The 144,179-nt window shown below is 44.6% G+C and overlaps 1 protein-coding gene across 3 annotated transcripts; it reads left to right on the top strand.

Annotated features, from left to right (window-relative positions):
• The first annotated feature begins 26,737 nt into the window (after positions 1–26,737).
• Positions 26,738–128,330, top strand: FNDC1 (fibronectin type III domain containing 1). 3 transcript variants are annotated; one of them, XM_036110070.2, is made up of 23 exons: positions 26,738–27,032; positions 51,098–51,292; positions 53,609–53,695; positions 54,121–54,189; positions 69,779–69,985; positions 75,266–75,364; positions 76,916–77,033; positions 78,907–79,094; positions 79,832–79,939; positions 82,927–83,115; positions 84,508–87,225; positions 88,955–89,055; positions 91,460–91,571; positions 92,494–92,901; positions 106,735–106,803; positions 108,581–108,724; positions 110,765–110,995; positions 113,227–113,335; positions 117,851–117,930; positions 121,630–121,659; positions 122,423–122,584; positions 124,378–124,500; positions 127,373–128,330. In XM_036110070.2, exons 1-23 carry the CDS (start codon positions 26,924–26,926, stop codon positions 127,486–127,488), a joined length of 5,772 nt encoding a protein of 1,923 aa, XP_035965963.2. In that variant the 5' UTR covers positions 26,738–26,923; the 3' UTR covers positions 127,489–128,330. The 3 variants fall into 3 exon arrangements, with proteins under 3 accessions (XP_035965963.2, XP_077910634.1, XP_077910633.1); XM_078054507.1 differs by lacking the exon at positions 26,738–27,032 and having other exon boundaries at positions 51,109–51,292; XM_078054508.1 differs by lacking the exons at positions 51,098–51,292; positions 53,609–53,695; positions 54,121–54,189.
• Positions 128,331–144,179: the final 15,849 nt, after the last annotated feature.

Below are 144,179 nucleotides of genomic sequence, written 5' to 3'. Positions count from 1 at the left end.
TTTGATTCTTCACCGGAGTCTCCTTTCACAGGGCCCAAACTACGGTAAAGATCAGATTCATATCCAGTATCCAGGATCAAACCCTGGGGTCACACAGAAGAACAAGATAGTTTGTGACTCCTTTCATGCTGAATGGGGATGAGGTTTATTCTGTGGCTGGAGGAGAGGAGAGGAAGTTTGGGACCAGGAGCCTGAGTGGAGGTGGTACGGGCAGCAGGAGGAAGGCTCTGGAGTGTTCTAGACAGATGTTACAGGCTGAAGCTGGGGGTCACGAGGAGCTGCTTCTCAAGACGTGGGACCCTGGTGATGTTGTTTTGGGGGCACAGATGACACAATCCCCCAAAGACTTAGGGGGAGTCCACTCCCTTCCCTTCCAGGGGGCAAAAGGCACATGATGTGGGAGCACGAGGTGGCCGGTGGCCACGGTGAAGATGCTGTCCTGCATTTACTGGACGGGCCGAACAGGAGGGAGTTCATCCACAGTCCACGTGGGTCCAGCCACCGCAGCGCGAGGCTGCGAGGCTGGGCAGAGGCATGATCAGGTCCTGATGCCCCCAGCCCTGGTTCTCACTTTTTTTTTTTTTTCAATTCCAGAAACATCTACCACATTGTGAGTACACAGCTGGTATTCAGGAACTGTTTGTTAGCTGAGTGAATGGCTTAGAAAACAGGATGAGTTTCCACGGAGAGAGCCCGGAGGGGAAGTATGCAGTACATTTCCTTCCAGCCCCGCACAGCTGCCCATGGGACGGATACCTCTCTGCTATTTGCAGACGATGCGACCTTATGTCCTTCTACGTAGAGTCCACATGCTTGGTGAAGATCCTAACTGGTTGATTTCGGAGACAGGATCTCTAAGAACTGTCAACTCAGCTTAGGTTAGAAGTCCATTTAGAATTCTGTGCCCGACCTCACGTGATGTGATGAGCACTGGGTATTATACGCAACTGATAAATTGTTGAACACTACATCTGAAACTAGTGATGAACTATATGTTGGCTAATTGAATGAAAAACAAAAAAGAATTCTGTGCCCAACCTGAACCTGGGAACATGTCTTTTTCTTACACATAGGGGGCACTCTAAGTTTGTTTAATAAATCTAAGTAAATGAAGAGAAAATAATAAAAAGAAAAACCCTCTGATTTGAGTAAAAGAATGGGTGTGTATTATTTGCACACCTGTCACGTGCATAGCTGGGTTGAACTATTTTATGTGTAGGACCCACGGGAAGGGAACAACGGCGCCCTATTGCCACCAAGCCCTTGGCTCCGGCAGGTGGAGGAGGTGCTCCATGGTCCCATCTTCCTGGATGGATCTCTATTTCCCTCTGGTGGCCGACCTGTGCACTGCACTCGGTATCTCTCAGGCTCAGGTGAGGTTAGATTTGAACAGAATGGGCTGTAAGACCTTGAAGGGCCCGCAGGGGTTTTTGATTCCGGCATTTCTCCAGCGGAAGTGTCGCGAAAGATTCTGAAAAGCCTCGGAATTCTCTACAAGACCAGAACTTTGTTTGAATTTCGGGGATAATCTAAAATATAAGCATATTCTGGGTTCTGTGGATGACTACTTTCTAATCACCCACTGTCCCGCAGTCCTGTTTCCTCGTTTGCATTTGTGTTTGTGGTCAGGCTGGTGCAGAGTGTTACCACTTCACCTGCCAGGGGAGGCGCGGGGAGGCTTGGGCTCCCTATCCTCACACAGAAGCTGCAGGTGCAGGACTGCCCGCAGGACTCCACAGTGTAAGCCAGCCCCGTGCTGAGTCTGCGCACCGGAGGTGAGGGGCAGGGGACCCTCAGAAACGTGACTTTCTCTGTCACACTGGTTTTGCCAACCAAGTTCTACGACTTGTTATTGCTTACTAAAAGAAATGTTTTTGGAATGTGCTTTGGTGATACTTAAGAGCCAGCTACAAGCCTAAATGGTATTGACACCTTATTTTATACCTGTGTATATTTGTGTTATTACAGCAAAAAGGAAGTAATCCCATGATGGAGGTCAAATTGGCCCTTACCAAGTGGTCCAAATGCTGTGCATTTTGAGATGATGCAACTGAGGCCCAGGTGAGTGAGGGTGCTTCCGCAGCATGGGGAGGGGGGGCGGGGGTGGTTGGTGGCGGAACCAGAAATGCTCACGAGAGATCAGGCTTTCAGATGCTCGCCCCATGTTCTCCCCACTGTGCCACCAGAGTCGTCTGGATTTAAACACATCTATTTTGATAGGGATATACTCTGTGGTCTGTTCCTCTTTGTCAGGGGAGATCTGATCTATAATCATTTAAAAATAATACACATTGGGCTACGTTACTCCTTTCCATGGCGATTCAAGTCCGAATGTATTTTGCACTATTCATAGCATTTTGCCTAGCACCATAAAACACGTAACATGCGATTCTTGTCCAAGCACAGTTTATAATTAAATCTGGAGGAAAGACATAGATGCATTCTTTAAATAATTGATGATAGTGCAGCAGAGTGAGCGGGAAGTGAGCAGTACGCAGTCACCTTCTGTCCCACCTGCAGTGTGTCTCTTAACATTGCTTGGCATCTTTGCACCCAGCAGTAACCTTTCTGTAAAGTCTCCCAGGAAGTGGAGAATGAAGCCCAGTCCCCTCGGTGCCTCGGGTGCATCTGTCCACGCCCTGGGGCCTCCACTCCTGTCTTCCAGAAGTGGCCTGGGAGCATTCCTCAGGTCTGCCCACGGGCCGGCCTCCAGGAGGAGCTCGGCCTCTGATGAACACACTGCTTGTGCGGTCATGGCGTGTGTGGAGCTCCTTGGGAAGAGTCGGGGTCCCTGCAGTTGGAGGGCCCCTGCCATGAGCAGGGCTCTGCCACCACACTGTGCCCAGCTAGGAAGGCAGCGAACTCCTCCTGGGGCTGGCCAGTGACCCTTGTCACCAGCGGGGCTGCACATGCCCAAAGCACCTGCTGCCACAACAGTGTGTGTGTGTGTGTGCGTGCGAGCACACACCTGCAGGTGTGCCCGCACACGTGGGGTTGTTCGTTCACGGGAGCTGTGGCCGGCTTCCAGGCAGAGCTTGAGTTTCTCAGGCCTTGAGTGATGCTTCCTCTGGGGACCCGCAGCATCATGACGGGGCTGTTCCTGACTCAGTGGGGACCCTCCAAGATGATGCGACTCCAATCAGAATCCCCAAACACTGGCAGGTGGTGTTTCCTAATTCTGGGCTAATCAGCTACAAATCCAGTGAGTGTCTTTTGAAAGCGTGGCCTTATATCTCTGGGGCCTACAGACACAGGTCCCGTATCTATAACATAAGGAAGTGTGTCCGCAAGAGGACGAGTTAGTGAAGACTAGGACAATCCCCATCCCTTTCACGTGCAAATTATCCGTTTATTCTAAACAAGCGCATTTTATTATTTCTCACCACTCTCTAGAGGCGTTAGGTCAGCTGGGCCTGGGTTGACAGTTGGATGATGTCATCCCTTGTCCTCCAGATGGCCTGGACTCCTTCAAGAAGCACCTTTGCTGGTCTCCCATTGGCCAAAGCATGTCACATGACCAAGCTGCTCTGGGAGGACTTTGAGTCTGGGGTGCGCGGCAGGCAGAAGGGTTATATGGTCCCCATGACCCAGTGTCAGAGTTGGATAAGCCCAACTGAGGCGGGCAGTGGGCCCTGCGTGGTGTGGGTGGGAAGGTGAATCTGCAAGCCCGATGATCAGAGAGGCGAGGGAGGGTCTGCAGTCCTGAGCAAGTGGCCCAGAGCTCGAGGTGTCTGGGATGGGACAGTGGGCTGAAGTGGAGCTCGGGGGGCCACAAGGAGGTGAGGTGGCAGATGAGGCCACCAACCACAGTAATTTGCCATTATTGCGGAAAGGGTGTTTCCACAGTATTATTACTTTTAGTCAGGCTCACATTCTTGCTCAGGCGACTAGACATTTTACTTATAAAATTTCAGGTTTACCGGAAAGTTGTACAATTCTGTTCTTGGCATTTATTGGTGCAAATGACACAGCAGAATGGAAAATATGTGGATGAATTTTTGTGTGTGTGTGTGTGGATGAATTTATATCATAGTCTAGGATGATTTGTTTCATCTTCTTTCAATTTTAGATGCCTGTTGACATTTCTGTGGGAGTTATCTTTCTTCTCCCAATTATATGGTCAAAGGAAAAACACATTTAAAAATTTGTAGCTCGGGCGGTTGTAACTTCAACTTTTCAGATGAAATTTGGCACGAGGATTCTGGCACCGCTGTGAGCTGAAGTTGCTGGAGATCTATTTATTATGGCCTGTAGCCACCGCAGCAGAAGGGGAATTTTGTTTGAGGTCGTAAAGAAAAATGGCTTGAGGATTTATGGAAGTACAAATTGCTCGGGTATTAAGTGTAATCAGTGCTCCAGGTGATGAGGGGCGCGAGGGGGTAGCTTTATTATGCTCCCTGCTCCAAAACGACACAAACCTCCTTGAAACGGTCCCGCCCTCTCCCCTCCCCTCATTCCCTGCTCCTTCCACCCTCTTGATTCCTCTTCCTTCCTTCTGCCAGGCTTTACCCTCCAAGAGGAAGCAGCCATTCCTGAGCCCTTGCAAGTCCTGTCCCTAAACTGAATGACATAGTGACAAGACAGGCCTTGCGGTTCAGTTGGGATGGGAAATGATGTGGCCAGTTTTCCAGAGGGGCTGGCAGGGTTTCCTTGGGAGACAAAGAGAAAACACAAGGAATTTTTAACTAGAGTTTCTAATACAATCTTTTTCTTCTGTGTCTTCCCCTGCTGCCCGAGTCTCTGGCATGTATTTTAGGGTTGGTACAGAGGAAGGCAGAGTCCAGGTCGTTTCCTCCTGCGTAAAAAGCTCCTGCTTGGGAGAGGCTGAGAGAGGAGGGGAGGGGAGAGAGAACTCAAGGGGGAGCTCAGAGGGAGAGACGGGGAGAAGATGCAACAGAGGGGTAAGGAAGTGATAACATTTTGTGGCCCAGCATGGTGGTTTACACGTGGAGGTAGGATTATATAATTTGGGGGAGAGATCTGCAAGGCATCGACTCAACCCAGCCCACAAAGGTGTTAGTACAGGGATGTTCATTACAGCATTGTTTATAATAGTCAAATGTGGAAAATAACTTGCATATTCAGTAATAAGGCAGTTGTTAAAAATTGTGGTTTTCCTTCCAGTGGAATACTATGCAGACATTAACGCAATGTAGTAGCCCTCTACCTATTGACATTAAAGAGATCCATGATATATTTTTATTTAATTAATTAATTAATTAATTAATTTAGAGAGAGCATGCGAGTGTGAGTGGGAACAGGAGGGGCAGAGAGAGAAAGAATCTTAAGCAGGCTCCACACCCAGCATGGAGCTGGATGCGGGACTTGATCTCACGACCCTGAGATCATGACCTGAGTGGAAATCAAGAGTCGGACACCTAACTGACTGAGCCACCCAGGCGCCCCTCTACAATATATCTTTAAATTTAAAAAGTACCTTGCAAAAATTTACAAAACAATATGTCTAGTATGATCCTTTATTTTGGTAAAAAAAATATATAGTTATATATATATGTATCTATGCATGGAAAAAATCAGAAGACATTTGCCAAAATGTTAACTGTTTTTTTTTTCCCCTAAGTGGTAGGATTTAAGGGAACGCTCACTCTTCCCGTAAGAAATACGTACTTCCTTTCTGTAGTGGCTCACACTTTAAAATAATGAACATGAAAGATTTTGGGATCAGAAAATCATTAAAGGTGTTGTCATTTTTAAAATAAAATCTATCTTGTGTAGCTTCAATAGGGTTAAGTTTTCTGAGAAACTTAATTCTAAGTTGATAATTAGAACTCTTTCCAGTGTACTTTTCCCCCTTTCTGTATCGTAAACTTAAATAGGTGGTTTTCTTTCTTTTTTAAGATTTATTTATTTATTAGAGAGAGAGAGAGAGAGTGGGGGGAGGGGCAGGGGGAGAGGCAGAATCCCAAGCAGACTCTGTGCAGAGCACGGAGCACAGAGCCTGATGCAGGGCTCGATCCTAGGACCCCGAGATCTTGACTGGAGGTGAAACCAAGAGTCGGACGCTCAACCCACTGCACCGCCCAGGTGCTCCTCGTAGGTGGTTTTCTAAAGCAATGGTTCCCAAACCTCAGCATGCACCAGAATCACCTGGGGCTGTGAGCTTGCTGCGGTCTGGGCCACCCACAGAGCTGCAGGCTCAGCCTGAGAACTTGCATTTCCAACAAACCCCCCGGGACCGCTGCTGGTGGTCCAGAACCACACCTCCCACACTTTGAGAATGATTCCTCTAAATAAGGGGAAAACGTCTCCAAAGTTAGAAGTCATGATCTCTTTTCCAACTTTTCCAGAATAAGTGCTCCTTTAAAATACTGTATACAAAATAGAGTAAAAGAATTCCTGAATTTTTATGAGACCATTTTTCCCCATAAATTATGTAACGTATCTGTGTGAATAAATATCATGGACATTACTACCTCCAAGCACCTGTCAGTTGAATCTGAATTCTTCCCTGTGTCCCAGTGGAAGCCCGCTAACGTTCTGAAATGACAATCACCGTCACTGTGCTATTTTTGCAGATCTATTTAATAAAGTCTTGGCCTGAAGCCATTGCTCAAAGAGTCACACTCCTGCTGACATTACACGTTAAAGAATCTCGGTGAACGGGAGGTGTGCACACCTTTGTTTGAAGTTTTTAAAAAACATTTTCCTGTCCTGGTTCTGTTTGTCTTACAGCTACAGCCACTGTGTGGCACGCACCAGCATCCCTTCCCAGCCGTGCTTGTCCTCGCTGGTCCAGTCAGTGGGGGGCGCTCTACTGGTCAGTGCCCAGGCTCTGCTCAGACCCCCTGGGCCCATTCTCACCATGTCTGTGTGCTCCCCAACCTTTTTAAAGGACTGCCCTTGGGAGTCCTGGGGAACAGGACTTAGCCCCAGCACCCAGGGCTCGCTTGGGGACAACCCTGAGGTGTCGTTTACCGGGATCAGGCTGCAGCTACCCTCAGTGGGGCTTTGGCCTGAGAGTGAGCCTTTGCTGTCCCCCCCCGCCCCCCCATCTTGCCTTCCTTGCTTCCCAGTTGACCCTGGGAGCACTGCTTTCATAATCAACACATCACTTGCACATGAATCATCATAGGGTCCACTTTTGGGGAATTCTGACTTAAGACATGGGTCCCATGTATGGTGAAAGCCCCCAGACATGCCTAAGTGTATGTGACCCACACAGGATTATTGTCAACAATACAAGTGTGTCGTTGGACCCTCTGCTGGCCGGTGAGCATGTGCAGAGATGCAAGGCACAGCTGATGTCCTGGAGGGATCAACTTCTTGCTTGAGAGATGGAAACAACTAGAACAAAATTTAATAATACGCCAGAGATGGATATTATTTGAGACATATTAGTGGACGTTTTCATCTTTAGGGCGTTCTTTGCCACCCTCTCCCTCCCTCCACGGAGTGCTGGAGCAGCCAGATGGTCCTTTTGTCCTAAGTGTGACACAGAAGCCCAGGAAAACCCACCAGGAAGAAGGATAGTGTGGTCAGGGACATGAGCTGTCTCAGTGGGGACTCGTGTGGAACAGATGAAAAGAGGGTCTCGTGGCACCTTCCCAAAGGCTCTGCACCCTCTAAACGTCCTGCCTTTACACGCAGCTCCAGGGAAAAGAGAGGGAGACCCTGACCGAGGTTGCGTGAGATTGCGTGGGTTTCTCCTCACCACGGCAGGACGAGGCGTCAAAAGAGAAATCCGGTTGTGGTACAGAAAGCAGGAGCTGAGATCCATACCCCCCACAAACACGGGGCGCGGGCCAGATCGGTGCTGCGGGAGGCGGCCCCGTGACAGGGAGCTATGCAACTCTCCTGGGTTCAGGGAGGCTCTGCAATGCAGGTGTTTTCTTGCATAAAGTCTCTAGTATCTTAGACCATCAGGGAAGTTAAAGAGTCGGAGAAACCAATACATAAGAAAAACCCTACGCAAAATCACACCCTCATTTTATGCTTTGCTTTGACTTGCTCTACTTTTAAGCTTGCCCAAGGCCAAGTAATCCCCAATTCAACGCTGGTTAGAACTAATCAGAAGAGTTTTGTTTAACCAAGCAGAGGGAGGTCAGCCCTTTTAAAGCAAAACATTCAAAGGATTGAATTTTTATGCGCATAGATGTAGATGCATCCAATTTACTGAATCCCTCATATAGCCCTGAGCTGAGCTGAGGCGGCCCCTTGACCTCTTCCAGGTAAACAGGGGTGGGAGACCGGTTTGCCGGGCTAGTCACACCTCCTCTTTCCTTCATGGTAACTTTTGGAATGAGAAATGGGTATGTCAGACCCTTTTCCTTAAGGGACTTCTGTTATCAATTTATTTAACTATTTGTAATATGGGGAGAATGATATTTGCCTTTCAAATTATTAAGGCAATAGAAAAGAAATGAATCCTTTGGATTGCATAGAATATTACCTGAGAAAACCAATGCTTTTATGATTAATAACGTTGAGGATGACAGTCACAATGATAATGTTGATAAGTGGCTGTTAGTAGTCAGGGTTTAGTGAGAGAAGCAGGACCTCTGAGGGAGAGAGTAGAGTTCGCTGTCTATCTATCCACCAATTATTCATAGCAACACTCCAACACTCCTGGGCAACTTGTATTTGATGAATAAAGTATCTCTACATTCAGTCAAGCCTTCTTTTAAAGTTCTAAATAAAGATTTATAGTTTTCCACCTCTAGGCCTCATTAAAGTTATTCTAAGATAATTTATGACTTGATTTATAAATGGAATCTTTTAGATTTTGATTGGTAATCAATTATTGCTGGTATATATGGAAAACCATAAATTTGTATTTATCATATATTCTTATATTCATCACTTTACTTACCTTTTTAAATTGTTGAGTTGCTGTTCATTTACTTTCTTCCTTTGGTTTTTCTTTTTCATCATGATAGCATAGAAGGCTTTGGCTTGATTGCTCAGTACAGATTTGAGCTTTGTAAATTTTGAGATTTTGGTTATACCAAAAAATTCTATAAAGCACCCACAAATTGTGGGAAAACTCTGTTACAGGCTATGGATTCAAAGGTGAAGAAAATGCACTTCTCGTCCTCAGGAATTCATACCAGTCGTCTGAAAGACTGGATTATTTGCACTTTACTGAAATGATGTGTGTCCTGTGTGTATTTGGATCAACACGCCTTCAGGAACCTTCGCCGGACTCAGCAGCCCTGGCTGCTTCAATGGTGGCATTGGAAGGAGGTAAAAACAACCTTTAGAGCACTTGAGCATTCTGCTCATTACTTCCACTTGACATTTGGAATATTTTCCTTAAATTCCAGTTCTCTCTCTTTCAAGGACCGGTGACTGAGTGCACCGTGATTCATGGTAATTGGCATTCCTGGCTATCTGATGTCTTCTACAGCTCTAGTGAAGTTCTTGACTATACATTTTAGCCAAATGAAATCTGACTACAATGCTATTTCCTCTACTTCGGCTCCAGGTACTTCAGTTCTTTTGGAAAGCAAAGCGGATTTTAAAAACTCCCTGTCTTTGTGTCACCTGACTCTGAAAGTACTGGTATATTTATTACCTGCTACGTGAAGGAGCCAAAAACTCACACCAAGTGTGAGTGTCTGGGCTCTGGGTAAATGACAGAACCTCTGTCCTTGACCTCTCATGCACATTAGGGATTATAATTTCAGAAGCATCAGATTAATATCTCCAATAGCAACTCTTATTAGCCAGATGGTGAAAACATTCTTTCTTTTGGATTTATTTTAGAAATAAAAGCATACCTTTATTCTGCAAGACCTGAGAAAATGATTTGGGGACAACATGAGCATTTGTGATTAAAAACTGGTCCTGAGGTTTCCATGATGGCTTCTGATCATTAAAATCCCCACAAGAGTCCATGTAGAAGTATGTGCTCCTTACCATCTAAGAAACAGAACTCCCCGTGTTAGTCAAAGTAAGCTCCTTGCTTTAGCAAACAGCCCCAATGATTTATGGTAATAAGATGTCTTTCTTGTTCATATCAGAGTGTAATGCAGGTTGGGGTGGGGGTTGTTCTGGGGTCCTATCAGCTCAGCCATCTCCAAGGGCCTCAGAATCCCCTGCTGGATTCACTCCATCTTCCAGCTGACCACCAGAGAGAGTGTGAGGCATCCTGTGCAATGTTTTAGGGGCCAAGACTTGAGGTCACGCCTGTCACTTTGATCTATTCTCTGCTGGCCAGAACACAGTCACTTTGCCCCACTTAAATAACTGCAAGGGGTCTGAGAAATACAGGGCATGACACAAAACTAGGTGTGTGAGTTTCCGATCACTTCTGTAACCGTGATCCCAGTCTTGTGGCTTGAAACAACACAAACTTATTATCTTTCCATTCTGGAGGTCAGAAGTCCAAAATGGGTCTCACAGGGCCAACTTCAAGGTGTTGGTAAGGGCGCATTCCTTCTGGCGGCTCAAGGGGAGAATCGGTTCCTTGCCTTTTTCAGCTTCTAGAGGCTCCCGGTCCCCGGTTTGTGGTCACCTCACTCTGACCTCGGCTTCCACGGTCGCATCTTCTTCCCCGACTCCCCTGCTGCTGCCCTCTTCCACCCTTTAGAGACCTTGTGATTACACTGAGCCCAACCAGCTGATGCAGAGTAATGTCCCCCTCCCAGGATCTTCAATGACATCTGCGAGGCCTCTTGCCTGCTAAGGTAACACATTCATGGGTCACGGAGATTAGGAAGTGGACAGACATCTCTGGGGGACAGTTGTTCTGCTCTTGCGAAGGGTGAGTTCTAGCTGTTTCTGTCACACTGCCTGGAAGAACTCCGCAGTGGTCTGTGCTTGGCTCTGGCTGTCGCTGGAGCTTACTCAGCTCTAAGCGCTAGTATGCCCTGACAGAGTGACACAAGCTATAGGGCTCGAGTCACGAGCTAGATCACTGGAAACTAATAAACTCACGGAGTAGAATCACTAATGCCACACACAGTGCCATCTACGGTCTAAGATCATGCAGTTGTAACTATAACTACTCAATGGATTTTTTACTTTTTAAAAACATTACAAAAAGAATACATCGAGATATGGTTGTTATAAAAAAATCAAAATGCAGAATACGGAACTAGAAAGAATAAAGGGCAAAAAGTCATCTTTCACTTCTCTCTCCATAGATAAGTGCTGTTAGCATTCTGGAAGGTGTTTCTGAGCAACTTCCATTTGCCCTTCTGATCTCTTCCCCACCCTTCTCCCCCTTGCCTCTGGGTGGCTGATCCATACCAGACTGCACGAATGAGCTCTGCTCTCTGGCCTCTCGCTGGACTTGGCCAAAGGGAGGCACTAGTAGGAGATGGGAAGGCAGGAGGCGAGTGACGTCAGGGTATTTATTCCCTTTTGTTCCCTCCCTGTTGGGTTACCATGGGTTGGTTGCATCTCCACCAAAAGTCAAAGTGACCTTTTCCATAAAGCCACCTTCTCCAGGTTATGTCAGGCTTGGGGGTTATAATGGTTCCATGTTCTTATCAGTCCTGGGCACTGCACTAAACCTTATTCTTTCTCAAAATTCCACCTGTACTTTTATCCAATTCTTTTCAAATTATCCAGTTTTAATGCCAGGACCCTGATGGATACAGCGTGTGTCCTTCCACATTTTCCTATGACTTTACACACACACACACACACACACGCTCACATGCGTGATAAATAAGATGGTAAACTTGATTAAGGTGTGTGTGTGTGTGAGAGAGAGAGACAGAGAGATAGAGAGACAGGGAGACAGAGAGAGAGAGACAGAGACAGAGAAACACAAGGCAACGGGGTGGTGTTTGAAATATACAACTGTGCAGACATTTTAAAAGATTTTATTTATTTATTTGACAGAGAGAGACACAGCGAGTGAGGGAACACAAGCAGGGGGAGTGGGAGAGGGAGAAGCAGGCTTCCCGCAGAGCAGGGAGCCCAACGCGGGGCTCGATCCCAGGACCCTGGGACCATGACCCGAGCTGAAGGCAGACGCTCAACGACTGAGCCACCCAGGCGCCCCATGTGCAGACATTTTAAAATCGAATGTCAAGAACTGATTGAACGGCTCACATGAAGGGTATGGTAGAGCTGGGTCACTGCAGATTAGCGAGTACTTGTAGGAGAATTACTTTGAAAAGATTTAACTCCAGTTGCTCTGAATATCTATCCTATCTCCTAAGGGTGGGAGCACAGAGGTGATTCCCCTTTATCCCAAGCCAATGGGAGCTTTAATGGGGCCCTTCCAAATGCGGGGCCAGCCTCTGACACACAGCTAAGAATGAAGAGGTTCTGTCACCGAGAGGCAGCAGAGTAGGGTGGACCTGGGTGCACTGTATGCATCCAGAGATGGCTGGTGGGGAGGGCAGGAGGTGGGTTTATGAGTGCTTCTCATGGACCAGATGCGGACCACGTAGGGGAGAGAACTGGCCATTTTCAATCGTGTCCAAGAGGGCTGCCTAGAGGGGCAACGGGTGTCAACCACGTGAATCCATGTGGTTCCAGCTCCCAAAGAAACAAACACGAGGGGATAGCCATCTGGAGAAAAAGATGCAGCCAGCATCATGTGAAGTGCTGTTGCGTGTTCTTTACAAGAGGCCTGTGAGGTACTCCCAAAAGCACCCAGAAGAGAGAGTGATGCGAGCCTACAGGATCCCCAGTTGGGCAAGAATTCTCTGCTTCTGAACCTGGAGGGGTCAGAATCCTTCAGCAAGCTGAGGGTTGGAAGATGGTACCGAAGGAAAACAGAAGAAGGAGGCTTCACGGTCTGCAGGCTTCCAAGTTCAGTAGGCTCCAGGTTGGGCAGGTCGGGAGAAAATCTAATTTAAGTCAGGTTTGGGATTTTTATTATTATACAGGATTAGGCATCTTCAGTTGCTGAGTTGATGCTGTGTTTATGACTTAAAGCAAACCATAACATTTGTTTATTACCTGTGAGTTCACAGAGACCAGGATACCACTTAAATTTCTCCCCTAGGTAGAGAATGAACTTTTCCCACTGGATATATTTTATTTTATTTTTTTAACTTTTTTTTATTATTAACATATAATGCATTATTTGTTTCAGGGGTACAGGTCTGTGATTCATCAGTCTTATACAATATGCAGCACTCACCACAACGCGTAACCTTCCCAGTGTCCATCACCCAGCCACCCCATCCCTCCCACCCCCATCCACTCCAGCAACACTGGATATATTTTAAAGGACTGGTGGAAGACAAAAATAGGGAAGTTTTCTCATTAGATCTTATGAGTCTTTCCTGTTCCATATACATCTTTTAAAATTGTATGCGATCATTATTATACTTTACATCCCCTTCTGGAACTTCCTTGATTCACTTAGGGATGTATGGTAGAGATCTTTCTGTGTCCTGTAACTTCACTGACCAGTGACAAACTAGAATTCCCATCTGGATGTACAATACCTTGTTTAACTACTCCCTTATTGATGGGGCATTCCCATTATTTTTATTTTTTTTTCCATTAAGAAACATTTTTCAGGGGCACCTGGGTGGCTCAGTCATTAGGTGTCTGCCTTCAGCTCAGGTCATGATCCCAGGGTCCTGGGATCGAGCCCTGCATCGGGCTCCCTGCTCAGCCAGGAGCCTGCTTCTCCCTCTTCCACTTCTCCTGCTTGTGTTCACTCCCTCGCTGTCAAATAAATAAATAAAATCTTAAAAAAAAAAAAAAAAAAAAAGGGAAACATTTTTCACCACCTCTGTGATGTAGAAGAATAGATTCTCTGATGTGCAGGTGCTGTTGCAAAGAGATTGACCCCGTGTTGCTCTTGTCTGCCTATCTGCTATTCTCCTTTCTGACAACAGCACCTCGATTTCCTTTGGGGAAAGGGAGATGTAATAAGAATGCATCTCAAATTGTTGTCTTCCACTGTACTTTTTTATTTTATTTTATTTTATTTTATTTTATTTTTTTTTAAAGATTTTATTTATTTATTTGACAGAGAGATAGACAGAAAAGCACAAGCAGAGGGAGTGGGAGAAGCAGGCTCTGCACTGAGCAGGGAACCCGATGCGGGACTCGATCCCAGGACCCTGAGATCATGACCTGAGCTGAAGGCAGACGCTTAACCATCTGAGCCACCCAGGCGCCCCCACTGTACTTTTTTAAAGCAAATACAAAGTGGGGCCAGCCCTTGCCCTTCCTGGAGAGGAAACTCTGCGCCTTGCCCTCTTGCCATGTGATTTGACTAAGCCAATCAGATACACCCTTCTGGGAACTTGATTCTTGAACAGAGTGACACAAAATTGGAAAAGGGTTGGGGATGATTTGTCCTGAAAGGGATCTTATAATGCTGGCCAAATGTAGGGGCACCTGGGTGGCTCAGTCGGTTAAGCATCCAGCTCTTGGTTTCGGCTCAGGTCATGATCCTGGAGTCCTGGGATTGAGTCCCATGGGCTCCCTGCTCAGCGGAGAGCTTGCTTCTCCCTCTGCCCCTCACCCTGCTCGTGCTGTCTCTCTCTCAAATAAATAAATAGAATCTTAAAAACAAAACAAAACAAAATAAAAAAACAAAAAAACGGTGGGGCGCCTGGGTGGCTCAGTCAGTTAAGCATCCAGCTCTTGGTTTCAGCTCAGGTCATGATCTCCAGGTCCTGGGATCAAGCCCTGCATTGGGCTCCTGCTTGATGGGGAGTCTGCTTCTCCCTCTCCCTCCCCCTGCTCTTGCTCTTTCTCTCTCTTTCAAATAAATAAATAAAATCTTAAAAAAAATTATTACCTAATTTAACCTGAGCATGTCTCTATTGTTTGTGGATGGTATAAAGAATATGCACATTTAATATTTTGGCAAATATCTTGAGTTGCCCTTCAATCTGAGGTAGCAATTTAAACTTCCACCAACAGTTGGAAGCTTCTGGACCTCATTTTTTTTTTTTTATTTGCTTTAAGCAGTTCTGTGGTGGTATACACAGAGATTCTTCTTTTATTCAATTTTCCTGATAAAATACCACTTTGATTTCCTGGTGGATGGTTCTATCTATTTCTAAATGAGCCAAATGATATTTGCTGCAAAGGGTTGGCCAAGAAATAACTCATTTATTATTGCTAGAATACAACTGGCTTGTATTTAACTTGCCAGAGGTAAAGTTGATGAAATGGCCCAGTGTCAAATTAATTTTATTTATAAGTGGAGTGATTCACAAGGATATGAGCCACAAACTTGGACTCCCAAGTGTTCTAAAACTGAGTATTCTCACATGATCACCTTAGCAACTGTAAACAATGACATAATCGTCAAATACCAGCAAAAAGAACAGTCAAGCATGCTACAAAATGTTCCTCTAATTAACATCATGTTTGCCAATTACTTTATTCTTACTGAAATATTTATTAGAAAAACCAGCTGTGGAAGTAGAATAATTTGTGATTTGACTTGAAGGCGTATGAAAAAGAAATCAGATTCTCCAACTGGGCGAATGCCATCATTAAAAGCAATACATGTAGGGTTCATTGCCCTTTGCAAAGAGAAATGTCTGGGTTATTGATGGACGATGGGAACCATACATAAAATGAGTGATAGTGAAGAGTCAATCACCAAGAACTGTATGTACCAGGAAGAATATGGAGAAACGGAATCATGCCTACCACCAACTTCTTGAAATATTTCCTGCATCATGAATAAGGGGAAAAAATGTACACATTTGACTTTTATCCCCTTTCCTCATTCCAACTACTTTTGCTGAAATTTAAAGAATATAAAATGTCCAGAGGAGAGAGAATTAGAATGTGGGAGCAGGGGCTTTGCTGGATTTTGTATAGAAGCTGGAGATAATTAAATCAATTACCACCATGTGTCTTATAGGATCTTAGAAAGGAAGATTGTGTAAGTAAATAAAGTTGTGTTGTTTTGTTACTAAGATATGTGCAAAAGACTGCCTTTCGTGTGCCAAGCACGGCAACCAACAGGCAGAGAAATTGCCAAGTGCCTGAAATAAAGGCTAGTTGCCAAGGCCTCCAGTGTAGTGGGCTGATGAGACGGACATTCCATGCTTCTCGTATTTCACAATTAAGAAAGGTGTTGCTGTATGCAATAGTTTAAGGAGTCTCCCTTGTGTTTTGAATTTCTTAAGATTTTTTTTTTTAACCTAAAGGCATGTATCTAATACTTTTTCCCAGTTAAATGAGAAGACCATATGGTTTTTCTCCTCTAATGTATTAATGTGGTTAATTATATTTATTCTAATGTTAAACCTCCCCTGAATTCCTGGGGTAGAGCAAATCTGGAGAAGATATATTTTCATTCCTATACTTGGCTGGATTGGATTTGTTCTGCTGATTAGGATTTTTGTATCGATGTTTACAAGTTAGAACGTCTGCAAGTTTCTTTCATCATATCATTGTTGCCTAGTTTTGGCATCGAGGCTCTGTTCACCTCATAGAATGTTACTAGGGCAGTACTACCTCATTTCCATCTTCTAGAAGACTGGAATGATCTTTCTTAGAATTTGCTCATAAAATTGGCTGAACCTGCTATTTTGTTTTTGGGAAGATATTTAACTACAGATGAAATTTCTTTAAAAACTGTAGGACCATTTAGGCCTTCTCTTTCTTCTAGAGTCAAGTTTAATAAGTTATAATTTTCCAGGAATTTATTTCATAGGAGTTTTCAAATGTATTAATATTACATTTATGAGCAGATCAAATAATGATGATGAGCAAACAATTATGATAATCCATAATATTCTCTTTTCTTCCGGGACTTTGATTGGACAGATGCCAGATCTTTCCATTCTTTTTTTTTTAATGTCTTTTTCTTTCTTTATCTTTCCATCTTCTTTTACCTCTGTTTTACAGTCTTGGCAATTTCTTCTGACCTGTCGTCCAGTTGCCTAATTTTCTCTTCTGCCATGTCTAATCTACTATTTAGCCATCCATTGAACTTTTATTATTCATGGTAATATTTTCATTTGTAAGTTGTTTTGGCTATTGTTCAAACTATTATTTATTTATTTTATTATTTTTTAAAAGATTTTATTTATTTGTCAGAGAGAGCGAGCACAAGCAGGGGGAGCGGCAAGCAGAGGGAGAAGCAGGCTCCACACTGAGCAAGGAGTCTAATGTGGGACTCGATCCCAGGACCCTGGGATCATGACTTGAGCCAAAGACAGACACTTAACAGACTGAGTCACCCAGGTGCCCCCAAACTATTATTTATTTTTTATTCTATTTTTATTTCTTTAAACATGTATAATCATTTCATATTTTGTATCTAATAATTCTAATATCTAAAGCACTTGAGAGCCTGAATCTTGTTTCTGCTGATTATTCTCATGGTGTTTGTTTCCTTGAGGGTTTGTGATCTCCTATCTGATTAACCTTAAACTGTGGAAATCATGAGGGCCTAAAATGGGGATGCTTTCATCTGAAGAGGTTTTGTGTTTGCTTCAGCCAGGGACAGAAAATGTCTGTGACATAGGACACTCAGGAGTCCAGGCTGCTCTTGGTCTTGTGGGTGTTCAGATTCAGTCTCTGCCTTGTGGTAAGCCCAAAGATTAATCATGGGGCCCCTTAAAAGCCTCTTCCCATCACACATATACCATGTTCTGTTAATTCTACCTCCCAGTATCCTGTATATGAGTGCATTTCATGCATCCTCCAGTCCAGCCAACCTGAACTTCTCAAAGCTCTCCTTTTCCTTCCTCACATCAGTCGTTCTGGTGAGAAGGTCCTGTTATCATCATTTCCACGGTGATATCTCTCCTTCAAGGTCTGGCTCAAATGCTCACTCTTCTAAGACACGTTTCATTGTTTCCTCAGCTTAGCAAGCTCATGTCCCCTGTGCATTAAGCATCACACACACACACACAGATGCACAGATGTGCACACACACAGACGCACACATACACAGGCAGAGACACACACAGTCATATCCTTTCCTCAGGAATTAATTGCTTTGTGCTTTGTCTCAGAGTTTCTTTCCTTCTCTTTCCTACTACTCTGACTTTTTAGGTCAGGTTCTGTTTCATCTTTTTTTTTTTTTCTTTAAGTAGGCTCCACATCTACTTCTCATGACCCTGACATCAAGATCTGAGTTGAGATCAAGACTCAAACACTTAACCCAGTCACCCCTATATTTCATCTTTGTAGCCAATCCCCTGGTTTTTTCACTCCAATCCCATCTTTAATAATTCTTCCACATAAAGGTGAAATGTGTTTATAGGATCCCACGTGTTTTAAAGGGAGCCCAGTGGAGACATCCCTGAGAAGACTGGTGGTTGTAACATAATTACACCCAGTGGCTCCCTGAAGGCTTTCTAGGTGGAGGGTTGGACTGGAAGTGGGGTGTATTCAGTGGATGCTTTCAGGGGACTTAATTCTGAAGGGCTAAAAGGCTAAGGGCTCTCCACTGATGTGTATTTTATATGGAAAATAGAGAAAAAAGCCCCCAGAGATACAATCTTGAACGAATGATTCAATCTCCGAATGTGTGCATGGAGCCCAGTGGCCACATTCAGAAGGACATCAGAGCAAAGGCAGGGGAGTGAGGGGAGTGGGCAGAGGATCGTGCTTGCCAGAGAGATTCTCCATCCTCATCTGAGGAACCCTGGCAGTCTCTCTTTACAGAGAAGCTGTAATTTGGTGGCTCAGCAGTTTCAAGTTTTCCCTGTGATATTTGAAACTTTGCATGTTTTCTTTCTTGCCAGCAGTTATAACAAGACATCCTGCTTTTAAAAATGCATTCCAATGACATTTTCATGTTAGGCTCTGCAAACCGAGCAAACAAGTGCCTGAAGAGAACATCCAGCTTGATTAATTAGCCTTATGTAAGAGTTTGCTAACTACTGCAATATGCAAAGTGGCCACATTTTGATAGCTACATTTGAACTTCTATTTGATATAAAGTTTACTAAACATGCAGATAAGCCACACATTAAAGTGAATGATACATGACTGGACCTTGTGCGATTTGCCACCAAAATATCATTCTTCTGAAAGATCATTCCAGACACTCACTGTGTCTTACTCACACTTGTGCCTTTGGTATTTATCTTAGTGCTTGACACATAGTAGGTATTCCATGCATGTTTGTTGAAAAATCAAGTAAGGTATTTCAAAATGATTTCTAAAGCCTAGAATGTTCTCTATATTCTTCATGGTTCCATGGGATACCAAAGAGGAATAGGAGTTTGCCATCGAGCCAGGAATAATAACACATGATTACGAATGATGTGATGCAGACATAAGTGCTAAAGGAATTTTCAGGAGAAAATTCTTTGAGGGTCTAGTCAGGGAAGTCTTCCAGGAGGAGGTGGCATGAGATTTGAATACATGCTGCAAAAAACATTTGTTGAAGTGAACTGATTAGGTGAAGGAAAAATGGGTGGGGGCGTTCTAGGTTAAGGGAGGTGCATGAGGGAGTATGGAGGAGGGGTGGTCAACAGGAGAAATGAGGAAAGAAGCTGCATCATTTCCATTCACAGGATGCTATAAGGGGGCCCTGCTAAATGCAATGAGGCTGCAAATGGAATCTTTCCTGGATGGGCCTCTGCATAGAATTTATGAGCTACAATATATGTCATATTTTATGAGCTCACAACAAGGATCCTTGCCATAAAAGCAAACCAGGAAGTCATAACCTCGCAAAAAAACATGCTCAGGGACACCAGCTACTGGGACACACCGACAAAGGACACCACAGGCAATGGAGGGTAGGATGTCATGTTTGGTGACCCTGTGCAGGAGGCCTGGGCAGGTGGTGTGCCTTTCCCGCAGCACGTCCTCAGCTGGAACAAAGGCGAGTGAGTTTGGAGTAAACATTCAAAGAGAAACAAATCACTGGTCAGTGAACCTAGGAATTGGCAGGAAGAAGAGGACATGGCTATAGGATCAACCTGTGGTAGCTAGCCTCCAGGTCGGCCCTCCATGGTCTGCGTCTCCTGGTTTTCACACCTTTGTGAAAGCCCCCTCTCATGCTGAATCAAGGTTGGTCTGAGTCACCGATCGAATATGATGTAAGTGGCGATAGGTGACTTCCAAGGTGCGTCATAAAAGGCTGTGCCGCTTCTTCCTTGGACTCCTGCTCTGCTTGCTGCGGGGAATGCCAGCCTCACGTTCTGAGGACGCTCAGCTCTGTTGGAGGCCCAGGTGGAGAGGAACGGAGGCCATCAGCCAACAGCCAGCGCCAACTTGCCAGCCATGGGAGAGAATCCTCTCGAAAGTGGGTGCTCCTGCCCCAGCAAACCATCAGATGATGGCACCCTGAGCTGACGTTCGGACTGCATCTCATGAGAGACCTCCAGCTAGAACTGCCTAACCAAACTGCTTCCTGCCCCACAGAAGCTGTGCGGGACAATACGTGAGCACTGCTTTAAGTCACTATTTGGAATAACTGGAACACAAGGCTTCCGAAAAAAAAAATCTAAACCTGTCATACTCTTGGGTAGTTATTCAGTCATGGACCAGAAGAGAAGGAGATTATGTGGAGAGGGTCCCTCTCTCTGTGCCTTTCTGATATGACGGTGTTGGTCAAGGTGATCACTGACATTATGTAAGTACGTGGACTCCTCCTCCCTGGCAGCACCAAGTAGTATTGAATATACCAACCAGCTGCACGAGCTGATTGGAGAAATTATGGTGTCTGCAAATCCCAAGGCACTCAACACCCATCTGTTGAATGAATTAAAGAAACAGCAAACAGGATGTGTGTCACCAATTAATAATAATAATTAAAAAAACCCTGAACTTGTTACACAATTACTTGCCACTCATTCCTTCCCCACCTTGGAAACAATAAATGAGTATCTTCTTGTGATTACTAGACTCATGGCACCGATCGTCCAGAATGGGACCTAGTCTTTTTCTTTTTTGAGAGAGAGAGAGAGAAAGAGAGAAAGAGAGAGAAGGGGGAGGGGCAAAGGGAGAGAGAGAATCTTAAGTAGGCTCAGCCCAGAGCCCAATGCGGAGGATCCATCTCATGACCCTGAGATCATGACCTGAGCTGAAATCAGTTCAGACACTCAACCAACTGAGCCACCCAGGTGCCCCAGGAAATCTAGTCCTTCTAAATTGTGCTTGCAGGAGGGTCTCTCAGCCTGAGGATGTCTGCCCACTGGTTCAATGAATCGCTGGTTATGCATGGAGGGCATTCAATACAGCCAGGATCTGGGTGGGAGTGGAGTGGCGGCAGGGCAGAAGTCCAAGCTTGCACTTCCTTCTTGCAGAGGCTCATTCCAACAAGCTTGTACCACTGAGTACAGAATGTCCTTCAGCCTACATGCACTCAACCAATGTTTGCTGTGCACCTGTGTGAGTCAGTCGCATGCCAGTTCCTGGGCCATGGGGGGAGCAAACCCAGACATGGTCTCTGCCCTAGTGGAGCTCACAGTCACGCTGTGGCGATGCACAATGGAGAAGCACATGGAGAAGTGCAAACACGCAGCACTGAGAAGGGCTTGCAAAGGAAAGTTATCTGGTGCTTCAAGTGGGCATGCAGTGGGGGGGTGCATTTTACCAGCTTGCAGGGGTTGGGAGGACTTTGATATGAGCTGAGTTGTGAAGGATAGGAAGGAAGGCAAAAAATAGGGGAAGCGATCAGCTGGTACAAAAGCCTCGTGGAAGGAGGCTGCACAGTGACTCGGGGACTGAAAGAGGGCTGGTGGCGGTGCGCACAGTTATTGTAGCAGGAGCGGGGTGGGGTGGGGAGGTCTTCCACTGAGAGAAGAGACGGAGAGCCGAAAAAGGCCCTGACCGTGAAGAAGACCAAGGCATTGTGTAGGAGAATCAGAGAAGCCAGGACAGTAGTGAGTGTCGGGGACCAAGGAAGGGTGCATCCAGAAGGAGGAAGAAGACGGGATGATGCAGCTAGGCAGTCATGGGACTATAGCTTAAGTAGGAGCAGAGGACTAAGGTCCCTTCCAGGAATGGAGGTAACCCACGAAATAGCTCAACTACACCTTTTCTTTTCAAGAGCATCATATAAGTAATTACCAAGTATAGTTCATGAATTATGTTAGAAAAGCACACGGATTTGAATGTTACAAAATCATAGAAAGTTTCTTCTTGGGTGACACTTTGGTGCAGATTCTGAAGGATTTAAGAAAAATGGGCTTAGTTTGCTTCTCCAATGTGGCCTGAAAGAATTGGTTTGAAGCTGATGCAAAAAAATGGTGCCTTTTCTAAAATGTAAATAAAAGAGGCTCTAGTATTAAATGCCCCTCCCCCTGCTGATATTTTGTTGCTGGTAATTCACAGAAGTGTTAGGGGATTGGCCTATAATGCAAAGAGGGCTGAGTTTGCAAAGGGAATGTCACGATTTGCCTCCTGGTCTGACACTTAATAACTGTATTCACATGGACTGGACACATAACCTGTTTGTACCTCTGTAAAATGGGCATAATAGTGTGTTTTCCTCCTTCATGGTTCATGAAGGTGAACAAGATCCTGCTTTGTGAGTTGGAAAGCACCACATACTTACAGTTAAGACTACCTGAAAAGCCGTATCAGTCACTCACATTTTAGCTAGAAGGAGGTATAAGAACATCCTTGAAGGCAGATTTGGTGGTGGGAGGGATTGATAGAGTGCCCATGGGTGCTGTGGGCTGGGGTAAGCGGTATGAGAGGGGGGGCCACCCAGGAGGAAAGGGGGTGTGGGTCACTGCTGACGATCTCTCTTCTTTATCACCTTCTCCAGGACTGGTCATGCCGGGTAGCACGATACTACCAGGTATGTATTCCTGGGTAGAGAGGGGTCTTGCTGGGCACCAGGATTATGCTGGGCCTTTCTGTGGCAGCCCACTTTGCTGATGGCAAAGCCCCTGTCAGCTGTCAGCTGGCCCATGCCATTTCAGAGGTGACCACAGGTCTGTGCCCCTGAGTATAGGCCAGGTATGCAGTAGGAGGTCATTAAAGGCTTACTGAAGAAATAATTAGTTTCCCCATTTTGAGCACGAGTACCTGCCTAACCGCATGGGGTCTGAGGTGTGTGTGGCTGGTGTGACATGCTCCGTGCTTGGCAGCTTTGTAGTCCCCACGGTTCTGCTCTCGACAGGAGGCGGGGCTGGGCCAGGGCAGGCTGGATGGCGGCCAGACGTGTGTTTTGCTAGCATAATGCCTCAGCCAACTTCTCAAACTGCCTACTGCGACTCGAAGACTGGACATTTTGAGTTTATATTCCACCCTGGTTTACTAATGCCTTCTCCCCAAACTAGACTTCTTAATTCCGCAGGATTAGAGTGAGTGCACCCTGAGTGAGGTCTGCCTATGGAAATTACATGCAGGGTTAAAGCCCTCCTTGGGGAAAAAAGAGAATAAAGTAAGAGAAGGGATAGGCAGCATTTAGAACGAAGTCCGTAAGCTTCATGGCCGAAATAGCACAGTGCTCTGTATTGTACGTTTTTGTGTGTTTCTGTCTTTGATTGAAAGCTCTTTGAGGCAAGGGGCTGCCTGAGTCTCAGTCACATTTTATCCCCAGATTCTAACACATTACTTGACGCAAAAACAGCTGTTCAACAAAGGTTATATAAAGGAATAGATTAATGAATGATTTCTCTTGATCTAGCCCAAGTCCTGTGCCCATTAACAAGTGGCAGGTGATAAAGTGGGATATCTAGCTGCTTCCATTTGCATTGTGTTTGTCTAACAGCCTGGGGCCACCAGACAGAAACTCAGAGTAAGGTCTGTGGGCTTTCCTATCATGGCAATCAAAACATTCACAATTAGAATCTTCAATGATTCTTAGGCTAGGTTGAGTATCTGACATCTTAATCCTTTACGTTCCACTAATTTGCAGTATATTTGCACAGAAGAGAACTCGCCTTGGCACCGCTCTGCTGTGGAAACTAGTCAGAACTTCTTCACAGAGGAAGCATGTTTCGGGCAACGATGGATTTACGCATATGTAACCAGCACTTCTCTCCTGCATCTTCCAAACCCTGAGATGGTGGATGGTGTAACACTGAGGTCTTGTGTAATCGTCTGCTAACAAGGATTGCTCACCATTCGGATGATAAAGAGGTGTCTCCAATCCATCTGTACTGGACACGGGGCATGCAAAATATACTTTTATTTGTACTCTCTGCTTGGATCCTGATGCTTTTGCTGAAAATCGAATATGAGACACCCGGATGTGTTGTGGTATTGTGGAAAAGATGCGCACCTGGAGTCAGATGGGGGGGACTGTCACCCTCACCTGTCACTAGTGTGGGTACACAAGTCACGTAAACACTCGGAGCCTTGGTTTCCTCGCTTAGAGCAGTGCCTCTAAGATTGTTGTGCGAATCAGAACAAAAGAGATACCGCTCAAGACACGTTTGGTAAAGCATTATTTTATTTTACCAGAAACATCTATCAGGACAATAGTAAAATAGAGGGGAAGAAAACTTTGGAGAGCTTGTATTTTTGAAATGGTCACATCGAGGATAGAAGACTATGATTCTTAGGTCACATTTCTTTGAGGTCTTTTTCCCCCCATTTTTTGATTTTGTTTGTTTCTTGTTTTTTTGTTTTTCTGAGGTCTTCTAAACCTCAAGTTTGAAGTTTCCTTTTGGGACTTTAAAAATGAAACACACTCTCAAATTTGTAATCAAATCAGAATCTGGACTCAGAAATGTTAGCCATTTCATTTATATCTCATAGTCCCTGGCTGATTGTTCTGATCCAGTTGGAGGCAATTTTGCATTGTTCTTCACTCTGAAATGGCCCCAGAAGAAAGCTGCTCTAATAAGCAACATGCTGGGGAGGCAGGTGCTATGCACATGCATTTCACAAGGAAGGAAGGAATACGCTGGTCAGGACTCAGTGGTTACATGGGATGGAAATCCCATTCCAATTTGGCAAAGGGAATTTTTGTCTCCTGGAGCTTAGGAAGTGCAGGGCCGGAGCTCGAGCCCAGGACTTGCGCACCTGCAGACTCTATGTCTCTGTTCCATTGTTCGTGTGTTGGCTTCATTCTCTCTGGATGGTGCCCCTCAAGGCTGAAGCCAGAGACACAGGCACCTCCTGGCTACTGTGTCAGTTTCCCGCGGCTGCTGTAGCAACTACTGGTCTGTGGGCTTAAAACCACTGCAATGTATCCTCGCACAGCTCTGGAGGCCAGAAGCCTGACATAAGTTCCACTGGGGTCAAGGTGCCCAGGGCTGTTCTTTGCCTCTTCCAGCTTCTGGTGGCTGCCTCCTACCTTGGCTCATGGCTGCATCGCTCCTATCTCTGCCTCTGTGGGCACATTGTCTTCTTCTCGGTTATGTCAAATCCCCTTCTCCTTCTTGTAAGGATGCATGTGATGGCATTTAGAGCCCACCAGATAATCCAGGACAATCCCTCCATCTCAAAATGCTTAATTTAATCGTATATGCAACCATAAGGTAACATTCATGGATTCCAGGGATTAGGGCATGGATATCTTTCGAAGGCCATATTTCAGCCTACCATAGATGCCATCCTTCAACATCTGTGAATGACTGGAGAAAGAAGACTTTTCCACCAGCTAGGACTCTGACGCTGCTTGGGTCACTAGGGATCCTTGGACCAACTGGAGTGGAGAACAGGGTGGCGTGGAAGGGACAGTTCCCACTGGGGCCACTTGGTTGGAGTGGGGGAAAGGGCTACTATTCCCAGAAGAAGAGCCGGAGGTGGGGGGCTGCTGGGCTGACAAAAACCACAGCCGCATTACATGGCTTATGGAGGAAACATCACAATACTAGGGAGCAATGTAAGAAAGTGCATATTTCAACATCAAAATGCTGGCAAACTACAAGAGCTCGGGAGTACAAAGGACTCTCCGGATGAATGAAGAACAAACCGTCATCGGGAACCAGGAGAAAGCTTTCCCGAAAGGTGGGCTGAAGAAATTACGGGTTCATAGCCGATCACTGGGCAAGAGGCACCAGCCAGGGTTCAAGCGCGAGGATGTGTCGGTGCTTCGTTTCAGAAAAGACATACTGTGTTTCTCTTTTTCATCGGTCTACAATTCATTCAATAATCGTTTCCTCTCTGCGGAATGACACAAATCTGGTCAAGTTTTGGGGTGTCCCGACGGAGAACTGACTCAGTGTTAGGTTGCGAGCTTGAGCGGGAGCAGCGTTGCGCGGAAACCCGCCGGCAGCCGGCAGCACTGGCGCCCCAGCGCGGGCCTGCCTGGCGCAGCTGTCCTTGTCGCCTCCAGGGGCGCTCCCCTCCCGCTTGGAGGGGCGCGAGGCTTCGGAGGGCGAGGGCTGGCCACACACAGGTGGGAGCCCGGTACAGGGAGCCCCTAAGCAGGGTTCACACCATCGGTCCTGGAGGAAGCAAGGCCAATCAAGTCCTCGGGCTGGGACTTCCCGTACTTCAAGACGGATTCCTTTGCGACGAGTTGATGCGCTCCACAGAGATGACAGCGAGGAGCAGCAGTGTCTAAGGACATCAAACCCCCTCTCCTGGGCGCGCGGGGTGTGGGAAGGCCGGGGTGGGCCGCAGGGAAGACCGCAACGTACAGAAAGAGATGAAGGGACCTGGGTCCAGTCCCCAGCGTTAAAACCAGGGGTATTTACTTAGGGGACCATAGGGCACTCTTGGGCTTGGCAGCGACTGGAAGCGATGAGCCATTTCCCGAGCCAGAAAACGAGAGAGGTTAGACAATGGGAGGAACTTCCCAGGCCCCTTCGACCCGCATCGCAATCACCGAATTTTCAGAACCACCAAGCGGGGTTCCGGGGCGCTCGAGCTCCCGGAGTCCTGACGCGGCACCCGGTGCCCCTCCCGCCCGGGCCCGCCGCCCCACCGCCCCACCGCCGGCAGGGGGCGCCCGCTCGCGGCTAAAAGGGGCGGCGGGCGGCGGGAGGCCTCAGTACACAGCGCGGCGGCCGGTGCGCGGGCGGAGCGATCAGCGCGGGACCAGGGCGCCGCGGGCACGGCGCAGAGCGCGCACACCCACACGGACGGCGGGGACCCGACGGCGGCGCCTCCGCGCTCCCCGATTCCCTCCCAGCGCCCACCCGCCAGCCGGCCCGCCCAGCCCGCCGCGCACCCCGGGCTCCCGATGGCGCCCGAGACCGGGGCGGCCCCGCGCGCGCGGTGCCCGCTGCCCTGGGCGGCGTTGCTGCTCCTGGCCGCGCTGCTGCCCGTCGTGTCCCCGGCGGGGGCTCCAGGTACGCGCAGTCCGGGGCTCGGCTGCCCGGCTCTCCGCGCCTCCTCGCCGCTTCTCTGTCCACCTTCCATGCACCATCCACCCTGCCTGTCGCTCCGGGGACCGCCGTCCCGCTCTGTGCTGTGCGTGTCGTGTCACTAACCTGTGCGTCCTCATCGCTCGCGGGTCGGGGCGCGGAGGGGCGGCTGGGGACGCGGGGTCTGGGCCCTCGGCGCCTCGCGCACGGGGGGCGGGCGCGGGACACCACTGGTGCCGGGGACCTCAGCGCCCTCGGTTTCAACTTTGCCGTCGAACGCCGCGGAGTCCGGAGACTCGAGCAGTCAGTCTAACTTCCCGGAGAGATTCAGGCAAAGGAAAAACAAAACAAAACAAAACAACAAAAAAGAAAAAAGAAAAGCGACCCTTTGGCGTTGCGGTGGAGGTGGGGATGATGTTTTCCTTTGCCCAGAATATCCCCGTGGGCATCCCTCTTTCCTTCAGTTCACCTGCCCGGAGGTAGGGATGCCTGTTGGAGGGTGGCACTCGGGAGACCAGCAGGGAGGCAGGGAGGGAAGACTCTTCTAGAAGCGCCCGGGGGAAAGCTGCGAGCTGCCCGGGGGCGGCCGGGTACCTCGGCGCCCAAGCAGCAGCGGCGCTCGGACGGAGGCCAGAACCTCCCGGTGGGAACTTAGGAGCTGGGAGAAGACCTTGGTCTTGAGAGGAGGGAGCGGGAAAGTGGGAGAAGCTCGCCCTTCCTGGAAGAGACTGAGGGCTGGCGATGGGATGGATGCTTTCTCTCGGGGCTGAAATGTGAGCAGCGCTTTTCGGCAAATGCCAGGGTGCCGGTGTCAGACTTTTTTGGTTTCCCGCAGAGAGTTAAAGTTTGTGGTGGGTTTTCATCCGTAAGCCTTTGGTGGCCCTCGGTCCCAGCTCCTGTGCAGGCATTTTCACACTTGAAACGGTGTGGCTTTTACTTATGCCATCAGTTTGTAGGAATCCAAGAGTCCACATTTTTGTGGATACTATTCACTCCCAGCTGGGTTACAAAAATTCAGATGTGATTCCAAGGAAGGCTACTTGCGTTATGATGCTATTTAGTGTCCCTATTGCCCTCTTAGAAAGGGGAAACGAGGGACAGTTGGGGAGTCACGTTGCCTTGCAGTTTTTTTTTGGTGGGTACATCTGCATCGGGTTGATGCCACGTGGTGGGAAGCCAGAAGTCACTTCTTCGTAAAAAAGGCAGTACCAGTGGGAGATTTTGTTTTCCTCTGTTAGCAATCTGTAGGAAATCATTCACTGAATATTTGGTGTAGTAGTTAACAAGAATAAAACATATTTTAAAGCCTTTCAACTTCCCCACGTACAACCCATGGCTTCCCCCGCACCCCCAAAATTAAATTTTCTGAATGTTGAAAGGGTTTTTGTTTCAGAAAATGGGCTGGAACCGGAGGTAATGCTAAACTGGCTTCGTGATGATTCCAGCTTCATTCCTGGTGGATTCTGCTGCCACCTGCCCAGTGGGTTACATCTGCGTGTGCTTGGAGTCAGGGCTCTTTGTGGCAGTTCCCGAAATGCTGCCATGGTCCTTGCTATTCCTTCTCTTGCCTTCTGCTCTGTAAATCCACTGAGCTGTGGAATGTGGGAGCTGGAATGCTTGCTGGCACTTCTCTCGACTGTGTTGACGTGGGATTTGCAGGAAAATGATGATCAGACTAGAAATGGACCAGCACGTTTCGAAATGAACATCTACTGCATTTAAATGAAATTAATAGAAGGAAAGCAACAGCTATATTCTGCAGAGAGCTCCCTGGTGCTGTGAAAGAGATCATGGGGCACATAACTTATTTCATCTGCTCCTCTGGAAGGCTTCCCGTCTGTCCTGCCCTACGTAGCTACAGTCACTGATCCGGACTTGGATTCTGGGTCTGGCAGCAAGGCCATGGGCATACGGCTCCTTCTCTGGTGGAATCAATGCATGGGCCCAGCTAGCTGCTTGAGTCAAACCTTCCCCTGCTCCCAAACTTTGGGGGCCAGAATCCCTCTAATGAAAGCACCCAGAGCCACTCTAAATGACAGGCCACCACAGCGCACAGGGACTTTCCTTAAAACAGAGGAGATTAGCAGGGCATACTAAAGATCTAAATAAACCCTTTACCTTGGTGGTCCATTAAGACATAAATCAAAATAAGCAAGTGATACCTCCGTCATCCATCCCTACAGTAAATTGCTAGGCAACCGTTAAGATTATGGTGGCACTTGCCAGTCTGATAGGATACGTATCTCTAAACATGTGAGGACACACAAACTCGCAGACATTTCTAGCAGTTATCTTAGGGTGGTTATGGGTGACTTCCGTTTTTTTCTTTGGAACTTAATATCATTTCAGGGATTCTGCAAGGTCAAAACTATTTTCAAAGAAATGCCCAGATACTGTTTGCCTTTTTTCTTCTTTTTTTTACTGTGTTGCTGTTTGCAGCAAGGGTGGAAAGCTTGGTGGGTGAAACTGCTGGTGCTTTTGGGTGAATCAAAGCATTGGCGCCATAATGAACTAGTAGTCAATGAAGTGAAGAAAAGATATGCCAGTTTCAATTAAGAATGTCCTGGTGCAAAAATTATTAATTTTACCAAGTCTCTACCCTTGAAGGCATGTCTTTTTAATATTCTGTGTGAAGGAATAGGAAAGGGACATACAGTACTTCTGCGAGCTGCCCAAGTTCAGTGGTAATCCTGAGGAAAAATCCTAAGGAAAATCCTGGTAATCCTGAGGAAACCTCTTGTGTGATAGTTTGAGTTGTGAACTGAACTAGCTTCTTTCTTCATGGCACACCATATTTACCAGAAAGAATGACCACAGACAAACTTGGATATTTGGCAGACATCTTCTCCAAGATGAACAAGGAGGCCTGTCACTTCTAGTAAAATAACTGATAGTCTGTCTTGCCAGTGATAAAATTTGAGCTTTCAAATGAAAATTAGAATTTTGCCAAGTTATCTCCAACATCATTTGAAAGCTTCCCAATGTTTAAAAACTTTTCTAACAATATCAGTGGTGAGATAAATGAATGCGATGGCTTAAATATTGTCTTATAAAAACATGTCAGCATTTAGATGACCTGCATAACCAAGTGAACCAGTGAATTCCAAGTGATCAGCGCATAATGTTACCAAATCTTGCCTGGCTAAATGATCTAGCCAAAGTGCAAGAAAGCCCAGTGGATTTTTCATGTAACAAAATGTGAAAAATTCCTCATATGGTTTCAGATTCTACATCACGACTAATCTTGAAGAAACCGCCACTTGATGAGTTTTGGTGTAGTATCAAAGATTTTCCAAAATGATTCATAAGGCTGTTAAGATACTTTTCCAACCACAGAGCTGTGTGAGGCTGGATTTTCTTCAGGCACTTCAACCACAACATATTGTAATAGACTGAAGGCGTAAGCAGAGAAGAGATCCTGCTGTCTCCTATTGAAGAGATGTGCTGAAGTGTAAAACAATGCCACTCTTCTATTTCTTTTTGTTTTGGAAAACAGTTATTTTTCATAAAATACAGGTTTTTAAATGCCAATATGAAATGGTTTACTGCTGCTATTTTAAAATGATTTAATGCACGCAGCGGAATGTGTGCTTAGTTTATACTTCTGGTCAGTAGATCACAACAGATTAAACCCATATAAATATAACCTCTGAGAGATCCTCATTAATTTAAGAGTAGACAGGAATCCAGAGAACAGGAGGTTTGATAACCACTGGGATAGAGAGGGGAAGTAAGTCCCCCATCAAGATGCCTGGCTCTGAGTCTCAGTGCTGTGTCATTCACACGCTGTGTGGCCCAGCCTTGGGCCAGCTAGTCAGTCTCCACTAGTCCAAGTGAATGGAAAGTTTCCTTCCATCTCCAGAAGTCCTCAGGGGCTTTCCTGTGGCCCAACCTACACCCAGCTCTGTAGGGTTTCCCTCCTACTTCTGTCCTCTTTGAGAAGAGAGGGTGGATATACCCTTTCCTTTTATCTTGTGCATCGGAGCCCACCCAGATGAAAGAACTGTTTAATTCATCAACTGAGCATGCAGTTTGTTACTTTGAAATCAAAGGTTGTAATAGAATTGCAGAGTGATAATTCATGTCTTTGGAGAGTTGTCACTGGACGGTTCCAGAGCATTATCAATATGTCTTGACAGGGCCATTCATATCTCTAGTTAAGTCACAAAGGCCCATTCCCTGAAAACAGGCAGGGGAGGAGGTGAGGAGTGTGTGTGTGGGGGGATGTATTAGTTTCCTATTTACTGTTGTAACGGATTACCACAAATTTAGTGGCTTAAAACAACACACACTTATTATTTTGTAGTTCTGGAAGTCTGAAGTCCAAAATGGGTCTCATTGGGCTAAAACGAAGGGCTGTGCTCCTTCTGCAGGGTCTTGGGGGAGAATCTGATCCTTACCTTTTCCAGCTTCTAGAGGTGCCCACGATCTTCCCTCCCCTCCCAGCGGTCCTGTCACTCTGCTCCCTCCCACACATTGCCTTCTCTGACTCTGGCCTTCCTGTCTCTCTCTTTCACTTATGGGGACCCTTGTGATTATATTGGACCCACTGGGATAATGCAGGATAATCTCCCCATCTCCAGGTCCTTTACTCAATCACATCTGCGAAGAAGTCCATTTTGCCATGTGAGGTCACATACTCACAGGGTCTGGGGATTGCGGGATGCACGTCATCGGGGGCTGTTGTCCTGCTACTGCAGGTGAGGGTGGTGGGGTGAGGCTAGACGCAAACATTTCAGAAAGGACCCCATCACCCTTCGCTGAATGAGGAGCAAACCTCTCTTCATTGTTCCTATGGAACTGGGGATTTCTTAAGTTATCATTAAACCTCTTACCAGGACATGTTATTTCAGTTTGAAAATATACAGGCGAGTGTTTAAAGGTATAAAAATAAAGGAGAGGAAAAAAATACGTATATTTACTTGTTAATCCATTGACTATTTCCGTTAGAATATATCCGAACTTGAAATTTTAGATGCCTTTGACGCAAGCTGGGTAGCTGGGGGTAGGGACAGATATTGCTTATTTCTTTTATCAGTTTTAGTAAGCACATATCAGGGCATTTGGATCGGGGTATTTGTTATACATACGAGCTAACATCTTCTTTTCCTTCCTTCTAGAATTTATCCTTGTTACAAAGAATACGAATTTAATTCAGTTTTTGGGAATTGTGTTATTGATTTTACATTAAGGAAATTTCTCCAGTATGGGCCAGATGGTTAAAATTTAGAAATTTCTAATAAGGTAGCTCTGTGCCGCTGAGCGTTGGGTGACGTCATGAGGAAGCCACATTTCTCGCCCCCTTTCCTTCCTTTTTCCTCCCGGCCCCGACGGTGGCCGCGCTTGCGCTCAGCGGCCCTTAGAGGGCGCTGCTGGCCTTCCCGCGGCGTTTCCACCGCCCTCTGGCCCCTTGCACTGGGGCCCCAGCAGCTGTGGCTTTAAAGAGATAAAAAAAATTAGGATAAACGTGCAGTTATTTGCTTTGGGTTTCCCTTAATGTTTGCCTTTTGTCAGCTTTACTCCTCGTTGAAGCTTCCTTTAGACAGTAAGTCAGGAAGGACAGATCATGCATTAAGAGTGGCATTGAGTGCTTGTTAGCAATTTTCAGCTGATCATTGGTGAGGAGGAGCTTGAAAGCCTGAAGCTAAAGCAGGGGTCGGCAGCTCTTGAGCGCTGGGGGACTCCTGGCATCTCTGCCGGTCCCCAGAGCTGCAGCAGCTGGAAGACGGGGAGGGACAAGGGACCCGGGCGGAGGACGCGGGCCTCCTGAGCACTGTTTTGAGTGAGTTGATTAATCAGTCTCAGTTTCTCCCTGTTAACCTCCCTGGATGCTTTTTGTTTCTGGGGAGAGTAATGTGCGTTCTAAGGCAGATTTGTAAGTCTAGCAAAATAGCTGGGGAGCTGCTCATGTTATTACTCACTTCTGCTGTGGTCCCTTGTATGGGGAGGAAGTGATTAAATTATAATAGCATCATAATCTATATGGTATAACCTACACAATATTATTTTCATTTTTATGTGGAGTTCTTCGGTGTGCATTTTAATTTCCTTTTAATACTAACTGGCAGTTAAAAGTGCCACAGAGTTTACCATTTCTCTCTCTGTTATGTCATCTGATTTTCGTGGCAACCTTGTGAAGTTGGTAGCATCCTCCCCTCACCGTGAGGGAACTGGGTTCACGGGAGTTGGCTGGTTTCCCCAAAGTTCACAGGAGTTGGCTGGTTTTCCCAAAGTCATGTAGTGTGTAGTATCCCAGGATCTGGACCCCAGTCTTCTGGATCCACATCTTCTGGGCTTCCTGCAGACTAACGAGTTCCTGTTTGGGTGTTTGATGAATTCCCCGTGTTTTCTTCTTTGGGCTGGAGGTGGGAGCTGGCCCCACCACTTTTGATTTGCTCAGAATGCCCTTCTAACTCTACGTTCCAGTAACACTGCCGTTGGCTGTTGAGAAATGATCCTGTCACACACCGAAGCGTGTTGAACTCTAGTAGGGCTTAACTTCAGATGAAGTTGCAGTGAACCTATTCCCTGTTACAAAATATATTTGGCATTGGGTATAAGCACGATCCTCATGGCAGGCGGTGTCCCTTCCTTAATGGATCCTGTTAAAACTTGCCCTTGAGATCAGTGCTCTGTGTCTAGCTGGTTACAGAAACCCTTCAGCGTTGAGCACAGTGGTTCTCTGTGGATGCCTGATCCTCATGATGGAGCCTGTCAGCCTTGTGCTGCAACCACAAGGTTCCCAGAATTGAAGTTTGTTTACAGCAGACCATTTAAATCAAGGAACAGTGCTGACAGACATTAGTTGTTAATCTATGGGGTTGGCAGATCCTTACCTCTCATAGGGGTGGCATTATCATTAAGGTGTTTGGAACTTCTCAGAAAACAGTGTTCTCTAAATGCTGGGATTTGTTTTTTAGGGATTATTTTATCGTGTCACATCTCTTCACCCACATTTGCTTCACCTGACCCGGCTGCTAATTTGCACTGTGTGAACTTGGGCAGGTCATAATTCTGCAGGCTTGTTTCTCATCTACAAAGTGAGGAGATCGGACTATGGACCATGGCTAAGGGCCCCTTCTGGCTCTAACTTTGTTTGAGTCTCCATTTAAAGGCCATCCATCCATCCGTTCAGTCAGTCAGTCAGCATTAATGCATGTCAGATGCAGGGATACCAAGTCCAATAAACACAGTCTCTGTCCAGAAGGCATAGGCAGAGGGGGGTGGGGGAGGGGATGCACACAATGTGGTGCATATTAGGACAGTCCCTGGGGGGACTCGGACTGGACATCCAGGACAGCCATATTCGAGCTGGGTTTTGAGGAGGGGAGTGGGATTAGTTAGGGAAGGAGGGCAAGGAAGGACATTTCAGGTGGAAGAACATCGTGCCGTGTGTGTGTGAAGGCACAGAGAGGCAAGGAGCATCATGACACATTTGAAGAAACTTGTGTTTTCTGGTGGCTCCTGCAAAGTGGCCCCCCTGGGGGAATGGTGGCATTCAGGGCTAGAAGGGCAGCCCTGCTAGGCAGCTCAGGAAGGTCCTGGAGTTTGACCATAGTCCAAAGTAGTCATGACCACTGAAGGAGTAGCCATGGTGGGGGGTGCACGACCACTGAGTGGAGGACAGTGCAGGAGTCAGACCACAGGGGAGGGTGTTCTTTTATATCTGTTTATTTATTTGAGGCTTTGGGGGTTTCTTCATTACATTGTAGACCAAGCTGAGAGCTCCTAACTACTGTCTTGACCTTCAGTCCTATCTGAAGTGTTCTAGCACGATCCCATTTTGGAATGGGTTCCAAGTTACCATGAGTCTCATGTGTCCACATGTGGGCAGATTGGTAGACTTTATAGTTAAGATGGGAGCGCTCAAGAGTTGAATACAATGGCTTTGGGGTCGAGGGTGGTTCTGGGGATGGAATTCAGTGGGGTTTCCAAGGGAAAAAACTGTATGAGTAGTTTTAGGAGTTCGTGGGAGTGGCGATGGTGGGGAACTTGGAAAGGAGGAAATCAATGGATATCATTTATGCAGGCCCTTAGAGTCTAAATAGTGACACTCCGCTAGGAAGGCCACTAAGCATCCACTCGTTCCGGGGTCTGAAGGCTGTTTTGTGGTGGACAGGTGGCCACGGCAGCCAGAACCCACAGCGCTGGGCAGGGGAAGAGGCCAGGGACCCCAAGAGTCAGGTGTGTCTCCTAGGAGCTCGGGAGCAGTCACCTCAGCCAGGCCAGGCCAGGGCCGTCTTCTCAAGACCCCGGCCAGGGGCTGCTGTTGGTGGGCCGATGGCTGGGCAGGCAGCCTTCTTAGTGGCACCATCTTACAGGGGCAGCGTTTTAAAACATAAAATCCCCTGTGGAGAAGGCTCAGTCTCTCCAGACCGTGATGGTGCCACCGGGCTGCTTCCACTTAGAAAACAGAAAGCTCTGGGTTGCCTGTCCCACAGTGGTCTGCAGTGTGGTGGCTTGGTTTCCGAGGGCGCTTTCCGCGGTCATTTATCAGGAGTCTACCCTGGCGTGCTCTTTTCCCCAAGCATCCAGGTCAGGGTTTTGGACTCCACTGTAGGCATAAAGGACTATTTCTGAAAAACAGCTTTTTAAAGTGTCATTTTTGAGGTAGTTGTAGTCACATGCAATTGTAAGAAAGAATGCAGAGGTCTCCTGTGCCCTTCCCCCGGTGTCTCCCAAAGGTGACATCTTGCTTAACTCTAGTGTGGGGTCCGTCAGGCAGCTGACATTGCTACGATCCGCGGACTGTTCCCACCTCACCAGTGTGATGTGTTGTGTGGGTTTCTGTGTAATTTTGTCATGTGTGTATATACGTTCCCCTTCCTCACCTCCACCTCAGCCCTTGGCAACCACCAATCCATTCTCCACCTCTATAATTCTGGCATTTCAAGAATGTCATAGGAATGGAACTGTGTAATGTGTCACCTTTTGAGGTTGGTAAAAGCCTATTTTTAAGAAGTATTTTCGCCCATTCTGCTTGAGATCACTACAGTTACCTTGCCAGTATTTTTGTATGTTCTGAGATACCATGGTAGGTAATTTGGGTGGTACTGCTTGCCACCCTGGTCCGGGCCACCTTACCTGGATTACTGCAAGAACCTCCTTATTGGTCTCCCTGCTTCTGCCCCCTCTCCCTACACCCTCTTCAAGACAGCAGCCACAGTGATTCTTATGATGCAAGAAGTCACAGAAGTCACAGTAGCTCTCCATCTCTCTTAGATAAAAACCCAAATCCTAACAAGTTATCAGGGCTACACAGGATCATCTTCTATACCACGCCCTCCCTCACTGGCAGCTCCAGCTCCTTGGCTTCCTTGCTGGTTCTCTAATGTGCTAGGGACCTTCCAGCCCCAGTACCTTTGCACTTACTGTTCCCTCTGCCTAAACAACTTTCCATAAACATCTATGGGTACATTCCTCGAAGTCTTCAGATTCTTTATGCAACATCTCACGAGGCCTTACATGACCACTTACTCCCCAATTTAACAGTGTAATCCTATCCCTACTCCCCAGCACTTCTTATCCTGGCTTTATTTTTCTCCACAACCTTTAGCCCCACCTAATAGTTCATGTATTTTGCTTTCGTAGTTGATAGTTGCCTGTTGTCCTCCACTGGACTATAAGCTCCGTAAGAGCAGGACGTTTTGTTGGTTTTATTCACTGAAGCTTCTTCATTGCCTAGAATACTGTGCTGCCTGCCGAGAGAAGATACTTAGGAAATATTTGCTGAATGATTGGATGTGTGCTTTCTTTGATATTGATTACATGTGGTATACACCAAATATATTTATGTACATGACCTGACAAGAGCAGGATATGTGGGGGCGGCGAGTGCGGGACAGTGTCCTGCCTCCCTCTTCCCATAACCCTGTGAGGTCAGCCCGTGAGTTTTCAAGAGTGTTGGCTTGTGTTGGAAGTCCATCAGCAGCTGGAGCAAAGAATTATGTTTACTTGGTATACCAGTTTCCTAGTGCTGCCGTAAAAAAGGACTGCAAACTGGGTGGCTTTAAACAAAAGAAATTTATTCTCTCATAGTTCTGGAGGCTGGAAGTCTGAAGTCTGTAGGGCAGGGTCATACTCCTGTCTGAAGGCTCTAGAGAAGACTCTTCTTGTGGTTAATAACTCTCAGAATCCACATATATACCTGCAGATATCTGAGCAAACCAGAGCCAAGGGGAAGAGAAAAGAGGGACAGAGAACACTATGCTCCCCAACTTCCCTGAGACCCAGGCTGATCTTATTTTATAGTTGTGTCATCACCACATTTTGACTCTAATACCTAGGAAGGAAGAAGTCTTGGAGATGTGACATGAGCTATTGTCTGAGCAGATTACATGTCTCTCTTGGAGAACATGAGGATTTTGACTTAGAAGTCTCTGGGATGAGTTCTGTGGGGTCCACTGATGCTCTGAAATTGTAATGAGTTTTCATTTTAGGGAGCAATTCAGAGCATTCTCAAGGGTAAAGAGCAGGCTGGGTTAGAGTCACAGAAAGGACTTGATTAAATGTCCTCTTAGAATTCAAGCTGTGAAACTCTTAAGCATAGGAAACAAACTGAGGGTTGCTGGAGGGGACAGGGATGGGGGGGATGGGGTAACTGGGTGATGGAGGGCACGTGGATGCAATGAGCACTGGGTATTATATAAGACTGATGAATCACTTACCTCTACCTCTGAAACCATAATACATTATATGTTAATTGAATTTAAATAAAAATAAATAAATTAAAAAAAAGAATCCAAGCTGTGGAAAGCACTGGCCAAGTCTCCCACACCTGGGGAAAATCTCTGGCAAAGGCCCTCCTTGACTCCTACCAATGTCGTACTTTGTTCTCTGATCATCCTGACTTGAGAAAGACTTCCTTTCCTCACCCTCTGAGCCCTGATAATGTTCATCGTTAGTAACACTCAGTTGATATTAAATGTCTGATACCCTTACTCTTCTTTTCATGTGTCAGTACAGTGCTTCCCTCAGAACCCTAAACACCACTGCCTTCCTTACACAGCCGTGAATTTATTCACTTGTATTCCCAGGGCAGCATCTTGCATACTAACTCTATGTCACCTGGCTGAGGAACACCTTCACTGAGATTTACCTTTGAAGAGGGGGGGAACGTGGGGTAATTTGCCTAGGTAGACCTGTCTAATCATGGAAACTATTGAAGACCGTTTTAGGCACAGAATCCATAGGCAGATTGAAAAGGGGAAGGTGATCAGTTTACCTAAATTTCCTTTCAACTCTTAAGATTTTAAAATTTAATTCAAAGATTATTTCCTAAGGTTGAGGAAAATGAAGACCCCAAGCCCACTTCTGCTACATGAGGAGGGAGAATTGACCGAGAGCCCAGGTACTGGGAATCATGCCCCGTCATTTTTATTGGGTTTTAATTGGTTACATCAGCCCGTCTGTGGCTCTTCCTCCTCCCACATTAGCTGAGTGCCTTATGATTTTCTTTCACATTTTATTCTTGCATCAATCCTTTGAGGGTAGCTGTAGAAAAGGAAGTAATTCAGTTTTATATTTTCCAGGAGAAACTTTGATGAACTATTTGCTTTGTTTTTAGGCCTTGAGTGGGAGTGGACCTGTCCTAATTTTAAGTGGAGGAAAGTGGGCTCTTCTCAGACTTTATTTGACTTAGCATTCCCTTCTTCCTGAAAATCTCTCCACTTCGGTCCTCCATGATGCAACTTTTTTTCCTGGTTCTCCTCTTTATAACTAATGGTTCAAATTAAAATGCCTTCTTTTCCCGTCATCCTTCAGACATCTATGTTCTTTGGGTTCCACTGGAGATGTCACGTACACTGTTGGACACAATGGAGCTCAAAGGAAATGTCACGTACACTGTTGGACACAATGGAGCTCAAAGGAAAAGTCACGTACACTGTTGGACACAATGGAGCTCAGAGGAAAAGCCAGCGGTGCCTGGGTGGCTCAGTTGGATAAGCATCTGCCTTCGGCTCAGGTCATGATCCTGGAGTCCCGGGATCGAGTCCCACATTGGGCTCCCTGCTCAGCAGGGAGTCTGCTTCTCCCTCTGACCCTCCCCCCTCTCATGCTCTCTCTCTATCTCATTCTCTCTCAAATAAAAAAAAAAAATCTTTAAAGTAGGCTCCATGCCCAGTGCAGAGCCCAGTGCAGGGCTCAGACTCACAACTGTGAGATCAAGACCTGAGCCAAGATCAAGAGTTGGACACTCAACCAACAGAGCTACCCAGGTGCTCCAATAACTTACAGTTTTATACCTTTGGTTCTGATTTCTCTCCAGGCCTGCATTTATCCCTTTCAGTTATAACTGCAGCTGAGAGGCAACAAAGAGTAGTAGAAAGAGCATGGTCTTTGGTTTTGGATTGGTCTGGGTTTAACCAATGTAACTTACTAGCTGTGTGCCCTTGGAGAGTCACTGAACTCTATGAGACTGAGTTTCCTCATTTATAAAAATGGGGATACCAAAGCACAGTTGATATAGTCTTTATGGAGGTTCAAGAGCTGATAGTTATGGTAATCTAGAACTCTTTTTAATCACCTCTGGGTCCCCCGCACCTAGCTCAGAATCTGACACACAGTAGGTGTTCAACATATATCTGTTGCAGAAATAAATGAGATGTATGGCTCTTACTAAATGGGTAAATAACAAATATTCATTTCCTTTTTTCTTTATTTCCATCTCTATTTTTTCTTGATCACGTGGCCCCACTACAAAACTTAAACTCCTTGCTCATGAGGTGTGTTGAGCATTTCTTTCCCCTTCATTGATAGATTGTTTGCCTATGCCTTTATTCATAACCATTGAGTGATTATCTGAAATGTTAATTTTTAAAATATGAAAACATATTTTAAAAGATGATTATTATTAGCAGTCTGGGTTGTCATTGGGTCCATGTGGTCATTGGCTTCCGGTCACGTCTGTCTCATTTACTCTGTTTCATACCTGCCTCTCCACAACATTTGCTTGGCTTGTCTTCTAAGGGTATTTTTCAGGGAGCTTTTTGAGTAAGATGAGTGGTGATTTCAGTGACAGTAATACCCAAGTGTTTAACATAGTTAGACAATGACTTTCACATTTTGGGAAAAGGAATGAATTTTCAGGGAGTTTTTTTTTGGCTGGCATATCAAGCAGTTTATAGTAGGCTGAGTTTAAGCTGGACCGGCAAACAATGGTAATTCTTTCAGAAACTATTTCTCAGTTGCAAATTGAATTTGAAGAATGTGCAAAAGATCCCACAAAAACCTGGAAAGTACTGGTGTCTAGTGGGATCTCTGATGCCAGTCAGTAGCAGACATGAGTCCTGTATTCCTTCCCAATCCATGTGCATTTTCTCTTCTGGGTCTCTTGTTTTCTTATTGTTTTTTAAAATAAATATATCTGTCCAGTCCCTCCAATTCCATTTCCCTAAATCATTCTGGAAAGCTGGTGGTTTAGATGGGGAAACATTCTTGTCTTTTCTCTGGAACAGTAGCTTTTGCTTACATTAGTTCCTGAATAAAATGGCCAACAGCTTTACAACTTTAAATCCTAATGATCAAGTTCTGCCAGCTCTGTGGGTTAAATTCACTCTAATTTTTGGCTGCATCATTTTCTGGACAGATGTACTGACTCAAGTCTGTGGAATACTGACAAATAAAGCACTGACATTGTCAGAATTAAATTCCCAGAGCAGGTCCCTTAGCAACAACAACAGAAATAAATTAAAGTTGAAACAAAGCAGCTCTCATTTAGAGATCAAGAGAAAATGTGACTTGATTGTATGGATCCAGAAATGATGTCACCAGGTAGCAATGGATTGGGTGGCTAATAGCACAATATCTGAAGAACAGTGGCTAAACAGGTAAGAGAATTGTTTATCTCACTCATCAATAAACTCAGGAGCAGAGAGGCTAACCAGGATTGTTCCATTTTTCCAATCTGCCGTCCCAGGCCAGGTCATCATACTCAGGCTTGCCACTTCATGTTCCAAGATGGCTGCAGCATGGCTAGGTGTCATGTTGACATCCCGTAGTGGGGAAAAGCAGGAAGATAACAAGAGGTCATAAGCACACGACAGTGGATCCTGACCCCTTTATAATGCTTTCCTGGAAGTGATAGCAGTAATTTCCTCATACGTGTCATTAGCTAGAATTGATCACATGACCACCCATAGCTACTGGGAAGGCTGAAGGGCCATGAATATTTAGCATCCCAGTTTCTACTGTGGAAGAAGACAAGGGGGGAAGAAGCCGGAAATGGATCTGCCATGATACTTTCTGAATTCAATGCAAGTTTTAAACTTTCATAAATTAGTTGGGAAACGGGACATTCTTGAGTGAAACTAATAAAAATTCAACTTAAAACATCTCAAGACATCTTGAAGGAGAAAGCAGATTCACTTTAAGAGTATTCTTTGGGCTTGAGAATTTGATTTTAGTTTTGCCACTTGCTGCTTGTTTTGAAACAATTCCTTGCTGCTTCATTTTGTTGTCCATTTTGTGTGTTTTTCTGCTTTATAGATCTTCCCCAATGTGGCTGACAGGGAGGAAGGAAGATAATGAAAGGGAGTAATGTGAGGTAAATTATATTAGCAGATATTCTGCCTTTGTCTCTTCACCCCACTTTCTTCCCCAGTACAAATAAACAACCTAGAATCTAGAACATTCTAGGCAGAAATTTCCCATAGGAAGCCATTAACCCTTGAGGGTAATGAGATGGCATTTGAATGACAGCTTTTGCTGGGTGCAGGTGGCCTTGGGTGGGAGCTTGGGGGCCAACTCCTAAGGAGAAAGGGACACAGTAAAGAAAGTACAGCCCATGCAGCATTGGGGCTCTTTCCTTGGGAAGTTCCCATGCCCTGGCAGGAGTACTGGGCAGCCTAGGGCATGACCAGCTTATGTGCAGCACCCCTCCCCCACCCCACGACCCAGGGGAACAGTTTACTGAAGCCACGTATGAGGATGCCTCTTTCTGTGACATGTGGCCACCTGAAACTCGCCCCAGGTAGAGAATGTTTGCACAGAGGCGGAGGAAGGTGATGGAGGTGCTAACTGTCTGGAGAGGATAGAAATGGACTCAGACAAACTCTACTTAAGCTTAGCCAGTGGCTTGAGTTTTGAGATTTGGATGGCTTCACCATTTGGCTTCTTTGAGCTGATGGAGAAAAAAATGTGATTCACAATTGTATTCAGTGACCATCTAGTGCCCTTATAAGCTCATTGGCATGTACGCCTGTGAATTTGGCCATTTAGTCTGAATAAAATGATGCTTTGTTGTGATCAGAATACTGGAATATGCCTGAGGGTCTGGGGACAAGGGCAGGGAACTCAGGTTTAGCTGAGGCTGGGGGAGGTGAGCAGAGCACACACTGAGCCTAGTGGCCTCGCTCGTCCCTCTGTTCATTAGGAAACTCTGCAGGCAGCAAGGGCCAGGGTGCTCCAGCCACACACCAGAGCTGCTCAGGGCATTCTGAGTCTTCTGGTTTCTCACTCTACTTGTGTATGCCCTCAGCAGGTGAACGTGACAGGACACGTTGGGCATGGGGGTGGAAGCCAGTGACATGCGGAGCACGTCGTGACAAGGGAAGATGGATTGGGTTTTGAGGAATGCGAGCCAAGGATAAAGTCTGGAGGGCCCTGGCTGCCCTCGATCTCCCGGGGGACCCGGGACATCTGCTTGCCTTGGTGTTTCTCTGACTCGAGAACAGCACTGCGTGGCTTCCCCGTGGTGGGGTCAGAGGTTTTGTTTGCAAAGTTCGTTCAGCTCTGTGGAGTGTTTTTTAAGTTTAAAGACTCCAAAGACCTAGACTTCCAGACCTAGGTTTTATTTTTTAAAGCAGTTATCCATAGAGAACCATGCCAATTGTGGAAAACACTTTTATTGAACCCCGTTCATATTGTGAAATGTCAGAAGAGAAGCCAGACCATTATTTTAATATTCAGACTGTGTCTACCCAGCCCCAGTCTTCCAGGTGGAAAATGCAGTCAACCATATGTAGATTTTACTCATAAGAGTGTTACTTCACACCGTTGCAAAACAACCTGTATTTGCCCTGTTTTGTTGTTGTTTGTTTGTTTTTGAGGGGAGCGTCATAGTTATTTGGCAAATATAATTCCATCCATTTGACAAGTTATTAAAACTTGGCTGGGCGTTCCAGTGTTTTGCCCATGTGTTGCCAACCATCTGGATGTTTCTACATTTGTGACTGTTCCTTTGCTGTCTGGTATCTTATGGACAAGAGCCGAATTTTTCCACCTTTCCTTGGAATTAGTCTCAAAGTTGTAGATCATGTTGATTCCACAGCCTCCCCTCCCCCCCCACCGGTTTACATCCTAACCTTTTCTGGCTTATTGATTGAATTTTTGGTCAAACACTCATGGTTGCAGTGAGATCTGTGTTTTTTTCATTTCAGAGTCTGGGAAGTATTTGGCGGTTTCCAGTGGAAAGTAAAACCTGTATTTCATACAAAGATGAAGTAGGGAGACTTACATAAACATGAAGGTTTTGTTGCATTAAAGAGCAATCCTTAGTATACTTAAGAAATAATTTTAGAATTTTTGGGGTTTTAAGGGACTAGTTTATTTCAAAAGCTCTTAACATTCCTTTGGGGGTTTCCTTCTCAACAAGGTTGTCCACTCCTGTCCCTCAGCAGCGACTACCAGACTGGGTGGGCTGCACGCAGCGCTCCGCTAGGAATGGCAGCCATCCCTGGCTGGTATTTGCCTTAATTTTTGGGGGGTGTGTCTGCACACTGGCAGCCTTTTGTGACTAAACGTACTGGCTACTGGGGTAGCTTTAGAAAGTTATTTTTGACTTTCATAGAAGATCTTGATTAATCCATCAGGGTCTGACTGCAAGTGGCCAATAACCCAACTTGAACTCATTTAAGTACCAGAATTCATTGCGTTGTGGAGCTGTATGTTCAGAAGTGTGGGGCTTGAGCTGACCTTAGGGACTGAGTCCTAGATCCAGGGCTCTAACAGCCCCTGGACTCTCTCTCCACATGACACGAGAGCTGTCACTAACAACTCTAAGATGCTTCCGCCACAGCCTCGTGACTGGAAAGCCGAGGGGGTGCCCAGGGTCTAGCTCCAGTTAGAGCGATTCCAGTGAAGTCTCCTGAGCCCTCTGAGCTCACATGAACAGAAATCTGTTACCAGAACTGGGGGAGGCTTCATCTGGTAGACAAAAATAATATGTGTCCTTTACACTGCACATTTTGGATTTGCTGCCTTATAGAGATTGTAGGGTCTTGGGGCTCTTTAAGAATCTAGGCAGGTGGAAGACTTCAGATTTAATTATCTTCACGTCAGGGAATCCTGAAGAATTCACACCAGTTCCAGTGAAAAATGGCAGGGGCTGCAGTGGCCGAGGGGCTACCCCATATGGGCACTAGATGAATCTCCTCTGGCTGAGGCTAGACAGAACAGGAAGTAAGAGTGGAAAGAAACTTAGACTTTAATTTCTTTAGATTTTAAGTTATAAGACCCAGAAGGCTTCACTCTTGGACTCTAAATTTTCCTTGGGAATTTTGTAATGGGAAGGACTTATATTGCAATTGGGACATTTTCATATTGGTGGTATTGTATTATCAGAATATGTGTATGGTATTTCATCTCATTGCTTAAATGCTGGTGGGCTATTTTGGATAGCATGGACTGGGCAAAATACGGGATTGGGGAAGGAAAGGCAGGAGTGGATTTTCAGCCTAGAGGTCAGTGTGGCCTTGGAGTTGGCTAAAGAATGAGCCTTCCTCATTTCAGAGCCTTTTGGGGGCCAGAAGGATCCCCATCTGTCACCCCAGGAGGATAATAGTGGGACAGTGATTAGTCCTGGGGAGGCCCCTGAAGGTGGGGCAAGTGGTCTTGATCCTCTCTCTGAAGAGGCAGCTACAACTTGACCTCAGGTTAATGGTCATGCCCAGTGGGGCCAGGGAATAGCCTGCTGGAGACATTAAGGGGACTTTCATTTTCCTCTCCTCGTGTTTCGCTTCTGGCCTCTGTCCTCCCTGAGGCTTGCTGTATCTGAGGGGTGAGTGGTTAGAGCCCAGTCTCCATTTGTCTGCTTTCTCTACTCCATGGCATTAATGCGTCAGAAGACACAGGCATTTGAGTCTCTTCTTCGGGCCTGCTTCCATAGGGGAGGGCACTGGGTTGTGGCTCAGGCCTATTGCTCTCTCCCGGCCTGTGTGGCCGTGGCCCTGACGCTGTCTGCTCTGTAGGCTCTGCTCTCCCCTCTGTGTTCACCTGAGGGTCCGCAAGTGGAGAGGGGAGGGAGATAGGAAGCATGGTCATGGTCCCACATTAGATCCACCCTCTCTAATGTAACTTTATCAATAATAAACCTGATAGTTTGATTTTTTGCCTATATGGAGAATATAATGAAGTCACTGTGTTGGTTTTTAAAAGTAAAATGAAACGAAACAAGCAAAAACAATACTTTGGATCCAGAAATATTCAGTTACTGTTTTGAATCACAGTCCTCAAAGCATGATTTCTCCATGAATTGTGTCCATTTTGGATTACTTTTACCGTTGATTCATTTTATCAACTGATGCTGAACTTGCCTTCCCTTTGTTCTGAGAAATGGCCCTTCTCGGAATTCCCTTTCTAGGAATATATGTATTTTCGTTCGTTGTGGCTATGACTATACTCTTACAGATGGGCGGTGATGTCTGAAGCAAGACAATGAGAAGTGAAGATCCTGAGATTCACTTTGAACCATTTGGAACTCACATGGGATTATCCCATCAGCAGTAGGGACTGCTGGTCTGGGATGGTTAGGCCAGCGCTGGACATGTAGCGGTCATCGGTTTTGCTAGTAGCCAAAGCCTGTGTAGCATCCCACAGTCCCCTCCCCAAAGCCATCCTGGGATGGGACTTCCTTTCTTCTCCGGAACCCAGGCCAGTTTTTTTCAGAGCCTTTACTCCTCTCAAGGGACAGAGGGAGGTCTGGCAGTGAGATATGAGTCCTTGAACACATCTGTACCTAAAGTGAGACGCAATTGTGCCTTGAGACACAGTAGACAACACTCCTTAATATGTCTTCACTATTTGCTTGATCTTCCTGGTCCTTAGAGGTGTTTGGGTTGGAAATCCTTGGTTGACCTCGTGAGTCTAAAACCTCCTAACATCTTTTTCTTCAATCCATCAGCCATTTAAGTGAGCACCAGCTGTGTGGTCAATATCTGGTGTCAAGAAAGATGCCAGAGTGGGAAGGTGAGCAAGGGCCAGGTGAGGTGTGATGCCCCTTGTCCACTGTGAGAAATGGGCCCTGCAGATGTTGGTCAGGCCAGCCTGGCCCTGGGAACCTAGCTCTGGCATCCCGAGGGCATCCTCAGCCCTGGGGAACCCCTTGAAGTCACTCTGCAGAAGCTGAAGACCTTCCAAAGACAGACATTCCAGAGCCATTGGAATTTTGGTCTCCATCCTTGAGCAGAAATGGATCCATACTTTGGCCCTGGAGCCAAAGTGGCCTCCTAGAGCCCTCTTGGATAAGACCTGAAATTTGGAGCTAGACCAAAGTAACAACTCTAGGTGCGGACTGTGCCCTTATTGTCTGTTCCCGAACAAACCAGTAGAGGTCTCATAGGAGCTATGGCTCAGAAATGTCTAGCCTAGCAGTTGCTGGGTATCCGAAAGATCACCAAAATACCATTGCCACTTGGTCCCTGGCAAAATATCCTTGAATCTGGATAATGTTTACTGGCATGAACTATGGAAATGACTTTCTCGTGGTATGAAATTGCTGGAGTCGTAGTAGACTCTACTAGCTTCCTTCTTCTATCTGGAGCACCTTACCATCTGCTCCATTCAAAGTCACCTTGAATGGAGAGAAATGGGAAAAGACATGGACAGGAAATTCTTTATACTTAACCTAACATCCCTTAGGCTGCCACTTAAGCTCATTTCCTCATTTTGTATCCTGGGGTAAAGGAAAAAACAGCTTGTCATGGCCTTAACCTGTCATTCAGGCTCTGGGAGGTTACTTCCTCATGTTCCCTCTGCTGGGCCGTAGAATTCCTGTTGTCTTGACTTTGGGTTTGTCCTTTTTCCTTTTTAGAGAGGCAGTTCATGGGATTTATAGCTTTAAAGGATGTACCCAGTATCATCTTTATTAGACAAAAATATAGAAAACTATTACAAAAGGTTATGTGCTGCATTTATCTAGCAGAGACGGTGGTCTGGTCTAAATTTCTAAGAACAGTTAGAATAAATCAGGAATCACTTTGTCATATTTCATCCTTATGCTCCCAGAATACTGATCCCACAACACAGAACCAGAATGCAGTCTGCAGACCTGGAAACCAATTTCACAGCCTTTATGCCTTGACTGCACATTTAAGGAATGAAATCAGGAGACCTACAAAACAATCATCGGGAAGAGAACATACAGTCATATTTCTAGTCCCAAGAAGCAGCTTTCTGTCAAGTAATTCAAGCGCACGTGCATTGATTTGTGCCTTCCCAGACTGGTTCTTCCTCAGATAGATGCTGGTTTGATGAGTTCACTGAGAGCTCAGGCATGAGGGGCTCTGGGTGGGGCTGGAGTGACAGATAAGATTGCTTTCTATCCAGGCCTCTTCTTCTCTTCTTCTTCTTCCTCTTCCTCCAACTCTTTCTAAGCGGGCACAGATGATGTTCACTAGGAAGCATCAAAAATGACGTCAGTTTGAAATATCAAAGTAGATAACAATCCAGGGAATGAAAATATCTGCTAATCAAGCCACCATATGGTTTGTTTAACGGACCCATGTTGCGTGTGTTGGGGGGAGGGTGGGAGGAAGGGTCATGGTAGATTGGCCTAAGGCCTTTGGAAAACCGTAAATTCAGGATGGATCTTAAGGAGATTGACGGTAAGGCTGCCTTGAAAGTATGGTTTCCAGGTCTCCCAGAGGCCTTTGTGTTCACAAATGACCTTCATTAGGCAACTCTCTGAGGCCTAAGACGTCACTATTAGAAAAGTCATTTGGTCTTAGGTTTTGTCATAAGAATGCAAATGTCCCTGAGAGAGCACATCATCCACTTCTTCCATTCCTTCCAGAGAGGGGGGAGGATGAGGACACCCAGCACAAGGTGCCATAACAGTGTATTGGGGGCAGGAGTGCCCCCCCAGGGAGGAAAGTGGCATGGTGGAAGAGATGGTAAACCCAACTCTGGAGGCCTCGTGATTTGTTTTAGAATGGTGGTGGCTTCCTAAATTAATTTTCGATGGCAATGGTCACAGGTCATATCTGAGCAGGGGCAAATTCTGAGGGTCTGTGAGCTGGGAGGGGGAGAGCTGGGCTTTGGAATTGGGTGAAGCAGGGTTTGCGTCTGGCTCCAGCTCTGGGGCAGCTGTGTGGCTCTGGGTGAACCCTAACCTTGCTCCTGGCCTTCTTTCCTCATCTGGAATACGGAGGGAGTAAATGGCACTTCCCAGGTGGTGTGTGTTCTGAGCACCTCATGTAACGTAGGGTTAGGTGCTCAGAGCCATGGGCGGTGGGTGGTAGACACTCCATAAACCCTCTCCTCCTGTCCATTGCCCTCTCCCATTTGTATTTACTGTAGTTGAGCACCATATGGCCTTTCTCTCAGCATCCAAATGTTGGCTCAGGCAGTTATCAAGTTGAGACACACTGATGGTACTTGATCATTGGCTAGAGGAGGGCAAACAAACTCATGCACAGACACAGTTGGAAGCTCTGATTGTGTAAGCACAGTGAGGTGATGGTCATTAGGTTTTGGCAACCCAGAGGTATTTCCCCCTTGCCCTTCTTTACTTTGTGCATCTCTTACTGGAGCTCCTTGAAGGTTTGAAGTATCTCCCCATATGCTGGGCTGATGCGACCATTTGAATGTGGATTCTCACTTGTGTTGGAAACTCTTTTATGCTGTGTCCAAGAATAGACGCAAGGCAGGGCCAGGAAGAACAATGAGTATATTTATAAATTGTTCTTCTTTTCAGATTATCAGTAATGAAAGTCAATCATTTTCAAGCCTAGGCAGTATTGTACTGATTGAATCATGAGCGCCTAAGAGAAAATGTGACAGTGCTTGGGGGTCACTGGCCTCTTGTTTTTGGCTGTCTGTCCAGGAGCTAACTTTCCTTAAGGGAGATTTGGACTCGAACTGTAAAGAAAAACGTTATTCACATATTCATTCATTTGTTTTCTTCCTTGGGAGACTCGCCCAACCATGAGCATCCCTTTGCAGTTTTGGGGCGGGGGGGAGCCTCGCTTTGCTCTTGCACACCTTTCGGTCAGTGTGAAATATTGGATTCCTGGGACTGATTGCTGCTGTTGGGGGAAATAGGGATCACGACTAGAAAAAGCTGGTTAGTCAGATGGCAGAGAAGGAGGAGAGGTTTTTGTAGTGAAGCCTTGGGGGAAAGAAAGGGAACTGAAAGAAGGGAACCCCAGTCTTCTGGCTAAGTAAGTCCTGGAAGGTTTCTCGTGGGCAAGGAGGGAGGGGTACATGAGAATTATTGAAGAGTAGCCATGATTGCTAGTAAATGCCCAGAAAGTCACCGACGCACTGTGTGTACAATCTCCTCAACTCAAAATTTTGCAGAGAGCGCCAGGTTTCTTGTCTATGATTTCTCCCATTATGGGCTTATGGGACCCTCATCCCTGGAACTGGGGAGGGGAGGCTTTGTGGGTTTTGCTTCCTGCCGGGAGTCTGACAACATGCTTTTGTCTCCAAAACAGGCACTCTTTCTTTACTGCTTTGAAATCATCAGATTCATTCTCTTCTTCTTCATTCCTTGGATTTCTTTGAGTGAGGCCATATGAGTTCTCCTTTTTCATCATTTTACTCCTGAGGCAGTGGGGCAATTTGGGGAGGGATGAGTGATGTATGCTAGCGTCATCTGTGCTTATGGTGTTCAGAATTTTCACCTGGTATTAAAATCACATACTAACCAACCCACGTGTCGTCACAAAACACTCCTTCCCCTTTCTTCTTCCATGAGGTTCCAAACTCATTTTTCTTCATGTTACTCAGTTTAAAGGTTTCTGGGTTTCTTAGATTACTTTTCTCTTTCCTGGGAGTGCCTTGTATCATTGAATAAACAGTTTCAGATCCAGGTTTGCCTAAAATTTGTTTGACTGTTGTGTGAATGTTTAGCGTCTATTTATATGATGTAATGTTGCAGGATCTGTTACAATGTGAGCTGAGAGATTTTGTTTGACAAAATGTTATGTGTCATTTGGGTTATTTTTCAAAATCAAGAATACGTTTATGGAACCTCATAACTGAAGATAAAAATGTAATTGTGCTTCTTAATAACTTGCTTTTCTTCTTCTGGGACAAAATATGGAAACATTTAAATTAGCTCTATGCAGATGAACCAGAGGCTTACCTCCCTTCTGAGGTGTTGATGATCTTGATTTGTTTTCTTTGTGGAAATGAATGCTTCTGTTACCTCACTTTGGATGCAATGGTTAGTCGTCCCCATCATGACAATTTTATGTTGTTCTTCTCGGAGGTATTTTATTTTATTTTATTTTATTTTTTTTAAAGATTTTATTTATTTATTTGAGAGAGAGAAAGCATGAGAGGGGGGAGGGTCAGAGGGAGAAGCAGACTCCCTGCCGAGCAGGGAGCCCGATGTGGGACTCGATCCCGGGACTCCAGGATCATGACCTGAGCTGAAGGCAGTCGCTTAACCAACTGAGCCACCCAGGCACCCTCTCGGAGGTATTTTAAAGATTGTCCAACTGTACCATACAGAATACTAAGAGCTTATTTGATATATGAATGCCTCTGGAGAACATGTCAAATTATGAATTCGTTGTTCCTGCACTAGCAAGGCAACATAATCAAGCCAGAGAATGCCTAGAGTTTGTTTTGATTTGTTTCACTTTTGTTTTAAATTTACCACCCACAGTTATCCAAAATACATAAAAGCTTGTGGGTTTGATATGTGTGTTTTGCTCTCTCATACTGTAACGATGTTCAAACATGACTATACTTAACGTCTTTAGGACCAGACAAATTAAAAGTCATTTGCTCTTTTGATAACAATATCAGAGAACATTGGAAAAAAATTCCTTTTCACAATCTGCCATTCCCATAAGTTGATAGTTGCGCTGTTTGCATAGCTGACCACCCACTGAAGCCAAGGCACGTGAAACTGCTGTCCACTAAAATGGGCCTGAAAGTCACGTGGGACCCACCCAAAGATGCTACCAGTAGACCCGTGGAGCATTACAACATTGCCTATGGGAAGTCACTGAAAAGTCTTAAATACATCAAGGTGAATGCCGAGACGCACTCCTTCCTTATTGAGGATGTGGGTAAGTGACACTATGGTCTTGTTCCCGGTCAGAACTAACTGTACACCAACATTCTCAGTTCCCTTCTTAGGTAGGATGGCTGTTTGTGAGACACAGTGTGGCCAGGCTCCAGGGACCTCATGGTTCTTTGGGAACAGGTAGCTGAGGTGATGAGGCTGTTGCTTAATCTTTATCTTGCCCTTGGACTTCCTCATTCTGCATTTGAACTCAAGTATTTCTGGGTAGTTCTCCAAATGAATGTAGGAAACCAGTTTTTAGTTTCTGAATGTGCTTTTGGAAAGCATGTTGGTTCTTTGTTTCCTAGAAACTTTACTTTGTAGCCTAATCTTGAGATTTCTAATTTATAAACCAATTAGAGATTACTCAAATAATACGTCCCTGTGAGGGTGTGTGTGATATGTCATGCTTCGCGACATCTGGTTCAAAGACGTGACATTCTCCCCATTAAATTTGATTCTGGAAGTCTGTAATATTTAAAAATTTTCCTAAATATATTGTTTTATAAGAGCAGGTGTAGGTGGTTTTGAACATAGGCTTTGAGCTGCCTCCTTGGGATCCTCTATCTTTTGCTTTTTTGATCCTACGAGCCTGAAACTCCCATTTATTCTGCACTCCAACCTCATGATGGATCGTAAGGAAGTAACAGAAGTCAGCATCTCTGACAACCAGGTCTCCCTGCGCTGGCTTTCCATTTTCCTGCCTTCCTTTAGTGGATCAAAATCAACTAACTCATGGCTCCTCAGGTTCCTGGCCATTGTCTACACATTTACTCTCTCTCCACCTCCTGCATTATAATGTTAGACTTTCTGAGTAACGGAGCCAAAAGTATATAGAAGGGACATCAAAGGAGCCAGATTTCCTTCTTCGTGGTTCCAGCTAAACATACATTTCTCTGAATCTTTTCCACATCAGTATGACCCTACTAAGTACGACAGTGAGGTTAAATGGAGAATCTGTTGGACCCAAGGCATGAGCAGGGTCATCTTTGCTTGTTCAAACCTTAGGTTGTTGTGATCACTGCAGAGAAGAAAAACATGCAAAAAGAGAGCCCTAGAACTCACTGAAAAACAAATAGTCTCTCCCAAGTAACTCACTGATGAGTTAAGGGGAATCAGAGACATGTGGATTAAATTTCCTTGAAATGCGAATAACCTCAGAATGAAGAGAGAAAGTGCCTGGCAAAGCATGATTTTGTGTGCTGTCTGACCCTAGAGAGCATTTCCCAGTTAGTCCAGCAGGCCATGCCAAACCCTACATGCTACCAGGCCCTGCCTGGTCAGACAGAGGTCCTACTGACCTCGAGCACAGCAGGGGTGCTAGATGGCATCTCTGTGTCGCTGTTGCTGGGCCTCTGGCCCGAGAACCGAAGTTCTGTTATAGGAACACTTCTCACCTTGAGAAATGTACATATGCTTCTTGCCTTTGACACAACTAACACTTATCTCTCCAACCGTCCGTCCCATCAAACGCCCACAAACTCTCATCTCTCCAAGGAATTGGCGCCTTCACTTACCTTTCACAATAATTCATTTTGAGGAAAACCTGCACTCTTGGAGTTTTCCTTTCTGCAGCTGCAAATTCAGGGCACACTCACACGGTAATGTGGTCTCTCGGTTTCCCTTCCCGTCCCACCGACTTCAGGAGCTCAGCCAAAGAGACCATGGCTATTTGACCTTGACCCCTATATACACGTCAAAGTGAAGCCCAGTTATTTCAAGATTAACACGTCCAAGATTCCAACAGCTGTTTCTCTAGGTTTTTGTTGAAACGGTCAAAGACAACATGCAGACCTAGTAAAGGGAGTATTCACTGTCATAAGGAGAAAAATTTCACGAAGCTTTACATGTTGCAATGAAGATTTCCCATGTGCTAAATTTTATGAGTTACCCTGAAATTTTCTTTCTGTGTTTTGGAGTTTTCTGTTTGAAGCTTCCAGGGGGAGATATGATTTGCAGGTACTGATACTGTAGACTATAAAACACCTAGTTAGTGGACGGTGCGTTCCTATTTCCTACATTAATTTCACATTAAAAAGCTCAAAAGCCTTTTCTGTTGACAGCTTATGAATCCAGGTTTATTAGACATGCCATGTGCTTTGTACTAAATAAATTTCGTGTTCTTTGGGTCAGGCATATTTTCATTGCATGAGAGGAATGTTAGTGATATTGATTAAAAAGAGAGAGAGAGAGCTGTAGTTAGACTTGTCACTTAATTCAGATTTTTATATTTGGTTATACATAAGGGAGACAGTTAGTGAATCAAACTGTCATTCTTGGAGATGTGAAATGGTGGCTTGATATAAACCATATGTTTCAGACCCGGGGGTAGTGTACTTTGTGCTGGTTACTGCAGAAAACCACAATGGAGTGAGCCGTCCAGTTTACAGAGCTGAAAGCCTGCCTGGTAAGTCATACCTAGAATTGGAGGCTGTATTTTTGTTACTTAGATGGGGAGAAACATCCCTCTTTGCTTTCTCGGATCTATACAGATTTAGAATCTTTAAAGGGTTCCTGAGCAAGAATGACTTGTATAGCAAGCTGAAAGATAGAAAACTAGGAGAGACCTATCCCTTCTTTTAAAGTAATTTTGATGTAGGTTGTTAGCGTTTTGTCCTAAATTTTTGGAGTACTCATTAGAGTAAGCCATGTGCCAAAGACCAAAAAGATGTGATGTCCAGAAAGCTTAGGTGCCTCATTACTGATGTGGCCTGAGCGGATCCTTTTGAGGACTGTTGAAAAGACCACTAAACATATGTTAGGGCTGCACTGAAATGTGGAAAATCCAATCGTCCTCGTTTCTAACTATGAAGTTGCATTTTCCTCATTTAGGAGGTGAATGGATCCGGATTGATGGTTTTCCCATTAAGGGTCCAGGACCATTTAATGAAACCGCCACAGGTACTATGTGCTCCTTCGGTTCATGTCTTCACTGAAGCACCATCTCGCAAGAGGGTTGTGCTTCTGTCACACACATGTGCTCACCAACCTTCATTTAGTTCCCATCGCTAAACTAACACACATGCCACACGGTTTTGGTCAATCTGCTCTGCACCTGATGGCCCAGACTGCAGTCGGTGTTGCTCATTTCGCACTGTTCTTTCACGTTCTGGTGTGGGGAAGTGTCTTCGTCTACATCTGGGGATACTGTTGCACTGTTAACAGGCAAATATGGTGGTTGAGATGGCAGCCCTGGCCTGATGAGGATATTTATAGCTCTGTTACCTGTGAATGGCATAAATGAATGGAATCCACCAAGAAGTGGCTTTTATTGGCTAATATGCTATATCAAGTCTTTCTCTCTTTTCTTATAAGCATGGCATATTTTGTGATATGTTAGAGCACCTGCCTTCCATCTCTGCTCCATATTTGTATATATGTCTGTTTTATCATTTGGATGTTGATGTTGTCTAGTCATATTGTTTTACTTGTTGAGGGAAGTGTTAACATTTCTTGTATGTTTTTTTGAATACATTTAATTAATGGTGAAAAAATAATGCAAAATGAATGCAGTTATTTTGGAGTGTGGTTGGATAATATCCCAAAGGCAATATGGCGAGGACCTGTATTCTGTTTTCATGAACGCTGTTTTTAAGTCCGTCAATCTGGTGTTGTTGTTGAGAGGAAGGTGAGTACTTTGAAACCAATGACCATAATCTGCTTCTCAGGTCAGATTTGATGGGTGTAGGCAGTTTCAAAGTCCCCTTTCCACAGAAAGGGGGTGAAAAAATGAAACAACCAGAAAAGGAAGCTGGCTTTCAAGGAAAGGTGATATGCTTTTGTTCCAATATGTTGGACTTGGGGCGACCATGGGGTGTTGGAAGGGAGACATCTTGGAGGTGATTGGAGGTGGGGAGATGAAAGTCGGAAGAGAGAAGTAAGGGGCAGGCATGGATTCCAGAGTCATGCTCCAGAGTGAGAGTGGAAGCCGAGTGTGTATGAGGGTGACAGGAGGGACAAGAGCAAAGGGCCACAGTCAAAACTGAGAGGATGATGACAGTCGAATAGCCAAGATGGTAGTACACCTAGGAAATGTGCAAAATATGCAAGGGTGTTTATTCCGAGACTGTCCACCCCTGAAGAGGCACATGTAAACTTTTTTACTGACAGATGTTCAGTGCCTTGTATTGGAATCTTGTATTCTAGATGACCATTTTATTTTTTATAATCTTTCTGATAAAGTTTTCCGAATGACAGTGGTTTTAGAACAAGTAATTTTCTTTTGCTTTTTCTTAAGTAATTAATTTCTTATGCCTTCTTTAATAAAAACATATGTGTGTGTGTCTGTGTGTGTGTGTGTGTCTGCAACCTTTCTGAGTGAGCATGAGTTACAGAAACGTTGGGAACTGGGACTCACAGACAGTCGTGCTCCAGCTCGTTATTGGTTTTGCATACTGTGAAATCATTTAACCTCTCTCTGTAGGAGACTTTGTATGCCCCAGTTGCCAAAGGGCACTCTTCTGTAATATATAATACTATATTTGTTATATATTATGGTAAAAAAGATACTGGAAGAAATTGCTAGCTGAAACCATTTCCAGCATATGATATATAGCAGAATTTTTTCTTTTAAAAAAATGAATAACAGAATGCACAGACTTGGTTACAGTGCTCCAGAAAACAATTACATTTCATTGGTAATAAAAATAATAAGAATAATTTATGAGAAGTTATCAATAAATGATCAGCATGCATCTATGCCTTTTTTTATAAGGCTTGGAAAATATGCTATGCTGCTATTCTGAGGAATGGTTAAATAAATGACAATCCCATTAAACAAAGTAAGTATTCTGAGTTCCAGGTATCTTCATTCAAAGGAAAGGATTTGTCCTCAAAATGTAGACATTGGCATTGGCTCCTGGTGGAAGGCCCCAAGGGTTCCCTTTAGTGTTTTGCCTGGTAACATCTCACTTTCTTTGAGTGTTTTACTTGAAACCAGAGGAAAATCTATCCTTTTGCTCTGCTGGAAACAGTAGTTCCAGTACAAATTCCAGAAGTCCTCCTTTTGTGGCGGAGACCTATCTTGACCTCATTGTCTTTCCCTAATTATTAGATTCATTCATTCAGTGCCATTGGCTTTCCAGGGGCAGGTCTGGATGCTACAGATACAATAGGGGGTAAGACAAACAAGGGCTTGCCTTAACGAAGACCGGATTCTAGTGGGAAGGAAAGACAATAAACATGTAAGCAAAAAATAACGCATATAATCTGTATTAGTTTGTGAGGGCTGCCATAACAAAATACCACAGAGGGTGGCTTAAACAACAGATGTTTATTTTCTCTCACAGTTCCAGAGTCTGGAAGTCTAAGATCAAGGTGTCAGTAGGTTTGATTTCCCCTGAGGTCTCTCTTTGACTAGTCTTTCCTCTGTGAGTGCACATTCCTGGTGTCTCTATGTATCTCTGACTTTCCTCTTCTTAAAAGGACACCAGCCAGATGGGAGTAGGGCCTACCCCAATGGCCTCATTGTAACTTAATCACATCTTAAAAGGCTCAGTCTCCAAAGACAGTCACATCCTGGGATAATTGGGGGTCAAGACTTCAACATATGAATTTGAGGGGGGGGACACAATTCAGCCTGTAACAGAATCATAAATTCTTTGAAAAATGAACAACACTGAGATATGGACTAAGCTGAGTGGAGGAGCCCAGGAGGTGCTAAGATGGTGGCACCAGGCTGAGATGGTATGGGGACCGCTGGCCGGGGTGAGCGTGAGGACGAGGAAGAACATGACAGGCAGACTCGAGTGATTCTCAGACTAGTCCCTCGTCCAAATCTGAAAGCCCTCAGGACTCAGAAAGTAGGAGGACTAAGTAGAACTGCAACTCTGGCAGAAGTTTTGGCTTTGGGTAGCTCATCTTATATCTTTTAGTTAGAAAGTTTTCTTTGTATTTCAATGTGAAATCCCTCCTGTTGAGATGTAAACCCATAGCCCTTTGTTTTGTCCCCAGGGAAGAGAGGTCCCGAGTCCATTCAGCTATTGGAATCTTATTATTTACCTTCCCTGCAGACTTCTTTTCTGAAGTTGTTTTAGCTTTTTATCTCTGTGATCAGATGTGGGGTCATCTGGTCTGTGCTGAGCCAGACACTGGGGTCAGGACAAGACCATGGCCCAGCTCTGATTTCAGCCAACCCGGGGACTCAGCATGCAGGTCATTCTGCTTTCACCAGCTCTTCATCTGGAAAATTTTAGTTCTCAATAGGATCATGTGTATTTTTTTAAAAGATTATTTATTTATTTATTTGCCAGAGAGAGAGAGAGCATGTGAAAGTACAAGCAGGGGGAGTGGCAGGCAGAAGGAGAAGCAGGCTCCCCCCTGAGCAAGGAGCCTGATGCAGGGCTCGATTCCAAGACCCTGGGATCATGACCTGAGCCGAAGGCAGATGCTTAACTGATTGAGCCACCCAGGCATCCCAGGATCACGTGTATTTTTAATAAGGTGATGGTTTTCTAAAAATCTAGTCATTCATGCTGTCCTTAAGCTATGGCGCCCAAACTAGACAGAGTACTGAGATAAGTCTCTTCTTTTAGATTTCTGCCTCGTATTTTCTTACATTATATTTTAGTCCATGAAGTTTGCTCATTTTTTAGACAATTAAATCACAGCTCCGACTTGAGTTCACAGTTCTCTTTGGCCATTCTCAACCAACACTGGCATACCTGCGCCCAGCCATTCCCTGACCTCCACCTTGCTCCCCAAATACAAATAGCATGTTGGCTCTTGGCTCATAATAGCCTGTCCACACTGGCGTCCTCCATGACGGTGGCCCACGTGACATCCTCATGTCATGGTTTCCAGCTGCCACCACCTGCTGCCTGTGGTAGAGTTGCTCTTCTCCACAGTCATCTTGCTTTTTCAACTCCCTCACTGTCCTGAGCTCCCTTCCAGACTTACTTGGGCTTTGGGTCCATAGACCCTTCCCATTTCCACAGTCCAGTGCTGTCTCCTGTCTCATTTCTTGTCTTTCCTGGTCCCCCTCCTGTTAGCTCGGCCAGCACCCCTGACCATGGGACGGCCTCTGTGGCCTGCTAGTCCCCATACCAGGGCCCCTACCTCCCTGGCTTCCCTTCTGCATGTGAATTGCTGAGCCTTGTGGGAGAAGCAAAGAACTAAGCCGATCTGTACCTCTGTGAGTCCTCACAGCTGGTCTGCTAACTCCAACTGGGTCCTCAGCTCTGCTTGGCAGTTGTTCTCTGTGTCCTTACTCAGATTACTTCCTTTCTTCCATGGCTTAGCAGGTCCAAAATATTGCCACTTTGCTCAAGCTCCTTCCTCCTGTCCTCCTCTTGCTTCTAGCCTTGCTTCCTGCCTCCCTTTGAAATAAAGGTTATCAGCATGACACCCCTCCTCTGATTTCCCATGACTTCCAAACCCTCATCTCCCTTCCCTCCTCTTGGCTCTGAGGGGAACTGCTGTCCCCATGACTCTTCAAGGTTGACTTCATATATGTGAAGCTGCATAGCACGCCTGGTCAGACCCGAGGGCAGACCTGGGTTCGGGTCCGTTACGGGAGCCCCGCTACTCTCCACGGTGCCTGCCTCAGAAAGCTGATACCTGCTGTTGAACGGGTGTCAAATTACTTGACAGAGAAATGATGAAACTAAGAAACTATGCAAACCGCAGTTCGGCATCTTTATTCCTTCCCTGGCATTCCTTTCATAGGAAATACCTATGGTCATATGAGAAATGGATATTTCATAATCTAAAATTACGAATTCTGGCCTTTTCTATCAATAGTTCATCAAAACAAACACTGACCTTCAGGTATATCTTCTTGCCAATTTATTTAAATGTGATTGACGTGGAGAGTGGAAATTCTAACCCTAGTGTCCTGCGACAGGCCCTTTCCTGACCCGTTGACTTGAGAGTACAGTCACCATCAGGCTGTACTCCCCGCCCTGTCCACTCCCGCACAGCTGGCCGGGGCTGCAGTCCAGCACATTACTGAATCTGTAGCTGTAAAATCCTGCAGCTGTGAAATGTTGGGGCTTGATGGGAAGGTTTTAGGCTCCTTTCTAGGAACCGTCTCAGGTTCTAAGTTTTATTCTAAGGTTCTAGGGTTCCTTTCAGCTGGGAAATTTTGTGAATTTAGGACACGAAGTGGATCCATTCCACCACTTATATTGGGTGATTTTAATCTTAATTTTATTCAATAAATTCAACAAATTTAATTTTAATTGCTTTGCAAGCAATTGGGAACCATTTGTAGACTGAGAAATGGCTCTGTGCCTTTTTCTCCATCCCTTTGACTGTTTTAGGTCAGCAAAATCAAAAATCATATTGTTAGAGGGAGACACGCTGAGCTGCAGTTTCTAGGTGTTGAATTTGTGCCTGAGCACAGGGAGGTGCACGGAGTAAAGAAGTGTCTCCAGTGATCCACTGGACACACCTCTCCCAATGGCCCCGTTGTCTGTGCCGCCCCTTCTCTGTGTGCGCCGGCTCGAGTGCCACCACGTGAGCCAGGAAGAAGCCCCGTGAACGTATTTGTTTGTTTATTTATTTATTTTAAAGATTTTATTTATTTATTTGACAGAGAGAGACACAGCGAGAGAGGGAACACAAGCAGGGGGAGTGGGAGAGGGAGAAGCAGGCTTCCCGCGGAGCAGGGAGCCCGATGCGGGGCTCGATCCCAGGACCCTGGGACCATGACCTGAGCCGAAGGCAGACGCTTAACGACTGAGCCACCCAGGCGCTCCTCGGTGAACGTACTTAGACCGTCGGTGTCACTGTAGGTAGACGGGGCCGGTGTAGCGCACCCGTGAGCATTTACACACAGTGCTGCCGCCTCCGGGGCTCCATCCGGAAATGCTGGAGCCAGGCCAGGGGGCTGCTGTGGGCCAGACCCGGGCTTTACCTGTACCCCAGTCCAGAATATTTAAGTAATTATGATCAGATGGTCCTCTTTTCACACGCTAGTTTCAATTAACGCCCTGGCCAATGGGAATTAATAATGTCTGTGGCCTGATTTGCTCAGTAGCTTTCTCATGCAATCAGGAGCTTTATTAAGTGCAATTGACAGGGCAAAGATCAGTTTCTGCTTCCTAGCCCGGATGGTGAGCCGCCTCAAAGGCAGGGTGCTTTGATTTACTCATCTTTGTATCTCCAGGGCCTGGGGCAAGCACAGGTAGGCCCTCCATAAATGTGTGTTAAGCAGCAGTGCATTTGGAGGCTGCTCGCCCTCGGTGTCTGTGCCTCGGCAGAGGGGATGAGCAGTGACAGGGCTAAGGCAGTGCGAGATGTGGAGCAGAGCGTCACCCCTGGCTCGTTCAGCCGCTGCCGCTGGGGCTGGTCCTGGGCAGGCCAGGGTGTCGGCCACAGAGGGGTGCTGTCATCAATCAGAGATCCTCATTCTTGCCTTCTGTGTCTTGGAATGACATGGAGTGCGTTTGTGGATTGGAATTCCCCGAGGCGGCTGGTCTGTGAAGACGAGGCGTGTACACAGCAGGATCCGTCTGCTGTGGGGATGCCCCTTCTTCCTGGGGGCTCCCATCTTATCGGAGGGCCTGCTTCAAAGTCGCCTCTTCCATTAGAGTGTGGACTGCCCCAGCCTTCGAGCCCGTTCTTCAACAATGAACAAGTAGGCGGTGGAGGCCTGTGCGCGGAGCTGTGTAACTTCTCCGGTAGCCGAATGTTCTTGGTTCGGAGCAAAGCCCTCAGGGGTTCCAGCCCCCAAAAGAAATGCCCTGGAAGGGAATCAGGAGCTGATGCGGGCTGGAGAGGCTTCTCGCCGCATTCTGTGGTGTTTCCTCTGTATTGATGAATGTGAGTATGTGCTCACAGACTTTCCCATCACTGAGTGGCTGGGAAGCCGGCGACCAGGAGTGAGGCTGTTTCCTCGGGTGTGGGGGGGGTGCTCACTTCAGTGGCTGCTCCCAGTGGGCAGGGCAGGGCCCGAACGCTGGAGAGGTGAACTGTCCCCACGTGTGTGGCCTTGAGTGAAGGGGCTGCCGACTTTGCCTTCATGTCCTGCACCTGTTAATATACCTAATGCTTCTGACGAGGTCAGCATCTTGGGGGATGGCAGACCCATCGTGGGCTTTTCTTTTCATGTCTGAGTGAAAAAGAGGCCAGGCACATCCCTTGTGAGGTCTCTGATGAGGGATGTGGTTCTTATATTGGATCCCTGCAAATGCAGATATTAGTCCTGAAAGAAAGCCCTTCTCTTTTAACTTATCAACCTACTCATATATCATAACTGGGTCTTCCATTTGCAGAGCGTATGTTGGGTCACAGTAAAAAGTTGAATTAATCAGTAGCCACTCAACAGAAACAAGGTCTTTCATTTCCAGAAAACAAGTGCGTTACTTACTGTCCTGCTCCTGAATGAAAGCAATGCCGAAGAGCTTTAGACCAAAACAAACAAACTGAACCAAACAAACCTTGGAACCGAGACATAGTTTTCCTCAGAATATTTCCCACTCCTTCGTCTTGGCTTCCAGAGTCTAGGAGGCTAACCCTTCATTACACTGTGGGGTGAAGAAATGCCAGGTGTCTGCATTTCAGCTGCTGAGGCGATCAGGAAAGGGCTGTTGCTTCCCTTGCTTTCCGTGGCCCTCATGGGTCCTCAGGAAGAGCTTCTGGAAGCGACACTGCCCCCAGAGGGATCTAGAGCAGATGCTTCCAGTGACTGCACCTGCCCATCTCGAATGGAGGAGACCTCCGCAGCTGGAGAAACTTCCTGATCCCCTCAAGCTGTGTCCGTGGGGCTGGGCCAGGGCTGGGCTCCCCGCCAAGCTCCTGTCGCAGGTGGCTGAGGACATTGGCAGCTGGTATGGTTCTTCCAGGCTTATAGATGAGCCGCTGCCATGACTAGGAAGCCGACCCTCGCTCGGCCTACACAGTAAGATTGTCGGCTTAGTGTAGGGAGAGACGCCCCTCAAAAGGCTTAGGATCTGTAAGAACCGAGGGACATGTCCATGCAGGTGGTTGCTGAACCTCTTCATTCTCACATCCGTGGCAGGGGCTTCACGGCCAACCTGTGCAGAACCCTGTCTTGGGGGACCTGGCATTTTGCAGCCCTAGTCCTGTGGGGTGAAATCAATGGCATGAAGTAGTTTTCACTGATATTCATAGCACTGCTGGGGTCAAAGTCAGCCACAAATGGACACTTTGGATGTCAGCCTGAAGCTGCTGATGTACCCGTGGTCCTTGGGGCTTCTCAAACTGGGCTTCTCAGAACCTGGGAGGACGCTGCCCTGCCGGAAGTCCACAAAGGCTTAGGAGACATGGGCCACGTCCACAGGAAGTGCTTTCTGGATGATCTTTCAAAATGTTACTTTCTACTTTAAAACAAACGCCGAGATGTTAAAGAGTAGTCTACAAAATTGAAGTGGCATTTTGAGATAAAGACTGTGAATAAACTGCCTTGCGCCAGGCTTCTGGGATTGCACCATCTTCTTTGCTGTTAAATAAACTTCAGGGAAAAGTTTGAAGAACTCTGCTAAGTGATAAAGGGATTCCACAATCTTGTGAAACAGACAGCCAAACAAGACAAAATGGCCTCGGTGGAGAGGTCCCAGAATGGCCTCTGTGGAGCAGTCCCAGGATGGCTTCCAGTATTTGCTTTGTTTCTGAGACAGTCCTCCTGGACTTTGAGGGCCACCCTCTAGGGCACAAGTGCTGACAGCCTCGCACCAGCCTGTGGGGCTGGCTGCTGACTACACCGTCCTTTCTCTACTCCGTGCCCAGTAGGATGCCCTGTGGCTCCTCATCCGGTGATAGTCTGGACGTCAATGCGTGATCCCAGAGTGCAGGAGGGAAGAGTCTGTGAAGAGCTGGACAGGTCCGGGGGGCAGGAGGAAGCTTGATCGAAGACACTCAGGTTGGCTTGTAGGAGTTAGTGTCCAATGTTTTAGAAAGGCTCTTTGGGCTTCCACAATCCATAACGTTATTAGTCATCGGCATTGATGAGTTCGGGGGAGATCAAGGTTATTTTTCTTTCTTTTCTCTTCTTTTTTTTCTTTAAGATCTTCTGTCTTCTTCCAAGCCCTGGAAAGGCAGTGAGGCACCTACTGCCTCTAGGTGTGGCCTTAGGATTGCTGTTCTACTGTCTCTGAGGGTGGAGAGATGTGTGTAAGTTGCAAAAATTCTCTCCTTAATGTCCCGACTGCTTCCCAAATGAGTCAGGCAGCCAAGCCATCGGTGTGGCTGCCCAGGTGCTGGGCCCTTCATCACATGGTGTTTCCTGGAGCGCTGAAATGTACAAATGTCAGGAGAATCGTGTGATGAGTGGCTCCTGATGGAACTTCCCTTAAGAGCAGCTAGGTCCTTGGGGACGACGCTGGCATTTTCTGTAAGTGGGTGTACTCGTGGCATGGAAGTCGGGGGCAGTGACTCCTGGAGCAGCAGACCAGATCCTTCACCCCAAGGTGTCTGTGAGGCACCAAGGGGGACCTTCTCCCAGGGCAGGCACCATGCTTATGCCACCGTGTGGCTGCTGGTGACACCAACTCTGCAGCCACCAGGAGCTTCTGAACAAGAGTGAAGTGGAGACAGTCAGGGCTACAGATCCAACAGACTGCAGTTCCAGGCCCATTTCATGCCCCTGCTGTCTGGCTTCAAAATCCCCCCTTAAGCATCCTGAGCCTCACTCTGTCTGTAAACAGGCATTATTGGGAGATAGTGAGGATGTTTGTCAAATGCCTTCTACCTGGTAGGGATCCAATAACTTATGAAGGTTGGTGACATGGTGACAGACACTATTCTAAAATAAAGAAATAAGATACCCTTTCTCCTTATTGTTAAATAGCTAGGCCTATCCAAATATCACACAAAAACCCAGTAGTCAGAGTATTGAGGATATTTATTGGAAAAGGAAACAACGGCGTTCAAAAGACTTCAGCATAAGTATTGCAAATGTTGGTGTGGAAGGAGAGTTTCGTGAAGCATTCAGAGGTGTCTCAGGAGATGATGTGTCGGAACTTGCTCAGGAAGGAGCCCTTGGCAGACATCACTCAGTGCCAGGCCTGGGCCTATGTCAGTGGCAGGGAATCCATACTCCACGTGGGGACAGCAAAGCCCATGTCCTGTCTCTGTTCTGGCTGTCCACAATTCATCTTCACCCCCCCCAATGTACCTTCCCTCCCCCTTTCCTGCCCTCCCTCCTCTTCCTTATGCTTATTCATCAAAAGTATACATAAGCTGGGGCGCCTGGGGAGCTCAGTCGGTTAAGTGTCTGCCTTTGGCTCAGGTTGTGATTCCAGGGTCCTGGGATCGAGCCCCGAGTCGGGCTCCCTGCTCAGTGGGGAATCTGCTTCTCCCTCTCCCTCTACTATTCCCCCTGCTTGTGCTCTCTTGCTCTCTCTGTCAAATAAATAAATAAAAGATTTTATTTATTTATTTGACAGAGAGAGAGACAGCGAGAGAGGAAACACAAGCAGGGGGAGTGGGAGAGGAAGAAGCAGGCTTCCCGCCGAGCAGAGAGCCCAATGTGGGGCTTGATCCCAGGACCCTAGGATCATTACCTGAGCCGAAGGCAGATGCTTAATGACTGAGCCACCCAGGTACCCCTAAATAAATAAAATCTTAAAAAAAAAAAAAGTACACAGAAGCTTTGGACTTCCACTTGGCTCTGATAGAGGTGGGAGCTGGGACGTGTTTTCACAAGCCCTCTAGGTGAGTGTGGTACACACTGTGGAGTGAGGGCCACCACGCTGGCCTCACGGGCTGGACCCCTTCCTGCTGTATGGACCAGTGCCCCTGCTGACCTCGGGGTCTGATGTTTGGGGACTGTGGGGAAGCTGCTGGGGGCAGAGGATGGGTGAGTGGAAGGCCAGTGAGCACACAGGCCTGCCCTTTCAGGCCATGAGGATGAGGATCGCGACTATCCATCTCTGTAAAGCTGGGAGGTCAGTGAAGTGGGGTGTCAAGTTGCTCAGTAGGGCTGTGTGCTGAGTGATAGTGGATGTTCTGCTGGAAAATGAGAGTGTCCTGTTAGCTGAGACCAGGCCGAGGGAAGTGGTCACTGGACAGCAGTGGTCAGGGACTCCTTTATGCCAACAAAGAGCAGGGACTTGCTCAGAGTAATTGATAATTGTTAGGTGTTAATGAAGAGTAGCGCTATCAGTTTATGGTGCAGAAAAAAGGGTCTGGATTAGACCACCTCATAGCTGAGAAGGTTTTCAACGTAAAGAGTCTTTGACAATAGTGCGTTCTTCTGCTTATGTCTGGTTCTTTAAGACACGTTTTTTTTAGTGCCCCCTGTGTGCAAGGCATCACGGTAAGCTCTGTGGTGCGACCGTGGCTCTGGGGGGGGGCGGCCCACCCATGTAGGGAGTCTGATAAATGAGGGAGTTCATTTTTATCGCAAAGACACATCTCGCAATTAATGGGTGCTTACTGTATGCCAGTACAGCTTTCTATGCTTTATGTGGATTATATCACAAAACTCGATATGCTATATATATTTTACAGAGGAGGAAACTGAGCTTCAGTGAAGGTTCTCTAAGTCACCCAGCGTGAGAGTCCTAGACTCAGATTCAGACCCTGACTTTAGTGCCTGTGGAAGCCCAGTGCAGAAGCAACCACGTTCAACTAGCGTTGGATTGTAGATGGGCACAGCATCATGTTGATCTTTTGATTTTTTTGATTTTTTTTCTTTGTGAAAAGAACGGATTCTGATTCTGTATAATTTCAGAATTTTTGCCAATTTGTGTAACTGGCAGTACAGAGCAGGAGAGATGCTCTAATCCTGTCTGGCCTTCCGGAGTCTGCTATACTCCAGGTGGTAATTGTTGCACCCAGCTGACCTGCCAAGTAGACAGTGTGTAATTAACCACTGTGGGTCTTCTCTGATTGGCCAGTTCTGAGTAATCTACCTGATTCTGTTGCACCGAGAGCAACGGAGGGGGGAATGTGTCCTGCCAAGTTTAAAATACACTCTGCGCTGGCTGATGTGAACGTGATTACCCGTGGCAATTGAGACTTCCTGTTTTCAAGATAAAAGACTTGCAGAGATTTATCAGAGAAATTTCACAGGGCTTCTGTGAAGCTGTCACATGGGGCTTAGAGAAAGCACTGAAATAATTTCACGGCAAGTGCCTTTGAACCATACGGATAGTTTTTTTTTTTTTTCTTAATGTGTGCATCAGCTTAAAAGAGGATTACCAGATGATCTATAAAGATCTATGGAAGATGTTTTGATGGTATGTATCCCAGAATATTAAAGAAAGGAAAATTTCAAAATGCTTGAAAAAAAAATTACGGTTGGCTTTTCTAAAACCAAGGTTTGAAAGATGGGGGGCTGTGTTGAGGGGCTTGTTTTCACCTTACTCTGTGGTTTTCAGAGTCAGTGACTTCTGTGTGTGGCAGGAGGAGTTCTGCCCTTCTCTTACTCATTTGCTACCTAGGCTGTGTGTACTGTCTGGTCTGTTTAAACACGCGTGCACACACACACCCACACCCACACGCGCGTGTGCCCTTCATGCCTACTGTGCCAGGCATTATGCTCCCCCGAGGAGGGGTCTGTCCAGCTCAGAACCTTGCTTCACATTCCTGGGCAGAAGAGGTTAGGTGGTTGGCGGGATGGCAGGTGGGGGGAGGGGAGAGCGGAACTGGAAGGTGTCTCGCGAAATGAGAATGGAACCCAGCCCACAGTGCTTGAATTCAGGTCCTCACTTGGCACTTAGTAGCTTTGTGGCCTTGGGTCAGCGACGTCACCTCTTTGAACCTCTTGGGGATTATGACATGTATCCTACTTAACCTGGAAGCTCTTGTAAGGACAATTAAAATAAACCGTGTGAGGGCTTGTGGTAAACTGTGAAGTTCTGTGTAAAGTAGGCAGCGTGGTTGGTGGCTGGGGCTAGCCTCGGCCTCAGCCCTGTTCCCCGTTCCCCCGGAGTTCCTTGCTCAGCAGGCCTGGCCTCATTCTCCAGCCCTGGTGTGGGGTGGCTACACAGCACGTGGGGGCCTGGGGTGAAAGCCCGTACAGTTGGAGGGGGGCAGTGTGGCTGATGCCTAGACAGAGCCACGGGCTGGGCAGCTGAAGCAATAAACTTCTGCCGTCTGAGACCGAACTCCATGTCCTTGAAAGCTTAGTGTTTCCTGCTCCTCAGGGACCCTGTCACTGTTCCAATGGGCTTTTTCCTTCTTACAGTTTTGTCCAGCATTTTACTGTTGAGTGTCAGGGGTTATTTGTTTGGAGCAGAGACCTGCCACATTCCCAAAGCCTGGCAGGGACAGTGCGCCCTCCAGGAGCACTTTGCCCTGTAGCGTGTGTGGCCGGAAGTGTCCCAGGACTGGAACAGAGCCACAGGGCAGAGAATATCATGTCTGTTCAATAACTGATTTTTTATCTGACTCCTGTGAGACCCATGTGTGTGTTTTCAGTACATTTGCCCATTTTGTTGGAGGTCATCCCAGAACTCCCACGCTGGTGTGTTGCTTTCTGCAGTGGTGGGAGCATTGCCATAGGCCACAAACGGATACAGAACAAGTGCCGGGGTGGGGGGGTAATATTGAGGACAGTCAAGTTGATAATAGCACCATGGACATATGTCCTGTTTACTGCTGCCCCTCAGGAAATAGACTGTGGCAGCCATGGTTGGGTGGCAACCCTGTCATTTCTGCCCAAAAAACAAGCAGTGCAAATGGCCTGTGGCAGCTTGAGCAGGTGTCATTTTCAGCCCCACATCACTGAGAGGTTCCCTTGAGGAGGTATGAGCTTTTTATAGAAATAAAGTAAGCATCATATGTTGTTGGCAGAGATCATTTTCATCTTATGAACTTTTAAAAAACACAGTACCAACCCTTGCCCAAAGCTGGGCACCCCATAAAATCAAACCCCAACCTCAGGTGGTTCACCCTCAGAGAGTCTATGTCATCACTCACGGGACGGTCTTCTGTTAAAACTGACTTTTGTGCGTGTGGTGACGGTTTGTGTTGGAGGCAAACAGAGGGAAACATGACTTAGAGGCTGTGAAGACAGAATGAAGCAAAGGGTTTTGCTTCCTGTGAAATTTTCTCTCCATGTCTATGCCCCTGCTCATGGCTCATGTCAAGTCTATTTCATGACTTTGTACAAAGCTGAAAATGATGTGAACGCTATTCCTGAGAAAGTCAACTTGGTTATGTGTTTTGTTCTGATGAATGTCCTCTGCAAATCTGCTAACTTTAAAAACAAACCAAAACATCATTGTTGATAAATGAGACTGAACATGCTGCTCATTATTCAGATTTTGCTTTTCCTACGTGGTTTTTATGAGACATTGCCTCCAGTATTTACAAAAAGTCTTCTCACTCAGACCCCACACAAGGTCTATTCATCAGTGACCCATGCTGATAAAGGAAATTCGTGTCCACCTTTGTGACACAGTCACCTGTGGATAGCTCAAACCTTAATAAGTTTTGGCAGCAGGGATCTTTCTAGAAACATGGAGCATCACATTGGGAACTCATAAGAATAACCAAGTCATAGGATTAATATAGGAACTCATACAGTTACTGAATGCTATGCCATTAATGAGTTGGCTGTCAGTATTGAACACGTTTGGCAAATTATTTTCTTTTGAACTATATAAATGAGCATATTTATTGTTTCCATAATCACTTAGTGGTCCCTAATTTTTATAGAAGCTAGTCCTTGAAATTGAGAGCCTACCTCTTAACTTGGAACAAAACTGAGACCAGTTTAGTATAACCCTAGGGAACGTGGTTACGCTCATGACACCAGGCCGTAAGGGCAAGTTTCATGTGGTTAGTCCTTTGGCTGCATTATTGGGTCAAAACCGAAAAATCTTAATAATGATTATTTTGCATATCTGGGAAAATATTTACTGAACCATAACATGGTATTCTCTTAGGAGCCTTTAGGAATGGGGGTGCCCAGTAACTTGAGCAGGTTATCTCCAGCTAATGTACAAAAGGATATTCCTTTTGATTAGATTCAAGACATGGGAGCCGTGTGTCTGGCTTTTCAGAATAACCATCTCCAATGGCTCTTGATTTATTGTGTTATTGAAGTTTACACTAACTCATGACATTGGATTTTGTTTCTATGTCTTCACTTAGCTGGGAATTTTCCAGTCTAAAAAATTAGTCACTGTAGATGATTGAAGAACAATGCTTGGAAGTACCCGGCTTCTGTAAGTGGAGAGACGCTTATTAGCTGGACCATATCCCTGATGCGGGCCAGAGTGCGGCTGGTGTCAGCAATAGGCTTTGTGGTCGTCATCGCCCCCCACATTAAGAAGGCAAAATAGACGAGGAAGAATGTTATAAAACATCCAAGACTTCCGGCTGGCAGGCTCACATTGGGGTGTTTTCACTTTAAGTTCTGGAGACCTCTCTGAAATGCGGGGAGGAATGGGGGCATCGAGTGTCGATACCCTTGGGGGAAAAGTGTTCCTACTAGAGTTGATTTACCAAAAATGGATGTTTTGAGCCCAGCTGCTAATTGTTGCCGCTCCGTCTTTGGACAGACTTTCTAGACTCAGCGGTTCATGCTAACGGATATACTGTGTAATAATTTCTGTGTCATGTCCTCTTTAAGAAAAGGAAGTGCCAAACAAGCCCTTGCGTGTCCGAGTCCGATCCTCAGACGACCGGCTCTCCGTTGCGTGGAAGGCACCACGCCTGTCGGGAGCCAAGAGTCCACGCAGATCGCGGGGTTTTCTTCTGGGCTACGGGGAGAGTGGCCGGAAGATGAATTATGTCCCACTGACGAGAGATGAGCGGACGCACGAAATTAAAAAGCTGGGTGAGTTCAATGTTAAATGGTGTCGGATGTGTTGATGACCTTTGCCATCCTGTCAACATTTAGAAGCTTGTTTGTGACCGAAAATTATATTTGAGGTGTAGTGTTCACTTTCCAGGTGTGATGATTATTCACAACTGCGTTCTTGGCTCTATCCTTCCTCCGTGGCTCCATGCTTTCAACCTTCAGTTGGTGGCAGGACAAGACCCTTCCTCCACGTGCCCATCAGCCACTGCCTCGCCTGATAGCACCAGTTCCTTGAGCTGGGCCATTTCCCTGGACGTGGAGAAGCTGATGCTTTTCTCATCTTGTCTCTGCTTTCACCGTTTTGTTCTTTTAAGCTTTGTCTTAGCTCCCAGGACACTGGACCTTGGGTCCTTTCAAGATGAAATGTGGCTGCTGACGGAGACTGCATGCCAGGCCTGCCTTCCTCCTTCTTTGCAAACCCTTATTGTGTGAAGGAAGCTTTGGCCATGGGACGCAGACAGGACATCGGCTGGAATGTGGAGAGATTATGCACAGGGTTCCAGCGTGGGTTGAGGCCTGAGCTTTGCCGCCCTCACTCATTGACCGGTCGGGACAGTGGCACAGGCCACAGTCCGAGCGAGGCAGTGCTGCAAACTCTTGCTTTCCTCCCCCTTTCCTCACGCCCCCCCATTGACCTGATGAGTTTGGCGGGAGGTGCTGGGAAAGCGTGGGTTGGCCCTTTGTGTGTCCTCCTCTTGCAGCTAAGCCAGGCCGTAGAGAGCACACAATCTGCTCAGCTCCTCTGGGCATAGGTAACGTAGGGCCCAGGGCTGCCGGGCAGTAGAACCTGGTAATTCTGGGGCTCGTACTAGAAAGCACGCTTGCCCCGTGATCTCCAGCGTAGCTGGTACCAGCAATAAATATGCTGGCCCCACTGCTTATTCTTCAGTCACTTCCTAATTGGATCAGTACTTGGGTGAGGAAGGGGGGGAGATTTATTGGGCCCTCCCAGAAGACTCCAGTGGGACCTGGTGATCTCTTCACTTGCTAACAAAAGCCAGGCCTCGTTCAGCTTCCAGCATTGGAGAGATGGGCTGGAGGTGGGAAAGAGGACCGGATCCGGGCAAAGGAGCCCAGAAGGGCACAGAGCTGAAGGTCTGTGCTGTGAACAGAGTCACCGGTGAGAAGGCAGTTAAGTCTTCTGTCAGACACGGTGAGGGACAGGCAAGTGGTGGGAAATGAGACTGGCGAGACAAAACAAAGAAATGGGAGAAGGAAGGGAGAGGAGAAGCCAGAGTGAGGGTTCCAGGCTTGCAGCAGTGATGACCAGCAGTTTGGGGCCCAGGAAGCAGCCCGGTGAGAAAGGTGGTGATGGAAATGGGGCTGCCCTATGGGAATAAGGTCTGCTGGCCCCACGAGCCTCCAGTGCTCTGGGAACACAGTCCCCTCTGCTCAAGGTGTGACCACAGGTTCTGGAATTTGGACAAGCAGCTCTGAGTTCCTCAGGACTCCCAAGGCTGGCCCCCTGCACCACATGGCAGGCATTGCTCGGGGCCACTTAGATCTGGTTGGAGACGCTAGCGGAAGGCCAGGCTGGATTCCCTTCCTGAAATAGCCCGGAAGTCACCATCCTATTCACTGCTGTCTGTTCAGCCACCTGCTGAAGACCCTTGGGCAAGTCTGATGGGTGTTCTGCTGGGCAGAGCATCCAAATCATCTCAAAATGCAGACTCCAGACTTCCCAGACAAAAAGACCAGCTACTTCTCAGCTCCAGTGCCCCCGGACACCACATGGGATCGAAGAAGGCACTGGAGACATGCGAGCTGCATGTGCTTTGTGAGGCTTCAGTATTAGCGGCGAGACCTAGAGCCGGAGGCCCAGGCATCTGGAGACTCTGGTCATTCATTCCCAAGCTATCCCTTGCTCTGAATAGTTGTACTGTGCGGGGGGAAATGGGCCAGGTTCTACCCAGAATCCCAGCAGCAGAGGAGAGCCACTCCTTCTGCATTCCTGAGACTGAGGGGAGCGTGTTTCCAGCGGGAAGTTTTCATTGTTCCGAGTCTTTCGTAGACACCATGCGGTAAAACCTCGTTTAGTGCGGACAAGTTTCTCATCTGACTGGTTCCGCTGTCTCTTCATTTCCTCAGTAGTGACCCCTGGCTCATCTGAGGGCAGCAGAAGGATTTGTTTGCTTCTTGAACTTGAGCCAGCGTGGGAACCGAGGTCAGAGCTGGGCTCCGGTCCCAGCCTGATGAACAGCGCCTCCCATGCCTCCGTGGCAACATGTTGGCTTTTGAGTTTTCATCAAACGAAAAAGTGTTGCACTTGCCACAGCCAATGCCCTACGCGGCTGCCATGAGGAAGGAGAGGGCTCCCTGGATGCTTGCTCCATCATGGTGGGGAGGATGCAGTGACTCCTGGGGGGGCGGGTGTCACGGTGGGCCTGCTGTGCCATGGCAGGCCAGTGTCCTCATTTTATCCTGCATAGGATTTTACTTCCGTTTATGACCGCGATGCCATCGAGAGCGTGGTACCCGCAGAGGGTGGCCAAGGAAACTTGGAGAGAGGTGGGCCCGAGGTCCTGTCAGCAAAACTCCCACGCTCCCAGCCATTCCCGAAGCGCATGTGATTGGACGTCTTCTAAGTCAGGCTCCCAGGGGGCTCTGGGGCCCCAGCAGCCCTCCACAGAGACAGACCAGGGACAGAGGGTCGTGAAAGCAGAGACCTTAGAGCAGGCCCGGGAGGCCGGAAGTGCCGGGGTGGGAGCCCCGGGCTGAGTCCCATCCAGGGGAGCACGGGCAGCCGTGGGAGACGGAGGCCAGAGGACATAGGAAGCACAGGGGCTCACATGGGAGCGGGACAGTAATAAGGAAGGAGTGCATGAGTTTGGGGGCCTTCAGGAAGTTAGGACGGACAGTCCCAAGTCCAGAGTTTCTACCGAGTCACACACTTGAGGTCGGGGAAGTGAGCCGATGCGCTGGCTCTGATGAGGGGCCGGGGTGCCTGGGGGCGCTGTGACGCTGAGGTCATTTCAGAAATTTTATTTCCAGAGTACTAATAATCAGGGGCACAGAATGGAGTGTGTTATCATACCAGGGAGTCTTCGTTAATTCTGTGAAAAAGAGATGGTTGCTCCATAGCCAGCACTTGGCCCTGCGCCCTGCTCTCTCCTCACCTGCTGCAGTAAATCCTGGGTGTCACACTGGCCCTGGCACCTCGTCCAGGACCGTGGGTGGGTCATCTTAGCCCCCTGAACCTGGTTTCTCGTCGGTGAAAAGGAGACCGTGAGAGTAGCTTCCTCATGGGCTTCTGTCGGGACTAAATGAGGAGCTGATGTGACGCACTCAACACAGTAGAGACCAGACCCAGACACGTGGGCTGTTCTGGTTTATTCTTCCTTCATGGTAATCTCGGGCCAGGTTTAGTGGGGAGAGCTCGCAAGTTAAGAATCTGGGTGTTAACAACCTAGGAACTTTAAGAAATACATCACAAATATGTAAAAACGTCAATTGTGGAAATTATTAATTTTGGGGGGCTCTTGATAAATGATGGGGCACTGCTCTTTCAGTTTCTTTATATGTGGTCCTGGGTTGCTAGGTTGGATGGCAGAGTTTTTCTTTGTTGACCTTTGGCTGCTTCCTTTGTCAATAGCACTAAGAAATTGACCGTCTTCAGGGACTCCTCTTTTTGGAAACTTAGTTTCATGCTCTATGAATCCCAATGTTACAAACTTGATTTTTCCCTTTTATAAAACATATATTTCAAAATTCGGTGGTAGCATGTCAGAGCCTTAGCCTAAATAATAATTTACTCATCACAGCATGAGTTTCACCTGCCCTATATGTGTGTGTGTGTGTGTGTGTGTTTGCGTGGAGAGAGAGAGAGAGAGAGCAGGCTGTTCGAAGGTTGTCAGATATTATCCCCTTCTCCTGAAATGTGACTGGCCTACAGCAATTTATAAGTTTCTCTGGGTGAGGTTTCTGAACACTGGTCTCCTTTTATGTTTAACTGACATGCTGTTTGTAAAAACAAAAGGTTTCTTTTCCCATTACTGTGAAAGTTTGCAATGCCTGAAGGAAGACCTACAGTGTTACAAGTTCTCATTAGGATCTCTGTCACCTCTACTAACTTGCTGAAGTATTACCTGATGGTGTAGTTACCTGATGGTGTATTACCTGATGGTGTATGATTAGAAATATATCATATTGGGGAGCCTGGGTGGCTCAGCCCATTAAGCGTCTCACTGATTTGGGCTCACCCGATCTCAGAGTGGTGAGATTGAGCCCCAGTCAGGCTTCACGCTGAGCATGGAGCCTGCTTAAGGTTCTCTCTCTCCCTCTCCATCTGCGCCCTGCCCTCTCCGTGCTCGCTCTACCTCAAAAAAATTTTAAAAAATAAAGAAATATATCATATTGCCTCATTTTTATTCTTGAACTAATTAAGGCTGCTGCTGGAAGCCCAGTCAATAGAGCCTGGAGTTAGGCATTAGTGACTCTGGATTCAGAGAAGATTATGAGTCCTTCTTAGGGGCATGACTGTGGGCAAATCCATCAATTTTCTCATGGCTTTATGTTCTTACTTATAAAATAAGAAGGTCAAATTGGAATTTAATCAAGGTTTCATTGGGATCCCAGATTTTATGATTCCATGGTACTCAAGAGTTACAAGTTTTATTTCATCATTGTAATTTTTTTTCCAAATAAAGTTTTCCAGTTTAGATTTGGCTGGCTACTACTGGACCCAATGTACAATTTGGAGTGTGGAGTAGAGGGAACTAACGGAAAGAACAATCCAGAAATAAAAGATATATTTAAACTCTTACATTTGCTCTTAGCAAATCTTTGGAGGCTCAGTTCTGAGGATTTCAGTTTCCGAGGGCCCAGCATCCTCTCTGGACTGATAACCTGGTACACTCACTGTTCTTGTCTTGCTCCCTTCTTTTGGATGACAGATAAAAAAACAGACTGACCCCTCTTCTCTATTTGGAGGTAAAAAGAAATTGGGGGAATTCTGTGGGTAAATATACTGTTCTTTTTTTTTTAAAGCATTGTTCATCTTTCTTCGATGTTGAGGAAATAGAAACTCATTTCTCAAGAATTATGGGTAATATCATTCCATATTTTCTCACATAATAATGTTCTTCTTAGGCCTAGTTTCTAATGTTCTTGGTCTCATCTTTAATTGTCCTGAAGCAGTTGGAATGCCCCAGAAAGACGAGATGGGAAGGGAGTGGAGGGGAGGGGGATGCGGACAAAGAGGGTGTGCGTTCCGGAAAGCCAAACGCAGAGCCTCATCCCTTGCCGGTTGGTTCACAGCCTCGGAATCGGTGTACGTGGTCTCCCTGCAGTCCATGAACTCACAGGGGCAGAGTCAGCCTGTCTACAGGGCTGCCCTAACGAAACGGAAGATTTCAGGTATGTTTCCAAGGACGCACCTGCTCATATCATGGTCTGTGTGGATGCAGGGTTGTTTCCAAATGATGCTGCGTGAGTGGCGAATTACATGGATTTCACTGAGTATGAAGGAAACCACAGGACCGGCTTGGTCACATTTCGGACACGAGCTTATTTCTTTTATACTCAGAGATGAGAGTGTTCTTCCAATGAAGTATATTTCTCTGTGTATTTTGAATGGCTTCCCCGTGCAGCGGATTTACTGCCATAGGAGCAGCCAAGCATTTGCTCCATTTAAAGCCACAGTCGAACCCACATATCAGTTGCCCTTTGTGGCAGCCCGGGAACAGAGAGAAATAAGAGTAGGTGTGGAGGGGACAGGGTGCAAGATCGGCACTCATACTTCATTTTAGCCAAAATCACCTAAACCTAGCATTGAGAAGAGTGAGAAAAATGTAGCAGAGGCTTGCTCATAACCTGATCATTGGTCATTTACTAAGGGATGCTTTTTCCCTACATCCTTTCACAGATTTTTTTATATTACATATTAATAAATTACACATACCTATTCTGGGTCCTGCACCTTAATTTAAAGAGGCAACCTGCAGCATGGTTATTTTCATGAATTCACAATTTATTTGTGATTATAGTTTAATATTACAGAGCAGATATTAAATTATTATGTGTATTTCTATATTATCATTTTATATTTATGATTATAGTTGCTTACGTTGTGTGACAGAAGTCTCAAATATGTGATGTTACATTTTTATTTTTCGTTATTTACTGCTATAGAAAAAGTGCCTGCATTGCTTTTCTAACAGGCTATTTCCACCTTCCCTTACTTGTAACAAAAGTCACATCTTTTTGAAATATGGTCCTTGAAAGGTGAAAATAAAAAAACAAAACAAACAAAACCCCCAAGATACTAAAAGCAAAATTGAAGCCTGTAGGTCTTCATTTTGGGGAGATTGAACAGAAACTATAGGCTTCGTGAGTATGATGTATTCTCTTGGAAATTGGCAAACTGAATTCTATTTTATGTCTGAATGTAACTTTTAATATGTCTTGGAACCACATTTTCTAAAATGGGAGGACACTGAACCCAATGTGATTTGTACATTTGTTTGAATTTCATTTCATGCCATGATTGCTAAGGAAATGCTCTGGCTTGACCTTTTCTCCCCCAAAACTTTTGCTTCCTGTAAATCTTGTTGTATTTCCCAGAAACTTACAGTATGTGTTAAGAAAACACTGAGTTACTCGGAGTATCTTGGACCAAGGCAAAGCATCCCTTTCGCACTGTTCTTTACGTCAGCTGGATTAGGCAACTTTTCAAGTGAATGGCTCATTTCTTAGACTGTGGATAAGAAGAACAGGAATGGAGAGTTTGGTTTTTCTACATTGACCAAGCAAACAATTGCTTAGCTTTCTATTCATTTCATTTTATCGACATCACGTGTAAGCAATTTAAAAATTATACAGCATCAATAATGAACTCTAGAGGCCAGAGGAACTCAGGGCAGATCCTACTGTAGAGATAGCCTTTAATGTGTCCCACTGTCATTTCAGAAGAGGATGAACTAGACGTGCCTGAAGACATCAATGTCCGGGTCATGTCATCCCAATCCGTGCTTGTAGCCTGGGTGGATCCTGTTTTGGAAAAACAGAAGAAAGTTGTTGCATCAAGGTACTTTCCATTATTTCTTTGTTTTCTGGCCCTGCAGAGACATGTGTTTATTTGAATGACCATATCTTCTGACATATCTGAATGCTGAATGGTAGACTATTCTATGACAATCTGGCTGGTCTCAGGTGCGGTCACACATTTTCCGCAGATCGGATATGACAGGGCCTCGTGTGTAATGCACACAGCAGGACCTCACCTCTCACTTGCTCAGAGTTTTATCTTGTGTCTGGAAATTCCCTAGATTCCGTTTCTTTCTTTGCCCCATTTATGTTTTGCTTTGTCTCACTATGATCTATTTGTGTGCAGAGGATGTGGCCCCATCTTAGAAGGAGTCTTACCTTTCCTCCTGTTATCCAGGAAGGGTGACAGTAGGAACGATTTTTATGTAGAGAAGGGGACATTTGTTGAATGCCTTGCACACTGTAGTTCTTCATTCTTCAAACACTGAATTGCTTTATGTCTAGCTCATTTGTGCATGGCAGAAGGCACTGTTTTGTCTCGTAAGCCATGATGATATGCTGTTCAGATTTTTATACTGATTTGCAATAGCAGTAGAAGATAAACCAATCATAGGTTAAAATAATTTTTGTGTTTAAAAAAGCCAGCGGTGAACACCATTCCTTGTTAGTGGTAGATTAATATAACCATCAAAATTTTATGTGTTAAACTACCGAATTGTTTATATTACCAAGAGGAAGCCAAAGATTTGGTGGCCACTAGGGCACTATATATTAGCTTTTGAACCTTCCTACAACCAGGAAAAGTGAACATCCTTTAAAAAAGGAATGGAATATAATGCTGAGATTATATATGTATTTTATGTATATATTTTTATTATATATATTTATTCTTTATATATGTATGTACACACACACACACACACACACCATTATTTGTATTAGATATAGTTTCTGTTACTGTCTGTTAGTAAAGAAAAAGAAAAAGACATCTGCTTTGTTTGAAAGACCTGAGAAAGCTCATAGTGATTCTCTTCCTAGCCGTTTTGTTCCTGATTACCACTGAACTTTGATTTCCAATCTCTTGATGAAAATGAAAAAGGGCCTGGGTTTTCTTAGCAGGACTCTTGTATTAATTGGTGGGCTGTGTGCAACTGAAGTCTTATCTTGACTTATTAAATATCACCTTGTTAATGCTTCACATGCTTTATACTGCCAAGTGGCTGCAAAGAAAATTTCTTGGCAAAGGAACACAATAAATGGTATTTGCAACTCTTAGAGTGTGGAGGATGTCTTCTGTCTGGGATTGTTATTACCATGTTTGTTCACAATGTTTCTCTCCCTGATAATCACACGGTAGAGTTCCTTTTGTAAGCTCCTCTATCCTGCTCTGCTTATTACACATTTTTGCTCCTTCTCATGGTAATAATTCTACTCAAAACCACATGTTGGCTTTCCTCCTGAACCTATAGAAAACATGCCTGCTTTGGCATGAAGTGGAACTTCTTGTCTTTTCTGGAGAGTCAAGATGCCTTGGGCCAGTTTCAGTTCTTAATATTGCTTTTTCCACACCACATACATGCACACACATACACACACACCCCTCAGAAGGCACCTGCCTGGTCAAACCTGTCCCCCTCCTTGTACCTTCCCTTCTTAATCTCTGCTTGATCTCGTGAGCAGTAAGACACTAAGCTCCATCTTTCCTGACTGACTTTAGACACCTTTCCTGGAACATAAGAGTAAATTCTTTGACTTAATAACATAGTCAAAAATGTAGATTTTTCTCCTCTTTAATTTCTCTCCTTATCTCCAAAAGTCATTACTTATGGGGAAGGAAAAATAGCAAGGAACCTAGCGTTCAGTTGCAGAGAATTGGTCAACTGGGTGCATTGTTGCCTTGCATTTTCTTATAGACAGTACACTGTGCGCTATCGAGAAAAGGGGGAATTGGCAAGGTGGGATCACAAGCAGACCTCCAACAGACGCGTGTTGGTCGAGAACCTGATTCCAGACACCATGTATGAATTCGCAGTCCGTATTTCACAGGGTGAAAGAGATGGCAAATGGAGTACATCTGTCTTCCAGAGAACACCAGAATCTGGTCTGTATTTAAAATGGCCTTCGGATCTTCCATTTGGGAATTGCCCTGAAAATAAGATTTAAAGATAGTTTAAGAAGCCAATGGTGATAAAGGGCAGCAGAGGCATTTTTTAAAGTAACATTAACCCTAAATCTGGGAAGTGTTTCTATGTACGAACGCAAAGAAGCTCAGGCACTGTTGCGTTAGGTCCATGTTTATCCTCCACTGGCCATCTTCATTAGCATGTTATTCTGACATGTAGAGTACATTACATCCCAGGATGGAACATAATCATAAATCACCACTGGATGTGTGCATGCCCGTGGGTAATGCATGGCTCTGGAGGGTAGGGGAGACTCTTTTTCCCTAAGGCTGAGCTTGTGTTTGATTCTGGGGGAGAATTGTGCTCTGTATCAATTATTTTCTTTTAAACGATGTCTTTAAAAGCTTTATTAAAAAGAAGTTCCAACTGGATTTTAATCTTTTTTACATACTTCAAAATTCAGCAATGAAAGAAATTCTAAATTTCTAAAGGCATTTCCCTGGATATGTCTAAACTCACTACATGAGTCGGTAGCACTGACATAAATCACTATATTGCACAAAGAGTAATGAGAGTGTAGAATTTTCTGTCATGTATAATAAAAATGAACATTGTAGTGTTTCAGTGAAAAATCTATCTGTAGGGACCATATGTCACTTACTTTTAAAATATCCACAAGGGCATTTTTAAACCTTGGGTCCTTGTCCTTTTGTAGCTCCTACAACAGCTCCTGAAAACTTAAACGTCTGGCCAGTCAACGGCAAACCTACAGTTGTCACTGTAGCTTGGGACGCACTGCCCGAGACCGAGGGGAAAGTGAAAGGTAGGAACCTCATTATTTAAGGTATCAGGTGCACACAGGAGTGACATACCCCAGATAGAGACGTGTACATTGACTCTGATAAACACCAGTTCTAATAGCAGGCTTGGTGACTGGAAGAGCAATAGGGAAGCAACATACGTATATGGGGCGCTAACCCAATGGACAAGGGTATTTCATGTAGGGTTCTCATTGTCAGTAAGATCCAGGTACTCATGAAGATGACTTTTCATCTTCCCTATCCACAACGATTCCGGTGCTGCTATCAGGAAGGGTGTTTTTAATTGTATGGGTGTGACATCATAACCTTTACCCATACAAGTGACAACCTTGTGTTTCATGCTATGGATCTTCTCATTGTACCAATAAGATCATGGAATGTGGGAGTAAGTAGGAACTCTGTGGGACCACAAATGTCTTGAATAAGACCATAGATATTTAATGGGTTTGAAAACCAAGTAATAAAAATTAAATGAAAATGGATTTTTTCCTATTTGTCAGCCTTTTTAATTAATTATTTTTTTGGTTGAGGAAAAAATATGACCTTAAAATAGAAAAAAAATACCAAAGATGAAACGGAATTAAAATAGGATAAAATATTCACAGCTAGCTAAATTTAAAAATAATCTGTTGAGAATATTAAAAACACAAATTACTTCTTTTTTTGTGTAAAAACATTCAGGAACCTTTCAGAAGTCTTTTCAGAGACATTTAAGAGGGGCGCCTGGGTGGCTCAGTTGGTTAAGCAACTGCCTTCGGCTCAGGTCATGATCCTGGAGTCCCTGGATCGAGTCCTGCATCGGGCTCCCTGCTCGGCAGGGAGTCTGCTTCTCCCTCTGACCCTCCCTCCCTCTCATGTGCTCTCTCTCATTCTCTCTCTCTCAAATAAATAAATAAAAATCTTTAAAAAAAAAAAAAAAAAAAAAAGAGACATTTAAGAAGGCTGTAGGGTGGTTTTCCCCTGACGTTGCCTATACATAGGTACCCTAAGGGTACGTTTTATTATTACTCGATTTTGGAAGACAGCTTAAGTCTATGTCCAGAAACTATGAAAGGTCTGTGTAAGCGTAAAGAAATCGAGAAAATTATCACTAACCTCCTTTGAGAATTTCTTAATTGAAAAAACTGAAAGGTTCTCTTGTATTCGACTGTTAAGTTATCTTTGAGGACCTGTAAGGATATCTTTCCATGGAACAATGGAAGTTAGAAGGCAGATGTGGGGGAGTAGTTTCCAAACTTAATGCTTTCTCATCTGCTTGCAGATTTTAAAGAATATATTGTATTATTCTTGCTCATTTTTTCCCCAGTGGAATAAATCAGAAACGAATGAAGAGAAGAAATATTTAGTTGCCCTTTAAATCATCCTTTTTTATGACAGTTTGTTGTGATGCTGGCAAAGATTCTGAAAATTGCATAAAGACATTTTTGGCTGATGACTTTTGTTAGTTATAAAAAAGCAATTGTTGCTCCTTTCATGACTTTATTATCATGCTACTTATTTGCTTTCTTTCCCTCTCCCACATCTTAGTTTATATTTATAGCTCTTTGGCGAATAAACCTCCCTGGTAGTCAATGAAATATTTTCAGAAATAATAATAGCTACTGAGTTTTTGGGTCCAAAAGAACTCATGTATCTTAACCCTACTTAGGCAGTTTTCATAAAGCAGTGGTGGTGCTTTAAATTCATGATTAAATGAATTTAAAATTCATAATTACTTAAAATTATGACTTAAAATTAGTGACTTAAAATTCATAATTACACTGGGGAATTTATATGTATGACAAATATAAAAGATAATAGAAGAATATAATTCGACATGGTTGCATTTTTTTCCAGATGAATTGAATTCATAAAAAAATCTGTATTACCAGATTTCATAGACAGTGGGTTCTTTTAATTCTTACTTTTGACCAACACAAATGACTAGTTTGTTCATTTCCAAAAAGAAAAGAATGTGTGTTTTTTTTTTTTTTCAGACAAATGCTGCAAAGGCATTTTTGGTTGAAGTTTTTTAATTAATGTACTTTTTAAAGATTAGATCTCAGGGAAGAGAAAAGGTCTTCGGTGCTCCTCTCCATATGACATAGATAGTATGACAGTTGCTTGATTTTTCTGTGATTCAAATTATTTTTTGTGGTTAGCTCCTACTCACATTAATTTGATAAGTTTTGTAAATCTTGAGTTCATTTAGAGGAAAATAGACATGACAGTTTTTAGTCGAGGGTGGAAATTCTGCTTCAAAACATGGCTTCCTTACCTTACAGCATTTCCATAGAAGCATAGAGCTATATTAGTTCCTTGGACTGAATTTGCTCTGATTTTCAAAGTTCAGGGGCATTACATGTTTGTAAATATCACTGATTGGAGATGGAAACATTAAACATCACATAAATCTATGAACTGGCAACTTTTCCTCACAGTTTTAAATACTGTGAAATATCCTTACCCAGATATATTGAGTCAGGATTGTAATTCCTGCAAAAGTGCAATTATACTCCAAATATGGAATTTACCTGGCTTAATGCACAAATAGCCCAGATCAATACACCAAGACTCTTAAAGGTGTTGGTAGCTCTTCAGATTCAGTTATGACTGTTGTCATTTAAATCTTCCATGGTTTCTTCTACTCAGGATATATTAATGCTGACATAGTAAACTAGTAAATAAGCACAATGAAGAAAAACTCCCAATGCTGTGTAAATAGTTTTGGTACGTTGTATGAAGACTGGCCTCCTGGGTTCCATATGTTTAATTTGCTGAGAATGGAAAACTGCCCGCGAATTCACTCCATGGCCTTGTCTGATAGCCTGAATGAATGTTAGTTCACCTTCCTCTGTGTCTTTATGCTCCAGCTGCTGACTTGGCGTGCATTGCTAGAGTATTAATTTTAGTAATGCACGTTCTAATTCATCCTGCCCATACAGTCTGTCTGCTGGACACAGGACTGTTTTCAGTTTCCTCCTTCCAACCGTCTGCCAAATCATTTCAGAATACATTCTTTCATACGCCCCGGCTCTCAAACCATTTGGAGCAAAGTCCCTCACCTATCCCGGAGAGACTACTTCTGCCCTAGTGGATGGTCTGCAGCCTGGGGAACGCTATCTTTTCAAAATCCGGGCCGCAAACAGGAGAGGACTGGGTCCTCACTCCAAAGCCTTCATTGTCGCTATGCCAACAAGTAAGCATTGTGTGTTTGTGGCTCTTTCTCTCTCTTCATTACCGCTAATTGTGGTGTGTTACTTTGAATCATGCTCATGGATTTAGAACTGCTTTGTTGATGATTTGGGGGGCTACATTTTCCTGTTGATTTCTAAAATATTTTTGTTATCCCTTTGGAAATTAGTCTCCCTGGAGGCTAAAAGATTATTGATGGCTAGTCACATGAATTACTATTACAATATTACAGTAACATGAATGTATTAATTATGTGATTGATCTTATATCAGTGTGTAATTTGGGCCTTATGATGACAGGTAAAGAGCATTTTTACAGGTGTAAGGTGACATTTTTAATTGTTAGCTCTCTTCAACTTCTAGATAGCACTTAAGATTTTTAATTTGTATTCCATTATTTTGGAGTGCAGGTTTAGTCAGAAGAATTTCAATTACCTCGTTATCTGATCACTATCAAAATTGAGCAGGTTAATAAAATCCCAAATTGGAGTGAGGTGTTTTTGGACTGTATTTTCTTTTCTGCTTCCCCATATTTATACCAGATATTGGTAGCTGTCTCCTGCATGGTGTGCCGTGAGGATTCACAGTATACTGCAATATTAAACAGTTCTGTGCTAGAAAAACTGGAATAGATGAGGTTTGCTCCTTCTGGGCCCCCATTGCCGTATAACTGCCCTCCCCCCCCCACAGCATCCCTTCCTTCATTCAACCCTGCTCTCAAGAAAGGGTAACTTGTAGGGCCCCTGTAATAAAATGTTTTGCCTACCCCAGGTATCTTTTTAGTTTAGGCCTTATTTTGGGATTACAAATGTATCCATTATTAAAGAGATTTTAAGTAAGAAGGAGAAAGCAAGTTTAGACATGTTAGGGGGAATAGGAAACTCTTTGTAATGCCTTAAAAATTACAGATTTGTTCCTCACCTGTCACCTGCAAATCACACACAACACATCCCCATTTAGTTTTGAGTATAGATCATTGAGCACTTTGAGCCAGGCTTATGTGTATTTCTTACCTACATCACTAAGAGTGGCTATAATGCATCTGTAGTATCCTGACAGTTATATGGAGAAAATCCTACATAAGAGTTTGCATTCAGAAAATTGATGGATTACTTTAAAGCACTCCTTTCAAAATTTCTGCAAATAATAAGCTGTAACTTAACTCAATTTATAGAAATTTAATACACGTTTTCTGGGACCATATCATCACTTAAAGCAAAAGAGGTCTTTAAAAGAGATTGCCATAATTTGGAAAATGTGTTCAATGCCTAAAGAATGGGAAGTTATTAATTATAATGACTAATTATAAATGCCTCCACACTGCCATCTGAAATATTCACCTGATGTTTCTCAGCTTTCAATTTTTTTGACGGCAGAATCTTTAAAATCTATTATAGCCGGTTCTGGTGAGTCCATTGTGCAGCAGAAGACCCATGCTGAGGATGACTGGAAATCTGAAAAGCCAGAAGCTTCTCCCAAAGCGCCCGCTTCCTCAAAACACACTCATTTGCCTGTTTCTCTGCGAGGCAGAAATGTCAAAAACCCTCTTCTTGACTTGAAGAACAAAATATTGGCTAATGGTGGGATGCCCAGAAAACCCCAGCTTCACCCTAAGAGGACTGAAGGGTTGGATCTTCAGTTGACAGAAATCACCGATGAGGAGGGGCTGGATTCCCGGGGGGACCCACCAATGTTGCCCTCGGAGACCCAAGACCAGAAGCCACAGCAGAGGCCACCAAGTAGATCTGTGTCCCCAGTCCTTGCTCCTGGGAGGACCCCAGTGAGAGTGCTGCCCCAAAAGGAAGGGGCAGACCGGGGTGGCTCCTCTCTGGCTTCCCACCCTCGTCCAGGGGCGTCCTCCTCTGCAGCGCACACACCCATTGAGGGTAGCCCTCACCGCCCTCCAGTGGCGCCCTCCACCAACCTGCCCCCCAGCTCTACTGACAATGACGCAGTGGGCCAAGAAGAGGAAGAGCCAGCCGCAGACTCCCGGGACCCCAAGGACGCTGCCTCCCAGCGGCTGCCTCCCAAGAGCACCGCCCAGGCTCGGCCGGCCCTGTGGCCCAGCCGCCAGGCCACCTCGAGCGCCCTGCGGGACAGAGGCCCTGTGCACCACGGCACAAAACCAGCCTTGCCTGCGCGGAGGGCACCCCATTTTGGGGGTAGGGAGGAAAATTCGGGTGCTTCAGTCTCACCCTTGAAACTTTCTCCACCCCAGGGAGGGTCATCTCGGCTCCTGCCGACAGAGCCACACCCCGGGGCTCCCGTGTCCAGGGGCTGGAAGGATGGTCAGGACGCCCCAGCCCCCAAGTCCAGTGCGCCATCACAGTCCAAGTCTTCCTCGTCTTCTGGTCTCTCCTCAAGGACACCGGTCTCTGAAGGAGAGGATGCCTCTGACGGCGATGGTGACAGTGATACAGAAGTTAGAGGCAGGCAGGCCGAGGCCACGGCCCCCACGTCTCGGGGACGGCTGCCCGCAGGTCCGCCTGTCTCTGGACATTTCAGTTTGTTCAGAAACAAGCCCTTTGCTGCCCACACGAGATATCCAAGCCGCTTTGGCAGTGGCCGAGGACCCCGGTTGCATCCCTCCAGCTCTCCACCGGCCACCGTAACCCCCAGAGGCCACTGGAGGGTGAATTCTCACCCAGCTTCGGACCCCAGGCATGGCTCCGGTATCCATGGAGACGGCGCCGAGGGCGAAGCAGAGGACGAGAAGCCGCTTCCTGCCGTGGTGGTAAACGACCGCGTGTCTTCCTCCTCCAGGCAGCCCGCCTCCCTGGGCGTGGACCACCTAAGAAAAGGCCCGCAGAGAGGGGTGAGCCTTCCTCGGAAGGAACCCCTGGCCGAGAACCCCAAATCCGCCGGGACCGAGGCAGGTGCGCATCCTCAGGGCAAATCCCTGCCCTCCAAGGCGCTGGATGTTCAACAGAGCACAGAAGTGGGTGTGGAGGGCGGCTCTCCGAAGGCGCAGCTGGCCCCCGCTCCGCGGCCTGCGACGCGGTCCCAGCACCACCCCGGGCCCGGCGTGCCCAAAAGGATGGCACCCGGCCAGGGCCTGGGTGCGGGGGCCGCCGCTCCGGAAGGGCAGCCTTCCCCTGCGGTCTCCGTGTCGCAGCCACAGCCCCAAGGCCCCCCGAGCAAGGAAGTGGGGCGTCCGCTGTCCAAACCCAAGCCCGAGCTGCCCCAGGCTGGGCGTCCCCACCCCGCGGCGCAGGAAAGCGCCTCCTTCTCGGACCCCTACGCGGCCAGAGGCAGTCAGTCCCCCCACACGGCAAGCTCCCGAGGGGTGCTCCCCACGTCTCCGCACCATCGGGACGAGGATTCCGAGGGCAGATCTGGCGGAAACCACCACGACAGCACCGAAGCAGAGGCCCGAGGCTCCCGGGCGCCAGCACACCTGGCCCGGGCCGGGGACCCCATCCTGTCCCTTCCCAAGCACCGCCAGCTGGAGGCTCACGCAGGAGGCGCGGGCGACAGTCATCTCCGCAGACCCCCAGGCTCCCCGCTGAGGCCCGGCAGCCCCCGCCACTACCCCCACGCCCGCCCCAGGGTCCCCGGCCTAGCGGGGCCCCAGGCTGTGGGGAACAAGGACCGCGCTTCTCAGGCCGTGCCGTCCAAAAGGGAGCCCCTGACCTCTAAATCTCAGCAGTCGGTCTCGGCAGAGGAGGAGGGTGAAGACGCGATGTTTTTTAAAAGAGGAAAGGACGAGGACCCTCTGTCCTCCTCTGTTCCAAAGTGGCCCTCCTCCTCCAGTCCCAGGGGCAGCAAATATGTGGATGGGAACATCGCTAAGGACAAGACGGACCCTGCCATTGTGCTCTCGCTTCCCAGGGTGAGCTCCCCCCAGGACAAGAACGACACTCCTGTGAAGCGTCCTCCTCTCCCCCCTCCCGGCAGCTCCCCGAGAGCCTCACACCTCCCGCCCAGACACCCCCACCGCAGCCCTGCCACCCCAAGCCCCACCGCGGGCACCCCTGCCGCCGTGCGGTACACCACCCACGCCCCTCCTGTCTACTCTTCCACCACCCCTATGCTCTCCTTGCGCCAGCGCATGATGAACTCAAGATTCCGGAACCCCTTCTCGCGCCAGCTTGCCAGATCCCCTACCAGACAAGGTAATTCGTTTTTAACTTAACATTCTCTTTGGGGCTCTCAAGAGGGTTCATAGCAATTCTTGAGAGGCTTTTATTTTATATTATCGAGTGTCTGCTATGTCCAAGCACTATGTTAAGAGCTTTACAGATGTAACTGATTTCATCCTCTTAACTGCCTCTTGCATTGCTTCTGCTGGTTTTCAGACGAGCAGACTAGGGCCCAGGGGCCTGAGTGGCTCGCCAGAGGTCAGGCAGCCTATGTGGCTGAGCCACAGTTCCCACCCGAGATGTGCTAATTCCTCAGGCCTCTGCCATTCCTCTATCACATACTGCCTCTTTAAATTCCCCAACTTAGGCTCTTAATCTGTGAAAATGCGTCACAGTCATGATGCCAAACTAAGGTTCTTGTATTTTAGATTATTTTTAGTTGCTCACCTGCCAGCGTATATTTAAAGAATCCACAGAAAGGAATTAGGTAACTGCATAAGCTGGATCTTGTTCTTGTTGATTCTGCATATAAAACTCTCAACATACCCTGGGACAGAATTGGTGGTGTGAATTGCTCAGACATTGCAATCAGTGAATGTTATTTAAAACCTCCAGAAAATGCATGTTAAAGATGATTGTCGTATGGAGGAGTAAGAGGCCGATGTGTGACTTAGGCTGAGAACACAATGTAGACAGCTATGAATTGGAGTCTCCATGGACCCCAGGGCAGGATCTAGGGTATTTAGTCCAGGTCTGCATTCGATTTAGTGACACCTTGCACTCTCCTTGCATGGAATTTGTGCTTAATGGAAGATTCTTGAATGAATGCATTAGTGTTTGTTAGTCTGTACTATGTGTTATTAGTTTAGCCCAATGTAAAGAAATAGAACAATGCCCCATATAGAGGTCAGTTTACTATTTAAATAGACTATTTTGAGCAAACCTAAGACCCTGATAATAGATGTAAAATCCACATTCCCTGTATATAGCGGAAATTCAATAAATATTTAATTTTCACTAGCTATTTGAGTGAGAAAAGTAAGTCTCTGACCCTCAAATAGTTGTCAGAAAGCCCAAGTACTTTATGCCGTGGGTGGGGCTGGACCAGAGTGCTCCCAGCGCAGACCTCGACTAACTGTAGCTGATCAGAAATGCTGAGAGATGAAGAGGAAGGGCAGGTGCTAGGAGCAGACAGAGCAGCAATGGAAAGGGCAGCTAACTGGACCTTCTACTTCATCTCTGAGCAGACACTTCTCAAGCAGCCCCACACAGGTCAGCACTGAGCATTTACACTTGGCGATTGACGACTGGACCTGATTCAGCTAGAAATACTTGTTGGGTTTAGTATAATCTGCTGAGAAGAGCAGGACAGCATCTAGTATATTTTAGAGAGAGTGTTCATCCTTCCAACTTTCCTTCCCTCTATCTTCCAACTGGCTAAAATAACACTATAGCCACTACCGTCCTAAGCTTTATCTAGAAAATTTACTTATGTGGACTCTCTCCTTTCCCCAGTATTGTCAGAAAACTGTGACTTTACTGTACTCTTCATAGACTTTCATTTTTGGTATTTAGAAGTTATAATTTAAGACTGTCGTCTAATATATACAAGTTACTGGCTTAAAATTCTGTTTAGTATTTCTGTTCAAAATGATATGTTACTACTTAGGGTTTGGTATGAAGCCAACTTTACAGGAGTGTTGAGTTTAGCAGATTCTTCTGTTGTTGTTGTTGCTTTTGTTTTCTTTTGTGTGCCATGTAGGTTACAATGGCCGACCAAATGTAGAAGGGAAAGTGCTTCCTGGTAGTAATGGGAAACCAAGTGGACAAAGAATTATCAATGGCCCTCAAGGAACAAAGTGGGTAGGGTAAACTTCTTTACACATACCGGTTGTTTTCACGCTGTTGGGAAGAGAAAAATGGTGGGCATGTGTAGCAATAAATGAAATGGTCTTTCGTTTTTCTTCTCCAGTTTTAACCACTCATATGGCAATATATTCTTATATTGCTTCTTCCATTGCTCAGAAAGATCTTTTATTCTCCTGAATAACTAGTTTGCTTTCTTCTCGTAGCTAATATGATAAGTGGGCCCTTTATTTCCTGTTTGCTTTGACTGGTTAGGAAGATCACACAAATGTATGTTCCAACCCCACAGCAATTACACAGACCCTGATACTTAGCCCCTTAAATGGACTTCTTTTTCTCCACCTCTGATAGCTTCATTTTATTTTTATTTTTTATTATTTGATCAACTAGTATACACATTTTTCTGTAAATTGTCTCATATCCTTCATAAAAGAAAGCAGGGTAAAAACAAATGAACAAACCAAAAAACCCTGGAACAATTAGGCAATTTTTATTAGAGCACCTTTGAATTTTCCAACGATCATTGTTCGACCGAAACAGAAAAATAATTATTAGTATTTTATAATGCGTTTAAGCTAAATGACTTTAACTTCCCGGGGTTGAATGTTTAGGGGTTTTTGGTAAGTTAGAGGGTAATGGGCAGAACACTTTTACAATGTTCAAGGATTTAAAAGATTTTTTCAGAGAATCACAAAATTATTCATATTTTGACTAGGAATTCCCAGTCAAAATTTCCCCTTTATAGCAGTAAGATTTAGGAAAGCATATTTTATAAAGAGGTTTTATAAAATTTTTAGTCACAGGTAACAAGGTACACTTTAACATTTTTCAAAGGAGCAGGAATTTATAAAGGAAGAATGTATATTAAAGTGAAATATCATTCAAACAATTTTGCATTGAAACAGTATGGAGTAGAGTTCAAAAGAAGGGTTTATATAAATACATTTTATTTTAGCATCCAACAAATTGGCCTTCTGGCGGGGGTTCCTCCAGTGGCCTGCTGTGCAGAGTCATGGTTCTCAGACATTATGGAGCATCAGAGTCTCTGGGGGCTTGTCAAATAAGCTCTGGCGTAGAGCTAGGTAATTAGCATATCTGTCAAGTTCTCAGGTGACGCTGAGGCCGCTGGTCCAGGCCACACTTTGAGAACCACCAGTGTAGAGCATGAGCTTGTTCCTTAATAGGGATGATAATAGCTTCCCCCCTCCCCAAAGTATTACAATTCCTGAGAATATGACATTTTTGCCTGTATTCTATATTAGGCAATTTAATTGCAAATTAAATTATTTTTGTTATAGCAACTTCAGAAGTTGCTATTAACAGCCAGATGGAAACATTTCATGTTTTTAATACACTAGCAATACATGTTCATGGCAAGAAGTTAAAACAATTCAGAAATATGTGAAAAAGATAGTTTCTTTTTTTAAAAAAGATTTTATTTATTTATTTGAGAAAGAGAGACAGAGAGCATGAGAGGGAAGAGGGTCAGAGGGAGAAGCAGACTCCCTGCTGAGCAGGGAGCCTGATGTGGGACTCGATCCCAGGACTCCAGGATCATGACCTGAGCCGAAGGCAGTCACTTAACCAACTGAGCCACCCAGGTGCCCTGAGAAAGAGTTTCTAAGCTAATCAACATCCCAAACCACTCCCCAGAGATAACTACTGCTAACAGTTTGGGATATGTCTGTCCAGATTATTTTTCTCTGCAGTTTTAAGCTTATATACACAAATGAATATATTTTTATTTCTGCAAAATAGTCAGTCCATAGCAGCTGATGTCAATATATGTAGAATTTCCAAATCCTTTTCATTGGCCGCTAGCATTCCACTGTGTGAATGGGCCATATTTTATTTAATCCCTTCCTTCCATTGATGAACACTTAAGTTGTTTGCTGCTTTTCAACATTACACAGCATACTAAATGGTAGCAGTATTATGAACATCTTTTGCGTATTTGAGAAACTTAATTTATATATTCTATGGTTAAGTAATTATAATATGAAATGGGACGGTTTTGCACTTTATTATTTTATTTTATTTATTTTTTTAAAGATTTTATTTATTCATTTGAGACACAGAGATAGAGAGAGACAGAAAGAGAGAGCATGAGCAGGGAGAGAGGCAGAGGGAGAAGGAGAAGCAGGCTCCCGGCTGAGCAGGGAGCCCGATGCGGGACTCCATCCCAGGACCCTGGGATCATGACCTGAGCTGAAGGCAGACGCCTAACCATCTGAGCCACCCATGTGCCCTGCACTTTATTCTTATTAAGCCTTGTGAATGATGTGGACAGAAATAATGTTTCCTACTCACATTATGGTTTCCTTCTGTGGAGGCTTCTTGGATATGTTCGTGTAGGTGGATTCATGCTCAGTATATTCTTTAATCTGTGTCATGGATTTAGGTCGTCGATCTCGATCGTGGGTTAGTATTGAATGCAGAAGGAAGGTACCTCCAGGATTCACAAGGAAATCCTCTTCGGATTAAACTAGGAGGAGATGGTCGCACCATTGTGGGTAAGTGAGAATGGTTTTTAGGCAACAAAAAGTGTTCTGAATTCGCTATAAGATAACAACCCCCTGCCGATTTTTAATGGGGACCCTCGGTCCAGTTACTTTTAGCCGTGTGGAAAGGAGTTTTCCAAAGGGGCAGAACTTAGCTTTTCCCCCAATACAACTGTAGTTCTACTCTTCCTACAGATTCCACCCTCCAGAAAAAGATGGTGCTTGAGTTCCTTCTTGAGATAGGGCAGCCCAGAGCAGCAGGGGTCTGCAAACGACAGCACGGAGACCAAACCCTGTCTGCTGCCTGTTTTTGTACTGCCTGTGAGCTCAAAATAGTTTCTTCCCTTTTAAATGATTGCAAGAAAAAAATATCAGAATAATAATATTTGTGACATGTGAAAATTATTTGAAATTCACATTTCAGTGTCCAACCCAAGTTGTACTGGAACATAGACACACTCATTTGTCTGTGTACTCTCCGTGCTTTTTTGCCCTACAATGGCAGAGTTGAGAAGCTGCAACATGAAGCTTAAAATATCTGGCCCTCTATCTTCTCTGGTGCTTTACAGAGTAAGTTTGCCACCCCGGGTACAATGTAACACTCTTCCTCCTTAGGTGTAGGAATCAAGAGGAGGAAAGAGTTACTTTCTTGACTAGAGACCAAGAGTTATTTCAGGGTAATGGGGCATATCAATGAAGTAGTTACAGGATTATATAAGGTAATATAGAGTAAGGGACAATATAAGAAGCCCAGAAATTTCTGGATGGCAGCAGATATTGCTACCTCTGCTGAATATCCTTTTAATGCTTCCTTTGCCTTTTACTGATTCGAATATAAGAATCCATAAGCTTTGAGAAGACACTTTACGTTTGGTTTTTACTTCCTCTGGATGATCTCATCTCGTTGCACAGCTTTTGTCTGCTTTTGTTTCAGATCTGGGAGGGACCCCCGTGGTGAGCCCGGATGGCCTGCCCCTCTTCGGGCAGGGGCGGCATGGCAAACCTGTGGCCAGTGCCCAGGATAAGCCCATTCTGAGTCTTGGAGGGAAGCCTCTGGTGGGCTTGGAGGTTGTCAAAACAACCACCCATGCCCCCACGACAACTGCACGACCTACCACGACGACCCCGAGGCCCACAACCACCACCACCCGCCGCACAACCACCACTACACGCCCGACCACCACCATTCGAACCACTACGCAGACGACCACCACCACCACTACCACCCCTGAACCCACTACCCCCATTTCCACCTGTCCCCCTGGGACCCTAGAACGGCATGATGAAGATGGCAACCTCATAACAGGCTCGAGCGGGGTCCCCGAGTGCTACCCTGAAGAAGGTAACGGCCTTCATGGTAATGGTGGCCCATGTAACTAGCGTGCTGCATTTCCGAGTCGGGTCACAAAGGCTGCAGGGAGGGGTAAGTAGGATACACAGTGGAATGGTGACTAGAGGCATTTCCAGTCCCACAAGGTTCGTTCAGGGTTGTCAGATTTAGCAAATAAAAGTACGGCGTGGGACATACTTAATATGAAAAAGTTTTCGCTGTTCATTTAAAATTCAAATCTAAGTGGGCATCCTGTGTTTTATCTGGCAACACTTATCGCAACCCAAGTCAAAAAATTTAGCTAGAACATGGAATATTATGAATATGGACGAGCATTTCTCCAAGTGTATATTACTGGACATTAGTAGATTTGTATGTGTTATATTTTAAAAAAAGGTTCTGTGATTAGCTATGTGATTTAAACAAGGCTAATGATTTCGTACTGTTGGGTTATTCAGATCCTTGAATAGTTTCATTGTGAATTTCCAAGACAAGTAGAGTGTCCTAAGCTCCTTTGTCAGCTGAACGCCTTCTCGATCCGCTCTCACTTTACAGAATGCTAATCCTTGAGTAGCTGGGCTCTGGTGGCAGCGAGGGTAGGACTGCTTTCTACTGGGTAGGACTGCACTGCTTCCTCTGCTGTGGGGCACCCAGGCAGGACTGTCCTCTGCCCCTTCCATGTCTTCCCGCTGAGAATGGCCCGTTCCCCCTGAAGAATGGAAGCGAGGAACCTTCGGTCAGGTTCCCGTGGAGCTGCCGAGTCATCATCTTTTCTGCTCAGTCCTTGTTCAGGCTGTTTTGGAAGAGGTCATCCTGCATTGGTGTGCGGTTCAAAGGAGAAAAATTCATCTTCTTTCCCTTAGGTGGAAAAGAATCACCATGTAGGCTGTAACACTTACGTCTTTTTAAGCTGATACAGAGTGAAGGCGCTTTGTTTCAGGAATTATTTTGCACACCTGGAATTCTTTACACAGCCTTGTTGACCGTGATAAGCTTGAACTTGAATGCTGTATTCAAAATGGGAATTCTGTTTGAAGTCCGTCTTCCTGCAGAAAAGCTCCAAGTAAACAGGAACATTGTACCCATCTAAAAATTCACACCAAAGGATAAGGAACCATGCTGAGAGGAGGGCCATTGGGAAGAAGATTTGCAGACTATCATTTTCCCCAGTGAGCACGAATTGGAATTTACCTTTGGATTTCTGGTATGAAAATATTATGTACTTTCCTTGACCTTTCACTTCTGCATACATTGATGTGTTTGTTTGTTTTTTTAAATCAAAGTATAATTGGAACAGATATTTACTAAATAATTGTTTGCAAACAGGAGAGTGACTGTTTTGGAATTGGAGGGAATTACTACCATTATTATGAATATTTTTCATTTTCTTTTGTCTAAGAGGGCTTATAGCATATTCTTTTCATTTACTTTGGATTTTTGGGCTTTTATTTGGCATGAAAGTCAATGGTTTTATTGGTATTTTTGTTTCTTCTTCTTCTCCTTCTTCTCCTCCTTCTTCTTCCTCTTCTTCTTCTTCCCCTCCTCCTCCCCCTCCTCCTCCTCCTCCTCCTCCTTCTTCTTCTGGAAAATCATGATGTATGTGTGTGTTTTTCACTTCACTTATGTCATCTTTCTACTTCCCTAGCCCAGGCCGAATTAGTAACCAAATATTAATTATAATTTGCCTCTAGGCAGCATTTTCAAAATAAGTACAAAACAATACAGTGTTGGGAAAAAAGTAAATTCGTGGAGAGCAACATATAATCTTTATATAATGTTATAATGTACTATAATTATTATTTTAAAAATATTCCTGTATGGCCAGTCTTCCTTTTTTATTTATGCTGCTCCACTAACAACTTAATTTTCTTCCTTGTATTAATTCTAATCATAGTTATTTTTATTTAAAAAATTTTAAATTATAGCTTTCTTGAGATTCAATTCACATACCATAAAGTTCACCCTTCTAAAGTATACAGTTTAGTGGTTTTTAGTATATTCAGAGTTGTGCAATCATCACCATTATCAAATTCTAGAACAATTTCATCACCCCAAAAGAAACTCCATACCCATCCGCTGTCACTCCTCATTCCCCTGTCTTCCTAACCTCTGGGTAACCACAAATCCACTTTCTCTCTCTATGGGTTTGTCTCTTCTGGACGTTTCATATAAATGGAATCCTATATGATGTGGCCTTTGTGTCTGGTGTCTTTCGCTCAGCATGACTTGTGTTCAAGTTTCATCCATGTTATAGAGTAGATCTGTACTTTATTCCTTTTACTGGTGATCAATATTCCATTGTGTGGATAAACCACATTTTATCCATTTATTGGATGATGGACATTTGGGTTGTTTTCACCTTTTGGCTATTATTATGAATAATGCTGCTAAGAACAGTGTGTACAATTTTTTTTAACACCTGTTTTCAATTCTCTGGGGTATATACTCAGTAAGAGAGTTGCTGTGTCCATGGTAACTCTGTGTTTAACTTTGGTAGGAATTGCTAACCTGCCCTCCTTAGTGGCTGCACCATTTTACATTCCCACCATCAGCATATGAAGCTTCCGATTTCTCCACATCCTCACCAACACCTGTGCTTTTCTGTCTTTCTGATCCTCGCCATCCTAGTGGGTGTGAAGCGGTATCTCTCGGTGGTTCTGAATTCCAGTTCCCTAATAACTAATGCTGTTGACATGGTGACTTTGTATACTTTCCAATGATAGATTCTGAAAGGGAAAGCGAGCAGGATTACATCTGGTGCCTTAGGTCAGCCCTGATGTGGAATTGAGTAAATTCATTTGACAAATGTTTCATCTTTATCATTGTGGCGGTGATGTCATTACGAGAAAGTTCATGTGGTAAACTAGAAAGGATGTTTTTGTTATTCTGGCTTCATTCAAAATTTTATAAATTAAAATTGGCAAATAATGATTAATCATCTAGTGCATGTGAATCAGGTTCTCTGGGAGATATAGAAGAGCCGTAGGTGGCCTGCTTCTGCCCCTGAAGGGCTTGCGATCAGCCTGAACATACAGTAGATAGAAACAACTCACTCTCTTGTCAGAAAACCAAATTTTCCATCTTTATTTTTTTTTTAAGACTTTATTTATTTGTTTGAGAGAGAGAGCACAAAAGCAGGGGGTGGGAGGGGCAGAAGGAGAGGGAGAAGCAGACTCCCTGAGGAGTGGGGAGCCCGATGTGGAGCTCGATCCCAGGACCCCCAGATTATGACCTGAGCCAAGGGCAGACACTTCACCGACTGAGCCACCCAGGTGCCCCCCAAATTTTTCCTCTTTAAAATAACACAAGACAGGGTAAAGATTGTTTTGCAATAACCCAGAGAGCTCTCCAGGCCTGAAGCCTCGGTGTCTCCTTGGACTTCTCTCATCTCATTGCCAGGACTCATTGCCCACTCACTCTTCCTCCACCACGCTTCCTTTTTTTTCTTAAGTTTTCATTTTAATCACCAGCTGCTCAACATGACAAGTTCACGCCTTAATCCCCATCACCTATTTTCCCCACCCCACCCCCACCCACCTTCCCTCTGGTAACCATCTATTTGTTCTCTAGAGTTAAGAGCCTGTTTCTTGCTTTCTCTCTCTCTCTCTCTCTCTCTGTCTTTTCCACTTTTCTTGTTTGCTTTGTTTCTTAAATTCCACATATGAGTGAAATCATATGGTATTTGTCTTTCTCTGACTGACTTATTTTGATTAGCATTATACTCTCTAGCTCCATCCATGCCGTTGCAAATGGCAAGATTTCATTTTTTTATGGCTGAGTAATATTCCGTTTTATATCTGTCCACTTCTCTTTATCCATTTATGTATCGATGAACACTTGGGCTGCTTCCATATCTTAGCTGTTGTAAATGATGCTGCTATAAACATAGGGGTGCATGTATCCCTTTGAATTAGTGTTCTTGTATTCCTTGGGTAGATACCCAGTAGTGCAATTGCAGGATTGTAGGGTAGTTCTGAGGACCCTCCGTCCTGTTTTCCACAGTGGCTGCACCATTTTGCATTCCTACCGACAGTGCACGAGGGCTCCTTTTTCTCCACATCCTGGCCTCATCGTGTGTTTCTTGTGTTTTTTATTTTAGCTATTCTGACAGGTGTAAGGTGGTATCTCATTATAGTTTTGATTTGCATTTCCTTGATGATAAGTGATGATGAGCATCTTTTCATGGGTCTGTTGGCCATCTGGATGTTTTCTTTGGAGAAATTTCTGTTCATGTCTTCTGCCCATTTTAATTAGATTATTTTGTTTTTTGGTGTTGAGTTATATAAGTCCTTTATATATTTTAGATACTAACCCTTTATCAGATATGTCATTTGCAAATAATCTTCTCCCATTCAGTAGGTTGCCTTTTAGTATTGTTGATTGTTTTTTTTGCTGTGCAGAAGTTTTTATTTTGATGTGGTCATAATAGTTTATTTTTCTTTTGTTTCCCTTGCCTCAGGGGACCTTTCTAAAAAAAGTTGCTAGGGCCGATGTCAGAGAAATTACTGCCATGTCCTTTTCTAGGATATTTATGCTTTCAGGTCTCACATTTAGGTCCTTAATCCATTTAGCGCATACTTTTTGTGTATGGTATAAGAAAATGGTCCAGTTTCATTCTTTTGCATGTTGCTGTCCAGTTTTCCCAACACCATTTGTTGAAGAGATTTTCTTTTTCCCATTGGATATTCTTCCCTGCTTTGTCAAAGATTAATTGACCATAAAATTGTGGGCTTATTTCTGGATTTTGTATTCTATTGTATTGATCTATGTGTCTGTTTTTGTGCCAGTACCATACTGTTTTGATTACTACAACTCTGAAGTCCAGAATTGTGATGCTTCCAGCTTTGTTTTTCTTTTTCAAGATCGCTTTGGCTATTCATGGTATTTGTGGTTCCATACAAATTTTAGGATATTTTGCTCTAGTTCTGTGAAAAATGCTGTTGGTATTTTGATAGGGATTGCATTAAATGTGTATATTGCATTAAATGTGTAGATTGCTTTGGGTACTATAGACATTTTAGTATATGTGCTGCCGAAGCGAGCACGGGTACTATAGACATTTTAACAATATTTGTTTTTCTAATCCATGAGCATGGAAGGTCTTTCCATTTCTTTGTGTCATCTTCAATTTCTTTCATCAACGTTTTAGTTTCCAGAGTACAGGTCTTTCAGCTCTTTGGTTAGGTTTATTCCTGGGTATGTTATATTTTTGTTGCAATTATAAATTAATTCCTTAATTTCTCTTTCTGCTGCTTCATTGTGGTGTATAGAAATGCAACAATTTCTGTATATTGATTTTGCATCCTGTGACTTTACTGAATTTGTGTATCAGTTCTACCAGTTTTTTGGTGGAGTCTTTTGGTTTTTCTATATAGAGTATTATGTCATCTGCAAATAGTGAAAGTTTTAAGTTTTTCCTTACCAATTTGGACGCCTTTTGTTTCTTTTTCTTGTTTGATTGCTGTGGCTAGGACTTCTGGCACTATATCAAATAGAAGTTGTGAGAGTGGACATCCTTGTCTGGTTCCTGACCTTAGGGGGAAAACTCTTAAGTTTCCCCCATTGAGGATGATAATAGCTCTGGGTTTTTCATATTTGGCCTTTATTATGTTGAGGTATGTTCCCTCTAAACCTACTTTGTTGAGGGTTTTTATCATGAATGAATGTTGTACTTTGTCAAGTGGTTTTTCTACATCTATTGAAATGATCATATGATTTTTATCCTTTCTCTTGTTGTTGTGATGTAGCATGTTGATGGATTTGCAAATATTGAACCACCCTTGCATCCCAGGCATAGATCCCTCTTGATCATGGTGACTGATTTTTTGAATGTGTTGTTGGATTCGGTTTGCTAATATTTTGTTGAGGAATTTTGCATCTATATTCATCAGAGCTATTGGCCTGTAGTTCTCTTGTTTTGTGTGGTGTCTTTATCTGGTTTTGGTATCAGGTTAATGCTGGCCTCATAGAATGAGTTTGGAAGTTTTCCCTCCTCTTCTATTTTTTGGAATAGTTTGAGAGAAAAAATGTTAACCCTTCTGTAAACGTTTGGTAGAATCACCTGTGAAGCCATCTGGTCCTGGACTTTTGTTTGTTGGGAGTTTTTTGATTACTGATTTAATGTCCTTGCTGGTAATTGGTCCATTCAAATTTTCTATTTCTTTCTGATTCAGTTTTGGGAAGTTATATGTTTCCAGGAATTTGTCCATTTCTTCTAGGTTGTCCACTTTGTTGGCATATTATTTTTCATAATATTCTCTTATAATCCTTTGTATTTCTGTGGCATTGGTTGTTATTTCTCCTCCTTCATTTCTGACTATTTGAGTCCTCTCTCTCTCTCCTTTTTTTTATGAGTCTGGATAAAAGTTTATCAATTTTGTTGATCTTTTGAAAGAACCAGCTCCTGGTTTCATTGATCTGTTTTTTAGTTTCTGTTTCATGTATTTCTGTCTAGTCTTTATTATTTCCTTTCTTCTACTATTTTTATGTCTTGTTTGTTCTTCTTTCTCTAGCTCCTTTAGGCATAAGGCTAGGTTATTCATTGGAGATTTTTCTTGCTTCTCGAGGTGGGCCTGTATTGCTATAAACTTCCTTCTCCAAATAGCTTTTGCTGCATCCAAAGGTTTTGAACTGTTGTGTTTTCTTTTTGTGTGTATGTGTGTTTTCGTTTTCATTTGTTTCCATGTACTTTCTAAATTTCTTCTTTTATTTCCTGGTTGACCCATTCATTGTTTAGTAGCATGTTATTTAACCTCCATGTATTTGTGGTCTTTCTAGATTTTTCGTGTGTGTGTGCATGGTTGACTTCTAGTTTCATAATGTTGTGGAAAAAAAATGCATGGTATGATTTCAATCTTTCTGAATTTGTTGAGGCTTGTTTTGTGGCCTAATATGTGATCTATTGTAAGAATATTCCATGTGCACTTGAAAATAATGTGCATTCTGCTGTTTTAGGATGGGATGTTCTGAATACATCTGTTAAATCCATCTGGTGCAGTGTGTCATTCCAAGTCATTGTTTCCTTGTTGATTTTCTGTTTAGAGGATCTGTCCATTGATGTAAGTGGGGTGTTGAAGTCCTTTAATATTACTGAGTAGCTCCTTTATGTTTGTTATTAACAGTTTTATGTGTTTAGGTGCTCCCATGTTGGGTGCATAAATATTTACAGTTGTTGTATCTTCTTGTTTTATTGTCCCTTTTATTATTTTGTAGTGCCCTTCTTTGTCTCTTGTCATAGTCTTTGTTTTAAAGTCGTTTTTGTCCAATTTAAGTTTTGTTACTCTGGCTTTCTTTTGACATCCATTTGCCTGATAAATGTTTCTTCATCCCCTCACTTTCAATCTGCAGGTGTCTTTAGGGCTAAAATGAGTCTCTTGTAGGCAGCATATAGATAGGTCTTGTTTTTATCCATTCTGTCACCCTATGTCTTTTGATTGGTATGTTTGGTCCCTTTCCATTCAAAGTAATTATTGATAGATATGTATTTGTTGCCATTTTATGACTTGTTTTGTGGTTGTTTCTGAAGATTTTCTCTGATTCTTTCTTGCCTTTCTCTCTTTCATGGTTTGCTGGTTTTCTTTAGTGATATATTTGGATTTCTTTCTCTTTATTCTTTGCATATTTATTAGTGGTTTTTGATTTGTGGTTACTATTAGGTCTGTATATAACATCTTCTGCATATAGTAGTCTATATTAAGTTGATGGTCATTTAAGTTTGAACCCATTCTTTACTCCTCTCCCCTCCATGTTTTAGATACATGGCATCATATTTGACATCCTTTTATTTTGTGAGTTCCTTGGCTTATTTTTTTATAGAAATATTCATTTTTACTGCTTTTGTGTTTTCTACCTTCATATTGTCATTTTTGTCTTTCCAGTCAAAAATGTCCCTTTAGTATTTCTTGTAGGGCTAGTTTAGTGGTTATGAACTCCTTTAGTTTTTGTTTGTCTGGGAAACTCTTTATCTCTCCTTCTATTCTGAATGATAGTACTCGCTGGATAGGATATTCTTGGCTGCAGGCTTTTCCCACTCAGCACTTTGAATAATCATGCCACTCTTTTCTGGCTTGGAAAGTTTCTGCTGAAAAATCTGCTGATAGCCTTATCAGGTTTCCTTTGTATGTAACTGTCTTCTCTTGCTGCTTTTAATATTTTTTCTTTATTGCTAGATTTTGCCAATTTAATTATAATACATCTTGGTGTGGATCTGCTTTTGTTGGTTTTTGGCAGGGGGAGGGTTTCTGTGCCTCCTGGATCTGGATTTCTGTTTCCTTCCCCAGATTTGGGAAGTTTTCAGCTATTATTTATTTCTTCAAATAAATTCTCTGACCCCTTTTCTCTCTTTTCTTCTGGGACTCCTGTAATACAAATGTTATTACATTTGATGGAGTCGCTGAGTTCCCTAAGTTTATTCTCATTTTGCATAATTCTTTTTCCCCTCTTTTGTTCAGCTTGTTTACTTTCCATTACTCTATCTTCTAGGTTTTTAATTCATCCCATTGCTTCTTCCAATGTGCTGCTCCTTCCATCAAGCGTGTTTCTCATTTTGTTTATCGAGCCCTTTATCTCTGCTCTGTTATTTCTTATCTCCACGTTAATGGTCTCACTGATGTCTTCCACTCTTTTATCAAGTCCGATGAGTATCCTTATGATCACTGCTTTAAGTACTCCATCAGGCATGTTACTTATATCTGTTTTGCTTAGATCTCTGGCTGTGGCCTTGTTCTGTTCTTTCATTAGGGACAAATTCATCTATCTTCTCATTTTGTCTAAGTCTCTCTGCCTGTTTCTCTGTGTTAGGAAAGTCAACTATGTCTCCTGCTCTTGAGAGTAATGGCTTTGTGAAGAAGAGGTCCTGTATTACCCTGCAGTACAGAGTCCCCTATTCACCAGGGCCTGATGATTCTGGGAGTATCTTCAATGTGGGTTGCATGTGCTCTGCTGTTGTGTCCTGGCCACGTTAGCCTTCAGGCCAGCCATCTGCAGAGGCTCTCTTTGCGTTTTGTGAGCAGTGTTTGGTCTCTGGCCTGAATGTGTGAGTTTTGACTAGGTGTGCTCTGGTCTGCTTGTGAAATGAGACCTGTCACCACCACTGCCAGAACTGAGGCCCTTCAAAACTCCCAGGTCAGAAGATGTGGTGCTGGCATGCCGGAGTCCAGCTCCAGCTGGGGTGGGTCTCTCGTAGGAAAGGACGGCGTCGGCGAATGAGGAGACACAGACACAGGATCAGGTTGCAAGCATCTCCTCCTGACAGTCTCGGAGGAACTTTATTTATATGTTAGGATATTTTTGTTTTTCCAAATCTTAGATCATTTTCTGGATTACAGCCACAGCCTTCTTTCATTTTTCCTTTGTAATGATTAACATGATTATTGATTTCTGCTTATTGGCTTTCGCTAAAACTAAAAAACAGTACGCAAAGAGAAAGGTGCTAGGCAGAGCATGACCGTCTTGTTATTTTGTTCTATAGAAACTAATTCTTCGTGGAATTAGTTTCATTATGATTGCTTAGATAGGCGTAACTAAGATGAGTAGTCACTTTATCATGAAACCCCAGAAATATTCCCACAATTATAAAGATTGCCATAAACAAAATGAAAGAGAATAGCAGGAGCCAGCTGTGGAGTCTCCTGTTTTCAGGATCGTCCCCCATACTTGGACTTTGTTAAACAGCATGAGTAGCTTGGCTCACGCCACTGGCAGGTGTTTGGGCTGCTCTTCTAGTGGAGGGGGCCTGCCATGCTGGGACTGAAGCAATTGTAACTCGGGGGGGTGGTTCTTCCAGAATGGGGGATGGGGCTTGGTATAAGCAAGTTAGGTAGCCAGTGTCCAGACTGTGCTGCTTCCTGCAGGTGGCCCTGTGCTTATGCTGAGGGGTGGAGGAGGGAAATGATGCCTGCCAGTTCTCTTGTTCCTGGAACGGTCTCTGTGAATGCTGTCTCTCTGGGGTACACTGAGATGAGTGAATAACCTCCTCATTGTGTGCTCCAGGTGCTCTTCAGATCACTGTTTCCATACTGTATGTCATGGCTGTTTGCCCAGCCTTCTCTCCAAGGGCAGCCTCAGTGTCCTCCAGGCCCAGGCCCACTGACCTTTAAACTCTAGGCTTTAAGGCCTCCTGGTTGTCAAAAGTCACAAAATTTGGCCCCTCTCACTTTCTAAACCAATTGCTATGGGGATTCATTTTTCCCATGTACTCCCCTGTGTGCTAGTCTGTCTCTTGGCCTTCTCTGTGGACTGTGGCTCCCTCCCCACCACAGTAGCCATGATGTGTTTCTCTTCCAAGATGCATCTCTGCACTTCTTACCTTCTTCATTGTGGCCTCTTCTCCCCCTTTAGTTGTAGAGTTTGTTCTGCCTGTCTTCAGGTTGATTTCTGGAGTATTCAGAATATTTGATAGTTATCTAGTTGTATTCATGGGACAAGGGAAACCTAGGGTCCTCCTACTCCACCACCATCTGTCCATCCACTTCATCACACTTCTTAGATTTGCTTCATTCTCTCCATCTATAGGCTGGCCCTGTTGGCCCAATACTCTTTGTTATTCTTTATTGGGCTTCCTTCACCAGCTTCTACTTGCCTGGGGATATCACACATAGTCCCAGCTTCATTCATCATTGGAATGAAACTTTCCAGGGCCAGTGTTGGAGAGAAGCAAAGGAACAAACATCTTGGGTGGGAATTAGCTTCTACAGATGGCTTATAATTTGAAAAGCAGTCACAATTACTCTGGAAAATCCTGTGCATTATCTATAAAATACAATGGAGTTTGTAATTTGTTGACAAACATCTCTTAGTGGCCTTGATATTTATTTTGTAAATGCTGTAATGATACTGAGAGCAGAGAGATGCTTTCAGTAAGAAGCTCTGTCAGCTGAGGGACAGTCCCAAGGCTCCCTCTCACACATGAACTGCAGAACCACCTGTATCCTGTCTCTATGCCTCTTACTCTGCTCTTAAGTCTGTGTTCTTCTCATGCCCCTGCTCTTTTGTTGTATTTAGTGCAGTCCATAATGTACACTCACAAGTGCTGGGGCTCCGTGTGTACATAGTCAGTATTTAGCAAGCAACATTTTGACCATAGCACTTTGCAGCCTAGTAGCCTGAAATGTTTGTTATGGTAGTGCTTATGATCTAGCACCTGCATTCGTGATCGGCAAATGAATACCTGCCCTTCAAGACCCCTACTCCACAACCCCACCTAGTCACCCATATGTTATTACATTCCACTGGTGAAGTAAAAAAATTTTGTTTCTAGCCCTCCAATTTTAAAATCATCTTTTCAAATCTAAAAGTCTTGGCTCCCCTGGTTAAATCATGCACTCCTTTCCTTTAAAACACTGCTTTAAAATAACATTCTAGGAATAACCTTGTGTCATTCAATCATTCCAGTAATTCAAGCAGTATTTACATACTTCCTCATTTGTTATGCATGCCATATGTGTATGTATATTCCTGGAAGCATAGATGCATATTATATGCTTGTTTTCAGTGTTTCGTAGCTTTACTCTTCTCTTTTTCTTGCCCGTCCCCCGCCCCCCCCCCACACTTTTGCTTGATCTGACTCTCCCATTAAATAATAAACTCCTTGCAGTAGAGACAGTGTCTTCTGCTTCATCTCACATTCTTCATGGTACCTTATTATTCATCTTTGTGTATCTGAGCAGTATCTTAAGCTATAGGCATTCTCCATTTTTCTAACTGAGAAGTAAAAGCCAATGGTCTTTGTTTTTCAGGTTCCATTTCTACAGCGGATCAGATGATATCATGCATGTTTGGAAATGTTGAGCCAGCTGAACATCTTCAATAATTTGTAACATGATCCTGGGCCATGTTTCAGATAAACATCAGTCATTATGGAAAACCATTCCACTCATCCACGGCTCAAGACAGACAATACAAGGAGAATAATTGAAAATTCACTTGAGTTGGACCAACTGTACAATTTACGAATATCCTTGGTTTTCAAATGGCTGTCTTTCACTTTTTCTCTAAACTTCTGCTCGGGATTTTTAAAATAGTTTTGTTAAATATCTCTGGAGCTAAGGCCCTAATTCTTTGGTGACATCTTGCTGTCATTTTTTTTTTTATGTCCATTTGGAAAAACTACTCAAGAGAATGAACCATACCACCGTGTTGGTGGCTGCCAGCTATGGTTTTTATGTGACGAGGTGGAAGCTTTTGACAATGATGCTGAGTTGACGTATAATGCATCTAGTTTTATGTAGTTCCAAATGCTTCCAAATGGCAATCAGGTGGGACAAATTCTAATGGTCAATTTTTTGGAAAGATTTTATTTATTTATTTACAGAGAGAGACACAGCGAGAGAGGGAACACAAGCAGGGGGAGTGGGAGAGGGAGAAGCAGGCTTCCTGCTGAGCAGGGAGCCTGATGCAGGGCTCGATCCCAGGACCCTGAGATCATGACCTGAGCCGAAGGCAGACACGTAATGACTGAGCCACCCAGGTGCCCCTAATGGCCAATTTTTTAAAAAGAATACACTTTCTTACATCTGGAAGTTACTTTTACTTGGAGCCAAGATGGTGCTATTTTAGGAAAATTACGCCTGACTTTATCTGAGCTTAAGAAAAAAAAAAAAAGAGCACTGAATCACTCAATAGGATGTTTACTTTTGCCAGAAGACTTAACTGACATTCAAGAAGCGATCCCAGTTTGCAGGTAATAGGCATGATTTCTGTGGCCTGCTGCGTGCACTGCAGTGCTCCGGCACTTCAAGAATTACACTCAACAGCGAGAATCCACCAAGAAATGCTATCTTTTTCCTTTTTCTTCTTTACTCTGGGATGCAAAAGTTATACAAATTATTCATTTTTGATCTGACTAAAAATAATAAGGAAAAGAAGCAAATGTGAACCAAGAATGAGGAAAAACAGGACCATGTTCTTAAAAGTTAAATTGACAAGGGAAAGAAAATGGTACCCAAGGAAGCAATGGCAAGATAGCCCCAAACTGGATGGTGTGAACCTGAAAACTGTCCGATTTGAACCAACCCGGAAGTAATTCCTCTTGGATCTAGGAATATTGACATTGGAATGACCTAAGGAAAATTATGTCTTAATAGTTGTTCTTGAAATGACAGTCCTGAGCCCTGAAGGGTGTTGGTAATTTAGAACCTCTGTCCTGCTGACATCCATTGGCCCCATCAGAACACACCGAGGGCACCACCTCAATGGCGAAGCTGGTGCCGGGGCATCTCACAGGCCCTGGGCTGCAGGTTTCCCACCAGAGAGGGTGGAAGGTTAGAAGGGAAGCAGTGAAGCACAGGGAAGTCATGTTGGTGTGGTTTGCCAACGTCGAATGTGGGAGAGGCAGGAAATCACCCTGCTTCCAGAACATGTGATCATGGCAAGATCGAGGAGGTAGGGGGATGAAGGCCTGATGAATAAGGGAGCTTGCAGTTGGGGGGATTTTTGTCCCCACCCTGAGCAGCAGTCTCCCACCTTCCTGCTTTCTGAGAATGTGTGTTCTCAGGCCTGTGACCTGCTGGACCTGGGCCCTTCCTGCAGCCTTCTGAGAGCTGCCTGGGCTGGTGGGTGAGTGGGCACTGTGTGCACAGGGGAGGTCAGAAGGCGCTTTGTGCCAGAGAGTGGGGGAGGTGGCTTTCTTCTGACCCCCAGGGGACGTTCTGAGTGCCCTTCCCTGAATGTAAAGGAGGGGAAGTCTGGGTTTCGTGTCTGGATTCTAATGCTCTTCCTTCTGAGAAGGCTGGGCGGCCCTGGCCTGGTGACTGACCTCTGTGGAACAATGGTGGGGACTGAATACCATGCCCGGGGCACGGGTCCCAGCTGCTGAGAGGAAACCTTTCTCTCCTCTTTCTTCACTAGATGAATTCTCAGGACTGGAGACTGATACCGCAATACCCACGGAAGAGGCGTACGTTATCTATGACGAAGGTACCAGCTGATTTTACACAGTTTGGATTTGGACAGTTTCTCTCACTTTAATTACTAAGTGGATGATCTCAGTTTTCCGAGTTTCCCTCAGAACTCTGGGCTGCATGGCGGTGCTCAAGGAAGATGGTTGTACGCCAGCTTCCAAGTTAGCGCCCAGTACATATTTGATCCAAGGGAAAACAGTGGGCTTCATATGTGAATACAGCCTCCAGACAAGCCTCTGTGGCCCCCATTCTCTCCCCGCCCCCCAGAACTCTGAGCTGCTTGTCTGGGCCTCCACTTCCACTGCCATTTGTGAACAGGCTTGGTTCAACCCACAACTCCGCTTCCTCTGTTGGCTCCTCTCATTGTTCTCTTTTCTCTCCTTTTCTAATTATGTAAGAAAATGCAGTGCTATGGGGGCTCCTGGATGGCTCAGTCAGTTGAGCATCCAACTCTTCATTTGGGCTCAGGTCATGATCTCTGGGTTTTGAGATTGAGCCCCGCCTCAGGCTCCGCACTGGGCATGGAGCCTGCTTGAGATTCTCTCTCTCTCCCTCTGCCCCTCCCCCTGCACCCCACCACCACCCTTACCCGCTAGTGCGCATGCCCATGTTCTCTCACTCTCTCTCTAAAAAAAAGAAAGAAAGAAAGAAATGCAGTGCTATGTAAGTGTTTTTATCACAGAATCTTTTCAAGCAGGAGTGAGCTTATAAGATTAAGAATGCAATATGCTGGGGTGCCTGGGTGGCTCAGTCATTAAGCGTCTGCCTTCGGCTCAGGTCATGGTCCCAAGGGTCTTGGGATCGAGCCCTGCATCGGGCTCCCTGATCGGCGGGAAGCCTGCTTCTCCCTCTCCCGCTCTCCCTGCTTGTGTTCCCTCTCTCACCGTTTCCCTCTGTCAAATAAATTTTTAAAATCTTAAAAAAAAAAAAAGAATGCAATATGCCTTGGGTAGAATCTGGAGCCACCCTGTCATGGTTCTGTGGGTTTTATAAATTGCCTCTGCAGTTTTCCTGGGGGCATCTTGTCCCCACCGCAGGACTGGTCTTTGATACTCAGGATATTCTCCCTTTTGTGCTTCCTTTCTGCTGTTACCTGCAGCTCCAGTGGCCTCAAAACACCGATGTGAGAATAATGTCACCTTTGATGCGGTTATAGTAAAGTTTGATACATTGGTTTCATCCCACAGTTTAAGAAAAACCTGACTTAAAAGAAAAACAACAGATGTCAGAAGAAAAAGAAAAGTTTCTTAGCACCTTTGAAAACACTAAGCTCCTTTCTTATTTTCTTATTATCTTTGAGCAGTTGAAAGGGAGCAGAGTCTTCTTTTTTAAATGTTAAGGGTTAGTTTTTTTAATAGGATTCATCCCACCCCCTCCCCAGAAAAGAAGCCCATACACAGAAGGTAAATTTTTTTTAAAAAATCAAGTTTATTTTCTGATGTGAATCTTTTATGGCTCTAAAGGAGAAAATTAGGCAGAGCCTGTCAGGGGACTAGTAACAGGAACATGCAAAACTGGATGAATTCTAAGGTTCTGTCCAGCTGTGATTGTAAAATCTCATTTTTCTGCTCATATGTGTTTCCTTTTCCTCTTCCTTTCTTTTTTCTGCAGCTACTTTCCTGAGGGAACTGAGGTAGGAGGAATACTGTTTCATTGGGACCAAATTACATTCAAGCACAGCATTTATTTTGGCTGCATGTGTGCGTGTGTGCTTTAATCTTGGGTTGAATGTTGGCCATACATGGTGCCCCTTTTCTGGAAGGGCCCAGTGCAAAGCCTTCATATCATTTCAGATTATGAATTTGAGACCTCAAGGCCACCAGCTACCACCAGGCCCTCCACCACAGCTGCGGTGTCCGAGGTCATTGCGCCAGAAGGCTCCATTAGCTCCTTTCCTGAAGAAGAGTTGGATCTGGCTGGAAAGAAACGATTTGTTGGTAAATAGAACTTCCTTAATTGGAGAAACGTGGGTTTTTAACTTTTTTCTTTGAGGAAGAGCGTAACTAATTTCTTGGCCTGGCTGAGGCAGCGCATTTGCAGCAGAAGTTTTCCCGGAGTGAAGTTTCCATTTGGAGTGACTCTGAGTCAGTCCTGCTTGAAGGCACATTAGCTTGCTTTCTGCAGGAGTCAGCGGAGGGGGTTGTGCGGGAGACCGTTTGGCATCCAACCAAATAGAGCTTTGAGAGGCTGCCTCGTGTAGACCAAGGGTAAGGAACACTTGTAAACGTCTTCAGGACCAGAGAACATGACTGTTTTTGTTCTAGCAACTTTTCCAAGATGGGGCTTCCACTGAGACTCACCTATACATTGTTAAGTTCTTCCTCAAAGATGAGCAGTTTACCGAATTGAGCTGCTGGTGCTTCTTATGGTCCCACAGAACCAGAGCTGGGTTCTTCCATTGTTTCCTGTAATTTACATTAGCCTCAGGGACTGGGGATCCTAGAATTTTACTTGACTCTTCTTTCTCAGTTATTAAACAATTTCAAGAGGAAATTCTATTTCGCTAAACTGTGCTTCACTCCCTTTGGGAGTCTTCTTTTCCCATGCCCTTAATGAACTTCACTAATGAGACAGTTAGATTAGTATTATGGAGTGGAAAAAAATATTACCAAGTGGAGACAGGCAAAAGCTTAAACTAATATAACACTTTTCTGTTTCCAAAACAAATGTTCTGCCATAAGCAGAGAACAGCGCTTGCCAGCCGAGATGTAGTATTGAGTGTCTAAATCTCATGTGCTTGAAGAACAAGAATATTAATTTGAGGTAGCATTCCTGAGGCAAGCGCTAATGCTGGCCCCTGGCATTAAGCAGGCTGGCTGAATTTGCTGAATGTTCTTGTTGTCCTCTCTGTGGCTCCCTGACAGAAATGAAAATGCTTTCATCACTATCGTTTGCTGTTCCACAGAACTCTTCTCAAGATTGAAAGGCTTACTATTGTCCGGCTATTTTCCTACGTCTGTAACTCTACAAAGCATAGTAGATTACTCTCCAGAACTTCCTGATTAGATCCATTGACAGGCTCTCAAGGCCTCGTTTTATACAAATTATTGGAAAATAGAGAGTCTAAAAATTGCTTTTAGTCCCACCAAGAATGAGAACCTGTACCAAAAGATGCAATGGAATATTCAGAAAGTACTAGAAATTGTTACTTGAAAGCACTTGAGAATCTTGCATGTATGAGGCCCCAGCTCCAATTCCTTGACATTTCTATTTTCTTACAGAGCATATATAATAAAGAGGTGTGGGCTGGAGGTAGAGTCTCCTGTTTGACCTGAGCTTCATGGGCCCTCTCAGCATCAGTAGGCTCAGCTGGAACATGGGCTATCAGTCCATGTCCTGCTTTATTCCCGGGGCTTGTATCCACTGAGATAATGTGTATAGAAAACCTTGAACCTGTCTGTAAATGTGAGTAGCTGTATTGTACTTAGCAGTAATGTTGTAAAGGCTGTTCAGGCCTGGCCTTGTGTAAATATCCCTGATGGTTATGAGTATCTCTGAAGCTCTAGGGAAGGCCACCCAGGACTGAAGGCTAGAAGTTGTACATCCTGATCGGGGTATTTTTTTTTCTGGTTCCAAGACAGTCTAAGGAGTGAACGGTGCCGAGAGAGCTCTAGTTAAGTGTCAGCTAGGCCCGATTCATACCTTTCCAAATGTCTGGGCATACAAATGGCAGAATGCCACAGACTTATACTACATTGAATTATAGTTTGGGGGTCTTTCAAAATTACTTTGAAGACATAGTCATTCATGTTGATGGGGCAACAGGATCTTTTGAAACTACTAGATTGGAAGATGTGTGGATCCATTAAGGAGAGCTAAGGATGTGTTTCTGGGTTTAGCATCGGGCTGATGGCACTGCAGCCTCTGTCTAGCAGGGAAAGACTGAATGGTAGGTCTGCTCCATGGAGTAGACATTATGTTTCTGCCTCTAGAGAAAGCTTTCAACAATACAATTGGCTGTCTGTCTTCTTTTCCAGCTCCTTATGTGACATACCTAAGTAAAGACCCATCAGCCCCATGTTCTCTGACTGACGCTCTGGATCACTTTCAAGTGGATAGCCTGGATGAAATCATTCCAAATGACATGAGGAAGAGTGACCTGCCTCCTCAGCATCCCCCCCGCAACATCACTGTGGTCGCTATGGAAGGCTGCCACTCATTTGTCATTGTAGACTGGGACAAAGCCACCCCAGGAGATGTGGTAACAGGTGTGTCCAAGGCAGATGCTCAGAGTTCTCTTTGATCTGTAGGTGGAAAATATCGGTCCCAGGATGTCTCCAAAGCATCTCAGACTCAGCATATCCAAAATCAAACTCATGACTCTTCTGATTCCCAAACCTGCTCATCTGCATTTCCTATCTCAGAGAATGACCGCACTCCCCAACTCATTTCTGTAAGCATGGGATTGTCTTCAAATCTTCTTTAATTTCCCCCACCATATTCAATTCATCACTGAATCCTATCAATTTTACCTTCCAGGTTTCTCATGAACCCATCCATTTCTCTCCATTAACTACCAAGTTAACCTGAGCTGTTGCCACCTGTCACTTGGATATTACAGTAGCCGGCTGGCTGGGCCACCCGATCCACACCCCCCCATACCTGACCCATTTCACACTGCACCTGAGGGAGGCATTGAAGGCAGTCTGATTGTGCCACCCTGTAATGTTTTTCCCTTTCTTTTAGAATGAAAAGCAAAAACCTGCGTGACCTAAGGGCACTGAATATTTTCTCTGCTCCGTGCTTCTTTAGCTTCATCTCATGCTTTAACGTCTCTCTAAGACTCAGTTTTCTCATGTGTCAAAATGGGGATAGTGATGCTTACATACTAGGAGCAGGAGAATTAATCAAAATAAAACTTGGTTGAATGTGTTTGGAATGTTTGGCACATGGGAGATACCTGACGGATGTCTTCTTCCTTGTGTGTAACATAGGAGACCGTAGAGGATACGCTGAGCCATGACCTCACTTGGCCTTCTGAGGCCTCCCTGAAGGCTGGGCAGGCGTCAGGGCCCACTGGGGTCCATTCATAGCAGAAAAGGCAGAAGGAGTTGCCTGACTACTGTCACTAGACATCGAGGTCAAGGGCAGGCACAGATCTTCAACAACTAGCAATCAAAGAGCCTTCACCAACTGGGTGAAGAGACCACTGCGAGTCTGGGGTCTTTCAGTCCCACACACGTGTGCGAGTGCATGCACGTGCACACACACACACACACACACACGCACAGCACTCACCATCAACAGTTTTGTTGTTTCATGTAAGGACAATTGTATATATCTCTGCCAGGAAATTCTTAAATACTTGTGTGGAGGTCACTGCTTTTTCTTCTGTCGCCTTTTACTCTGTGCTGTCAAGGTTGGTCAAGGTGATTAGTTCTGAGGAAATGTGGGAGATAAAGAGAAGGAAGAGAAGTAGGGAACCAGTAGTTGTCAAGAAGTGTGTTTAATTTTGTTATCCACATCCGAATTCACAAGAAGGTACCAATGTTATACCCAGACGCAACATGCAGCTCGGTCCCGTTCTTGAACTTTTCCCTCAGATGGCAATTCCTCTTGCCATGGCCCCCTCCCCATCCTCCTCCGTCGGGCAATGCCTCTTGCCATGGCCCCTCCCCATCCTCCTCCGTCGGGCATGCCTCTGTGCCATGGCCCCTCCCCATCCTCCTCCGTCGGGCAATGCCTCTGTGCCTTGGCCCCTCCCCATCCTCCTCCGTCGGGCAATGCCTCTGTGCCTTGGCCCCTCCCCATCCTCCTCCGTCGGGCAATGCCTCTGTGCCATGGCCCCTCCCCATCCTCCTCCGTCGGGCATGCCTCTTGCCATGGCCCCCTCCCCATCCTCCTCCGTCGGGCAATGCCTCTTGCCATGGCCCCCTCCCCATCCTCCTCCGTCAGGCAATGCCTCTGTGCCATGGCCCCCTCCCCATCCTCCTCCGTCGGGCATGCCTCTTGCCATGGCCCCCTCCTCATCCTCCTCCGTCGGGCAATGCCTCTGTGCCATGGCCCCCTCCCCATCCTCCTCCGTCGGGCATGCCTCTTGCCATGGCCCCCTCCCCATCCTCCTCCGTCGGGCAATGCCTCTTGCCATGGCCCCCTCCCCATCCTCCTCCGTCGGGCATGCCTCTTGCCATGGCCCCCTCCCCATCCTCCTCCGTCGGGCATGCCTCTTGCCATGGCCCCCTCCCCATCCTCCTCCGTCGGGCATGCCTCTATGCCATGGCCCCCTCCCCATCCTCCTCCGTCGGGCAATGCCTCTTGCCATGGCCCCCTCCCCATCCTCCTCCGTCGGGCATGCCTCTTGCCATGGCCCCCTCCCCATCCTCCTCCGTCGGGCATGCCTCTGTGCCATGGCCCCCTCCCCATCCTCCTCCGTCGGGCATGCCTCTTGGTGATGTGGTTCCTTGATGCTCAGTGGGTCCTTCTCTATCTCCTCTTGCAGGTTACCTGGTTTACAGTGCATCCTATGAAGACTTCATTAGGAATAAGTGGTCCACTCAAGCTTCCTCAGTAACTCATTTGCCCATTGAGAACCTGAAGCCAAACACAAGGTATGTGTCAGTCATTAGAGAGAGAGAGAGAGAGAGAAACCTGTGTGTGTGGTCACAGATATCCTCAGGTTGAAAGTGAAAAGATCAATGAAAAGGTTTTATGATTTCTTTTGTAGTCTCTGTTTACTTTTCATAGAATATCGATGAATACCCACCATATGTCATTATATTTCTCCTAGAAGAAATTACTGTTTCTATTATAGTTGTTAGTCTATTGTATTTATATTTTGTTACCAATTTTCCAGAGACTAAACGGTACCTGCCTCTGGGGAAAGAAAGGTTGTTCTGTGTGTTGAAAGGGACTTGGATCCATGTGCAGGCACCCAGCTGGTGGCATTAGGCAGCACAACCTTCATATGTGACATTAATGGGGCAGCAATTGCTAAACATATTAGTTAACTGGTACTCACATTCTATGATGTGGAAGTTCAGACCATTTAGAAAGACGCATTTTACACATTGATAAGGTTACAAACATGTCTTGCTAAGCTGGGTGGTGGTTGGCTGGCCAGAGGCCTATCTGGGAGCCAGAGTTTGTGATGCTTCGTGTGAAATCTACAAAACTTGTTCCCACGGTTACAAAGAGAGTGAGTGTGCATTTCCTCTTTCACACTATCTGGTTTTGATAGTAATGATCATCAGGAAAGCTTTCCGGTGAAAATGGGCAAAGCATGTGAGGGTCAAGCATGGTGTGCGTGTAAACCAGCTCTCTGGGGAAAAAAAAAGTCCCTGGTTTATGGTGCTTACCATTTTCTGTAGTGTGAACATTCCCACCATGGCCAATTCCAGCCTTCCAGGGGGCCTGTGGATTCTTGAATATATAATGATTGTCTCTTTCATGCCCGTGCAAATGAGTCCAGCACCCCCAAGGTCACATCAAGCCCCATATTTATGGAGCAAAGAGCTCTAAATGGTGTGTCTGTGGCCTGACTCTCATTTCCTGTATAGTTGGAGGAGCATGGAGAAGGTTGAAACAAAATACTCTCCTTAAACAGAAATGTGCCGAAAGGGCATAGAAACTAGCTAATAGCCCTGGGTACTTCTGAACTAGCTGAGAACTTTCCTCAGGGCATTGGAGGTTCCGTGTGGGCTCATCTGAGCTAAATGTTCACAAACTATTATCAATTTGAGGATTTGGCAAATAAAAAGCAAGGAGCAAAACAGGAAACTGAGAAAGCACTTTTCTTTATGTTTCCCTAATCGTGAGGAAAGATGGATTAATTAAAGCAAACAAAAACAACACATTTAAGACAGTGGAGTCAACACCCAGTTTTCTTTACTGTGTGCAGAGCCTCAGCATCCCAAAGCTGAAAGAGGCACGGGAGAGGTTTTGCTGCATAGCTCCTTGTAGTGGAACTTGAATCCCCATCTCCTGACCACCACCCCCCCATCCTTCTGGCCAATGTTCTTTCTACAGCTTTTGCTGCCAGGCTGATCTTGAGTTTTGAATGTCAGGAGATGGTTATGTAAGATGAAGGTGTATTCATTCTTTCAGCGGGTATGAAGGAGTGCCCCCAATTCCTTCTATATGTACTTGGTGTTTGCTCTGCACCAGGCACCAGGTTATGCACTGAGGGTAGAACGGGGGTTCGGAGCAGGAGTGGGTGGATGTGGTCGGGGAGGTGGCCTATAAAATACAGAGGAACTGTCCTCACAGAGCTCACAGTTTGGTAGAGACCGCTTGTTTAGCAAAAGCATAAATATAATTACCAATCCATACCCTGAGGCAGACCTTTTTCCTGAGCTTGTGGGGAGGGGGTGGGGCAGTCAGGTGAGCTTCCCTGGGGAAATAGATAAGCAGCGGTGAACTTGAAGAAGGTGGGTGGGGTGAGGCCAGGTTGTTCTGGGCAGAAAGGATGTCTAACAGCATGGTGTGTTCTAGGAAGGAAAGGAGGCCAGGATGGTGGGAGGCTGGACAGGCTGGTCCCAGAGGGCCTTGGGAGTCCCTTGTGGCTTCTCTCCTACCCTCCACCTACATTTAGTGCCCTGATAGCCAGGCTGGAAACAGCAGGTGCCACTATAGCCTTTTCTCTGGGATGCCTGTCGATTATTCCTGCTTCTGATGGAGGGCGCTGACGGGGGCACAGAACACTTGGGGTCCTCTACACAGATTTCCTCAAAACCCCTGTCAACAGCCTGATGGAAGGATGCTCATTGTTTCCCTGCTTTACACTGATACAGAGCATCTCCGGAGGGCCCACGTTAGTGGTCCAGGTCCTTCTCCCACAGAGGCTGTGTGTCCCTGTTGTTAGCACCGTCCTCGGGGCTTCTCAGGAACCTACCTCCGAGTGTCTGTGGGAGACACAAGAAGTCAGTCCCCTCAAGATGAACCAGAATGTCAGCACCAGCTTTGGTTCTTTATAACTCAATCTTGTGTTTGACTTTACATGGACATGGCCCACCTTGTTCACCCAACTCAGTCCCAGACCACTTTCTGGAATCTGCATATTTCATCCATACTTCAAAGCACAAAGATTGAGACTGTGGGGGGTTATTCAAAAGAAGGTGCAAGAGCTTATGTGAGAAGGAAAGGCATGGATTGCTCTTGTTACTTGGGTGAGGCAGATACTATTCAGAGTATGGCATCTGTATTTTAGTTTCTAGAAGAAGTTTAATGTGGTTTGGAAAATGGGAACCTTACTTTCCCCCATAATTTCGTGTTTTTCAGCTTCATGTATTTAAATTTGCTTTGACACATTAGGTGAGGTTCAAATGGAATTGTGTCTTTGGAATTGGGCCCTGTGGGCTTCGTTGGAGGACAGAGGAACTGTGTGAACAGAGAAAGTAGATGAGGAGGAACACTTGGGTTTCAGTGGGGAGACAGAATTGATACAGCGAAGGAATCAGACCGGTCGGGCATCCTGTACCCTCTCCACAATTGTAGAGCCGTGATTCCCTCTGTGGACCTTGGGACCTGGTGTCAGGACAACTTGAGCGATGGCTTAAGAAATGCTCAGCGGAAATGTCTCATGTAGCCTCTGAGGATGTATCATTCCTTAGGTTTTGATTTCCTTTTTAAGGAAAAAAAAAAATATCTGTAAAGTTTGACCAGTATCACTGGTGTATGCCAAACCCGCTGCCTGCAGAATTTTGCCTTAAATAACTCCATAACCACTGAATAAAAGTATGCGTAATTGGGAAAACACGGACTGCTGAGCGAATTATTTGGAAACGCATATGTTCTTAATTGTGCATATCTTTTTTTAAAATGAAATTTAAAAAGGATTCTCTTCTAAATGAGATGTGAATGACTCTTGAAAGGCTGAAAAGAAGACTAAATTTACCAAAGGAGCCTTTCTTTGCTCTCTGTTTAATCAAACCCAAAGTCAAATATTTCTGTGTAACTGTGAAGCCTGAGGCTCCCTTGGGTGATCTCAGGAGCTCTGGAGGCTTGGTCCCAGGACAGTGGTGTAACAGACATATGCCTTTGCTCTCCGAATAAATAATCCACCTCTTTGAAAATTTAGTGCATTTTAATTAGTGCATAGAACCTGTGTGCCAAGACTGACATAGGAAAAGACTTGTTAGGAACTCTGAAATGGCAGAGAGCCACCCCTGACAGGGGTTTCTTACCTTTTCTTCACCTGTGAGTAGCTCAGGGCTTTGAGAGCACAGATAATGTCCGGTGTCCCAGGGGTAAAGGAAACACGAAGATTAACAGTGGATATAGTGGGTCACAGCTGTGGTGTTGGTCTCTAATATTACTTAACCACCCCTTTTGTCCTGTATCTCATAAGAGCACAGAGCAAGATGTTTGGGGACTCCCCACCCACTCAGCCTCTCAGTCTCCCTCTAGACAAACAAGTACATTCTCTGTTCCAAGACAAGGATAAATCTGACAGCAAAACCTCTCCCGGCCTTTTCCACTTCCCCTTCTTGGACTTGCTTCTCTTTCCTGGAGGCACAGAAGCTCGAAACTCAGTGACTTTTAAAGCTCCAGAGCCAACCATAGCACTTGTTATGCGCCCAAGACATCATTGTCATGTTCATTTCACTGAGGAGGCCAACCTCGGGACTGGCTCGCCTTCCTTCCGCCAACAATGAGTTGCATCATTACTGGGTCAAACAGCCTGCTTTTTCATACGGAGTCCAGTGATAAGAATTAGGTTAAGTTTGAATTTTGCTCTGTAAGTGTTTTGCTGCTCCAGTTTCTCCCTCTTGAGCTGTGGAACTCTGGTGGGATGAGAGCAGGATGAGAGAGGCATCCATCCACATGGGGCCACGCAGCCGTGATGCCCTAAGGAACATACGCTCTCTACGTGACTTATTTGCCCAATATGCTCCTTCTGATGCCATCAGCCTCGTGAGTCAATGCTATGAATTGTATTATTTTGAAAAGTTATTGGAAAATGCGGAAGTTCAGAAAAAATATGAATAGCAGGGATGTATGCATTTGTTACAAAATAACACTCAAACCCTGCCACAGAGTAAGTGCTCAACAGTTTGGGAATGTCTTTTATTATACAGAAATTAAACAAGCTTCTCTTTCAAAAAAATGTTTTCTTCCAATTTCAGGTATTATTTTAAAGTTCAAGCCAAAAATCCACATGGCTACGGACCCATCAGCCCTTCGGTCTCATTTGTTACAGAATCAGGTATCTGCGACTTCACATTCTCATTTTTTGCCTTTTCTCAAAGACAAATAATTTGGAATCATGACTACAATAGAATAAAAACTGAAGAAGTAAAGTCCTTATTTTTCTATTTAGTGAGTTCATATTGGATATCACGTTATAAAATAAACATCATTTTCTTTGTGCTGTGTTAAAATCTGGATAATAAAATTTAAAAAGTAATCTTCATTGGAGCTGCCTGGGAAGTGGAAAGGTCACATTCCAATGAAAGGAAAAAATCTAGTTTTCAACCATGTGGGAAAGATAAGTTTGAATCTCTCTGTAAAAGATTTAGTTGCAGAGCTAATTTTTTTTTATGAAAAACAGCTGAAAAGCATAAATGCCATGTGGCCTGAGAGGTATTTGCTTCTTCCAATTAGTCAGGTCTCCAAGATGGTTCTTTCACTAGGAGATGTCCTAATACGGAGAGTTTAATTAGAATATTAGCCAATCTTACAAGCAGTGTTACTTGGAGGATGGCCCTGCTCTGGGGGATGCTGGTATACAGAGCTCTCCAGCCCTCTGTAAGGTGCTCCTGTGGTCATGGTCTGACCAGTATGCCCAGAGCTGGCCATGGGGACAGTCCTGGGTGAACAGCCTTTCCATACAGGAAACCACACTGGGAGCTGGTCCCTCTGCCTCTAAGCCAGGCCACCTTCAGAGGTCGGGCTGAACCAGCTGTACACTAACCTTGCTCTACCTTCTATTTGGTTAGATTATTTCCCACATATAGCTTGATCCCAGAATATTGATCATTGGAAGATATTTTTAAGTGGGGAAAAAAAATAAAATCTTTTGTGAGAATATGCTTCATATTGGAAATGTTGGCAAAGGACCTCAAAAGTGTTTTCATTTAAAAAATGTGTTCCTCATTAGTAATTAAGAAAGAGTCAAAGAAAACCATTTTCAAGGGTTAATTTGCTAAAGTAGGGGACGTGTCTATGTTCATGGCTACATTTCCTAAAAAGGAATGGACCTTTGGCGACTATCAGAATTAACATGATAAAAGTCTGTAGAAAAAAAAATTCAAATCTAGAAAGCTTTAAGAAATTGGCCCCAAATCTGAGAATAGAAATATAAATGTAATTTCTGAGACCGCAGTATAAATTGAAAAATACGGCTCTCTGCTATCCCCCTCCCAAGAAGAGCCTCACCATGCTCCCACCTTATCCTTTTGTGGCCTCCAAAGGGTGGGTGACAGCATTCCAGGGCCCCCCCATGCAGACCTCTTTTACCATCAGCTCCCTGGAGATCCTCATGCATCTGACAATTGACAGTTGTCAAAAGTTGACAATTCGACAATTACTTGAAATTTGACAATTATTTGCTCTGGCCATCTTCACTTTATTCAGTCAGTTTGTTCAAGTTTCTCCTTCACTTTTCACAACCCTGCTGTTGTGCAACAGGAAAATTATCAGGTAATTGCCAAACATAAAAATACACGAAGTAAACGCATATGTCAGCACGGGCTGCAGCATGGGGTCAACTTTCCATGTTGTTTGTGTTGTGTTGTTGTTCTGTATGTCCCCCCCCTCCCCTCCCCTCCAGCCTGGAGCATTTGAGATTTTTTCAGCGGACTATTGAAACTTAAGAGTAGAAGAGCAAAATGAGCGTTTACACTTACAGCTAACAGTAGGTCGCTCTTCTGTGGGAGTGAGTGAATGGTCTGTACAAAGGAGCAGCTCAAGGGAGATTTGGGGTGATGGAAATATTCTGTATCCTGATTGTAGTAGGGTTCCGTGAATCAGTGCATGTGTTGAAACTCACAGGATATTTACCATAAAAGAGTAGTTTTACTCCATGATAATTTTTCAAAAAAAAAAAAAGGAGAATTATTTTATAAAAATGAACTTTTTCTAAAGCAGAATTCCTTAAAAGCTAGTTCCATATTTTCTTTTTTTTTAAAGATTTATTTATTTATTTTTAAATTTTATTATGTTAGTCACCATACAATACATCATTAGCTTTTGATGTGGTGATCCACGATCCATTGTTTTCGTATAACACCCAGTGCTCCATGCAGTACGTGCCCTCCTTAATACCCATCACCGGGCTAACCAATCCACCCTCCCCCCCCCCAAAACCCTGTTTGTTTCTCGGAGTCCATAGTCTCTCATGGTTCATCTCTCCCTCCAATTCTCCCCCCATTTTTCCCTTCCTTCTCCTAATGTCCTCCATGCTATTCCTTATGTTCCACAAATAAGTGAAACCATATGATAATTGACTTTCTCTGCTTGACTTATTTCCCTTAGCATAATCTCCTCCAGTCCCATCCATGTTGATGTAAAAGTTGGGTATTCATCTTTTCTGATGGCTGAGTAATATTCCATTATATATATGGACCACATCTTCTTTATCCATTCATCTGTTGAAGGGCATCTCGGCTCTTTCCACAGTTTGGCTATTGTGGACATTGCTGCTATGAACATTGGGGTGCATATGGCCCTTCTTTTCACTACATCTGTGTCTTTGGGGTAAATACCCAGGAGTGCAATTGCTGGGTCATAGGGTAGCTCTATTTTTAAAATTTTGAGGAACCTCCACACTGTTTATTTTTAGAGAGAGAAAGAGAGAAAGAGAGTTGGGGGTAGGGGCAGAAGAAGAGGGAGGGAGAGAATCTCAAGCAGACTCCTCGCTGAGCGTGGAGCCCAACTCGGGCCTTGATCTCACAACCCTGAGATCACGACCTGAGCTGAAACCAAGAGTCAGATGTTTCACCAACTCTGCCACCCAGGTGCTGCCATATTTTCTTAAGTGGCATTACTTGGGCTAAGATAGAGATGTTTTACATACAGCTTTATTGAGATGCAAGTGGCATACAGTAAGCTGCATGTAAGTGTACAACTCAGTGGGTTTTAAAATATGTTTACCGCCTTGAATCCATCGCCACAATCACACCAGTGAACATCGTTGTTACCCCTACATGCTCACTGCTGCTATGCAACCCAGCTCCCCTGTCCCCCCATGTGGGCATCTTTTCCCCTGTTAACAGGGAACTACTCATCTGCTGTCTGTCACTTTAGATTTGTTTGTACTTTCTAGAATTTTATATAAATGAAATCATACAGTCTGAACTCTTTTGTCTGGCTTCTTTCCCTCAGCAAAATCGTTTTGAGATCCATCCATCTTTTGTACTTAGCAGTATTTCATCAGATGGCTGTGCCATAACTTACCCATTCACTTATTCATAGACATTTGAGCTGCTTCTACTTTTTGGCTATGACAAATAAAACTGCTATGAACATTCATGTATAAGTGTTTGCATGGACATGTGTTTTAATGCCTCGTGGGTAAATACTTAGGAGTGGAATGGATAGATCATAGAGTAGGTATATGTTTACCTTTTTAAGAAACCACCAAACTGTTTTCTCAAGATAGACACATCTTTTAAAAATGACGAGTATTGAATTATTCTGTCATACCCCAAATCAAAGTCTTACTATATTGACCCACAATTTCTGTATAAATATCAAGGCAGTTTAGCTAGAAAAGGATATTTTTCAAAAGGAAATGCTTAGAAAATAAAAACTAAGGAAAACTTTGGCATTGCTTGAATAAACTATATTTGTATCTATTCCAGGGAGCTCATTGGTTAGCTCTCTCTGCCACGATAAACATTTCAACAATTGCATGGTTGTGAAATAGGATAGTGAAGTCAATTATTTCTTTCTCATTTTACAGACAATCCTCTGCTTGTTGTGAGGCCACCAGGTAAGTTTCTCTTCTTGACAAACTTGACGTTCTAGTAATCAAGTTGGATAGTGAATATGAGATTGCTATGATTGCTCACAAGTAGAAATGCTAGACCATTTTTCCATTTTTATGATTTTCTGATAACTTCTTTGGTTTCCTTGCCCCCTTTATCCTGATCTAGGGAAAAGAATGGTCTGGAAATTTTTTTTATAGGACCCTAGCAGCCAATATCTGTAAAAGAAAACATTATGGGGTGGCCAATATCTATAAAATAGATAACTTTATTTACTTAATCCCTTTAAATATTTTAAATGGCTGAAAAGGTAGCAAAATGCATTAAATGTACAACAAATTTTTACTTTGTTTTCAAACAAACTGTGAAAGCCCCATTTCTTAAGTTCAAGACAGGTTTTGGGAGGGATGAGAACAGTGAGAGTCTATGCTGAGGGACTTCTGGAGGGGGCAGGTAGGATAGCATATCCCAAAAGATCAAATATGCCATTATATCTCATTTTCCTTGAAGCTTAAAGGCTTTTTCTTACTTCAAGAATCCCTATAGAAATGCACATACTTTAAATATGTTCAGGTAAAAGGAGCTCCTCAGTTGTACTTCGGTGCCAAGAAAGAAGGGGAATGAGAGAAAGAGTGCCCACTGGGGAGGTGGGAAAAAGCCCTGAGAGGAGGGAAAGGGCCAATGAATAAGTCAAATTCTCTGATACTTTGGGTGAGAATAAACATTGTGGAATCCCATGGTTGAGAGAGTGTGTCTTGTGTTGTCAAGGTGGTGAGCCCATCTGGATCCCATTTGCTTTCAAACATGACCCTAGCTACACCGACTGCCATGGCCGGCAGTATGTGAAGCGGACGTGGTATAGAAAATTCGTGGGAGTTGTTCTTTGTAATTCACTGCGGTATAAGATCTACCTTAGTGACAATCTGAAAGGTAGGTCTTTGAGAGTGGTGTGGTATGAGAAGGTATGGAAATTTTTTATTTTATCAGGTACTAATTTGACATTTATCAGGTACTAACTTGACATATTTTACCAGGTACTAACTTGACATAGCAGGTGCATCAGAATGTATTCAAGCTGTGGACCCATCATATCTCACTGTGGCCTGAACACAAATCAGTTTTTCAGGCTCTACTTTGGAGTTACTAGTTTTTACTTTGACACCCAGAAATACATATCTATAATTTTTAAAAATCCACTACATTTTATTTTATTTTTTTTTAAAGATTTTATTTATTTATTTGACAGAGAGAGACACAGCGAGAGAGGGAACACAAGCAGGGGGAGTGAGAGAGGGAGAAGCAGGCTCCCGATGAGCAGGGAGCCCGAGGTGGGACTCGATCCCAGGACCCTGGGACTATGACCTAAGCAGAAGGCAGATGCTTAATGACTGAGCCACCCAGGCGCCCCAAAAATCCACTACATTTTAGAAACGAGGCCCAAAATTCTGTTAGGAACGTAAGGGCCAATTTTCTTTGCCATTAATTCAATAATATTAGGTATGAGTGTAAGCTAGAAGCATCAAGGATTCCCCCCACTCCCGTCCTTGCCGTTGCCATACCTTAATGAAGAAAAAATTTTAGATGGTGAAACATACCTCAGTATTACTTGTTCTGTGTCTGAATAAAAATTACATTGTTTTCATTATGGTAGGGGATTGAAACAAAGAATACCACAAGCATCTTGAACTACTAACATTTCAAAACGCTGTTTCTACCCAGCTGGCTTTGATTCTGCCACCTACACAAATCTGTTTTTTATTTTTAAACTTGCACACTTTTAATTTTTTAGTACATACATTTTTAAAACTTTTCCTCAGCTGCTATAGGATTTTTTTTCTTCCTAGTGGTGATCATTTAAAGACAATGTCAAAACAAATTCTTTCCTACCATTCTCCACTCTGGCAGTTTCTCAGTGTATATGCCTCTCCCAACACCTACTCTGTTTCTGCTCTTTCTTTTCTCTCCTATCATTGAGCTTGCGCTCCCCTGCATCAGAACTCCTGGCAGAAATTACACAGCCAGCTCCAGTGTCCCAGGGACGATAGAAACAACTGCCCTACTGTGCAGCTGTGGTTCAGGACCATGGACAGCAGCTCTTGCACTGACAACACACCCTACTTCTAGTTATGTATGAAAATAGGTTCTTCTATTTTTTACAGATCTTCATGCCTTTTGTAATTATTTCATAATATATTCCTATCACAGTTTCAACTATTCCTTTTTTAAAACCAAGGAGTAGGGGCGCCTGGGTGGCTCAGTCGTTAAGCATCTGCCTTCGGCTCAGGTCACGATCCCAGGATTGAGCCCCACATAGGCTCCCTGCTCAGTGGAAAGCCTGCTTCTCCCTCTCCCACTCCCCCTGCTTGTGCTCTTGCTCTCGCTGTCTCTCTCTCTCTGTCAAATAAATAAATAAAATCTTTAAAATAAATAAATTAAATAAATAAAACCAAGGAGTAAAAAGGCCTACCACTTATAAGCTGAAACTGCCTATAATATTAATAGTTTCCATTTATTGAGGACTTGTTAAGTATTTAGCATACATGATCTTGCTGAATTCTTACAACACTTTGACGTTGGTGCCATTATCACTATTTTTTCAACATGGAAAGTATGACACACCAAGTTTAAGTACCCAGTTCGAATGGTCTCCAAAGCTTGTGCAAAATCTTAAAACAGGTGTACATTTTTGACCAGTCACTAACCCATGATATTCCCTTATGCAGACACATTCTACAGCATTGGGGACAGCTGGGGAAGAGGTGAAGATCATTGCCAGTTTGTGGATTCACACCTTGATGGAAGAACAGGACCTCAGTCCTATGTAGAAGCTCTCCCTACCATTCAAGGTAATTCAAACAAAGGCCTGATTATACTACCCTGGGGGTTGGGAGAGGAGAGCTAATATAAGGAGGAAGTCACTATAGCTCTCCCTTTTGTTTATCTTTTAAAGATGGTTGTTGGCAGCATTTTGGATCATATAAATAAGGAACCAACAAAATATTCCAACCATGTGCTGGAATTGTGTGAACCTAGGAGAGGCAGGGATACAAAGGAATATAAGACCTTGTCCTTACACTCAGAAAAATCTCTTCTCTGCTCCATTACTGGGAAGAGAAAATAGATATGTGAAAGGTAACTGGGAGTGAACAACTTAAAGTACAGATAATGATAGGAGTTATGTCACATAGTTGTCCTATTGTTAGGTAATTGTGCAGATTGTAGTCACTATTTGAGTTCGAGGAAGGCAGGCTATTTGAGGCTGTCAGGAAAGAAGTGGAGTCTGGGCTGAGTCATTAAGAAACCTAGACATGCAGAGGATAGAGTCTTTTGGGCAGAGGACAGCATGAACGTGGGTGCAGAGAAGGAAAGGTAAACAAACATACAAACCAACCATAGCTTATCATATACTTTAGGAGGTAACATAACAACTATTTCATGATGGTATCACAGGGTGACAACATATACATTAATCTCAAAGGTTAACAACTTTCAGTATGCTACTAACTCCCTCAACTGCCAGAACAAAAAAATAAACAGAACAACTGAATGAAGTCCAACACTATTTCCATTATGCACTCAACTCCTAGTGATCTGGCAATATCAAGACATGAGATGTCCTATCAACTTTTTTAATTTGGAAAAAAATTAACATAGGCTGGTAAACACAGATTACCTATTTTCAAAGAATTAAGGTAGAGTAAAATACACAGAGCAGAAAAGTAATTGTATTAGTCAGAGTTCTCCAGAAAAACAGAACCAGAGAGAAAGAGAGATTGAGAGAGAGGTGTCTTAAGGAGTTGGCTCATATGGTTATAGAGGCGGGCAAGTCCAAAATCTGCAGAGCAGGCCAGTAAGCTGGAGACCCAAGGAAGAGTCCGGGTTGCAATTTGAGTCTGAAGGCAGTCTACTGGCAGAATGCCCACTTTGTCAGGGAGGGTAATCTTTTCTTATGAGGTCCTTCAACTGATTGGATGAGGCCCACCCACATTATAGAGAGTAGCTTACTCTACTCAAAGTGTGATGATTTAAAGGTTAATCTCATCTAAAAATATTTTTCAGAAACATCTAGAATAATATTTGACCAAATATCTGGGTACCATAGCCTAGCCCCATTGACACATAAAACTAACCATCACAATCAGTATACAAAATATACCACATTTCTTAATTTTTTCAGGATCTTGCATTGACCCAAGGTCACTATGCATGATTTATATTTTACTGTGTTTCTGTGACTGTGGTTTTGGTTCTGAGCAGAGGTGCTGCCTAGTCAGCATGCTCACTGGTAGGATGGTGTGTGTCCTTTCATCTGGCAAGAGTAAACAGGGCCAGAGAGGAGTTGCCAAAAATTTTTTTTGAACAGGTTGGGGCCTCCCTTTTACTTTAAGGGAGACCTGCTCAAAAATGCTATAGCATTCTTTCCTTTGAGAGATTTCCCTGAAAGATCTAAAAGCCTACCACAGACTTCAAGAATTAAACCAGGAGGCTTGAGGTTCTAGGCGACTCGCAAGGCCGTAAGTGCTGTGAGGAGCAGGTGGGGGTCTTTCTGACAGTTCTTTGCCCTGCAGGGAGTCTCCCTAGCGAGTGGCTCCAATGATTTTCTTTTGTGGAGAGAGAGAATTAGGGCACTAATGAACACGCTTTCCCATCTGTGTCACACACGTGTGGGGACTGGGCTATCCCCCCAAATCATGCCTGGGATAAACCCCAGGGATTATTGTGACCCCCCCCCACATAAAAATGGTAGTGTTTATTTGGAAGTAACATTTGTCGTAAGAACAGTTTATCAGAGGTCTTCTGTCTGAATGGAGGTTCTAAGGATGAGAATTTTTTCTGTTGGTTTGAGCGCTTTTGATGCTACAATTGTAAGACCAGTTCCAAGTGTGGGTTTTCCCCCCACACCAGTAGCAATTCTTGGACACCAGCTGGGTGTCCTACAATTGAAGTCTGTTCTGACACTGTGTACCCAGAGGTGGCGTCAGATCGCACAGGTTAAGGGCTCAGTCCCACAAGACTGACACCCTCCCCCGACCAACTTCAAGTGCCCGTCACAAGTCCAGAGTGCCATCTGAGCATCTGACCTCTTGGCTACATATTGGAGGTTCCTACCGCCCCCTTCTTGGGTTTGATTAATTTGCAAGAGCAGCTCACAGGACTCAGAGAAACATTTTACTTACTAGGCTACCTACCAGTTTATTATAAAAGTATACAATTTGGGGGATGCCGGATGGAAGAGATGCATAGGGCACAGTGTGGGGAAAGGACACAGAATGTCCGTGTCCTCTCTGGGAGCACCACCCTCCCAGCATCTGCATATGTTCACCGACCCAGAACTTTCAGAACGTGGTTCTTTTGGGTCTTTGTGGAGGCATGATTGAATAAATCATTGTCCCTTCATGATTGCACTCAATCTCCAGCCCCTTTCCCCTCTGCAGAGGCCAGTAGGTAGGACTGAAAGTCTCACCCTCTAATCCCATGGCTGGCCTCTCTGGTGAGTAGTTCCATCCATAGATGCTTTCTGAAAGTAATCCCATCATCATAAACTCAGGTATGTTAGGAATATTGAGATACTTTTACCACTCCTATCACTTAGGAAATCCTAGGGTTTTAGGAGTTGTGTGCCAGGAACAGGGATAAAGACCAAATATAGATTTCTTATTATCAATCACAATATCACAGATGCATTTTCTTTCCCTCCCTTTCCATTTACCCTTCTAGGCTACTTCCGCCAGTATCGCCAGGAGCCGGTCAGCTTCGGCAACATTGGTTTTGGAACCCCCTACTACTACGTGGGCTGGTATGAGTGTGGGGTCTCCATTCCAGGGAAGTGGTAACCACGGGAAGATCATGCTGAGAGCTCACCCATCCGGCTGCCTTGACTAACTTGCACTAGGGACTGTGAGCAGGAAAAGATAGTGTCCCAAGCCCCATCGACCCTGGGTGCCGGCAAGGCCACGTGATGGACACTGGACATCTCAGGCATCTCTGGTCTGGAACGCGGTCCTACTTCTTGGCCTGGACTACACACAGAATTCAATGTTGCTGTTAACTTTGCTTCTCCACATGTTTTGATTATCATAGCACCTGCCAGAGACAGCAGAAACACACAGCTACTGGGGCTGCCCACTGACTCACTGCGGTCTTCACACTTTATAGGCACAAAATTCAGACATGTCGGTGTCTCCAGGGAACAGCATAAACATGCTGGACTTGCTTCATGGAATGCTACACGCTTTCTCTTTTCTCATTGGACTCTTCTAAAAGTAGCCGAATTTAAGCTTCAGATATCTCACTGTGCAGTAGAACTGAGTTACTAAAAACACCACCAAAGGAAATATATCCTACTTAAGATTTATCCCGTGGGCGTACCCACTGCTAGACCAAATGTATCAAATTATATTTGTAAATTCTCAATTTTGATATATATATATATGTATATAGGCATATACATATCCTCACTTGTCTGCAAGAACATTGATTAAAGTTGCTACATTTGTACTTGTTCACTAGATAAATGCGTGTGGGACTTTTTGGAGCAAAGGTGCTGTTAATGAACGTCTTTTAGAAGTGTCCAAAGGACCTGTGCTCTGCGTAATGAGAACAACAGAGTGAACGCTGCTGGACTCTGGGAATGACGGGGAGCTGGCGGTGACAGCAACTGAAACCAGTGACCTAGGTGCAGACCGAGTGCTTTCTACCTAAGGAGACAATCTGTCCAGACCTGGGTGAAAACTACCACTTGCCCCTATGGGGACATATCCAGTATGTTTTCAGAATAATCAAGACTTTAGATCCCAAATGATTTAAAAATCCAGTTTAAAAAAAAAATACTTTCCGCTTTCCTGCCTGAGTATCTCCTCCTCAAAATATGAGCCTCTTATCTCTTTGGACGGCAACACGAGAACATTTATTTAAAGACCCGTTATTCTAATTCTTTTTCAAACATGGTGGCCTTTCCGTGTGCTTGGCTATCCCGTGTCCTCAGGCAGCTCCATGGCATGAAGGTTTTGTCTTCTTTCATAAAGGTTTCAGCACACGAGAAGTAGGGGGGTGGGGAAAGGAGCTAGAAGCGTACCCTTTTCTGGGGCCCCCAGGCCACTGTGGAATGATTTAGTGGCAGAATGCAGTCCAGCCTCCTGGAATCAATTCCTTTCAGTGCCAGTACTGTGTTGAGGGGCGACCTGATGTATCTGGTGGGTTCGAAGGTAAAACTTACAAGGAAACTTGGCAGGGTCCTTTCCATGAGGCCGTGAAAGCTGATGTTCTCCTTAGATTCCATGATCCCCTTTCCACAATAAACAGCAGTAAAGAAAATGCAGCATTCCGACAGCCTGGGAAGATACTAGAATTCCTTAGGGAGCAGATTAGATACCCAGTTCATATGTCACTCACAGTTTAGTTTGCAAAACAGGATGGGAACTTCTAAGTAGCTTTTAGGGCTCTTGTCCATGAAAAGGGGATTATTTAAAAAAAAAAAAAAGGATGTCTAAAAACCTTATTTTTCACACAGATAACATTCAAACATACTTCACAATGCCGAGCAAAAGATATGGTCTTTAAATATAGTGACTTTCCCTGATAAACACATAAGTTGCTTCCTTCATTACTCCCACCCACCCCTCCGAACTTCTGTCTGGTTTCAGCCTCCATTCGCCTGCTATCAGAGACCAGAGAAAGATGCCAAAATGAGGCCCCTATTGGGAGAGCACCAGCAGATTGTACATTTCCTGAAAGTGTCTCCTCGGGTATAAATAATTCATTAGCATGTACGAGAGAAGAACCATTTGGTCTGTTCCACAAGCTTGTCTTGGTGATGGGGTCCCCTTTGGAAGACACAGAGATCCAGATCAGCACTGAGAGGCAGGCACCCCACCCCCTTTGCGATTCACACCTAAAGGGAGCGTTCCTTGCCTCACCCCCAAAGGGGCGGATGCTCATGCCACACCCTAAAAGACATGGGTCCCTCAGAAGGAGTTTATGCTCACCTCACAGAAAGCCAAAGAAATTCCCTGGCATTCACTCATGCAATGACTTTCGAGCCCTGCCTACATCCTTAGACTGTAATTCATTCTGGAAATCTGAACTTCTATTAAAAATAAATGTTGACGGTTTTTTGATAGAAATTACCACAAACTCCAGATGACAGAGCAGCCAAAACAAAAAAGAAAACACTGAAGGTAAGCATGGGTAGGTGGTATTGTTACCGATATTCTGTCCAAACGGGGTTACATAACAGTCCAAATGAGTGCACAGTGGCTGCATCCGTGGTTCCGTGTCAGGTCTGGAGGCCATGTTCTAGAAATGCCATGAGTCTCAAAACCATTGCATATCAAGTTAGGAGGAAATTAATTTACTGATTCCCCAAAGAAGGCTTCATCTATTTCAAAGGCTCTGAGAAAGAAGAGCTTGCCAACTTTAGAGGTCAGAAGTAGGCACAAGTGGGAATTAAAGGAAAAGAACATTTGGCTCAATGTTTTTTTGTTGTCTTTGTTTTAAAGATTTTTATTTCTTTATTTGAGAGAGAGCCCAAGTGGGGTAAGGAGCAGAGGGAGAAGCAGACTCTCCGCTGAGCAGGGAGCCCAATGCAGGACTTGATCCCGGGACTCCGGGATCATGACCTGAGCTGAAGGCAGATGCTTAACCAACTGAGCCACTCAGGCGTCCGAACATTTGGCTCAATGTGATGAAGTTTTAGACGAGTCCAATTAGCAGACGAGCCTTGTTGGAAAATAGCGCGATATCCATTACTGAAAGGCCTCGAGTATACCTGGAAATGTCTAAACTTGCCATTGGAGGCCCCCACCTGTTTTTCTATGATCTGTGAGCTCAGAACAGTGTCTACACATTGAAAGGGTTGTAAACAGAGCAGACAGATGAGCAAAAAACCAGTAATATATGACAGAGACCATATTATGTAGTTTGCAAGACCTAAAATACTATCTCACCCTATAAGAAAAAGTTTGTGTCCCCACGGATTTGTTTTCTTGAGGTTGAAAGGAGGTTAAAGCATAGTCCTAATTTAAAAACTAGCACATCCTACTTAATAGATGTCTGTTCCGTTTTCTCTTACTTGAGTTATATATTTTTTTTCTGACCATCTCTAGCGCCTAACGCCTGAATTCTCGGAGTGTTAGATCCTGGGTTCCCAATTTTCCTGTTTGACAAACCCTTTGTTTGTGCTACAGTCTCAGGAGGCAACACACTCTTTGGGAGGCTTCATGCATATTTATTACCATCTGGTTAAAACATAATTTCCAGCTTTTACCAGATGAGTTTTGACTTATTTTCTCCCCTTTGACCTACTCAAGTCACATGTCTTGGTCAGTTCAGGGGGCTGGGGAATTTGGGAATGTGATGATGAATGGGGTTACAGTGGGGTTCCTCTCTCTGCATGGAAGTCAGCTCTTAGTCGCTATTACGAGGATTCTGCTGATAGAATCAATCAGCCCATGCTTGTGGAGCATCTTGCATATTGTGGATGCCTTAAAATCATCTCCTTGAAGTGTAACTATTTTGCAATTGGAGATAAGAAGTGAGTTTAGAAAGTAAGAAGTCTTCCCAACCATCCATTTCCAACCATTCTCAGATCAGGCAGAGCTCAGTAAAATTGTATGAAACCACAGAGCCTACTTATTATGAACAGAGGTGTGATTTTAAATCTTAGTTGTAAGCTTATTAATGTACAAAATTTAAAAATCATAATGAGAGCTAAGCACACAAGGGTTTATGATAAAAGGGAAATAAAATTGATATAAAGTTGGAAGCTAATGAATTTAACACACACACAAATGCTTGGTCTAGATTGGGAAAACAATATTCTCGCAGGCAGAGATTATCTGATGGCCCAAAATAGAACTAACTCTAGAGCTAAATCAAGGGTTTGCGTAAGGTCGGACCACGCAGTCTCAGGGCAGGAAATAATGCACGGGAGTTGCTGAGAGTAACAGGTTGGCGAGTAGTGGCTCTTGCCTCCTTTTCTCTCTGGTCTGTTCTCTCTCCTGCTTTCCATGCATGGCTGCATCCTCTTCCCTGCGGATGGCTTTCTCTAGACACATGATGCCCAAATGCCACCAGCCCCTAGACTTCACATAGGGCCGCTGTGTACAAGTGTCCGTCTGCCGCCCTGTGTGCAATGATCTGTCTACAAGATCTTGTAACTCTGCTTCTCTCAACCAGCTCTCCAAGTCTCTCAGTATCCAGTTCTAACCATCACGACAGGCTCTGATTGGATGTCTTGGGCAAGGGTCCACATCCTGATCCAATCAGCTGTTCCTATGTTGGGTTGTCACCTGGTGGAAACGAGGCTACCTATGCCTGCCGCCTACACAGGGGCTGTTTACATGTGGAAAAAGATAATCACTGACATGTTAGGACAAATACACATAGGTGAATGAGAAATCAAATAAGAAAAAGGAGTCATTGTATTAGGCAACTGGTCATTTTAAAATTTCACTTAGGATATATTGAGGATTTCGTGTTTGTTCACTATGAGTACATTCATTTTGCTGTCTGAGATGCTCCAGGAAATTTTAAAATTTTGAACAGAAATAAGAGAAATACACAGTCTTTCTGAAGCTTTCTGTTACCCAGGCCAATGATGAAATGAATAACTGATGTTAACGTAGTCTAGCTGGACAAGCTACAATGAGTTAGCCAGTGATAGAAAGTTCTTGGGGGGTGCCTGGGTGACTCGGTTGTGCGTCCAACTCTTGATTTCAGCTCAGGTCATGATCTCAGGGTCGTGGTCTCGAGCCATGCATTGGGCTCCGTGCTCAGAGGGCAGTCTACTTGAGATTCTCTCTCTCCCTCTGCCCCTCCCCCCTTCAAATAAATAAATAAATAAATCTTAAAAAAAAAAGAAAAGAAAAAGAAGAGAAAGTTCTTGAAAGCCCTGGAGGTAACTGGCCCTGAACACTTATAAGGGCTGGAGGAGTTTACTCCAGGCTCTGGAGTAACAAAGGGATGCACTTTGTTCAGTGCTCTGAGATACCCAGCTTCTTCAGAGTCAAATCCTAGGTCTTTTCCACAGCCTCCAAGGTGCCCCATGATCTGGTCACCCCACTCCTGCCCCCAACATACCCACTGACACCAACGACCCTGCCATGACTCTGACCTTTCTCCTCCCCTCTCTGCTCCTACCTGCACAGAGTGGGCTCTGTGGGCTCACAGTAAATATCCATCAAATGAGTAAACATATGGCTAAGATATAGATGGGAATTGAAAAGACAAAGCTTTTCAATCCAAGATTCTCAATGAGCAAAACGTGCCCCTCCAGCCCACCAGTCTGTCTGGGATTCCCTCAGCAACCTGCAGTTTTCCACAAAGGTTTATCAGACCGTCTCCAGGGTCCTGACATCTACTCCCCATCATCACTCACCTACATCCTCCACTGCCCCTTATTCAGGAGACTCCTCACCTCTCAAGGCAGACAGAACCAGCAGGTGGAGGCACCGGTCTCCCATGAGGTTACAGCATGCCCATCCTATTGTTGAGATGCCCCCCAGACCCAGGCCCAGTGCCCCGATCTCTATGCTGTGGTGTCTCCCTCTTGTCTTGAAAGATTTTTCCCCAACATTCAGACATGATCTAGTCTTTCTCACCTTAAAAATTTTTTTAAATTTAAATTAAAAAAATGTTTTCCATCACCCCAGGTGCCCCCTCAGCTACTTCTTCACACTGTGCTTTGCTTTGAGCTGAGTCCCTGAATTAATCACCTGCACTCCAACCCCCAGCCCTCCACCTCATTCCCATGTATTTGTCTCACCACCACCATACCCAGGCTTCTGTGACCCACCTCACACTCAGCTTCCCCAGGCCCTGGTCTCTACGGTGGCTCAACCCAATGGAAACTGGTAAGTATTTTCCAGTTTTGAGGTGAGCTGCTCACCAGCTTGTCCTTCCTGAACTGTTCCATACATGGTTCTTCCTTTCCTGGCTCCAAAATGGCAGCCAAGTCTTCTTGGTTTTTGCTTAAGGGACTTCGGATAATACCAGAAGACAACTTTCTCCTCTGACTGTCTTTTCAAAAGTCCAAGCACATTAAAGAGATATGCAAGGGCAGGAGATGAATGCTTTGAGAGTTACTGTAGAGAAGGAAACATTTCCCCCAAGATGGTGGGTAGATGCTAGATGGGCCGTGCAGGCCATTCCTACCCGTTTCCCTGGGGCTATGGTGGAATGAGGATGACTATAGTAAGCCAGTAAAGCTGGAGCTGGGCTCATGGAGAAATTTTTGTAAATTTCCCGAAGGGCTCACAGCTTTCTAGCTGACCCCCATCCCGAGCCCTCCCCCACTGACACACAGCAGGGAGCAAGAGCATGTTTGCCTTCAGCCATGCTGGCCTGGGAGTGAATGCAGAGTTAGTGACCAGTCATTCCTTCTCTCATTCATCCAGCTAATGTCAGTTAAATTCAAGATATGTGCCAGACTTTTCCCTAAGTAATGTGGCTACACACACAATCCCTGCCCTCACAGAGATTAAGATGTCAGGTGGTAAAAGTGAATGAATATAAATAGAGCAGATGATTGTGTCACAGGCAATTGGGGGGCCAGGGATAGGATGCTCAAATGCTCAGTTCTGGGACAGACCTAGGATACCATTTGGCGGGAGAGAAGGGAAGTGGGGCGTAGGAGGGAGCACCAGTAACGACTGAGCCTGGAGAGTTTCTACCTGGGCATATGGGATCTCAGACTTGACATGTACAAGTAGAAATAAAATAATGCTCATTTCCTGGCCTTTGAACTCAGTAGGATTACCCTAATTGATTGTCTTTTTTTAAAGATTTTATTTATGTGTGTGTGTGAGAGAGAGACAGAGGGAGAGAAAGAGAGAGGATGATCAGGGGGGAGGGAGAGGCAGACTCTCTGCTGAGCAGGGGACCCTGAGATCAAGACCTGAGTGGAAGGTAGATGCTTAACCTACTGAGCCACTGAGGCAATTCCTAGTTGATTATGTTGCTATAACATTTACACCACAATAAGAGAGTCTAGATCATGTCCCAACCAAGGGGCTACTGACCTCAGTCCAAACCCACCCACCCAACTAGTCACCCATTTTCAAGCCCAGATATCACCAGGGAAGAGGGGAGGGACAGCAAGGTTTTTTCTTCCAGAGACCAGAGAGCTAGATTTCATTTCTCCTTCCAGACACTGACTAGGTACTTATTTTATGTTTGGGTGACTGAAGGCTCTTTTGTCATTTTCCCACCACAAAGCGTATCTCCCCTTCAACAGAGAGATCAATTGATGTCCATCTTTTTTTGGAAACTTGCCATACCAATCTCCACTGCCCACTGTGTTATGAGCATCGTGAAGGCAGAGGCCATGTCTGCTATTGCATTTACTTTCATGTCCTGGCATCACACACAGAGCCTGGCCCATAGCAGGTGTTCAGTAAGTAAGTCTTCAGTGAAAGAATGAATGAGCAAATGAATAACTGAATGCATTCTCTGTTGCTCTCCTCTGATTGCGTTTCTTCTAGGTGTGCTGCTTCTTTCAATATACTGGCTCTGTTCAGCTTTTTTCAAAGGGCAGAGAATTTGAGGCCAGGATCATTATCTCAAGAAAGTTCCACTAGCATGGAGAAATTCCTCCAGTGTCTCCAGTTAGTATCTCCTCCAAGTCTTCAGCTAGACTATTTCCAGTTCTGTGACAATGTTTTTCATTTATGCAATTTTTTCCCTTTGGAAATTGGAGACCTGATACCTGAGATACATTATATACCATTGTAACATAGAACCTAGAATATAATTAGTCTTGGTGGCTCAAGGCTATTATGCTTCCTTTCTTTTTGCCAAGAAGCAGGGGAACTGCAATTAGGAGCAAGAAAAATTGAGCAGAGGAGGAAGCTCCATGCAAATAGCAGCCCCCCCAAATCTCCTCCTAACCTAGTCTTCCAGAAGGCCAGTTGACACTAGGTATTGGGAGTGTCTATGTTGAAGCTGGGTCTCAGACTGGGGAAGGAATGGCTAGAAAGGATTCTAAAGATGGGTCTCTATACTGACTGCTTGCCTTTCCACTCCTCCCCTGACCTGTTTTCATGCCTTTGCAGTCCACTTGTACTGGACAGGCCAGGACTCTTCAAAGCACCTGCAAGTTGCACTTCCACCTGCTGTCTTTCTCTGAGAAAAGAAGCTTTGTGAAGGAGCTGTCCTGCCCAAGTCTCATGGGACAAAAATGATGTTGGAATTAGAGGATGACTGTAGGGACCCTCAGATGTATCCATCAGATTATCCCTTTAGGGAGATGATAGATGATAGATAGGTAGATGATGATAGATAGATAGATAGATAGATAGATAGATATAGATAGATGATAGAGAGAGAGAGAGAGATAATAGACAGATATAAAGGGAGTAAAACCCACCATGACTTCAACAGTGACACCAAGAGGGAGGCTTAGACAGCAAGAGACATATGGGAAGAGCTAAGCTATTTGGTCCAGGATGTTTGCTCACAATTTTCTATCCTTGCTCTCCACAACCTTAGTCAGACCTTTTCAAAGATGATACAGGCTTCAAAGCAGACATAGACTTATACATATTTCATCAATTAAGCAAACATTTATTACTGACTAACTTGTATAAGCCACAGTGATGGTGGATCAGCATCTCAACAGTGAACAGATGTCACATTCAAATTAGAATCATTCAAGAGGTTGAGAAAGGGGACTGGTTATGTAGATGCGGGTGGAGACCCCATGAAATACTGTATCAGTATTGACTGTGACTGCCCCTGAGCCTGGAGAGCCAGAGGAAAGAATGACTAGCAGATCCAGAGGGAGGGTCTCATAGAGAAGTCCAGTTTTAGAGAAGCATGACCTCAGTCAAGGGACCATGCCTGGTTTCCTCCTTTTCCCTTCCTTCTTCTTCCTATTTCCTGCCAGCTCCCCATCATCCAAACCCATCTGGAAGCCAGGTGGTAAGGAGGCTGGCTGATGAGGTTGAAGCAGGTCGCCTCTGCAGTAGACAGCAGGGTGCGGAAGCATGCACCACACCTGGGAATTGATAACTCATTTTTCACAGTCATTAGTTACACTTAGCACATTATGATATCATTAGCAAAAATGAGTTAAGGGCAATTTTTAGAGCACTTGTTTAAATAGAAAGGGACTTCAAACTCCCTCCTCTTCCTGGAGCTGGTGGAGACTTCACAGGGCATTTCACCTAAATCATTATAGAGTTGAAACTGAGACCCTGAAATTTGAAATAACCTGCCAAAGCCACATGCCAAGTCATGGGTCCCACTCTTCTCCCTGGCAGGTGTGACAATATGAGCACAGAGGCTACCACTCAGCTTCTTCTGAACCATGACAGACAGCTAATCAGTCAAGGCGGTTTTACCTCAACAACTGGCATTTGACCAGAGCGTCACTGTCAACGTCTATTTCTGGGCATTTCTCTGGTTGAATAGTGCCAGGAGTCAGGTTCAAACCTGCTTGCCATCTTGCATTGTGAATGTCTCTTCGTTTGGATTCTTGGCAAGAACTAATCTTCTGCATGGAGCACTGGGTGTTACACGAAAACAATGAATCGTGGATCACTACATCAAAAACGAATGATGTATTGTATGGTGACTAACATAACATAATAAAATAAAATTTAAAAAAAAGAACTAATCTTCTACTCTCAAGGCTCCCTGATACGTGGTCAGAACTGAGGGGAAATGATTGTTTGAATCAAATCAGTGTTTTCTACCCAGCAGGGTCCAGTTTGGGGGGTTAGTTGACAAATCTGGCTTCTTTCAGCACTAAGTCCTCATTTAGTTCAATTTATCACGGATTTGTTTACAAGCTTCTGCTATGTAGTCAGAACTGTGCTAGCTGCCGCTGAGACCAAAGGGAGAGAGGTGTGTTTGTTGCTCTCAAAGATTTAGTCAAATTTAAGGAAAAAAGCATCCATTCCACTCTTCCTGTGGCTGGGTTAACCCTGGCATTACTTCTGGTCACTTTTCCAGTCCGCCTCCTATGACGTCAGATTCAGAGGAGCTTTGCGTCCCTTCTGTCCCTGCCTCAGTATGGAGCCAGGGCATTGTCTTCACTGCTCTCCCACTTGGCTCCATACAGGCATGGCATACAGACCATCTGCACCCTACAAGACCTTAATAAGCCCCATCCCACTACCACCTCCTTGAAGGTTTGGAAATTTATGGATTTGCCTCAGTTGAAAAAGTAGGGGAAGTTGATGGTGAGTTGCAAGATGGATCTTGAAGGTTCTATATGGGAGATAGTCCTGCTCTAGAAGTCTGAGGTTCATTCAGGAATGAGCATGTGTGGGTGCGGAGTCCCTGGCATTACACTTCACTTTACAGGATTTCATTGGCTTCAACTTCAGACTTAGGGCAATGTTGGGAGAGTGGGTGAATCTGACTTGTGCCCTCAGCATGTGATGATGTTTAGAAGCAACGTGTTGATCCATCCCTTCTTTGATTCAACAAACTTTCAAAGGCAATATGTGCCAGGGGATATGGATGAATGTACATATACATGTACGTATATACACATATATATACGTATACATACAATGTAGGTCTATACATAGCTCCTGTCCATCTCAGAGTTCACAGTCTACACTAAAACAAAACTTGAAAAGCTGGACTTCTTTAAAAGATTGGGAAAATTGCATCTAAATTCTAAATACTTTGTGTTTATTTGTATCTCTGTGCTGTCATCTCGATTGTTCTGTTCTATGTGAAGCACAGCTGCTTTGAGACTCTAAATTCCATTTACAGCATTTTTTGGGTTGCCTTGTTTTATAGGAAATATTTATTTGGTGACCAGGGTTCTGTTCTGTTTTTGATACTGAATTGGAAAATGCCGTTTCCCCACTGGGAATGCTCTAGTTAATGAGAAACAAATGGTGGTCTGAGAGGTACAAAACTTGTTGACCAGTCCAGAAGATTTTCTTGGTATTTATATAGGGTTTTATCTGTAGTCAGGGTATTTCTGAGTTAATTGGCAATTATTGAGTTGTAAAATAAATTGTATGATTGTATATAGATTGGTTCACAGTCAAAATACAAGGTATAGATTATTAATGCATCCATACACACATCCATAATAGTCAATTTCAGTAAGTCCTTACCAAGTGCCAAGGACTCTTCCAAATACAGATTCATTCCTTGTTTGTTTTTATTATTATTTTTTATTTTTTGGTTTTTAAATCATTTTGAGGTATGATTGACAAACAAAAAAACCCGCATATAATTAGTGTATAGAACTCCATGAGTTTGGAGATAGTATATACTCGAGAAGCCATCACCACAATCTATGCCGTAAACATATCTGTCACCTTCAGAAGTTCCCTCCACCATCTTTTTTTATTATTATTTTTTGTGATAAGAACACTTAACAGAAGATCTACCTCTCAGCAACATTTTAAGTATACAACACAGTAGTATTAACTATAGGCACTATTCTGGACAGTAGATCTCTAGAGCTTATTCATCCTGCATAATTGAGACTTTGTACCCTTTGACTCAATGTCTCACCTAGCCCCTGGAAGCCACGGTTCTACTCTCTGCTTCCATGGGTTTGATTAGATTCCTCATATAAGTGGCGTTGTGTAGTATTTGTCCTTCTGTGTCCAATTTATTTCACTTAATCTAATGGCCTCCAGATTCACCCATATTGTTGCTAATGGCAGGATTTCCTTCTTTTGTAAGGCTGAATAACATTCCACCGTGTGTAAGTACCATATGATTTTATTCACTTTCTTTTTTTAAAATTATAGTTACCATGCTTTACATTACATGTCCAGGACTTATTTATTCATAACTGAGAGTTTGTACCTTTTTGACTCTTGACCCATTTCACCTACTCCCAACTACCACCTATCTGTTCTGTGTATCTATGAGTTCAGTTTTTTGGTTTCTGTTTTTGTTTTGTTTTGTTTTGTTTAGATTCCACATATAAATGAAATGATGTGGTATTTGTTTTTCTCTGTCTGACTTATTTCCTTTAGCAGAATGCCCTCAAGGTCCATTTTTGTCATCAAAAATAGTAGGATTTTCTTCTTTTTTATGGTTGAGTCATATTCCACCATGTATATATACACCATATCTTCTTACCATTCATCTATGGATGGACACTTAGATTGCCTCCAAATCTTGACTATGGTAAATAATGCTGCAATAAACATAAGGGTGCAAATCTTTTCAAATTAGTGTTTTCATTTTCTTTGGATAAATACCCAGAAGTAGAAGTACTGGGACATATGGTATTTCTATTTGTTAACTTTTTGAGGAACTTCCATACTGTTTTCCATAGTGGCTGCACTAATTTACATTCCCACCAATAGTGCACCCGGGTTCCCTTTTCTCCACATCCTCACTTGTTTTTTCTTGCCTTTTTGATATGAGCCATTTTAACTGGTGTGAGGTAGTACTTCATTATACTTTTGATTCTCATTTCCCTAATGATGAGTGATGTTGAGCACCTTTTCATGTACCTGTTGGCTATTTGTATATTTTATTTAGAAAATATCTATTCAGATCCTCTGCCCATTTGTTAATTGGATTAGAGGTTTTTTCTATGGGGTTGTACGAGTTCTTTATATATTTTAGATATTAATCCCTTATCAGATATATGATTTACAAATACCTTCTCAATTTGGTAGGTTGCTATCCCATTATATAAGTGTGTCAAGGTTTGAGTATACATTTACCAGGTGAAGACATGTGAGTAATTTCTAATTTAAGGGTGATTATGAATAAAACTACTATAAACGTTCATGTATAGGATTTTGTGCAAACATAGTTTTTATTTCTCTAGGAGAAGACTTCCTTAGTCATGTGGTAAATGTATGCATGTTTAACTTTGTAAGAATTGTCAAACTGTTTCCCAAAGTGGCAGTACCATTTGCATTCTTACCAGTAATGTATGAGAATTTCAGTTTCTCTACATCTTTGCCAGCACTGGACTTGTCAATTTATTTTTAAAGATTTTTTTTTTACACACACACACACACACAGAGAGCACAAGCAGGGGGAGTGGGAGAGGGAAAAGCAGGCTCTCCACTGAGCAGGGAGCCAGATGTAGGGCTCAATCCCAGGACCCTGGGATCATGACCCGAGCCAAAGGCAGACACTTAACTGACTGAGCCACCCAGGTGCTCCAATATTGCATTCTTTTATTATTATTTTAATATCTCTATGATAGTGGTGTCCTCTCATTCATTTCTAACATGAGTAATTTTTGCTTTCTCTTTCTCTTGCTTAGTCTGTCTGGATATTTATTAATTTGATTGATATTTTTAAAGGAATAGCTTTTGGAGACTTCCAGGGAAAATGGTGGAGTAGGAGGATCCTCACCTCATCCCAAGGATTCACCTATAAAACACCCACATCAGTCTAAATAACCAAGAAAATGACCAGAAGACTGGCAGAACAGACTCCCCACAGATAAATGTAAAGAAGGGGTGACACTGAAGAGGGTAGGAAGGGTGGAGACACAGTTGACACAACTAAAAGGACCCACAGAATTGTCTGTGGGAGGGAGGGAAGGATGCCTCTGATGTGGAGAGGGGAGAGGAGCAGACCCCACAACAGGCACCCCAAGCATGAGGGACCTGCATTGGAAAAATGAATCCCCATAACATTTGGCTTTGAAAACTTAAAATCACTGGGGTTTAACACCTAGAACTTTAAAAGTCAGTGGGCTCAGTTCTAGGAGAGCCAGAGGAGAATAGGAAACTGAGTTCCCTCCTTTAAGAACTAGCCCAAAAAACAGCCCATGGAGATGTAGCATACAAGCAGCCATTTGAAAAATGCCTGAGGTATATAGGAGGGAGATTTGTTTACTAATCTCAAAGCATGTGCTGGAGGGTCATGGATCTTTGGGGGACTTCTCTAAGAACAAAAGACTGACAGGTGCCATTTCCCTTCCCTGTGCTCCAGCCTAGATAACTGGACATCTGCAGGAAACAGTGCATCACTCCACCTAGTTAACAGTGTGCCCTGTCCCCACACTCTTCTGTGGTCCTGCCCCCTCCAACACACCCTTGGCAGGAGTCCACCCAAATCGGCCCCACAAGCATGGCAGTGTGCCAGCAGCTCCAACAGGAGTCAGCACCACCCCAAAGTGACTCCTGCCAAGGGGAGAAGGAAAGAAAATCATACACATCCGTTCATCTGTGGCTCCAGTAGTTGGCTGGGGGCTGACATCTGGTCTGAGGGCAGGCTCCACCCACCAATAAAAGCTTCTCAGGGGGACAATATAGGAAGAGCACCCTTCAGCTACCACAGTTTTGACAAATGCCTGGTCTGACTCAACTCAAGCCTCAGGTGGCCCCAGACTGGCCAGCTAACAACCCAGGGACCAAACCCTGGCTACAACAGGCAAAGAGAGTCATTGCAGATGGCTGGATTAAAGACAAAAGAGGCTCAGCCACAAAAGGGCACATGCAACACACGTAGGAGACACCCCTGAAGCACCGGGTTCTGGTGAACAGGAGTCATTGCATTACAGGGCACTACAGAACCTCTTCTTCATAAGGCCAGTATTTTCTAGAACAAGAGACATGACTGACTTTCCTAACACATAGAAACAGATGCAGAGAGTTAGAAAAAAATGAGGATACAGAGTAATATGTCCCAAATGAAAGAACAGGACAAAATCACAGTGAAAGCCCTAAGTGAAATGTAGATGAGTAATATGCCTGATAAAGATTTAAAGTAATGTTCATAAAGATACTCACTGGACTGGAGAAAAGAATGGAGGACCTCAGTGAGACCCTCAACAAAGAGATAGAAAACATAAAAAAGAACCAATTAGAGATGAAGAACTCAATAACTGAAATTAAAAATATACCAAATGGAAGAAATAGTAGACTAGAGGAAGCAGAAGAACAGATCAGTGATCTGGAGGACAGAATAATGGAAAACAATCAAGCTGAACAGGGGAGAGCAAAAAGAAAAATAAAAAATGAAAATAGGTAAGGGAACTCAACAACATCATCAAGCATAATAACACTCACATTACAGGTATACCAGAAGAAGAGAGAAAAAAGGGGATAGAAAATTTATTTGAAGAAGTAGCAGCTGAAAACTTTGCAGATCTGGGGAAGGAAACAGAAATCCAAATCTAGGAGGCAGGGATAGACCCCCAAAATCAGCCCAAGAGGTCCACAACAACACACATAGTAATTAAGATGGCAAAATGCAGTGATAAAGAGAGAATCTTAAAAGCAACAATAGAAAAGAAAACAGTTACATCAAAGGGAAACCCCATAAGGCTATCAGCTAATTTTTCAGCAGAAACTTTGTGGCCAGAACAGGGTGGCATGATATATTCAAAGTGCTAAAAGAAAAAAACCTGCAACCAAGAATACTCTAACCAGAAATGCTATCATTCAGAATAGAAGGAGAGAGAAAAAATTTCTTAGACAAACAAAAGTTAAAGGAATTCATCACCACTAAACAGTCCTATAAGAAATGTTAAAGGGGACTTTTTGAGTGGAAAGGAAAGATTATAATTACGAGTAAGAAAAGTAGGAAGCACAAAAGCAGTAAAATTAAGTATATCTATTAAAATCAGTCAAGGGAGGGGCGCCTGGGTAGTTCAGTAGGTTAAACATCTGCCTTCCACTCAGCTCATGATCTCAGGGTCCTGGGATTGAGCCCCAAGTCAGGCTCTCTGCTCAGTGGGGAGTCTGCTTCTTTCTTTCCCTCTTCCCCTCCCCATGCTCGTGCTCTCTCTCTCTCAAATAAATAAATAAAATCTTTTAAAAAAACCATTCAAGTGATTCACAAAATAAAAGGAAGTAGAGTATGATATCATATACCTAAAACATGAGAAGGAGAGGAGTAAAGAATGGACTCAAACTTAAGTGACCATCAACTTAATATAGACTGCTATATGCAGAAGATGTTATATACAAACCTAATGTAACCACAAATCAAAACCCAGTAATAGATATGCAAAAAATAAAGAAAAAAGAATCCAAGTATATCATGAAAGAAAGCCAGCAAACCATGAGAGAAGAGAGCAAGAGAAGAAAAGTACAAAGAACTACACAAAAACAACCATAAAACGAGTACAAAATGGCAATAAGTACACAACTATCAATAATTACTTTTAATGTAAATGGACTAAACACTCCATAATCAAAAGGCATTGGTGATGAAATGTGTTAAAAAACAAGACCCATGTATATGCTGCCTACAATAGAAGGTTTTTTTTTATAAAGGTGATGAATTCCTTTAACTTTTGTTTGTCTAAGGAATTTTTTATCTCTCCTTCTATTCTCATTTCAGACCTATTTTTTTAATCTCTCATTCTGTTCTCATTTCAGACCTAAAGACACATGCAGATTGAAAGTGAAGGGATGGGAAAGTATTTGTCATGCCAATGGAAGTGAAAAGAGAGCCAAGGTAGCAATATTTATGTTAGACAAAATAGGCTTTAAAATAGACTGTAACAAGAGACAAAGAAGGACACTACATAATGATAAAGGGAACAATTCACCAAGAATACATAACAATTATTAATATTTATTGACCCAACATGGGAACACCCAAATACATAAAG

This window comes from Halichoerus grypus, chromosome 9, assembly GCF_964656455.1.
Source record: "Halichoerus grypus chromosome 9, mHalGry1.hap1.1, whole genome shotgun sequence".
Taxonomy (NCBI): Eukaryota; Metazoa; Chordata; class Mammalia; order Carnivora; family Phocidae; genus Halichoerus; species Halichoerus grypus.
The sequence above is the reverse complement of the archived record's forward strand: the minus strand, read 5'-3'. Positions and strand labels throughout refer to the sequence as shown.

Bases quoted from the DNA above. Each gene is read 5' to 3' on its own strand.
- FNDC1 (XM_036110070.2), top strand. From the start codon at position 26,924: ATGGCGCCCGAGACCGGGGCGGCCCCGCGCGCGCGGTGCCCGCTGCCC. The intron at 69,986-75,265 runs GTGAGTTCAATG...GTTGGTTCACAG, and splicing joins GCACGAAATTAAAAAGCTGG to CCTCGGAATCGGTGTACGTG. The intron at 117,931-121,629 runs GTATCTGCGACT...CTCATTTTACAG, and splicing joins CTCATTTGTTACAGAATCAG to ACAATCCTCTGCTTGTTGTG.